The following is a 144,179-nucleotide window of genomic DNA, read 5'->3' as shown; positions in this document are numbered from 1 at the left end:
TTTTTCAGACAGGTCATCGTTTCTTTCATGATTATTTTAGAGATTTTTTCCGACAGGTCCACGGTCATCTTTTCTTTCATGAAAATTGTGAACTTTTTTTCGACATTTTCTCCGACAGGTCTGCGGACATCGTTTTTTTCATGATTATTTTAGAGATTTTTTCCGACAGGTCCATGGTCATCTTTTTTTAATGAAAATTGTACATTTTTTTCGACTTTTTTTCCAACAGGTCTGCGGACATTGTTTCTTTAATAAAAATGTTAGAGATTTTTTCCGACAGGTCCTCGGTCATCGTTTGTTTCATGAAAATTTTAGAGACAGGTCCGCAGCCATCATTTCTTTCATGACAATTTAAACGATTTTTTCCGCCATTTTTGCCGACAGGTCCACGGTCATGGTTTTTTCATGAAAATTGTAAACTTTTTTTCAACATTTTTTCCAACAGGTCCACGGCCATCGTTTCTTTCATGAAAATTGTAAACTTTTTTTCGACATTTTCTCTGACAGGTCTGCGTACATCGTTTTTTCCATGATTATTTTCGATTTTGTTTCCGACAGGTCCACGGTCATCTTTTCTTTCATGAAAATTGTGAACTTTTTTTCGACATTTTTTCCGACAGGTCCGCGGACATCGTTTCTTTCATGAAAATCTTAGAGAAATTTTCCGACAGGTCCACGGTCATCTTTTCTTTCATGAAAATTGTAAACTTTTTTTCAACATTTTTTCCAACAGGTCTGCGGACATCGTTTTTATCATGATTATTTTAGAGATTTTTCTGAAAGGTCCGCGGACATGGTTTTTTTCACGATTATTTTAGAGATTTTATCAGACAGGTCCTCGGCCATCGTTTTTTTCATGAAAATTGTAAACTTTTTTTCAACATTTTTACCCACAGGTCCACGGTCTTCTTTTTCTTCATGAAAATTGTAAACTTTTTTTCTACAATTTTTCCGACAGGTCTGCGGACATCGTTTTTTTAATGAAAATTGTAAACTTTTTTTCTACATTTTTTCCAACAGGTCTGCGGACATGGTTTTTTTCATGAAAATTGTAAACTTTTTTTCCAGACTTTTTCCGACAGGTCCACGGTCATTGTTTGTTTCATGACAATTTAATAGATTTTTTCCGACAGGTCTGCGGACATCGTTTTTTTCATGATTATTTTAGAGATTTTTTCAGACAGGTCCGCGGTCATCATTTCTTTCATGAAAATTGTAAACTTTTTTTCGACATTTTTTCAGACAGGTCTGCGGACATCATTTTTATCATGATTATTTTAGAGATTTTTCCGACAGGTCCTCGGCCATCGTTTCTTTCATGACAATTTAAACGAATTTTTCCAAAATCTTTTCCGACAGGTCCACGGTCATGGTTTTTTTCATGAAAATTGTAAACTTTTTTTCAATATTTTTTCCAACAGGTCCACGGCCATTGTTTTTTTCATGATTATTTTAGAGATTTTTTCCGACAGGTCCACGGTCATCTTTTTTTTCATGAAAATTGTAAACTTTTTTTCTACATTTTTTCCGACAGGTCCGCGGACATCGTTTCTTTCATGAAAATCTTAGAGAAATTTTCCGACAGGTCCGCGGACATCGTTTCTTTCATGAAAATCTTAGAGAAATTTTCCGACAGGTCCGCGGTCATCATTTTTTTAATGAAAATTGTAAACTTTTTTTAGTCATTTTTCCAACAGGTCTGCGGTGATCATTTTTTGTCATGATTATTTTAGAGATTTTTTCAGACAGGTCATCGTTTCTTTCATGAAAATTTTAGAGATTTTTTCCAACAGGTCCGCAGCCATCATTTCTTTCATGACAATTGTGAACTTTTTTTCGACATTTTTTCCGACAGGTCCGCGGCCATCGTTTCTTTGATGACAATTTAAACGATTTTTTCCGACATTTATTCGGACAGTTCTGGGGACATCGTTTTTTTAATGATTATTTTAGAGATTTTTTCCGACAGGTCCACGGTCATCTTTTCTTTCATGAAAATTGTGAACTTTTTTTCGACATCATTTCCGAAAGGTCCGCGGCCATCGTTTCTGTCATGACAATTTCGACGATTTTTTCCAACATTTTGTTCTGACAGGTCCACGGTCATGGTTTTTTTCATGAAAATTGTAAACTTTTTTTCTACATTTTTTCCGACAGGTCCGCGGACATCGTTTCTTTCATGAAAATCTTAGAGAAATTTTCCGACAGGTCCGCGGTCATCTTTTTTTTCATGAAAATTGTAAACTTTTTTTCTACATTTTTTCAGACAGGTCTGCGGACATCGTTTTTATCATGATTTTTCTAGAGATTTTTTCAGACAGGTCATCGTTTCTTTCATGAAAATTTTAGAGATTTTTTCCGATAGGTCCGCGGCCATCGTTTCTTTCATGACAATTTAAACGATTTTTTCCAACATTTTTTCCGACAGGTCCACAGTCATGGTTTTTTTCATGAAAATTTTAGAGATTGGTCATCGTTTCTTTCATGAAAATTGTAAACTTTTTTTCGATATTTTCTCCGACAGGTCTGCGGACATCTTTTTTTTCACGAAAATTGTAAAACATTTTCGACTTTTTTTCCGACAGGTCTGCGGACATCGTTTTTTTAATGATTATTTTAGAGATTTTTTCAGACAGGTCGGCGGTCATCATTTCTTTTATGAAAATTTTAGCGATTTTTTCCGACAGGTCCGCGGCCATCGTTTCTTTCATGACAATTCAAACAATTTATTCCGACATTTTATCCGACAGGTCCACGGTCATCGTTTTTTTCATGAAAATTGTAAACTTGTTTTCAACATTTTTCCAACAGGTCTGCGTTGATCGTTTTTTGTCATGATTATTTTAGAGATTTTTTCAGACAGGTCCTCGGTCATCGTTTCTTTCATGAAAATGTTAGAGATTTTTTCCGACAGGTCCGCAGCCATCATTTCTTTCATGACAATTGTGAACTTTTTTTCGACATTTTTTCCGACAGGTCCGCGGCCATCGTTTCTTTGATGACAATTTAAACGATTTTTTCCGACATTTCTTCGGACAGGTCTGGGGACATCGTTTTTTTAATGATTATTTTAGAGATTTTTTCCGACAGGTCCACGGTCATCTTTTCTTTCATGAAAATTGTGAACTTTTTTTCGACATCATTTCCGACAGGTCCGCGGCCATCGTTTCTGTCATGACAATTTCAACGATTTTTTCCAACATTTTGTTCCGACAGGTCCACGGTCATCTTTTTTTTCATGAAAATTGTAAACTTTTTTTCTACATTTTTTCCGACAGGTCCGCGGACATCGTTTCTTTCATGAAAATCTTAGAGAAATTTTCCGACAGGTCCGCGGTCATCTTTTTTTTAATGAAAATTGTAAACTTTTTTTAGTCATTTTTCCAACAGGTCTGCGGTGATAATTTTTTGTCATGATTATTTTAGAGATTTTTTCAGACAGGTCCGCGGTTATCATTTCTTTCATGAAAATTGTAAACTTTTTTTCGACATTTTTTCAGACAGGTCTGCGGACATCGTTTTTATCATGATTTTTTTAGAGATTTTTTTCAGACAGGTCATCGTTTCTTTCATGAAAATTTTAGAGATTTTTTCCGATAGGTCCGCGGCCATCGTTTCTTTCATGACAATTTAAACGATTTTTTCCAACATTTTTTCCGACAGGTCCACAGTCATGGTTTTTTTCATGAAAATTGTAAACTTTTTTTCAACATTTTTTCCAACAGGTCTGCGGACATCGTTTTTTTCATGATGATTTTAGAGATTTTATCCGACAGGTCCACGGTCATCTTTTTTTTCACGAAAATTGTAAATTTTTTTCGACTTTTTTTCCGACAGGTCTGCGGACATTGTTTTTTTAATGATTATTTTAGAGATTTTTTCAGACAGGTCGGCGGCCATCGTTTCTTTCATGACAATTTAAACGATTTTTTCCGACATTTTTTCCGACAGGTCCACGGTCATGGTTTCTTTCATGACAATTCAAACAATTTATTCCGACATTTTATCCGACAGGTCCACGGTCATCGTTTTTTTCATGAAAATTGTAAACTTTTTTTCAACATTTTTCCAACAGGTCTGCGGTGATCGTTTTTTGTCATGATTATTTTAGAGATTTTTTCAGACAGGTCCTCGGTCATCGTTTCTTTCATGAAAATTTTAGAGATTTTCTCCGACAGGTCCGCGGATATCGTTTTTTTCATGATTATTTTAGAGATTTTTTCCGACAGGTCCACGGTCATCTTTTTTTTCATGAAAATTGTAAATTTTTTTCGACTTTTTTTCCGACAGGTCTGCGGACATCGTTTCTTTCATAAATATGTTAGAGATTTTTTCCGACAGGTCCTCGGTCATCGTTTCTTTCATGAAAATTTTAGAGATTTTTTCCGACAGGTCCGCAGCCATCATTTCTTTCATGACAATTTAAACGATTTTTTCCGCCATTTTTGCCGACAGGTCCACGGTCATGGTTTTTTCATGAAAATTGTAAACTTTTTTTCAACATTTTTTCCAACAGGTCCGCGGCCATCGTTTCTTTCATGAAAATTGTAAACCATTTTGCGACATTTTTTCCGACAGGTCTGCGGACATCGTTTTTTTCATGATTATTTTAGAGATTTTTTCCGATAGGTCCGCGGACATCGTTTCTTTCATGAACATTTTAGAGAGATTTTCCGACAGGTCCGCGGTCATCTTTTTTGTCATGTAAATTGTAAACTTTTTTTCGTCATTTTTCCAACAGGTCTGCGGTGATAGTTTTTTTCATGATTATTTTAGAGATTTTTTCCGACAGGTCCGCGGCCATCATTTCTTTCATGAAAAGTTAATATATTTTTTCCGACATTTTTTCCGACAGGTTCGCGGTCATCTTTTTTTTAATGTAAATTGTAAACTTTTTTTCGTCATTTTTCCAACAGGTCTGCGGTGATCGTTTTTTCATGATTATTTGAGAGATTTTTTCCGAAAGGTCTGCGTCCATCGTTTCTTTCTTAAATATTTCAGAGAATTTTTCTGACTGGTCCGCGGTCATCTTTTTTTTCATGTAAATTGTCAACTTTTTTTCGTCATTTTTCCAACAGGTCTGCGGTGATCGTTTTTTCATGAAAATTGTAAACCCTTTTGCAACATTTTTTCCGACAGGTCTGCGGACATCGTTTTTTTCCATGATTATTTTAGAGAATTTTCCAATAGGTCCGCGGTCAATGTTTTTTTTATGAAAATTGTGAACTTTTTTCCGACTTTTTTTCCGACAGGTTCACGGTCATCTTTTTTTTCATGAAAATTGTAAACTTTTTTTCGAGACTTTTTCCGACAGGTCCGCGGTCATCGTTTCTTTCATAAAAATGTTAGAGATTTTTTCCGACAGGTCCGCAGTCATCTTTTTTTTCATGAAAATGGTAAACCTTTTGGCGACATTTTTTCCGACAGGTCTGCGGACATCGTTTTTTTCATGATTATTTCAGAGATTTTTTCCGAAAGGTCCGCGGCCATGGTTTCTTTCATAAAAATGTTAGCGTTTTTTTCCGACAGGTCCGCGGTCATCGTTTCTTTCATGAAAATTTTGGAGATTTTGCCAACAGGTCTGCGGACATCGTTTTTTTCATGATTATTTTAGAGATTTTTTCCGACAGGTCCGCAGCCATCTTTTTTTTCTTGAAGATTGTAAACTTTTTTTCGACATTTTTTCCGACAGGTCTGCGGACATCGTTTTTTTCCATGATTATTTTAGAGATTTTTTCCAATAGGTCCGCGGTCAATGTTTTTTTTATGAAAATTGTGAACTTTTTCCCGACTTTTTTTCCAACAGGTCCGCGGTCATCTTTTTTTTCATGAAAATTGTAAACTTTTTTTCGAAACTTTTTCCGACAGGCCTGCTGTCATCGTTTTTTTTATGTTTATTTTAGAATTTTTTTCCGTCAGGTCCGCGGTCATCTTTTTTTTCATGAAAATTGTAAACTTTTTTTCAACATTTTTTCCCACAGGTCCGCTGTCATCGATTCTTTCATAAAAATTTTTAGCGATTTTTTCCGAGAGGTCCGCGGTCATCGTTTCATTCATGAAAATTGTAAACTTCTTTTCGAGACTTTTTCTGAAAGGCCAACGGTCATCTTTTCTTTCATGATTATTTGAGAGATTTTTTCCGAAAGGTCTGCTTCCATCGTTTCTTTCTTAAATATTTCAGAGAATTTTTCTGATAGGTCCGCTGACATCGTTTTTTTCATGAAAATTTTAGAGATTTTTTCCGACAGGTCCGCAGACATTGTTTCTTTCATGAACATTTTAGAGAAATTTTATGACAGGTCCGCGGTAATCTTTTTTTTCATGTAAATTGTCAACTTTTTTTCGTCATTTTTCCAACAGGTCTGCGGTGATCGTTTTTTTCATGATTATTTTCGAGATTTTTTCCGACAGGTCCGCGGCCATCATTTCTTTCATGAAAAGTTAATATATTTTTTCCGACATTTTTGCCGACAGATCCGGTCATCTATTTTTTCATGAAAATTGTAAACTTTTTTTCGAGACTTTTTCCGACAGGCCCGCGGTCATCTTTTCTTTCATGATTATGTTAGAGATTTTTTCAGCAAGGTCCGCGGTCATCCTTTTTTCATGAAAATTTTAGAGATTTTTTCCGACAGGTCCGCAGCCATCATTTCTTTCATGACAATTTAAACGATTTTTTCCGCCATTTTTGCCGACAGGTCCACGGTCATGGTTTTTTCATGAAAATTGTAAACTTTTTTTCAACATTTTTTCCAACAGGTCCGCGGCCATCGTTTCTTTCATGAAAATTGTAAACCCTTTTGCGACATTTTTTCCGACAGGTCTGCGGACATCGTTTTTTTCATGATTATTTTAGAGATTTTTTCCGATAGGTCCGCGGACATCGTTTCTTTCATGAACATTTTAGAGAGATTTTCCGACAGGTCCGCGGTCATCTTTTTTTTCATGTAAATTGTAAACTTTTTTTCGTCATTTTTCCAACAGGTCTGCGGTGATAGTTTTTTTCATGATTATTTTAGAGATTTTTTCCGACAGGTCCGCGGCCATCATTTCTTTCATGAAAAGTTAATATATTTTTTCCGACATTTTTTCCGACAGGTTCGCGGTCATCTTTTTTTTAATGTAAATTGTAAACTTTTTTTCGTCATTTTTCCAACAGGTCTGCGGTGATCGTTTTTTCATGATTATTTGAGAGATTTTTTCCGAAAGGTCTGCGTCCATCGTTTCTTTCTTAAATATTTCAGAGAATTTTTCTGACTGGTCCGCGGTCATCTTTTTTTTCATGTAAATTGTCAACTTTTTTTCGTCATTTTTCCAACAGGTCTGCGGTGATCGTTTTTTCATGATTATTTTAGAGATTTTTTCCGACAGGTCCGCGGCCATCATTTCTTTCATGAAAAGTTAATATATTTTTTCCGACATTTTTTCCGACAGGTTCGCGGTCATCTTTTTTTCATGAAAATTTTAAACTTTTTATCTAGACTTTTTCCAACAGGCCCGCGGTCATCTTTTCTTTCATGAATATTTTAGAGATTTTTTCCGACAGGTCCGCGGTCATCTTTTTTTTCATGAAAAATTGTAAACTTTTTTTCGACATTCTTTCCGACAGGTCTGCGGACATCGTTTTTTTCATGATTATTTTAGAGATTTTTTCCGACAGGTCCGCGACCATGGTTTCTTTCATGACAATTTCATAGATTTTTTCCGACATTTTTTCTGACAGGTCCGGTCATCTTTTTTTTCATGAAAATTGTAAACTTTTTTTCGAGACTTTTTCCGACAGGTCCGCGGTCATCGTTTCTTTCATAAAAATGTTAGAGATTTTTTTCCGACAGGTCCGCAGTCATCTTTTTTTTCATGAAAATGGTAAACCTTTTGGCGACATTTTTTCCGACAGGTCTGCGGACATCGTTTTTTTCATGATTATTTCAGAGATTTTTTCCGAAAGGTCCGCGGACATCGTTTCTTTCATAAATATGTTAGAGATTTTTTCCGACAGGTCCTCGGTCATCGTTTCTTTCATGAAAATTTTAGAGATTTTTTCCGACAGGTCCGCAGCCATCATTTCTTTCATGACAATTTAAACGATTTTTTCCGCCATTTTTGCCGACAGGTCCACGGTCATGGTTTTTTCATGAAAATTGTAAACTTTTTTTCAACATTTTTTCCAACAGGTCCGCGGCCATCATTTCTTTCATGAAAATTGTAAACCCTTTTGCGACATTTTTTCCGACAGGTCTGCGGACATCGTTTTTTTCATGATTATTTCAGAGATTTTTTCCGAAAGGTCCGCGGCCATGGTTTCTTTCATAAAAATGTTAGCGTTTTTTTCCGACAGGTCCGCGGTCATCGTTTCTTTCATGAAAATTTTGGAGATTTTGCCAACAGGTCTGCGGACATCGTTTCTGTCATGACAATTTAAACGATTTTTCCCGACATTTTGTTCCGACAGGTCCACGGTCATGGTTTTTTTCATGAAAATTGTAAACTTTTTTTCGACATTTCCTCTGACAGTTCTGCGGACATCGTTTTTTTCATGATTATTTTAGAGATTTTTTCCGACAGGTCCACGGTCATCTTTTTTTTCATGAAAATTGTAAATTTTTTTCGACTTTTTTTCCGACAGGTCTGCGGACATCGTTTCTTTCATAAATATGTTAGAGATTTTTTCCGACAGGTCCTCGGTCATCGTTTCTTTCATGAAAATTTTAGAGATTTTTTCCGACAGGTCCGCAGCCATCATTTCTTTCATGACAATTTAAACGATTTTTTCCGCCATTTTTGCCGACAGGTCCACGGTCATGGTTTTTTCATGAAAATTGTAAACTTTTTTTCAACATTTTTTCCAACAGGCCCACGGCCATCGTTTCTTTCATGAAAATTGTAAACCCTTTTGCGACATTTTTTCCGACAGGTCTGCGGACATCGTTTTTTTCATGATTATTTTAGAGATTTTTTCCGATAGGTCCGCGGACATCGTTTCTTTCATGAACATTTTAGAGAGATTTTCCGACAGGTCCGCGGTCATCTTTTTTGTCATGTAAATTGTAAACTTTTTTTCGTCATTTTTCCAACAGGTCTGCGGTGATAGTTTTTTTCATGATTATTTTAGAGATTTTTTCCGACAGGTCCGCGGCCATCATTTCTTTCATGAAAAGTTAATATATTTTTTCCGACATTTTTTCCGACAGGTTCGCGGTCATCTTTTTTTTAATGTAAATTGTAAACTTTTTTTCGTCATTTTTCCAACAGGTCTGCGGTGATCGTTTTTTCATGATTATTTGAGAGATTTTTTCCGAAAGGTCTGCGTCCATCGTTTCTTTCTTAAATATTTCAGAGAATTTTTCTGACTGGTCCGCGGTCATCTTTTTTTTCATGTAAATTGTCAACTTTTTTTCGTCATTTTTCCAACAGGTCTGCGGTGATCGTTTTTTCATGATTATTTTAGAGATTTTTTCCGACAGGTCCGCGGCCATCATTTCTTTCATGAAAAGTTAATATATTTTTTCCGACATTTTTTCCGACAGGTTCGCGGTCATCTTTTTTTCATGAAAATTTTAAACTTTTTATCTAGACTTTTTCCAACAGGCCCGCGGTCATCTTTTCTTTCATGAATATTTTAGAGATTTTTTCCGACAGGTCCGCGGTCATCTTTTTTTTCATGAAAAATTGTAAACTTTTTTTCGACATTCTTTCCGACAGGTCTGCGGACATCGTTTTTTTCATGATTATTTTAGAGATTTTTTCCGACAGGTCCGCGACCATGGTTTCTTTCATGACAATTTCATAGATTTTTTCCGACATTTTTTCTGACAGGTCCGGTCATCTTTTTTTTCATGAAAATTGTAAACTTTTTTTCGAGACTTTTTCCGACAGGTCCGCGGTCATCGTTTCTTTCATAAAAATGTTAGAGATTTTTTCCGACAGGTCCGCAGTCATCTTTTTTTTCATGAAAATGGTAAACCTTTTGGCGACATTTTTTCCGACAGGTCTGCGGACATCGTTTTTTTCATGATTATTTCAGAGATTTTTTCCGAAAGGTCCGCGGCCATGGTTTCTTTCATAAAAATGTTAGCGTTTTTTTCCGACAGGTCCGCGGTCATCGTTTCTTTCATGAAAATTTTGGAGATTTTGCCAACAGGTCTGCGGACATCGTTTTTTTCATGATTATTTTAGAGATTTTTTCCGACAGGTCCGCAGCCATCTTTTTTTTCTTGAAGATTGTAAACTTTTTTTCGACATTTTTTCCGACAGGTCTGCAGACATCGTTTTTTTCCATGATTATTTTAGAGATTTTTTCCAATAGGTCCGCGGTCAATGTTTTTTTTATGAAAATTGTGAACTTTTTTCCGACTTTTTTTCCGACAGGTCCGCGGTCATCTTTTTTTTCATGAAAATTGTAAACTTTTTTTCGAAACTTTTTCCGACAGGCCTGCGGTCATCGTTTTTTTTATGTTTATTTTAGAATTTTTTTCCGTCAGGTCCGCGGTCATCTTTTTTTTCATGAAAATTGTAAACTTTTTTTCAACATTTTTTCCCACAGGTCCGCTGTCATCGATTCTTTCATAAAATTTTTTAGCGATTTTTTCCGAGAGGTCCGCGGTCATCGTTTCTTTCATGAAAATTGTAAACTTCTTTTCGAGACTTTTTCTGAAAGGCCAACGGTCATCTTTTCTTTCATGATTATTTGAGAGATTTTTTCCGAAAGGTCTGCTTCCATCGTTTCTTTCTTAAATATTTCAGAGAATTTTTCTGACAGGTCCGCTGACATCGTTTTTTTCATGAAAATTTTAGAGATTTTTTCCGACAGGTCCGCAGACATTGTTTCTTTCATGAACATTTTAGAGAAATTTTATGACAGGTCCGCGGTAATCTTTTTTTTCATGTAAATTGTCAACTTTTTTTCGTCATTTTTCCAACAGGTCTGCGGTGATCGTTTTTTTCATGATTATTTTCGAGATTTTTTCCGACAGGTCCGCGGCCATCATTTCTTTCATGAAAAGTTAATATATTTTTTCCGACATTTTTGCCGACAGATCCGGTCATCTATTTTTTCATGAAAATTGTAAACTTTTTTTCGAGACTTTTTCCGACAGGCCCGCGGTCATCTTTTCTTTCATGATTATGTTAGAGATTTTTTCAGCAAGGTCCGCGGTCATCCTTTTTTCATGAAAATTGTAAATTTTTTTCGACATTTTTTCCGACAGGTCTGCGGACATCGTTTTTTTCATAATTATTTTAGAGATTTTTTCCGACAGGTCCGCGGCAATCGTTTGTTTCATGACAATTTAATAGATTTTTTCCGACATTTTTTCCGACAGGTCCCCGGTCATCGTTTCTTTCATGAAAATTGTAAACTTTTTTTTGAGACTTTTCCGACAGCCCCGCGGTCATCTTTTCTTTCATGATTATTTGAGAGATTTTTTCCGACAGGTTCGCGGTGAACGTTTTTTTCATGATTATTTTAGAGATTTTTTCTGACAGGTCTGCGGTCATCTCTTTTTTTTCATGAAAATTGTAAACTTCTTTTGGAGACTTTTCCGACAGGTCTTGCGGACATCGTTTTTTTCATGATCATTTTAGAGATTTTTTCAGACAGGTTCGTGGTCATCATTTCTTTCATGAAATTTGTAAACTTTTTGTCGACATCTTTTCCGACAGGTCTGCGGACATCGTTTTTTTCATGATTATTTTAGAGATTTTTCCGAAAGGTCCGCGAACATCGTTTCTTTCATAATTATTTTAGAGATTTTTTCCGACAGGTCCGCGGCCATCGTTTCTTTCATGACAATTTAACCGATTTTTTTCCGACATTTTTTCCGATAGGTTACCGCGGTTATCTTTTTTTTCATGAAAATTGTAAACTTTTTTTCGACATTTTTTCCGACAGGTCTGCGGACATCGTTTTTTTCATGATTATTTTAGAGATTTTTTCTGACAGGTCCGCGGTCATCTTTTTTTTTCATGAAAATTGTAAACTTTTTTTCTAGACTTTTCTGACAGGCCCGCGGTCATCGTTTCGTTCTTGAATATTTCAGAGAATTTTTCCGACAGGTCCGCTGACATCTTTTTTTTCATGATAATTTGAGAGATTTTTTCCGACAGGTCCGCGGCCATCTTTTTTTTCTTGAAGATTGTAAACTTTTTTTCGACATTTTTTCCGACAGGTCTGCGGACATAGTTTTTTTTCATGATTATTTTAGAGATTTTTTCCAATAGGTCCGCGGTCAATGTTTTTTTTATGAAAATTGTGAACTTTTTTCCGACATTTTTTCCGACAGGTCCGCGGTCATCTTTTTTTTCATGAAAATTGTAAACTTTTTTTCGAAACTTTTTCCGACAGGCCTGCGGTCATCGTTTTTTTTATGTTTATTTTAGAATTTTTTTCCGTCAGGTCCGCGGTCATCTTTTTTTTCATGAAAATTGTAAACTTTTTTTCAACATTTTTTCCCACAGGTCCGCGGTCATCGATTCTTTCATAAAATTCTTTAGCGATTTTTTCCGAGAGGTCCGCGGTCATCGTTTCTTTCATGAAAATTGTAAACTTCTTTTCGAGACTTTTTCTGAAAGGCCAACGGTCATCTTTTCTTTCATGATTATTTGAGAGATTTTTTCCGAAAGGTCTGCGTCCATCGTTTCTTTCTTAAATATTTCAGAGAATTTTTCTGACAGGTCCGCTGACATCGTTTTTTTCATGAAAATTTTAGAGATTTTTTCCGACAGGTCCGCAGACATTGTTTCTTTCATGAACATTTTAGAGAAATTTTACGACAGGTCCGCGGTAATCTTTTTTTTCATGTAAATTGTCAACTTTTTTTCGTCATTTTTCCAACAGGTCTGCGGTGATCGTTTTTTTCATGATTATTTTAGAGATTTTTTCCGACAGGTCCACGGTCATCTTTTCTTTCATGAAAATTGTGAACTTTTTTTCGACATTTTTTCCGACAGGTCTGCGGACATCGTTTCTGTCATGACAATTTAAACGATTTTTCCCGACATTTTGTTCCGACAGGTCCACGGTCATGGTTTTTTTCATGAAAATTGTAAACTTTTTTTCGACATTTCCTCTGACAGTTCTGCGGACATCGTTTTTTTCATGATTATTTTAGAGATTTTTTCCGACAGGTCCACGGTCATCTTTTTTTTCATGAAAATTGTAAAATTTTTTCGACTTTTTTTCCGAAAGGTCTGCGGACATCGTTTCTTTCATAAATATGTTAGAGATTTTTTCCGACAGGTCCTCGGTCATCGTTTCTTTCATGAAAATTTTAGAGATTTTTTCCGACAGGTCCGCAGCCATCATTTCTTTCATGACAATTTAAACGATTCTTTCCGCCATTTTTGCCGACAGGTCCACGGTCATGGTTTTTTCATGAAAATTGTAAACTTTTTTTCAACATTTTTTCCAACAGGTCCGCGGCCATCGTTTCTTTCATGAAAATTGTAAACTTTTTTTCGACATTTTCTCCGACAGGTCTGCGGACATCGTTTTTTTCATGATTATTTTAGAGATTTTTTCCGACAGGTCCACGGTCATCTTTTTTTTAATGAAAATTGTACACTTTTTTTCTACATTTTTTCCGACAGGCCCGCGGTCATCTTTTCTTTCATGATTATTTGAGAGATTTTTTTAGAAAGGTCTTCTTCCATTGTTTCTTTCTTGAATATTTCAGAGAATCTCTCCGACAGGTCCGCGGTCATCGTTTTTGTCATGAAAATGGTAAACCCTTTTGCGACATTTTTTCCGACAGGTCTGCGGACATCATTTCTTTCATGAAAAGTTAATATATTTTTTCCGACATTTTTTCCGACAGGTTCGCAGTCATCTTTTTTTTAATGTAAATTGTAAACTTTTTTTCGTCATTTTTCCAACAGGTCTGCGGTGATCGTTTTTTCATGATTATTTGAGAGATTTTTTCCGAAAGGTCTGCGTCCATCGTTTCTTTCTTAAATATTTCAGAGAATTTTTCTGACTGGTCCGCGGTCATCTTTTTTTTCATGTAAATTGTCAACTTTTTTTCGTCATTTTTCCAACAGGTCTGCGGTGATCGTTTTTTCATGATTATTTTAGAGATTTTTTCCGACAGGTCCGCGGCCATCTTTTTTTTCATGAAAATTTTAAACTTTTTATCTAGACTTTTTCCAACAGGCCCGCGGTCATCTTTTCTTTCATGAATATTTTAGAGATTTTTTCCGACAGGTCCGCGGTCATCTTTTTTTTCATGAAAAATTGTAAACTTTTTTTCGACATTCTTTCCGACAGATCTGCGGACATCGTTTTTTTCATGATTATTTTAGAGATTTTTTCCGACAGGTCCGCGACCATGGTTTCTTTCATGACAATTTCATAGATTTTTTCCGACATTTTTTCCGACAGGTCCGCGGTCATCGTTTCTTTCATAAAAATGTTAGAGATTTTTTCCGACAGGTCCGCGGCCATGGTTTCTTTCATAAAAATGTTAGCGTTTTTTTCCGACACGTCCGCGGTCATCGTTTCTTTCATGAAAATTTTGGAGATTTTGCCAACAGGTCTGCGGACATCGTTTTTTTCATGATTATTTCAGAGATTTTTTCCGACAGGTCCGCGGCCATCTTTTTTTTCTTGAAGATTGTAAACTTTTTTTCGATATTTTTTCCGACAGGTCTGCAGACATCGTTTTTTTTCATGATTATTTTCGAGATTTTTTCCGACAGGTCCGCGGCCATCATTTCTTTCATGAAAAGTTAATATATTTTTTCCGACATTTTTGCCGACAGATCCGGTCATCTATTTTTTCATGAAAATTGTAAACTTTTTTTCGAGACTTTTTCCGACAGGCCCGCGGTCATCTTTTCTTTCATGATTATGTTAGAGATTTTTTCAGCAAGGTCCGCGGTCATCCTTTTTTCATGAAAATTGTAAATTTTTTTCGACATTTTTTCCGACAGGTCTGCGGACATCGTTTTTTTCATAATTATTTTAGAGATTTTTTCCGACAGGTCCGCGGCCATCGTTTGTTTCATGACAATTTAATAGATTTTTTCCGACATTTTTTCCGACAGGTCCCCGGTCATCGTTTCTTTCATGAAAATTGTAAACTTTTTTTTGAGACTTTTCCGACAGGCCCGCGGTCATCTTTTCTTTCATGATTATTTGAGAGATTTTTTCCGACAGGTTCGCGGTGAACGTTTTTTTCATGATTATTTTAGAGATTTTTTCTGACAGGTCTGCGGTCATCTCTTTTTTTTCATGAAAATTGTAAACTTCTTTTGGAGACTTTTCCGACAGGTCTTGCGGACATCGTTTTTTTCATGATCATTTTAGAGATTTTTTCAGACAGGTTCGTGGTCATCATTTCTTTCATGAAATTTGTAAACTTTTTGTCGACATCTTTTCCGACAGGTCTGCGGACATCGTTTTTTTCATGATTATTTTAGAGATTTTTCCGAAAGGTCCGCGAACATCGTTTCTTTCATAATTATTTTAGAGATTTTTTCCGACAGGTCCGCGGCCATCGTTTCTTTCATGACAATTTAACCGATTTTTTTCCGACATTTTTTCCGATAGGTTACCGCGGTTATCTTTTTTTTCATGAAATTTGTAAACTTTTTTTCGACATTTTTTCCGACAGGTCTGCGGACATCGTTTTTTTCATGATTATTTTAGAGATTTTTTCTGACAGGTCCGCGGTCATCTTTTTTTTTCATGAAAATTGTAAACTTTTTTTCTAGACTTTTCTGACAGGCCCGCGGTCATCGTTTCGTTCTTGAATATTTCAGAGAATTTTTCCGACAGGTCCGCTGACATCTTTTTTTTCATGATAATTTGAGAGATTTTTTCCGACAGGTCCACGGTCATCGTTTCTTTCATGAAAATTTTGGAGATTTTGCCAACAGGTCTGCGGACATCTTTTTTTCATGATTATTTTAGAGATTTTTTCCGACAGGTCCGCGGCCATCTTTTTTTTCTTGAAGATTGTAAACTTTTTTTCGACATTTTTTCCGACAGGTCTGCGGACATCGTTTTTTTTCATGATTATTTTAGAGATTTTTTCCAATAGGTCCGCGGTCAATGTTTTTTTAATGAAAATTGTGAACTTTTTTCCGACATTTTTTCCGACAGGTCCGCGGTCATCTTTTTTTTCATGAAAATTGTAAACTTTTTTTCGAAACTTTTTCCGACAGGCCTGCGGTCATCGTTTTTTTTATGTTTATTTTAGAATTTTTTTCCGACAGGTCCGCGGCCATCATTTCTTTCATGAAAAGTTAATATATTTTTTCCGACATTTTTGCCGACAGATCCGGTCATCTATTTTTTCATGAAAATTGTAAACTTTTTTTCGAGACTTTTTCAGACAGGCCCGTGGTCATCTTTTCTTTCATGATTATGTTAGAGATTTTTTCAGAAAGGTCCGCGGTCATCCTTTTTTTCATGAAAATTGTAATTTTTTTTCGACATTTTTTCCGACAGGTCTGCGGACATCGTTTTTTTCATAATTATTTTAGAGATTTTTTCCGACAGGTCCGCGGCCATCGTTTGTTTCATGACAATTTAATAGATTTTTTCCGACATTTTTTCCGACAGGTCCCCGGTCATCGTTTCTTTCATGAAAATTGTAAACTTTTTTTTGAGACTTTTCCGACAGGCCCGCGGTCATCTTTTCTTTCATGATTATTTGAGAGATTTTTTCCGACAGGTCCACGGTGAACGTTTTTTTCATGATTATTTTAGAGATTTTTTCTGACAGGTCTGCGGTCATCTCTTTTTTTTCATGAAAATTGTAAACTTCTTTTCGAGACTTTTCCGACAGGTCTTGCGGACATCGTTTTTTTCATGATCATTTTAGAGATTTTTTCAGACAGGTTCGTGGTCATCATTTCTTTCATGAAATTTGTAAACTTTTTGTCGACATTTTTTCCGACAGGTCTGCGGAAATCGATTTTTTTCATGATTATTTTAGAGATTTTTTCTGACAGGTCCGCGGCCATCGTTTCTTTCATGACAATTTAACCGATTTTTTTTCCGACATTTTTTCCGACAGGTTACCGCGGTTATCTTTTTTTTCATGAAAATTGTAAACTTTTTTTCGACATTTTTTCCGACAGGTCTGCGGACATCGTTTTTTTCATGATTATTTTAGAGATTTTTTCTGACAGGTCCGCGGTCATCTTTTTTTTTCATGAAAATTGTAATCTTTTTTTCTAGACTTTTCCGACAGGCCCGCGGTCATCGTTTCGTTCTTGAATATTTCAGAGAATTTTTCCGACAGGTCCGCTGACATCTTTTTTTTCATGATAATTTGAGAGATTTTTTCCGACAGGTCCGCGGTCATCGTTTCTTTCATGACAATTTAAACGATTTTTTCCGCCATTTTTGCCGACAGGTCCACGGTCATGGTTTTTTCATGAAAATTGTAAACTTTTTTTCAACATTTTTTCCAACAGGTCCGCGGCCATCGTTTCTTTCATGAAAATTGTAAACTTTTTTTCGACATTTTCTCCGACAGGTCTGCGGACATCGTTTTTTTCATGATTATTTTAGAGATTTTTTCCGACAGGTCCACGGTCATCTTTTTTTTAATGAAAATTGTGAACTTTTTTTCGTCATTTTTCCAACAGGTCTGCGGTGATCGTTTTTTCATGATTATTTTAGAGATTTTTTCCGACAGGTCCGCGGCCATCTTTTTTTTCATGAAAATTTTAAACTTTTTATCTAGACTTTTTCCAACAGGCCCGCGGTCATCTTTTCTTTCATGAATATTTTAGAGATTTTTTCCGACAGGTCCGCGGTCATCTTTTTTTTCATGAAAAATTGTAAACTTTTTTTCGACATTCTTTCCGACAGGTCTGCGGACATCGTTTTTTTCATGATTATTTTAGAGATTTTTTCCGAGAGGTCCGCGGCCATCTTTTTTTTCTTGAAGATTGTAAACTTTTTTTCGACATTTTTTCCGACAGGTCTGCGGACAGCGTTTTTTTTCATGATTATTTTAGAGATTTTTTCCAATAGGTCCGCGGTCAATGTTTTTTTTATGAAAATTGTGAACTTTTTTCCGACATTTTTTCCGACAGGTCCGCGGTCATCTTTTTTTTCATGAAAATTGTAAACTTTTTTTCGAAACTTTTTCCGACAGGCCTGCAGTCATCGTTTTTTTTATGTGTATTTTAGAATTTTTTTCCGTCAGGTCCGCGGTCATCTTTTTTTTCATGAAAATTGTAAACTTTTTTTCAACATTTTTTCCCACAGGTCCACGGTCATCGATTCTTTCATAAAAATTTTTAGCGATTTTTTCCGAGGTCCGCGGTCATCGTTTCTTTCATGAAAATTGTAAACTTCTTTTCGAGACTTTTTCTGAAAGGCCAACGGTCATCTTTTCTTTCATGATTATTTGAGAGATTTTTTCCGAAAGGTCTGCGTCCATCGTTTCTTTCTTAAATATTTCAGAGAATTTTTCTGACAGGTCCGCTGACATCGTTTTTTTCATGAAAATTTTAGAGATTTTTTCCGACAGGTCCGCAGACATTGTTTCTTTCATGAACATTTTAGAGAAATTTTACGACAGGTCCGCGTTAATCCTTTTTTTTTCATGTAAATTGTCAACTTTTTTTCGTCATTTTTCCAACAGGTCTGCGGTGATCGTTTTTTTCATGATTATTTTCGAGATTTTTTCCTACAGGTCCGCGGCCATCATTTCTTTCATGAAAAGTTAATATATTTTTTCCGACATTTTTTCCGACAGATCCGGTCATCTATTTTTTCATGAAAATTGTAAACTTTTTTTCGAGACTTTTTCCGACAGGCCCGCGGTCATCTTTTCTTTCATGATTATGTTAGAGATTTTTTCAGAAAGGTCCGCGGTCATCCTTTTTTTCATGAAAATTGTAAATTTTTTTCGACATTTTTTCCGACAGGTCTGCGGACATCGTTTTTTTCATAATTATTTTAGAGATTTTTTCCAACAGGTCCGCGGACATCGTTTCTTTCATGAAAATTTTAGAGATTTTTTCCGACAGGTCCACGGTCATGGTTTTTTTCATGAAAATTGTAAACTTTTTTTCGACATTTTTTCCGACAGGTCCGCGGACATCTTTTCTTTCATGAAAATTTTAGATAAATTTTCCGACAAGTCCGCGGTCATCGTTTCTTTCATGAAAATTGTGAACTTTTTTTCGACATTTTGTCAGACAGGTCTGCAGACATCGTGTCTTTCATGAACATTTTTGAGTTTTTTTCCGACAGGTCCACGGCCATCGTTTTTTTCATGAAAATTGTAAACTGTTTTTCCGAAATTTTTTCCGACAGGTTTCTTTCATGAACATTTTTGAGATTTTTTCCGACAGGTCCGCGGTTATCGTTTCTTTCATGACAATTTAAACGATTTTTTCCGACATTTTTTCCGACAGGTCCACGGTCATGGTTTTTTTTAATAAAAATTGTAAACTTTTTTTTCGTCATTTTTCCAACAGGTCTGTAGTAATTGTTTTTTTCATGAAAATTTTTGAGATTTTTTCCGACAGGTCCACGGTCATCTTTTTTTTCATGAAAATTGTAAACTTTTTTTCGACATTTTTTCCGACAGGTCTGCGGCCATCGTTTCTTTCATGAAAATTTTAGAGATTTTTTCTGACAGGACCACGGTCATGGTTTTTTTCATGAAAATTGTAAACTTTTTTTCGACATTTTTTCCCACAGGTCTGCGGACGTCATTTCTTTCATGAAAATTTTAGAGATTTTTTCCGACAGGTCCGCGGCCATCGTTTCTTTCATGACAATTTAAACGATTTTTTCCGACAGGTCCACGGTCATGGTTTTTTTCATGAAAATTTTAGATAAATTTTCCGACAGGTCCACGGTCATCGTTTCTTTCATGAAAATTGTGAACTTTTTTTCGACATTTTGTCAGACAGGTCTGCGGACATCGTGTCTTTCATGAACATTTTTGAGTTTTTTTCCGACAGGTCCACGGCCATCGTTTTTTTCATGAAAATTGTAAACTGTTTTTCGACATTTTTTCCGACAGGTCCGCGGTTATCGTTTCTTTCATGACAATTTAAACGATTTTTTCCGACATTTTTTCAGACAGAACCGCGGTCATCCTTTCTTTCATAAAAATTTTAGAGATTTTTTCAGACAGGTCCGCGGTCATCGTTTCTTTCATGAAAATTTTAGATAAATTTTCCGACAGGTCCACGGCCATCGTTTTTTTCATGAAAATTGTAAACTTTTTTTCGACATTTTTTCCGACAGGTCTGTAGTAATTGTTTTTTTCATGAAAATTTTTGAGATTTTTTCCGACAGGACCACGGTCATGGTTTTTTTCATGAAAATTGTCAACTTTTTATCGACATTTTTTCCCACAGGTCTGCGGACGTCGTTTCTTTCATGAAAATTTTAGAGATTTTTTCCGACAGGTCCGCGGCCATCGTTTCTTTCATGACAATTTAAACGATTTTTTCCGACATTTTTTCCGACAGAACCGCTGTCTTCCTTTTTTTCATAAAAATTTTAGAGATTTTTTCCGACAGTTCCGCTGTCATCGTTTCTCTCATGAAAATTGTAAACTTTTTTTCGACAGGTCCGCGGCCATCATTTCTTTCATGAAAATTTTAGAGATTTTTTCCGACAGGTCCGCGGCCATCGTTTCTTTCATGACAATTTAAACGATTTTTTCCGACATTTTTTCAGACAGAACCGCGGTCATCCTTTCTTTCATAAAAATTTTAGAGATTTTTTCAGACAGGTCCGCGGTCATCGTTTCTTTCATGAAAATTTTAGATAAATTTTCCGACAGGTCCACGGCCATCGTTTTTTTCATGAAAATTGTAAACTTTTTTTCGACATTTTTTCCGACAGGTCCGCGGCATTCGTTTCTTTCATGAAAATTTCAGAGATTTTTTCCGACAGGTCCGCAGTCATCGTTTTTTTCATAAAAATTTTAGAGATATTTTCTTTCAGGTCCATGGTCATCGTTTCTTTCATGACAATTTAAACGATTTTTTCCGACATTTTTTCCGACAGGTCCACGGCCATCGTTTTTTTCATGAAAATTTTAGAGATTTTTTCCGACAGGTCCGCGGCCATCGTTTCTTTCATGACAATTTAAACGATTTTTTCCGACATTTTTTCCGACAGAACCGCTGTCATCCTGTTTTTCATAAAAATTTTAGAGATTTTTTCCGACAGGTCCGCGGTCATCTTTTTTTTCATGAAAAATTGTAAACTTTTTTTCGACATTCTTTCCGACAGGTCTGCGGACATCGTTTTTTTCATGATTATTTTAGAGATTTTTTCCGAGAGGTCCGCGGCCATCTTTTTTTTCTTGAAGATTGTAAACTTTTTTTCGACATTTTTTCCGACAGGTCTGCGGACAGCGTTTTTTTTCATGATTATTTTAGAGATTTTTTCCAATAGGTCCGCGGTCAATGTTTTTTTTATGAAAATTGTGAACTTTTTTCCGACATTTTTTCCGACAGGTCCGCGGTCATCTTTTTTTTCATGAAAATTGTAAACTTTTTTTCGAAACTTTTTCCGACAGGCCTGCAGTCATCGTTTTTTTTATGTGTATTTTAGAATTTTTTTCCGTCAGGTCCGCGGTCATCTTTTTTTTCATGAAAATTGTAAACTTTTTTTCAACATTTTTTCCCACAGGTCCACGGTCATCGATTCTTTCATAAAAATTTTTAGCGATTTTTTCCGAGGTCCGCGGTCATCGTTTCTTTCATGAAAATTGTAAACTTCTTTTCGAGACTTTTTCTGAAAGGCCAACGGTCATCTTTTCTTTCATGATTATTTGAGAGATTTTTTCCGAAAGGTCTGCGTCCATCGTTTCTTTCTTAAATATTTCAGAGAATTTTTCTGACAGGTCCGCTGACATCGTTTTTTTCATGAAAATTTTAGAGATTTTTTCCGACAGGTCCGCAGACATTGTTTCTTTCATGAACATTTTAGAGAAATTTTACGACAGGTCCGCGTTAATCCTTTTTTTTTCATGTAAATTGTCAACTTTTTTTCGTCATTTTTCCAACAGGTCTGCGGTGATCGTTTTTTTCATGATTATTTTCGAGATTTTTTCCTACAGGTCCGCGGCCATCATTTCTTTCATGAAAAGTTAATATATTTTTTCCGACATTTTTTCCGACAGATCCGGTCATCTATTTTTTCATGAAAATTGTAAACTTTTTTTCGAGACTTTTTCCGACAGGCCCGCGGTCATCTTTTCTTTCATGATTATGTTAGAGATTTTTTCAGAAAGGTCCGCGGTCATCCTTTTTTTCATGAAAATTGTAAATTTTTTTCGACATTTTTTCCGACAGGTCTGCGGACATCGTTTTTTTCATAATTATTTTAGAGATTTTTTCCAACAGGTCCGCGGACATCGTTTCTTTCATGAAAATTTTAGAGATTTTTTCCGACAGGTCCACGGTCATGGTTTTTTTCATGAAAATTGTAAACTTTTTTTCGACATTTTTTCCGACAGGTCCGCGGACATCTTTTCTTTCATGAAAATTTTAGATAAATTTTCCGACAAGTCCGCGGTCATCGTTTCTTTCATGAAAATTGTGAACTTTTTTTCGACATTTTGTCAGACAGGTCTGCAGACATCGTGTCTTTCATGAACATTTTTGAGTTTTTTTCCGACAGGTCCACGGCCATCGTTTTTTTCATGAAAATTGTAAACTGTTTTTCCGAAATTTTTTCCGACAGGTTTCTTTCATGAACATTTTTGAGATTTTTTCCGACAGGTCCGCGGTTATCGTTTCTTTCATGACAATTTAAACGATTTTTTCCGACATTTTTTCCGACAGGTCCACGGTCATGGTTTTTTTTAATAAAAATTGTAAACTTTTTTTTCGTCATTTTTCCAACAGGTCTGTAGTAATTGTTTTTTTCATGAAAATTTTTGAGATTTTTTCCGACAGGTCCACGGTCATCTTTTTTTTCATGAAAATTGTAAACTTTTTTTCGACATTTTTTCCGACAGGTCTGCGGCCATCGTTTCTTTCATGAAAATTTTAGAGATTTTTTCTGACAGGACCACGGTCATGGTTTTTTTCATGAAAATTGTAAACTTTTTTTCGACATTTTTTCCCACAGGTCTGCGGACGTCATTTCTTTCATGAAAATTTTAGAGATTTTTTCCGACAGGTCCGCGGCCATCGTTTCTTTCATGACAATTTAAACGATTTTTTCCGACAGGTCCACGGTCATCGTTTCTTTCATGAAAATTGTGAACTTTTTTTCGACATTTTGTCAGACAGGTCTGCGGACATCGTGTCTTTCATGAACATTTTTGAGTTTTTTTCCGACAGGTCCACGGCCATCGTTTTTTTCATGAAAATTGTAAACTGTTTTTCGACATTTTTTCCGACAGGTCCGCGGTTATCGTTTCTTTCATGACAATTTAAACGATTTTTTCCGACATTTTTTCAGACAGAACCGCGGTCATCCTTTCTTTCATAAAAATTTTAGAGATTTTTTCAGACAGGTCCGCGGTCATCGTTTCTTTCATGAAAATTTTAGATAAATTTTCCGACAGGTCCACGGCCATCGTTTTTTTCATGAAAATTGTAAACTTTTTTTCGACATTTTTTCCGACAGGTCTGTAGTAATTGTTTTTTTCATGAAAATTTTTGAGATTTTTTCCGACAGGACCACGGTCATGGTTTTTTTCATGAAAATTGTCAACTTTTTATCGACATTTTTTCCCACAGGTCTGCGGACGTCGTTTCTTTCATGAAAATTTTAGAGATTTTTTCCGACAGGTCCGCGGCCATCGTTTCTTTCATGACAATTTAAACGATTTTTTCCGACATTTTTTCCGACAGAACCGCTGTCTTCCTTTTTTTCATAAAAATTTTAGAGATTTTTTCCGACAGTTCCGCTGTCATCGTTTCTCTCATGAAAATTGTAAACTTTTTTTCGACAGGTCCGCGGCCATCATTTCTTTCATGAAAATTTTAGAGATTTTTTCCGACAGGTCCGCGGCCATCGTTTCTTTCATGACAATTTAAACGATTTTTTCCGACATTTTTTCAGACAGAACCGCGGTCATCCTTTCTTTCATAAAAATTTTAGAGATTTTTTCAGACAGGTCCGCGGTCATCGTTTCTTTCATGAAAATTTTAGATAAATTTTCCGACAGGTCCACGGCCATCGTTTTTTTCATGAAAATTGTAAACTTTTTTTCGACATTTTTTCCGACAGGTCCGCGGCATTCGTTTCTTTCCTGAAAATTTCAGAGATTTTTTCCGACAGGTCCGCAGTCATCGTTTTTTTCATAAAAATTTTAGAGATATTTTCTTTCAGGTCCATGGTCATCGTTTCTTTCATGACAATTTAAACGATTTTTTCCGACATTTTTTCCGACAGGTCCACGGCCATCGTTTTTTTCATGAAAATTTTAGAGATTTTTTCCGACAGGTCCGCGGCCATCGTTTCTTTCATGACAATTTAAACGATTTTTTCCGACATTTTTTCCGACAGAACCGCTGTCATCCTGTTTTTCATAAAAATTTTAGAGATTTTTTCCGACAGGTCCGCGGTCATCGTTTCTTTCATGAAAATTGTAAACTTTTTTTCGACAGGTCCGCGGCCATCATTTCTTTCATGAAAATTTTAGAGATTTTTTCCGACAGGTCCGCGGTCATCGTTTCTTTCATGAAAATTTTAGATAAATTTTCCGACAGGTCCACGGCCATCGTTTTTTTCATGAAAATTGTAAACTTTTTTTCGACATTTTTTCCGACAGGTCTGTAGTAATTGTTTTTTTCATGAAAATTTTTGAGATTTTTTCCGACAGGACCACGGTCATGGTTTTTTTCATGAAAATTGTAAACTTTTTATCGACATTTTTTCCCACAGGTCTGCGGACGTCGTTTCTTTCATGAAAATTTTAGAGATTTTTTCCGACAGGTCCGCGGCCATCGTTTCTTTCATGACAATTTAAACAATTTTTTCCGACATTTTTTCCGACAGAACCGCTGTCTTCCTTTTTTTCATAAAAATTTTAGAGATTTTTTCCGACAGTTCCGCTGTCATCGTTTCTCTCATGAAAATTGTAAACTTTTTTTCGACAGGTCCGCGGCCATCATTTCTTTCATGAAAATTTTAGAGATTTTTTCCGACAGGTCCGCGGCCATCGTTTCTTTCATGACAATTTAAACGATTTTTTCCGACATTTTTTCAGACAGAACCGCGGTCATCCTTTCTTTCATAAAAATTTTAGAGATTTTTTCAGACAGGTCCGCGGTCATCGTTTCTTTCATGAAAATTTTAGATAAATTTTCCGACAGGTCCACGGCCATCGTTTTTTTCATGAAAATTGTAAACTTTTTTTCGACATTTTTTCCGACAGGTCCGCGGCATTCGTTTCTTTCATGAAAATTTTAGAAATTTTTTCCGACAGGTCCGCAGTCATCGTTTCTTTCATAAAAATTTTAGAGATATTTTCTTTCAGGTCCATGGTCATCGTTTCTTTCATGACAATTTAAACGATTTTTTCTGACATTTTTTCTGACAGGACCACTTGTCATGGTTTTTTTCATGAAAATTGTAAACTTTTTTTCGTCATTTTTCCAACAGGTCTGTAGTTATTGTTTTTTTCATGATTATTTTAGAGATTTTTTCAAACAGGTCCGCGGTCATCGTTTCTTTCATGACAATTTAAACGATTTTTTCCGACATTTTTTCCGACAGTTCCACGGCCATCGTTTTTTTCATGAAAATTTTAGAGATTTTTTCCGACAGGTCCGCGGTCATCTTTTTTTTCATGAAAATTGTAAACTTTTTTTCGACATTTTTTCCGACAGGTCCGCAGCCATCGTTTCTTTCATGAAAATTTTAGAGATTTTTTCCGACAGGTCGGCGGTCATCTTTTTTTTCATGAAAATTGTAAACTTTTTTTCGACATTTTTTCCCAAAGGTCTGCGGACGTCGTTTCTTTCATGAAAATTTTAGAGATTTTTTCCGACAGGTCCGCAGTCATCGTTTCTTTCATAAAAATTTTAGAGATATTTTCTTTCAGGTCCATGGTCATCGTTTCTTTCATGACAATTTAAACGATTTTTTCTGACATTTTTTCTGACAGGACCACGGTCATGGTTTTTTTCATGAAAATTGTAAACTTTTTTTCGTCATTTTTCCAACAGGTCTGTAGTTATTGTTTTTTTCATGATTATTTTAGAGATTTTTTCAAACAGGTCCACGGTCATCGTTTCTTTCATGACAATTTAAACGATTTTTTCCGACATTTTTTCCGACAGGTCCACGGCCATCGTTTTTTTCATGAAAATTTTAGAGATTTTTTCCGACAGGTCCGCGGCCATCGTTTCTTTCATGACAATTTAAACGATTTTTTCCGACATTTTTTCCGACAGAACCGCTGTCATCCTTTTTTTCATAAAAATTTTAGAGATTTTTTCCGACAGGTCCGCGGTCATCGTTTCTTTCATGAAAATTGTAAACTTTTTTTCGACAGGTCCGCTGCCATCATTTCTTTCATGAAAATTTTAGAGATTTTTTCCGACAGGTCCGCGGCCATCGTTTCTTTCATGACAATGTAAACGATTTTTTCCGACATTTTTTCCGACAGAACCGCGGTCATCCTTTCTTTCATAAAAATTTTAGAGATTTTTTCAGACAGGTCCGCGGTCATCGTTTCTTTCATAAAAATTTTTGAGATATTTTCTTTCAGGTCCATGGTCATCGTTTCTTTCATGACAATTTAAACGATTTTTTCTGACATTTTTTCTGACAGGAACACTGTCATGGTTTTTTTCATGAAAATTGTAAACTTTTTTTCGTCATTTTTCCAACAGGTCTGTAGTTATTGTTTTTTTCATGATTATTTTAGAGATTTTTTCAAACAGGTCCGCGGTCATCGTTTCTTTCATGACAATTTAAACGATTTTTTCCGACATTTTTTCCGACAGGTCCACGGCCATCGTTTTTTTCATGAAAATTTTAGAGATTTTTTCCGACAGGTCCGCGGCCATCGTTTCTTTCATGACAACTTAAACGATTTTTTCCGACATTTTATCCGACAGAACCGCTGTCATCCTTTTTTTAATAAAAATTTTAGAGATTTTTTCCGACAGTTCCGCTGTCATCGTTTCTCTCATGAAAATTGTAAACTTTTTTTCGACAGGTCCGCGGCCATCATTTCTTTCATGAAAATTTTAGAGATTTTTTCCGACAGGTCCGCGGCCATCGTTTCTTTCATGACAATTTAAACGATTTTTTCCGACATTTTTTCCGACAGTACCGCGGTCATCCTTTCTTTCATAAAAATTTTAGAGATTTTTTCCGACAGTTCCGCTGTCATCGTTTCTCTCATGAAAATTGTAAACTTTTTTTCGACAGGTCCGCGGCCATCATTTCTTTCATGAAAATTTTAGAGATTTTTTCCGACAGGTCCGCGGCCATCGTTTCTTTCATGACAATTTAAACGATTTTTTCCGACATTTTTTCCGACAGTACCGCGGTCATCCTTTCTTTCATAAAAATTTTAGAGATTTTTTTAGACAGGTCCGCGGACATCGTTTCTTTCATGAAAATTTTAGAGATTTTTTCCGACAGGTCCACGGTCATGGTTTTTTTCATGAAAATTGTAAACTTTTTTTCGACATTTTGTCAGACAGGTCTGCGGACATCGTGTCTTTCATGAACATTTTTGAGTTTTTTTCCGACAGGTCCACGGCCATCGTTTTTTTCATGAAAATTGTAAACTGTTTTTCCAAAATTTTTTCCGACAGGTCCGCGGACATCGTTTCTTTCATGAAAATTTTAGATAAATTTTCCGACAGGTCCGCGGTCATCGTTTCTTTCATGAAAATTGTGAACTTTTTTTCGACATTTTGTCAGACAGGTCTGCGGACATCGTGTCTTTCATGAACATTTTTGAGATTTTTTCCGACAGGTCCGCGGTTATCGTTTCTTTCATGACAATTTAAACGATTTTTTCCGACATTTTTTCCGACAGGTCCACGGTCATGGTTTTTTTTAATAAAAATTGTAAACTTTTTTTTCGTCATTTTTCCAAGAGGTCTGTAGTAATTGTTTTTTTCATGAAAATTTTTGAGATTTTTTCCGACAGGTCCACGGTCATCTTTTTTTTCATGAAAATTGTAAACTTTTTTTCGACATTTTTTCCGACAGGTCTGCGGCCATCGTTTCTTTCATGAAATTTTTAGAGATTTTTTCTGACAGGACCACGGTCATGGTTTTTTTCATGAAAATTGTAAACTTTTTTTCGACATTTTTTCCCACTGGTCTGCGGACGTCATTTTTTTCATGAAAATTTTAGAGATTTTTTCCGACAGGTCCGCGGCCATCGTTTCTTTCATGACAATTTAAACGATTTTTTCCGACATTTTTTCCGACAGAACCGCTGTCATCCTTTTTTTCATAAAAATTTTAGAGATTTTTTCCGACAGTTCCGCTGTCATCGTTTCTCTCATGAAAATTGTAAACTTTTTTTCGACAGGTCCGCAGCCATCATTTCTTTCATGAAAATTTTAGAGATTTTTTCCGACAGGTCCGCGGCCATCGTTTCTTTCATGACAATTTAAACGATTTTTTCCGACAGAACCGCGGTCATCCTTTCTTTCATAAAAATTATAGAGATTTTTTCAGACAGGTCCGCGGACATCGTTTCTTTCATGAAAATTTTAGAGATTTTTTCCGACAGGTCCACGGTCATGGTTTTTTTCATGAAAATTTTAAATAAATTTTCCGACAGGTCCGCAGTCATCGTTTCTTTCATGAAAATTGTGAACTTTTTTTCGACATTTTGTCAGACAGGTCTGCGGACATCGTGTCTTTCATGAACATTTTTGAGTTTTTTTCCGACAGGTCCACGGCCATCTTTTTTTTCATGAAAATTGTAAACTGTTTTTCGACATTTTTTCCGACAGGTCCGCGGTTATCGTTTCTTTCATGACAATTTAAACGATTTTTTCCGACATTTTTTCCGACAGGTCCACGGTCATGGTTTTTTTTAATAAAAATTGTAAACTTTTTTTTCGTCATTTTTCCAACAGGTCTGTAGTAATTGTTTTTTTCATGAAAATTTTTGAGATTTTTTCCGACAGGACCACGGTCATGGTTTTTTTCATGAAAATTGTAAACTTTTTATCGACATTTTTTCCCACAGGTCTGCGGACGTCGTTTCTTTCATGAAATTTTTAGAGATTTTTTCCGACAGGTCCGCGGCCATCGTTTCTTTCATGACAATTTAAACGATTTTTTCCGACATTTTTTCCGACAGAACCGCTGTCTTCCTTTTTTTCATAAAAATTTTAGAGATTTTTTCCGACAGTTCCGCTGTCATCGTTTCTCTCATGAAAATTGTAAACTTTTTTTCGACAGGTCCGCGGCCATCATTTCTTTCATGAAAATTTTAGAGATTTTTTCCGACAGGTCCGCGGCCATCGTTTCTTTCATGACAATTTAAACGATTTTTTCCGACATTTTTTCAGACAGAACCGCGGTCATCCTTTCTTTCATAAAAATTTTAGAGATTTTTTCAGACAGGTCCGCGGTCATCGTTTCTTTCATGAAAATTTTAGATAAATTTTCCGACAGGTCCACGGCCATCGTTTTTTTCATGAAAATTGTAAACTTTTTTTCGACATTTTTTCCGACAGGTCCGCGGCATTCGTTTCTTTCAAGAAAATTTTAGAAATTTTTTCCGACAGGTCCGCAGTCATCGTTTCTTTCATGACAATTTAAACGATTTTTTCTGACATTTTTTCTGACAGGACCACTTGTCATGGTTTTTTTCATGAAAATTGTAAACTTTTTTTCGTCATTTTTCCAACAGGTCTGTAGTTATTGTTTTTTTCATGATTATTTTAGAGATTTTTTCAAACAGGTCCGCGGTCATCGTTTCTTTCATGACAATTTAAACGATTTTTTCCGACATTTTTTCCGACAGGTCCACGGCCATCGTTTTTTTCATGAAAATTTTAGAGATTTTTTCCGACAGGTCCGCGGTCATCTTTTTTTTCATGAAAATTGTGAACTTTTTTTCGACATTTTGTCAGACAGGTCTGCGGACATCGTGTCTTTCATGAACATTTTTGAGTTTTTTTCCGACAGGTCCACGGCCATCGTTTTTTTCATGAAAATTGTAAACTGTTTTTCGACATTTTTTCCGACAGGTCCGCGGTTATCGTTTCTTTCATGACAATTTAAACGATTTTTTCCGACATTTTTTCCGACAGGTCCACGGTCATGGTTTTTTTTAATAAAAATTGTAAACTTTTTTTTCGTCATTTTTCCAACAGGTCTGTAGTAATTGTTTTTTTCATGAAAATTTTTGAGATTTTTTCCGACAGGACCACGGTCATGGTTTTTTTCATGAAAATTGTAAACTTTTTATCGACGTTTTTTCCCACAGGTCTGCGGACGTCGTTTCTTTCATGAAAATTTTAGAGATTTTTTCCGACAGGTCCGCGGCCATCGTTTCTTTCATGACAATTTAAACGATTTTTTCCGACATTTTTTCCGACAGAACCGCTGTCTTCCTTTTTTTCATAAAAATTTTAGAGATTTTTTCCGACAGTTCCGCTGTCATCGTTTCTCTCATGAAAATTGTAAACTTTTTTTCGACAGGTCCGCGGCCATCATTTCTTTCATGAAAATTTTAGAGATTTTTTCCGACAGGTCCGCGGCCATCGTTTCTTTCATGACAATTTAAACGATTTTTTCCGACATTTTTTCCGACAGAACCGCTGTCATCCTTTTTTTCATAAAAATTTTAGAGATTTTTTCCGACAGGTCCGCGGTCATCGTTTCTTTCATGAAAATTGTAAACTTTTTTTCGACAGGTCCGCTGCCATCATTTCTTTCATGAAAATTTTAGAGATTTTTTCCGACAGGTCCGCGGCCATCGTTTCTTTCATGACAATGTAAACGATTTTTTCCGACATTTTTTCCGACAGAACCGCGGTCATCCTTTCTTTCATAAAAATTTTAGAGATTTTTTCAGACAGGTCCGCGGTCATCGTTTCTTTCATAAAAATTTTTGAGATATTTTCTTTCAGGTCCATGGTCATCGTTTCTTTCATGACAATTTAAACGATTTTTTCTGACATTTTTTCTGACAGGAACACTGTCATGGTTTTTTTCATGAAAATTGTAAACTTTTTTTCGTCATTTTTCCAACAGGTCTGTAGTTATTGTTTTTTTCATGATTATTTTAGAGATTTTTTCAAACAGGTCCGCGGTCATCGTTTCTTTCATGACAATTTAAACGATTTTTTCCGACATTTTTTCCGACAGGTCCACGGCCATCGTTTTTTTCATGAAAATTTTAGAGATTTTTTCCGACAGGTCCGCGGCCATCGTTTCTTTCATGACAACTTAAACGATTTTTTCCGACATTTTATCCGACAGAACCGCTGTCATCCTTTTTTTAATAAAAATTTTAGAGATTTTTTCCGACAGTTCCGCTGTCATCGTTTCTCTCATGAAAATTGTAAACTTTTTTTCGACAGGTCCGCGGCCATCATTTCTTTCATGAAAATTTTAGAGATTTTTTCCGACAGGTCCGCGGCCATCGTTTCTTTCATGACAATTTAAACGATTTTTTCCGACATTTTTTCCGACAGTACCGCGGTCATCCTTTCTTTCATAAAAATTTTAGAGATTTTTTTAGACAGGTCCGCGGACATCGTTTCTTTCATGAAAATTTTAGAGATTTTTTCCGACAGGTCCACGGTCATGGTTTTTTTCATGAAAATTGTAAACTTTTTTTCGACATTTTTTCCGACAGGTCCGCGGACATCGTTTCTTTCATGAAAATTTTAGATAAATTTTCCGACAAGTCCGCGGTCATCGTTTCTTTCATGAAAATTGTGAACTTTTTTTCGACATTTTGTCAGACAGGTCTGCGGACATCGTGTCTTTCATGAACATTTTTGAGATTTTTTCCGACAGGTCCGCGGTTATCGTTTCTTTCATGACAATTTAAACGATTTTTTCCGACATTTTTTCCGACAGGTCCACGGTCATGGTTTTTTTTAATAAAAATTGTAAACTTTTTTTTCGTCATTTTTCCAACAGGTCTGTAGTAATTGTTTTTTTCATGAAAATTTTTGAGATTTTTTCCGACAGGACCACGGTCATGGTTTTTTTCATGAAAATTGTAAACTTTTTATCGACGTTTTTTCCCACAGGTCTGCGGACGTCGTTTCTTTCATGAAAATTTTAGAGATTTTTTCCGACAGGTCCGCGGCCATCGTTTCTTTCATGACAATTTAAACGATTTTTTCCGACATTTTTTCCGACAGAACCGCTGTCTTCCTTTTTTTCATAAAAATTTTAGAGATTTTTTCCGACAGTTCCGCTGTCATCGTTTCTCTCATGAAAATTGTAAACTTTTTTTCGACAGGTCCGCGGCCATCATTTCTTTCATGAAAATTTTAGTGATTTTTTCCGACAGGTCCGCGGCCATCGTTTCTTTCATGACAATTTAAACGATTTTTTCCGACATTTTTTCAGACAGAACCGCGGTCATCCTTTCTTTCATAAAAATTTTAGAGATTTTTTCAGACAGGTCCGCGGCCATCGTTTCTCTCATGAAAATTTTAGATAAATTTTCCGACAGGTCCACGGCCATCGTTTTTTTCATGAAAATTGTAAACTTTTTTTCGACATTTTTTCCGACAGGTCCGCGGCATTCGTTTCTTTCATGAAAATTTTAGAAATTTTTTCCGACAGGTCCGCAGTCATCGTTTCTTTCATAAACATTTTAGAGATATTTTCTTTCAGGTCCATGGTCATCGTTTCTTTCATGACAATTTAAACGATTTTTTCTGACATTTTTTCTGACAGGACCACTTGTCATGGTTTTTTTCATGAAAATTGTAAACTTTTTTTCGTCATTTTTCCAACAGGTCTGTAGTTATTGTTTTTTTCATGATTATTTTAGAGATTTTTTCAAACAGGTCCGCGGTCATCGTTTCTTTCATGACAATTTAAACGATTATTTCCGACATTTTTTCCGACAGGTCCACGGCCATCGTTTTTTTCATGAAAATTTCAGAGATTTTTTCCGACAGGTCCGCGGTCATCTTTTTTTTCATGAAAATTGTAAACTTTTTTTCGACATTTTTTCCGACAGGTCCGCGGACATCGTTTCTTTCATGAAAATTTTAGATACATTTTCCGACAGGTCCGCGGTCATCTTTTTTTTCATGAAAATTGTAAACTTTTTTTCGACATTTTTTCCAACAGGTCTGCGGACATGGTTTTTTTCATAATTATTTTAGAGATTTTTTCAGACAGGTCTGCGGTAATCGTTTCTTTCATGACAATTTAAACGATTTTTCGACATTTTTTTCGACAGGTCCGCGGCCATCGTTTCTTTCATGAAAATTGTGAACTTTTTTTCGAAATTTTTTTCGACAGGTCCGCGGCCATCGTTTCTTTCATGAAAATTTTAGATACATTTTCCGACAGGTCCACGGCCATCGTTTTTTTCATGAAAATTGTAAACTTTTTTTCGACATTTTTTCCGACAGGTCCGCGGCATTCGTTTCTTTCATGAAAATTGTAAACCTTTTTTTTCGTCATTTTTCCAACAGGTCTGTAGTAATTGTTTTTTTCATGAAAATTTTTGATATTTTTTCCGACAGGTCCGCGGTCATCTTTTTTTTCATGAAAATTGTAAACTTTTTTTTGACATTTTTTCCGACAGGTCCACGGTCATGGTTTTTTTCATGAAAATTGTAAACTTTTTTTCGTCATTTTTCCAACAGGTCTGTAGTTATTGTTTTTTTCATGATTATTTTAGAGATTTTTTCAAACAGGTCCGCGGCCATCGTTTTTTTCATGACAATTGTAAACTTTTTTTCGACATTTTTTCCGACAGGTCCACGGCCATCATTTCTTTCATGAAAATTTTAGAGATTTTTTCCGACAGGTCCGCGGCCATCGTTTCTTTCATGACAATTTAAACAATTTATCCGACATTTTTTCCGACAGAACTGCGGTCATCCTTTCTTTCATAAAAATTTCAGAGATTTTTTCCGACAGGTCCACGGTCATGGTTTTTTTCATGAAAATTTTAGATAAATTTTCCGACAGGTCCGCGGTCATCGTTTCTTTCATGAAAATTGTGAACTTTTTTTCGACATTTTGTCAGACAGGTCTGCGGACATCGTGTCTTTCATGAACATTTTTGAGTTTTTTTCCGACAGGTCCGCGGTCATCGTTTCTTTCATGAAAATTGTAAACTTTTTTTCGACATTTTTTCAGACAGGTCTGCGGACATCGTTTCTTTCATGAAAATTTTTGAGATTTTTTCCGACAGGTCCACGGTCATCGTTTCTTTCATGAAAATTGTAAACTTTTTTTCGACATTTTTTTCGACAGGTCCGCGGCCATCGTTTCTTTCATGAAAATTTTAGATAAATTTTCCGACAGGTCCGCGGCATTCGTTTCTTTCATGAAAATTGTAAACTTTTTTTCGTCATTTTTCCAACAGATCTGTAGTTATTGTTTTTTTCATGATTATTTTAGAGATTTTTTCCGACATGACAATTTAAACGATTTTTTCCGACATTTTTTCCATCAGGTCCACGGTCATCGTTTCTTTCATGAAAATTGTAAACTTTTTTTCGACATTTTTTCCGACAGGTCCACGGCCATCGTTTCTTTCATGAAAATTTTAGAGATTTTTTCCAACAGGTCCGCAGCCATCGTTTCTTTCATGACAATTTAAACGATTTTTTCCGACATTTTTTCCGACAGGTCCACGGTCATCGTTTTTTTCATGAAAATTGTAAACTTTTTTTCGACATTTTTTCCGACAGGTCCACGGCCATCGTTTCTTTCATGAAAATTTTAGAGATTTTTTCCGACAGGTCCGCGGTCATCGTTTCTTTCATGAAAATTGTAAACTTTTTTTCGACATTTTTTCAGACAGGTCTGCGGACATCGTTTCTTTCATGAAAATTTTAGAGATTTTTTCCGACAGGTCCACGGTCATTGTTTCTTTCATGAAAATTGTAAACTTTTTTTCGACATTTTTTCCGACAGAACCGCGGTCATCCGTTTTTTCATAAAAATTTTAGAGATTTTTTCCGACAGGTCCGCAGTCATCGTTTCTTTCATAAAAATTTTAGAGATTTTTTCTGACAGGTCCATTGTCATCGTTTCTTTCATGAAAATGGTGAACTTTTTTTCGACATTTTTTCAGACAGGTCTGCGGACATCGTTTCTTTCATGAAAATTTTAGAGATTTTTTCCGACAGGTCCACGGTCATCTTTTTTTCCATGAAAATTGTAAACTTTTTTTCGACATTTTTTCCGACAGGTCCGCGGCCATCGTTTCTTTCATGAACATTTTAGAGATTTTTTCCGACAGGTCCGCGGTCATCTTTTTTTTCATGAAAATTGTAAACTTTTTTTCGTCATTTTTCCAACAGGTCTGTAGTTATTGTTTTTTTCATGATTATTTTAGAGATTTTTTCTAACAGGTCCGCTGCCATCGTTTCTTCCATGACAATTTAAACGATTTTTTCCGACATTTTTTCCGACAGGTCCACGGTCATCGTTTCTTTCATGAAAATTGTAAACTTTTTTTCGACATTTTTTCAGACAGGTCTGCGGTCATCGTTTTTTTCATGAAAATTGTAAACTTTTTTTCGACATTTTTTCCGACAGGTCCACGGCCATCGTTTCTTTCATGAAAATTGTAAACTTTTTTTCGACATTTTTTCAGACAGGTCTGCGGACATCGTTTCTTTCATGAAAATTTTAGAGATTTTTTCCGACAGGTCCACGGTCATCGTTTCTTTCATGAAAATTGTAAACTTTTTTTCGACATTTTTTTCGACAGGTCCGCGGCCATCGTTTCTTTCATGAAAATTGTGAACTTTTTTTCGACATTTTTTTCGACAGGTCCGCGGCATTCGTTTCTTTCATGAAAATTGTAAACTTTTTTTCGTCATTTTTCCAACAGGTCTGTAGTTATTGTTTTTTTCTTGATTATTTTAGAGATTTTTTCCGACATGACAATTTAAACGATTTTTTCCGACATTTTTTCCATCAGGTCCACGGTCATCGTTTCTTTCATGACAATTTAAACGATTTTTTCCGACATTTTTTCCGACAGAACCGCGGTCATCCGTTTTTTCATAAAAATTTTAGAGATTTTTTCCGACAGGTCCGCGGTCATCGTTTCTTTCATGAAAATTTTAGAGATTTTTTCCGACAGGTCCGCGGTCATCGTTTCTTTCATGAAAATTTTAGAGATTTTTTCCGACAGGTCCGCGGCCATCGTTTCTTTCATGACAATTTAAACGATTTTTTCCGACATTTTTTCCGACAGAACCGCGGTCATCCTTTTTTTCATAAAAATTTTAGAGATTTTTTCCGACAGGTCCGAGGCCATCGTTTCTTTCATAACAATTTAAACGATTTTTTCCGACATTTTTTCCGTCAGGTCCACGGTCATGGTTTTTTTCATGAAAATTGTGAACTTTTTTTCAACATGTCCCTGGTCTCTGAAATATTCAAGAAAGAAACGATGGCAACGGACCTTTCGGAAAAAATCTCTAAAATAATCATGATAAAAACGATGTCCGCAAACCTGTCGGAAAAAATGTCGAAAAAAAGTTTACAATTTTCACGAAAGAAATGATGACTGCGGACCTCTCAGAAAAAATCTCTAAAATTTTCATGAAAGAAATGATGACTGCCGACCTGTCTAAAAAAATCTCTAAAATAATCATGAAAAAAATGATCACCGCAGACCTGTTGGAAAAATGACGAAAAAAAGTTTACAATTTACATGACAAAAAAGATGACCGCGGACCTGTCGGAAAAAATGTTGCAAAAAAGTTTACAATTTTCATGAAAGAAACGTTGACCGCGGACCTGTCGGAAAAAATCTCTAAAATAATCATGAAAAAAATGATCACCGCAGACCTGTTGGAAAAATGACGAAAAAAAGTTTACAATTTACATGACAAAAAAGATGACCGCGGACCTGTCGGAAAATTTCTCTAAAATGTTCATGAAAGAAACGATGGCCGCGGACCTGTCGGAAAAAGTCTCGAAAAAAAGTTTACAATTTTCATGAAAAAATAGATGACCGGATCTGTCGGAAAAAATGTTGGAAAAAAATCGGTTAAATTGTCATGAAAAAAACGATGTCCGCAAGACCTGTCGGAAAAGCCTCGAAAAGAAGTTTACAATTTTCATGAAAAAAAAGAGATGACCGCAGACCTGTCAGAAAAAATCTCTAAAATAATCATGAAAAAAACGTTCACCGCGGACCTGTCGGAAAAAATCTCTCAAATAATCATGAAAGAAAAGATGACCGCGGGCCTGTCGGAAAAGTCTCAAAAAAAAGTTTACAATTTTCATGAAAGAAACGATGACCGGGGACCTGTTTTGAAAAAATGTCGGAAAAAATCTATTAAATTGTCATGAAACAAACGATGGCCGCGGACCTGTCGGAAAAAATCTCTAAAATAATTATGAAAAAAACGATGTCCGCAGACCTGTCGGAAAAAATGTCGAAAAAAATTTACAATTTTCATGAAAAAAAGGATGACCGCGGACCTTTCTGAAAAAATCTCTAACATAATCATGAAAGAAAAGATGACCGCGGGCCTGTCGGAAAAAGTCTCGAAAAAAAGTTTACAATTTTCATGAAAAAATAGATGACCGGATCTGTCGGAAAAAATGTCGGAAAAAATATATTAACTTTTCATGAAAGAAATGATGGCCGCGGACCTGTCGGAAAAAATCTCGAAAATAATCATGAAAAAAACGATCACCGCAGACCTGTTGGAAAAATGACGAAAAAAAGTTGACAATTTACATGAAAAAAAAAGGATTAACGCGGACCTGTCGTAAAATTTCTCTAAAATGTTCATGAAAGAAACAATGTCTGCGGACCTGTCGGAAAAAATCTCTAAAATTTTCATGAAAAAAACGATGTCAGCGGACCTGTCAGAAAAATTCTCTGAAATATTTAAGAAAGAAACGATGGACACAGACCTTTCGGAAAAAATCTCTCAAATAATCATGAAAGAAAAGATGACCGTTGGCCTTTCAGAAAAAGTCTCGAAAAGAAGTTTACAATTTTCAGGAAAGAAACGATGACCGCGGACCTCGGAAAAAATCGCTAAAAATTTTTATGAAAGAATCGATGACCGTGGACCTGTGGGAAAAAATGTTGAAAAAAAGTTTACAATTTTCATGAAAAAAAAGATGACCGCGGACCTGACGGAAAAAAATTCTAAAATAAACATAAAAAAAACGATGACTGCAGGCCTGTCGGAAAAAGTATCGAAAAAAAGTTTACAATTTTCATGAAAAAAAAGATGACCGCGGACCTGTCGGAAAAAATGTCGGAAAAAAGTTCACAATTTTCATTAAAAAAACATTGACCGCGGACCTATTGGAAAAAATCTCTAAAATAATCATGAAAAAAAACGATGTCCGCAGACCTGTCGGAAAAAATGTCGAAAAAAAGTTTACAATCTTCAAGAAAAAAAAGATGGCCGCGGACCTCTCGGAAAAAATCTCTAAAATAATCATGAAAAAAACGATGTCCGCAGACCTGTTGGCAAAATCTCCAAAATTTTCATGAAAGAAACGATGACCGCGGACCTGTCGGAAAAAATCTCTCAAATTATCATGAAAAAAAAGATGTCAGCGGACCTGTCGGAAAAATTCTCTGAAATATTCAAGAACGAAACGATGACCGCGGGCCTGTCGGAAAAGTCTAGAAAAAAAGATTACAATTTTCATGAAAAAAAAAGATGACCGCGGACTTGTCAGAAAAAATCTCTAAAATAATCATGAAAAAAACGATGTCCGCAGACCTGTCGGAAAAAATGTCGAAAAAAAGTTTACAATTTTCATGAAAAAAAAGATAACCGCGGTAACCTGTCGGAAAAAATGTCGGAAAAAAAATCGGTTAAATTGTCATGAAAGAAACGATGGCCGCGGACCTGTCAGAAAAAATCTCTAAAATAATCATGAAAAAAATCGATTTCCGCAGACCTGTCGGAAAAAATGTCGACAAAAAGTTTACAAATTTCATGAAAGAAATGATGACCACGAACCTGTCTGAAAAAATCTCTAAAATGATCATGAAAAAAACGATGTCCGCAAGACCTGTCGGAAAAGTCTCGAAAAGAAGTTTACAATTTTCATGAAAAAAAAGAGATGACCGCAGACCTGTCAGAAAAAATCTCTAAAATAATCATGAAAAAAACATTCACCGTGGACCTGTCGGAAAAAATCTCTCAAATAATCATGAAAGAAAAGATGACCGCGGGCCTGTCGGAAAAGTCTCAAAAAAAAGTTTACAATTTTCATGAAAGAAACGATGACCGGGGACCTGTCGGAAAAAATGTCGGAAAAAATCTATTAAATTGTCATGAAACAAACGATGGCCGCGGACCTGTCGGAAAAAATCTCTAAAATAATTATGAAAAAAACGATGTCCGCAGACCTGTCGGAAAAAATGTCGAAAAAAATTTACAATTTTCATGAAAAAAAGGATGACCGCGGACCTTTCTGAAAAAATCTCTAACATAATCATGAAAGAAAAGATGACCACGGGCCTGTCTGAAAAAGTCTCGAAAAAAAGTTTACAATTTTCATGAAAAAATAGATGACCGGATCTGTCGGCAAAAATGTCGGAAAAAATATATTAACTTTTCATGAAAGAAATGATGGCCGCGGACCTGTCGGAAAAAATCTCGAAAATAATCATGAAAAAAAACGATGTCCGCAGACCTGTCGGAAAAAATGTCGAAAAAAAGTTTACAATCTTCAAGAAAAAAAAGATGGCCGCGGACCTGTCGGAAAAAATCTCTGAAATAATCATGAAAAAAACGATGTCCGCAGACCTGTTGGCAAAATCTCCAAAATTTTCATGAAAGAAACGATGACCGCGGACGTGTCGGAAAAAAACACTAACATTTTTATGAAAGAAACCATGGCCGCGGACCTGTCGGAAAAAATCTCTAACATTTTTATGAAAGAAACGATGACCGCGGACCTGTCGGAAAAAATGTCGGAAAAAATCTATGAAATTGTCATGAAAGAAACCATGGTCGCGGACCTGTCGGAAAAAATCTCTAAAATAATCATGAAAAAAACGATGTCCGCAGACCTGTCGGAAAGAATGTCGAAAAAAAGTTTACAATTTTTCATGAAAAAAAAGATGACCGCGGACCTGTCGGAAAAAATCTCTAAAATATTCATGAAAGAAAAGATGACCGCGGGCCTGTTGGAAAAAGTCTAGATAAAAAGTTTAAAATTTTCATGAAAAAAAAGATGGCCGCGGACCTGTCGGAAAAAATCTCTAAAATAATCATGAAAAAACGATCACCGCAGACCTGTTGGAAAAATGACGAAAAAAAGTTGACAATTTACATGAAAAAAAAGATGACCGCGGACCAGTCAGAAAAATTCTCTGAAATATTTAAGAAAGAAACGATGGACGCAGACCTTTCGGAAAAAATCTCTCAAATAATCATGAAAAAACGATCACCGCAGACCTGTTGGAAGAATGACGAAAAAAAGTTTACAATTTACATTAAAAAAAAGATGACTGCGAACCTGTCGGAAAAAATGTCGGAAAAAATATATTAACTTTTCATGAAAGAAATGATGTCCGCAGACCTGTCGGAAAAAATGTCGCAAAAGGGTTTACCATTTTCATGACAAAAACGATGACCGCGGACCTGTCGGAGAGATTCTCTGAAATATTCAAGAAAGAAACAATGGAAGAAGACCTTTCTAAAAAAATCTCTCAAATAATCATGAAAAAAAAGATGACCGTGGACCTGTCGGAAAAAATCTCTAAAATAATCATGAAAAAAACGATGTCCGCAGACCTGTCGGAGAAAATGTCGAAAAAAAGTTTACAATTTTCATGAAAGAAACGATGGCCGCGGACCTGTTGGAAAAAATGTTGAAAAAAAGTTTACAATTTTCATGAAAAAACCATGACCGTGGACCTGTCGGCAAAAATGTCGGAAAAAATCGTTTAAATTGTCATGAAAGAAACGATGGCCGCGGACCTGTCGGAAAAAATCTCTAAAATTTTCATGAAAGAAACGACGTCCGCAGACCTGTGGGAAAAAATGGCGATAAAAAGTTTACAATTTTCTTGAAAAAAACCATGACCGTGGTCCTGTCGGAAAAAATCTCAAAAATTTTCATGAAAAAAACAATTACTACAGACCTGTTGGAAAAATGACGAAAAAAAAGTTAACAATTTTTATTAAAAAAAACCATGACCGTGGACCTGTCGGAAAAAATTTCGGAAAAACAGTTTACAATTTTCATGAAAAAAACGATGGCCGTGGACCTGTCGGAAAAAAACTCAAAAATGTTCATGAAAGACACGATGTCTGCAGACCTGTCTGACAAAATGTCGAAAAAAAGTTCACAATTTTCATGAAAGAAACGATGACCGCGGACTTGTCGGAAAATTTATCTAAAATTTTCATGAAAGAAACGATGTCCGCGGACCTGTCGGAAAAAATGTCGAAAAAAAGTTTACAATTTTCATGAAAAAAACCATGACCGTGGACCTGTCGGAAAAAATCTCTAAAATTTTCATGAAAGAAACGATGTCCGCGGACCTGTCTAAAAAAATCTCTAAAATTTTTATGAAAGAAAGGATGACCGCGGTACTGTCGGAAAAAATGTCGGAATAAATCGTTTAAATTTTCATGAAAGAAACGATGGCCGCGGACCTGTCGGAAAAAATCTCTAAAATTTTCATGAAAGAAATGATGGCCGCGGACCTGTCGAAAAAAAGTTTACAATTTTCATGAGAGAAACGATGACAGCGGAACTGTCGGAAAAAATCTCTAAAATTTTTATGAAAAAAAGGATGACCGCGGTTCTGTCGGAAAAAATGTCGGAAAAAATCGTTTAAATTGTCATGAAAGAAACGATGGCCGCGGACCTGTCGGAAAAAATCTCTAAAATTTTCATGAAAGAAATGATGGCCGCGGACCTGTCGAAAAAATGTTCACAATTTTCATGAGAGAAACGATGACAGCGGAACTGTCGGAAAAAATCTCTAAAATTTTTATGAAAAAAAGGATGACAGCGGTTCTGTCGGAAAAAATGTCGGAAAAAATCGTTTAAATTGTCATGAAAGAAACGATGGCTGCGGACCTGTCGGAAAAAATCTCTAAAATTTTCATGAAAGAAAGGATGACCGCGGTTCTGTCGGAAAAAATGTCGGAAAAAATCGTTTAAATTGTCATGAAAGAAACGATGGCCGCGGACCTGTCGGAAAAAATCTCTAAAATTTTCATGAAAGAAATGATGGCCGCGGACCTGTCGAAAAAAAGTTTACAATTTTCATGAGAGAAACGATGACAGCGGAACTGTCGGAAAAAATCTCTAAAATTTTTATGAAAAAAAGGATGACAGCGGTTCTGTCGGAAAAAATGTCGGAAAAAATCGTTTAAATTGTCATGAAAGAAACGATGGCCGCGGACCTGTCGGAAAAAATCTCTAAAATTTACATGAAAGAAATGACGTCCGCAGACCTGTGGGAAAAAATGTCGAAAAAAAGTTTACAATTTTCATGAAAAAAAAGATGACCGTGGACCTGTCGGAAAAAATCTCAAAAATGTTCATGAAAAAAACAATTACTACAGACCTGTTGGAAAAATGACGAAAAAAAAGTTTACAATTTTTATTAAAAAAAACCATGACCGTGGACCTGTCGGAAAAAATGTCGGAAAAAATTGTTAAAATTGTCATGAAAGAAACGATAACAGCGGACCTGTCGGAAAAAATCTCAAAAATGTTCATGAAAGACACGATGTCCGCAGACCTGTCTGACAAAATGTCGAAAAAAAGTTCACAATTTTCATGAAAGAAACGATGACCGCGGACCTGTCGGAAAATTTATCTAAAATTTTCATGAAAGAAACGATGTCCGCGGACCTGTCGGAAAAAATTTCGGAAAAACAGTTTACAATTTTCATGAAAAAAACGATGGCCGTGGACCAGTCGGAAAAAAACTCAAAAATGTTCATGAAAGACACGATGTCCGCAGACCTGTCTGACAAAATGTCGAAAAAAAGTTCACAATTTTCATGAAAGAAACGATGACCGCGGACCTGTCGGAAAATTTATCTAAAATTTTCATGAAAGAAACGATGTCCGCGGACCTGTCGGAAAAAATTTCGGAAAAACAGTTTACAATTTTCATGAAAAAAACGATGGCCGTGGACTTGTCGGAAAAAATCTCAAAAATGTTCATGAAAGAAACGATGACCGCAGACCTGTCTGAAAAAATGTCGAAAAAAAGTTTACAATTTTCATGAAAAAAACCATGACCGTGGACCTGTCGGAAAAAATCTCTAAAATTTTCATGAAAGAAACGATGTCCGCGGACCTGTCTAAAAAAATCTCTAAAATTTTTATGAAAGAAATGATGGCCGCGGACCTGTCGAAAAAAAGTTTACAATTTTCATGAGAGAAACGATGACAGCGGAACTGTCGGAAAAAATCTCTAAAATTTTTATGAAAAAAAGGATGACAGCGGTTCTGTCGGATAAAATGTCGGAAAAAATCGTTTAAGTTGTCATGAAAGAAACGATGGCCGCGGACCTGTCGGAAAAAATCTCTAAAATGTTCATGAAAAAAACGATGGCCGTGGACCTGTCGGAAAAAATTTCGGAAAAAATCGTTTAAATTGTCATGAAAGAAACGATGACCGCGGACCTGTTTGAAAAAATCTCTAAAATAATCATGAAAAAAACAATAACTACAGACCTGTTGGAAAAATGACGAAAAAAAGTTTACAATTTTCATGAAAAAAACCATGACCGTGGTCCTGTCAGAAAAAATGTCAGAAAAAATCGTTTAAATTGTCATGAAAGAAACGATGACCATGGACCTGAAAGAAAATATCCCAAAAATTTTTATGAAAGAAACGATGACCGCGGACCTGTCTGAAAAAATCTCTAAAATTTTTATGAAAGAAAGGATGACCGCGGTTCTGTCGGAAAAAATGTCGGAAAAAATCGTTTAAATTGTCATGAAAGAAACGATGGCCGCGGACATGTCGAAAAAAAGTTTACAATTTTCATGAAAGAAACCATGACCGTGGACGTGTCGGAAAAAATCTCGGAAAAAATCGTTTAAATTGTCATGAAAGAAACGTTAACCGCGGACCTGTCGGAAAAAATCTGTAAAATAATCATGAAAAAAACAATAACTACAGACCTGTTGGAAAAATGACGAAAAAAAAGTTTACAATTTTCATGAAAAAAACCATGGCCGTGGACCTGACGGAAAAAATTTCGGAAGAAATCGTTTAAATTGTTATGAAAGAAACGATGGCCTCGGACCTGTCAGAAAATATCTCTAAAATAATCATGAAAAAAACAATAACTACAGACCTGTTGGAAAAATGATGAAAAAAAGTTTACAATTTTCATGAAAAAAACGATGACTGCGGACCTGTCGGAATAAATCTCTAAAATTTTCATGAAAGAAACGACGTTCGCAGACCTGTGGGAAAAAATGTCGAAAAAAAGTTTACAATTTTCATGAAAAAAAAGATGACCGCGGACCTGTCGGAAAAAATCTCTAAAATGTTAATGAAAGAAACGATGGCCGCGGACCTGTCGGAAAAAATGTCGAAAAAAAGTTTACAATTTTCATGAAAAAAAAGATGACCGTGGACCTGTCGGAAAAAATCTCTAAAATAATCATGAAAAAAACAATAACTACAGACCTGTTGGAAAAATGATGAAAAAAAGTTTACAATTTTCATGAAAAAAACCATGACCGTGGTCCTGTCAGAAAAAATGTCAGAAAAAATCGTTTAAATTGTCATGAAAGAAACGATGACCGTGGACCTGTCAGAAAAAATCTCTAAAATTTTTATGAAAGAAACGATGACTGCGGACCTGTCGGAAAAAATCTCTAAAATTTTCATGAAAGAAACGACGTTCGCAGACATGTGGGAAAAAATGTCGAAAAAAAGTTTACAATTTTCATGAAAAAAAAGATGACCGGGGACCTGTCGGAAAAAATCTCTAAAATGTTAATGAAAGAAACGATGGCCGCGGACCTGTCGGAAAAAATGTCGAAAAAAAGTTTACAATTTTCATGAAAAAAAAGATGACCGTAGACCTGTCGGAAAAAATCTCAAAAATTTTCATGAAAAAAACAATTACTACAGACCTGTTGGAAAAATGACGAAAAAAAAGTTTACAATTTTCATTAAAAAAAAACCATGACCGTGGACGTGTTGGAAAAAATGTCGGAAAAAATCGTTTCAATTGTCATGAAAGAAACGTTAACCGCGGACCTGTCGGAAAAAATCTGTAAAATAATCATGAAAAAAACAATAACTACAGACCTGTTGGAAAAATGACGAGAAAAAAGTTTACAATATTCATGAAAAAAACCATGACTGTGGACCTGACGGAAAAAATGTCGGAAAAAATCGTTTAAATTGTCATGAAAGAAACGATGGCCGCGGACCTGTCGGAAAAAATCTCTAAAATTTTTATGAAAGAAAGGATGACCGTGGACCTGTCGGAAAAAATCTCTAAAATAAACATGACAAAAACGATGTCCGCAGACCTTTCGGAAAAAAGGTCGAAAAAAAGTTTACAATTTTCATGAAAGAAACGATGACCGGGGACATGTCGGAAAAAATGTCGGAAAAAATCGTTTAAATTGTCATGAAAGAAACGATGGCCGCGGACCTGTCTGAAAAAATCTCTAAAATAATCATGAAGAAAACCATGTCCGCAGACCTGTTGGAAAAAATCTCTAAAATTTTTATGAAAGAAAGGATGACCGCGGTTCTGTCGGAAAAAATGTCGGAAAAAATCGTTTAAATTTTCATGAAAGAAACGATGGCCGCGGACCTGTTGGAAAAAATCTCTAAAATTTTCATGAAAGAAACGTTGACCGCGGACCTGTCGGAAAAAATCTCTAAAATAATGATGACAAAAACAATGTCCGCAGACCTTTCGGAAAAAATGTCGGAAAAAATCGTTTAAATTGTCATGAAAGAAACGATGGCCGCGGACCTGTCGGAAAAAATCTCTAAAATTTTTATGAAAGAAACGATGTCCGCAGACCTTTTGGAAAAAATGTCGAAAAAAAGTTTACAATTTTCATGAAAGAAACGATGACCGGGGACATGTCGGAAAAAATGTCGGAAAAAATCGTTTAAATTGTCATGAAAGAAACAATGGCTGCGGACCTGTCGGAAAAAATCTCTAAAATTTTCATGAAAGAAACGATGTCCGCAGACCTGTGGGAAAAAATGTCGAAAAAAAGTTTCCAATTTTCATGAAAAAAAAGATGACCGGGGACATGTCGGAAAAAATGTCGGAAAAAATCGTTTAAATTGTCATGAAAGAAACGATGGCCGTGGACCTGTCGGAAAAAATCTCTAAAATAATCATGAAAAAAACAATAACTACAGACCTGTTGGAAAAATGATGAAAAAAAGTTTACAATTTTCATGAAAAAAAAGATGACCGTGGACCTGTCGGAAAAAATCTCTAAAATTTTCATGAAAGAAACGATGACCGCAGACCTGTCAGAAAAAATGTCGGAAAAAATCGTTTAAAATGTCATGAAAGAAACGATGTCCGCGGACCTGTCGGAAAAAATCTCTAAAATAATCATGACAAAAACAATGTCCGCAGACCTGTCTGAAAAAATGTCGAAAAAAAGTTTACAATTTTCATGAAAGAAACGATGACCGGGGACCTGTCGGAAAAAATGTCGGAAAAAATCGTTTAAAATGTCATGAAAGAAACGATGTCCGCGGACCTGTCGGAAAAAATCTCTAAAATAATCATGACAAAAACCATGTCCGCAGACCTGTCGGAAAAAATGTCGAAAAAAAGTTTACAATTTTCATGAAAAAAAAGATGACCACGGACCTGTCGGAAAAAATCTCTAAAATGTTTATGAAAGAAACGATGTCCGCAGACCTGTGGGAAAAAATGTCGAAAAAAAGTTTACAATTTTCATGAAAGAAACGATGACCGGGGACCTGTCGGAAAAAATGTCGGAAAAAATCGTTTAAATTGTCATGAAAGAAACTATGGCCGCGGACCTGTCGGAAAAAATCTCTAAAATTTTCATGAAAGAAACGATAACCGCAGACCTGTCTGAAAAAATCTCTAAAATAATCAAGAACAAAACCATGTCCGCAGACCTGTGGGAAAAAATGTCGAAAAAAAGTTTACAATTTTCATGAAAGAAACGATGACCGTGGACCTGTCGGAAAAAATCTCTAAAATTTTTATGAAAGAAAGGATGACCGCGGTTCTGTCGGAAAAAATGTCGGAAAAAATCGTTTAAATTGTCATGAAAGAAACGATGGCCGCGGACCTGTCGGAAAAAATCTCTAAAATAATCATGACAAAAACAATAACTACAGACCTGTTGGAAAAATGATGAAAAAAAGTTCACAATTTTCCTGAAAGAAACGATGACCGTGGACCTGTCGGAAAAAATCTCTAAAATTTTTATGAAAGAAAGGATGACCGCGGTTCTGTCGGAACAAATCGTTTAAATTGTCCTGAAAGAAACGATGGCTGCGGACCTGTCGGAAAAAATCTCTAAAATTTTTATGAAAGAAACGATGTCCGCAGACCTTTTGGAAAAAATGTCGAAAAAAAGTTTACAATTTTCATGAAAGAAACGATGACCGGGGACATGTCGGAAAAAATGTCGGAAAAAATCGTTTAAATTGTCATGAAAGAAACGATGGCCGTGGACCTGTTGGAAAAAATCTCTAAAATAATCATGAAAACAACAATAACTACAGACCTGTTGGAAAAATGACGACAAAAAGTTTTCAATTTTCATGAAAAAAAACCATGACCGCAGACCTGTCGGAAAAAATGTCAAAAAAAAGTTTACAATTTTCATGAAAAAAAAGATGACCACGGACCTGTCGGAAAAAATCTCTAAAATTTTCATGAAAGAAACGATGTCCGCAGACCTGTCTGAAAAAATGTCGAAAAAAAGTTCACAATTTTCATGAAAGAAACGATGACCGCGGACCTGTCGGAAAAAATCTCTAAAATTTTTATGAAAGAAACGATGTCTGCAGACCTGTGGGTAAAAATGTCGAAAAAAAGTTTCCAATTTTCATGAAAAAAAAGATGACCGGGGACATGTCGGAAAAAATGTCGGAAAAAATCGTTTAAATTGTCATGAAAGAAACGATGGCCGTGGACCTGTCGGAAAAAATCTCTAAAATAATCATGAAAAAAACATTAACTACAGACCTGTTGGAAAAATGATGAAAAAAAGTTTACAATTTTCATGAAAAAAAAGATGACCGTGGACCTGTCGGAAAAAATCTCTAAAATTTTCATGAAAGAAAGGATGACCGCAGACCTGTCAGAAAAAATGTCGGAAAAAATCGTTTAAATTGTCATGAAAGAAACAATGGCTGCGGACCTGTCGGAAAAAATCTCTAAAATTTTCATGAAAGAAACGATTACCGCAGACCTGTCTGAAAAAATCTCTAAAATAATCATGAAAAAAACCATGTCCGCAGACCTGTCGGAAAAAATGTCGAAAAAAAGTTCACAATTTTCATGAAAGAAACGATGACCGGGGACCTGTCGGAAAAAATCTCTGAAATTTTTATGAAAGAAAGGATGACCGCGGTTCTGTCGGAAAAAATGTCGGAAAAAATCGTTTAAAATGTCATGAAAGAAACGATGTCCGCGGACCTGTCGGAAAAAATCTCTAAAATAATCATGACAAAAACAATGTCCGCAGACCTGTCGGAAAAAATGTCGAAAAAAAGTTTACAATTTTCATGAAAAAAAAGATGACCACGGACCTGTCGGAAAAAATCTCCAAAATTTTTGTGAAAGAAACGATGTCCGCAGACCTGTGGGAAAAAATGTCGAAAAAAAGTTTACAATTTTCATGAAAAAAAAGATGACCGTGGACCTGTCGGAAAAAATCTCTAAAATTTTTATGAAAGAAACGATGGCCGCGGTTCTGTCGGAAAAAATGTCGGAAAAAATCGTTTAAATTGTCATGAAAGAAACGATGGCCGCGGACCTGTTGGAAAAAATCTCTAAAATTTTCATGAAAGAAATGATGTCCGCAGACCTGTCTGAAAAAATGTCGAAAAAAAAGTTCACAATTTTCATGAAAGAAACGATGACCGGGGACCTGTCGGAAAAAATGTCGGAAAAAATCGTTTAAATTGTCATGAAAGAAACTATGGCCGCGGACCTGTCGGAAAAAATCTCTAAAATTTTCATGAAAGAAACGATAACCGCAGACCTGTCTGAAAAAATCTCTAAAATAATCAAGAACAAAACCATGTCCGCAGACCTGTGGGAAAAAATGTCGAAAAAAAGTTTACAATTTTCATGAAAGAAACGATGACCGTGGACCTGTCGGAAAAAATCTCTAAAATAATCATGACAAAAACAATAACTACAGACCTGTTGGAAAAATGATGAAAAAAAGTTCACAATTTTCCTGAAAGAAACGATGACCGTGGACCTGTCGGAAAAAATCTCTAAAATTTTTATGAAAGAAAGGATGACAGCGGTTCTGTCGGAAAAAATGTCGGAAAAAATCGCTTAAATTGTCATGAAAGAAACGATGTCCGCGGACCTGTCAGAAAAAATCTCTAAAATAATCATGACAAAAACAATGTCCGCAGACCTGTCGGAAAAAATTTCGAAAAAAAGTTTACAATTTTCATGAAAAAAAAGATGACCGCTGACCTGTCTGAAAAAATCTTTAAAATTTTCATGAAAGAAATGATTACCGCAGACCTGTCTAAAAAAATCTCTAAAATTTTTATGAAAGAAACGATGGCCGCGGACCTGTCGGAAAAAATCTCTAAAATTTTCATGAAAGAAATGATTACCGCAGACCTGTCTAAAAAAATCTCTAAAATTTTTATGAAAGAAACGATGGCCGCGGACCTGTCGGAAAAAATCTCTAAAATTTTTATGAAAGAAAGGATGACCGCGGTTCTGTCGGAAAAAATGTCGGAAAAAATCGTTTAAATCGTCATGAAAGAAACGATGTCCGCGGACCTGTCAGAAAAAATCTCTAAAATAATCATGACAAAAACAATGTCCGCAGACCTGTCGGAAAAAATGTCTGAAAAAATCGTTTAAATTGTCATGAAAGAAACGATGGCCGCGGACCTGTCGGAAAAAATCGTTTAAACTTTCATGAAAGAAACGATGACCGCGGTTCTGTCGGAAAAAATGTCGGAAAAAATCGTTTAAATTGTCATGAAAGAAACGATGTCCTCGGACCTGTCAGAAAAAATCGTTTAAATTGTCATGAAAGAAACGAAGGCCGCGGAACTGTCGGAAAAAATTTCGAAAAAAAGTTTACAATTTTCATGAAAAAAACCATGACCGTGGACCTGTTTGAAAAGATTTCTAAAATTTTCATGAAGGAAACGATGTCCGCAGACCTGTCTGAAAAAATGTCGAAAAAAAGTTCATAATTTTCATGAAAGAAACGATGACCGCGGACCTGTCGGAAAAAATCTCTAAAACTTTTATGAAAGAAACGATGGCCGCGGACCTGTCGGAAAAAATCTCTAAACTTTTTATGAAAGAAAGGATGACCGCGGTTCTGTCGGAAAAAATCGTTTAAATCGTCATGAAAGAAACGATGTCCGCGGACCTGTCAGAAAAAATCTCTAAAATTTTTATGAAAGAAATGATGTCCGCAGACCTGTCTGAAAAAATATCGAAAAAAAAGTTCACAATTTTCATGAAAGAAACGATGACCGTGGACCTGTCGGAAAAAATCTCTAAAATTTTTATGAAAGAAACGATGGCCGCGGACCTGTCGGAAAAAATCTCTAAAATTTTTATGAAAGAAAGGATGACCGCGGTTCTGTCGGAAAAAATGTCGGAAAAAATCGTTTAAATCGTCATGAAAGAAACGATGTCCGCGGACCTGTCAGAAAAAATCTCTAAAATAATCATGACAAAAACAATGTCCGCAGACCTGTCGGAAAAAATGTCGAAAAAAAGTTTACAATTTTTATGAAAGAAACGATGACCGGGGACCTGTCGGAAAAAATGTCTGAAAAAATCGGTTAAATTGTCATGAAAGAAACGATGGCCGCGGACCTGTCGGAAAAAATCTCTAAAATTTTCATGAAAGAAATGATGTCCGCAGACCTGTCTGAAAAAATGTCGGAAAAAATCGTTTAAATTGTCATGACAGAAACGATTACCGCAGACCTGTCGGAAAGTTTTTCTAACATTTTCATGAAAGAAACGATGTCCGCGGACCTGTCGGAAAAAATCTCTAAAACTTTCATTAAAGAAACGATGACCGCGGTTCTGTCGGAAAAAATGTCGGAAAAAATCGTTTAAATTGTCATGAAAGAAACGATGTCCTCGGACCTGTCAGAAAAAATCTCTAAAATAATCATGAAAAAAACCATGTCCGCAGACCTGTCGGAAAAAATGTCGAAAAAAAGTTCACAATTTTCATGAAAGAAACGATGACCGGGGACCTGTCGGAAAAAATCTCTGAAATTTTTATGAAAGAAAGGATGACCGCGGTTCTGTCGGAAAAAATGTCGGAAAAAATCGTTTAAAATGTCATGAAAGAAACGATGTCCGCGGACCTGTCGGAAAAAATCTCTAAAATAATCATGACAAAAACAATGTCCGCAGACCTGTCGGAAAAAATGTCGAAAAAAAGTTTACAATTTTCATGAAAAAAAAGATGACCACGGACCTGTCGGAAAAAATCTCCAAAATTTTTGTGAAAGAAACGATGTCCGCAGACCTGTGGGAAAAAATGTCGAAAAAAAGTTTACAATTTTCATGAAAAAAAAGATGACCGTGGACCTGTCGGAAAAAATCTCTAAAATTTTTATGAAAGAAACGATGGCCGCGGTTCTGTCGGAAAAAATGTCGGAAAAAATCGTTTAAATTGTCATGAAAGAAACGATGGCCGCGGACCTGTTGGAAAAAATCTCTAAAATTTTCATGAAAGAAATGATGTCCGCAGACCTGTCTGAAAAAATGTCGAAAAAAAAGTTCACAATTTTCATGAAAGAAACGATGACCGGGGACCTGTCGGAAAAAATGTCGGAAAAAATCGTTTAAATTGTCATGAAAGAAACTATGGCCGCGGACCTGTCGGAAAAAATCTCTAAAATTTTCATGAAAGAAACGATAACCGCAGACCTGTCTGAAAAAATCTCTAAAATAATCAAGAACAAAACCATGTCCGCAGACCTGTGGGAAAAAATGTCGAAAAAAAGTTTACAATTTTCATGAAAGAAACGATGACCGTGGACCTGTCGGAAAAAATCTCTAAAATAATCATGACAAAAACAATAACTACAGACCTGTTGGAAAAATGATGAAAAAAAGTTCACAATTTTCCTGAAAGAAACGATGACCGTGGACCTGTCGGAAAAAATCTCTAAAATTTTTATGAAAGAAAGGATGACAGCGGTTCTGTCGGAAAAAATGTCGGAAAAAATCGCTTAAATTGTCATGAAAGAAACGATGTCCGCGGACCTGTCAGAAAAAATCTCTAAAATAATCATGACAAAAACAATGTCCGCAGACCTGTCGGAAAAAATTTCGAAAAAAAGTTTACAATTTTCATGAAAAAAAAGATGACCGCTGACCTGTCTGAAAAAATCTTTAAAATTTTCATGAAAGAAATGATTACCGCAGACCTGTCTAAAAAAATCTCTAAAATTTTTATGAAAGAAACGATGGCCGCGGACCTGTCGGAAAAAATCTCTAAAATTTTCATGAAAGAAATGATTACCGCAGACCTGTCTAAAAAAATCTCTAAAATTTTTATGAAAGAAACGATGGCCGCGGACCTGTCGGAAAAAATCTCTAAAATTTTTATGAAAGAAAGGATGACCGCGGTTCTGTCGGAAAAAATGTCGGAAAAAATCGTTTAAATCGTCATGAAAGAAACGATGTCCGCGGACCTGTCAGAAAAAATCTCTAAAATAATCATGACAAAAACAATGTCCGCAGACCTGTCGGAAAAAATGTCTGAAAAAATCGTTTAAATTGTCATGAAAGAAACGATGGCCGCGGACCTGTCGGAAAAAATCGTTTAAACTTTCATGAAAGAAACGATGACCGCGGTTCTGTCGGAAAAAATGTCGGAAAAAATCGTTTAAATTGTCATGAAAGAAACGATGTCCTCGGACCTGTCAGAAAAAATCGTTTAAATTGTCATGAAAGAAACGAAGGCCGCGGAACTGTCGGAAAAAATTTCGAAAAAAAGTTTACAATTTTCATGAAAAAAACCATGACCGTGGACCTGTTTGAAAAGATTTCTAAAATTTTCATGAAGGAAACGATGTCCGCAGACCTGTCTGAAAAAATGTCGAAAAAAAGTTCATAATTTTCATGAAAGAAACGATGACCGCGGACCTGTCGGAAAAAATCTCTAAAACTTTTATGAAAGAAACGATGGCCGCGGACCTGTCGGAAAAAATCTCTAAACTTTTTATGAAAGAAAGGATGACCGCGGTTCTGTCGGAAAAAATCGTTTAAATCGTCATGAAAGAAACGATGTCCGCGGACCTGTCAGAAAAAATCTCTAAAATTTTTATGAAAGAAATGATGTCCGCAGACCTGTCTGAAAAAATATCGAAAAAAAAGTTCACAATTTTCATGAAAGAAACGATGACCGTGGACCTGTCGGAAAAAATCTCTAAAATTTTTATGAAAGAAACGATGGCCGCGGACCTGTCGGAAAAAATCTCTAAAATTTTTATGAAAGAAAGGATGACCGCGGTTCTGTCGGAAAAAATGTCGGAAAAAATCGTTTAAATCGTCATGAAAGAAACGATGTCCGCGGACCTGTCAGAAAAAATCTCTAAAATAATCATGACAAAAACAATGTCCGCAGACCTGTCGGAAAAAATGTCGAAAAAAAGTTTACAATTTTTATGAAAGAAACGATGACCGGGGACCTGTCGGAAAAAATGTCTGAAAAAATCGGTTAAATTGTCATGAAAGAAACGATGGCCGCGGACCTGTCGGAAAAAATCTCTAAAATTTTCATGAAAGAAATGATGTCCGCAGACCTGTCTGAAAAAATGTCGGAAAAAATCGTTTAAATTGTCATGACAGAAACGATTACCGCAGACCTGTCGGAAAGTTTTTCTAACATTTTCATGAAAGAAACGATGTCCGCGGACCTGTCGGAAAAAATCTCTAAAACTTTCATTAAAGAAACGATGACCGCGGTTCTGTCGGAAAAAATGTCGGAAAAAATCGTTTAAATTGTCATGAAAGAAACGATGTCCTCGGACCTGTCAGAAAAAATCTCTAAAATAATCATGAAAGAAACGATGTCCGCAGACCTGTCTGAAAAAATGTCGAAAAAAAGTTCATAATTTTCATGAAAGAAACGATGACCGTGGACCTGTCGGAAAAAATCTCTAAAATTTTTATGAAAGAAAGGATGACAGCGGTTCTGTCGGAAAAAATGTCGGAAAAAATCGTTTAAATTGTCATGAAAGAAACGATGTCCGCGGAACTGTCAGAAAAAATCTCTAAAATAATCATGACAAAAACAATGTCCGCAGACCTGTCGGAAAAAATGTCGGAAAAAAGTTTACAATTTTCATGAAAAAAAAGATGACCGCGGACCTGTCGGAAAATGTATCTAAAATTTTCATGAAAGAAACGATGTCCGCTGACCTGTCTGAAAAAATCTTTACAATTTTCATGAAAGAAACGATTACCGCAGACCTGTGTAAAAAAATCTCTAAAATTTTTATGAAAGAAACGATGGCCGCGGACCTGTCGGAAAAAATCTCTAAAACTTTTATGAAAGAAAGGATGACCGCGGTTCTGTCGGAAAAAATGTCGGAAAAAATCGTTTAAATCGTCATGAAAGAAACGATGTCCGCGGACCTGTCAGAAAAAATCTCTAAAATAATCATGACAAAAACAATGTCCGCAGACCTGTCGGAAAAAATGTCTGAAAAAATCGTTTGAATTGTCATGAAAGAAACGATGGCCGCGGACCTGTCGGAAAAAATATCGAAAAAAAGTTTACAATTTTCATGAAAAAAACCATGACCGTGGACCTGTTTTAAAAAATTTCTAAAATTTTCATGAAGGAAACGATGTCTGCAGACCTGTCTGAAAAAATGTCGAAAAAAAGTTTACAATTTTCATGAAAAAAACCATGACCGTGGACCTGTCGGAAAAAATCTCTAAAATTTTTATGAAAGAAACGATGGCCGCGGACCTGTCGGAAAAAATCTCTAAAATTTTTATGAAAGAAAGGATGACCGCGGTTCTGTCTGAAAAAATCGTTTAAATCGTCATGAAAGAAACGATGTCCGCGGACCTGTCAGAAAAAAATCTCTAAAATAATCATGACAACAACAATGTCCGCAGACCTGTCGGAAAAAATGTCGAAAAAAAGTTTACAATTTTCATGAAAGAAACGATGTCCGCTGACCTGTCTGAAAAAATCTTTAAAATTTTCATGAAAGAAACGATTACCGCAGACCTGTGTAAAAAAATCTCTAAAATTTTTATGAAAGAAACGATGGCCGCGGACCTGTCGTAAAAAATCTCTAAAACTTTTATGAAAGAAAGGATGACCGCGGTTCTGTCGGAAAAAATGTCGGAAAAAATCGTTTAAATCGTCATGAAAGAAACGATGTCCGCGGACCTGTCAGAAAAAATCTCTAAAATAATCATGACAAAAACAATGTCCGCAGACCTGTCGGAAAAAATGTTGAAAAAAAGTTTACAATTTTTATGAAAGAAACGATGACCGGGGACCTGTCGGAAAAAATGTCTGAAAAAATCGTTTGAATTGTCATGAAAGAAACGATGGCCGCGGACCTGTCGGAAAAAATATCGAAAAAAAGTTTACAATTTTCATTAAAAAAACCATGACCGTGGACCTGTTTTAAAAAATTTCTAAAATTTTCATGAAGGAAACGATGTCTGCAGACCTGTCTGAAAAAATGTCGAAAAAAAGTTTACAATTTTCATGAAAAAAACCATGACCGTGGACCTGTCGGAAAAAATCTCTAAAATTTTTATGAAAGAAAGGATGACCGCGGTTCTGTCGGAAAAAATCGTTTAAATTGTCCTGAAAGAAATGATGTCCGCAGACCTGTCTGAAAAAATGTCGAAAAAAAGTTCACAATTTTCCTGAAAGAAACGATGACCGCGGACCTGTCGGAAAAAATGTCTGAAAAAATCGTTTAAATTGTCATGAAAGAAACAATGGCCGCGGACCTGTCGGAAAAAATCTCTAAAATTTTCATGAAAGAAATGATGTCCGCAGACCTGTCTGAAAAAATGTCGGAAAAAATCGTTTAAATTGTCATGACAGAAACGATTACCGCAGACCTGTCGGAAAGTTTTTCTAACATTTTCATGAAAGAAACGATGTCCGCGGACCTGTCGGAAAAAATCTCTAAAACTTTCATGAAAGAAACGATGACCGCGGTTCTGTCGGAAAAAATGTCGGAAAAAATCGTTTAAATTGTCATGAAAGAAACGATGGCCGCGGACCTGTTGGAAAAAATCTCTAAAATTTTCATGAAAGAAATGATGTCCGCAGACCTGTCTGAAAAAATGTCGAAAAAAAAGTTCACAATTTTCATGAAAGAAACGATGACCGGGGACCTGTCGGAAAAAATGTCGGAAAAAATCGTTTAAATTGTCATGAAAGAAACTATGGCCGCGGACCTGTCGGAAAAAATCTCTAAAATTTTCATGAAAGAAACGATAACCGCAGACCTGTCTGAAAAAATCTCTAAAATAATCAAGAACAAAACCATGTCCGCAGACCTGTGGGAAAAAATGTCGAAAAAAAGTTTACAATTTTCATGAAAGAAACGATGACCGTGGACCTGTCGGAAAAAATCTCTAAAATAATCATGACAAAAACAATAACTACAGACCTGTTGGAAAAATGATGAAAAAAAGTTCACAATTTTCCTGAAAGAAACGATGACCGTGGACCTGTCGGAAAAAATCTCTAAAATTTTTATGAAAGAAAGGATGACAGCGGTTCTGTCGGAAAAAATGTCGGAAAAAATCGCTTAAATTGTCATGAAAGAAACGATGTCCGCGGACCTGTCAGAAAAAATCTCTAAAATAATCATGACAAAAACAATGTCCGCAGACCTGTCGGAAAAAATTTCGAAAAAAAGTTTACAATTTTCATGAAAAAAAAGATGACCGCGGACCTGTCGGAAAATGTATCTAAAATTTTCATGAAAGAAACGATGTCCGCTGACCTGTCTGAAAAAATCTTTAAAATTTTCATGAAAGAAATGATTACCGCAGACCTGTCTAAAAAAATCTCTAAAATTTTTATGAAAGAAACGATGGCCGCGGACCTGTCGGAAAAAATCTCTAAAATTTTTATGAAAGAAAGGATGACCGCGGTTCTGTCGGAAAAAATGTCGGAAAAAATCGTTTAAATCGTCATGAAAGAAACGATGTCCGCGGACCTGTCAGAAAAAATCTCTAAAATAATCATGACAAAAACAATGTCCGCAGACCTGTCGGAAAAAATGTCTGAAAAAATCGTTTAAATTGTCATGAAAGAAACGATGGCCGCGGACCTGTCGGAAAAAATCGTTTAAACTTTCATGAAAGAAACGATGACCGCGGTTCTGTCGGAAAAAATGTCGGAAAAAATCGTTTAAATTGTCATGAAAGAAACGATGTCCTCGGACCTGTCAGAAAAAATCGTTTAAATTGTCATGAAAGAAACGATGGCCGCGGAACTGTCGGAAAAAATTTCGAAAAAAAGTTTACAATTTTCATGAAAAAAACCATGACCGTGGACCTGTTTGAAAAGATTTCTAAAATTTTCATGAAGGAAACGATGTCCGCAGACCTGTCTGAAAAAATGTCGAAAAAAAGTTCATAATTTTCATGAAAGAAACGATGACCGCGGACCTGTCGGAAAAAATCTCTAAAATTTTTATGAAAGAAACGATGGCCGCGGACCTGTCGGAAAAAATCTCTAAACTTTTTATGAAAGAAAGGATGACCGCGGTTCTGTCGGAAAAAATCGTTTAAATCGTCATGAAAGAAACGATGTCCGCGGACCTGTCAGAAAAAATCTCTAAAATTTTTATGAAAGAAATGATGTCCGCAGACCTGTCTGAAAAAATATCGAAAAAAAAGTTCACAATTTTCATGAAAGAAACGATGACCGTGGACCTGTCGGAAAAAATCTCTAAAATTTTTATGAAAGAAACGATGGCCGCGGACCTGTCGGAAAAAATCTCTAAAATTTTTATGAAAGAAAGGATGACCGCGGTTCTGTCGGAAAAAATGTCGGAAAAAATCGTTTAAATCGTCATGAAAGAAACGATGTCCGCGGACCTGTCAGAAAAAATCTCTAAAATAATCATGACAAAAACAATGTCCGCAGACCTGTCGGAAAAAATGTCGAAAAAAAGTTTACAATTTTTATGAAAGAAACGATGACCGGGGACCTGTCGGAAAAAATGTCTGAAAAAATCGGTTAAATTGTCATGAAAGAAACGATGGCCGCGGACCTGTCGGAAAAAATCTCTAAAATTTTCATGAAAGAAATGATGTCCGCAGACCTGTCTGAAAAAATGTCGGAAAAAATCGTTTAAATTGTCATGACAGAAACGATTACCGCAGACCTGTCGGAAAGTTTTTCTAACATTTTCATGAAAGAAACGATGTCCGCGGACCTGTCGGAAAAAATCTCTAAAACTTTCATTAAAGAAACGATGACCGCGGTTCTGTCGGAAAAAATGTCGGAAAAAATCGTTTAAATTGTCATGAAAGAAACGATGTCCTCGGACCTGTCAGAAAAAATCTCTAAAATAATCATGAAAGAAACGATGTCCGCAGACCTGTCTGAAAAAATGTCGAAAAAAAGTTCATAATTTTCATGAAAGAAACGATGACCGTGGACCTGTCGGAAAAAATCTCTAAAATTTTTATGAAAGAAAGGATGACAGCGGTTCTGTCGGAAAAAATGTCGGAAAAAATCGTTTAAATTGTCATGAAAGAAACGATGTCCGCGGAACTGTCAGAAAAAATCTCTAAAATAATCATGACAAAAACAATGTCCGCAGACCTGTCGGAAAAAATGTCGGAAAAAAGTTTACAATTTTCATGAAAAAAAAGATGACCGCGGACCTGTCGGAAAATGTATCTAAAATTTTCATGAAAGAAACGATGTCCGCTGACCTGTCTGAAAAAATCTTTACAATTTTCATGAAAGAAACGATTACCGCAGACCTGTGTAAAAAAATCTCTAAAATTTTTATGAAAGAAACGATGGCCGCGGACCTGTCGGAAAAAATCTCTAAAACTTTTATGAAAGAAAGGATGACCGCGGTTCTGTCGGAAAAAATGTCGGAAAAAATCGTTTAAATCGTCATGAAAGAAACGATGTCCGCGGACCTGTCAGAAAAATTCTCTAAAATAATCATGACAAAAACAATGTCCGCAGACCTGTCGGAAAAAATGTCTGAAAAAATCGTTTGAATTGTCATGAAAGAAACGATGGCCGCGGACCTGTCGGAAAAAATATCGAAAAAAAGTTTACAATTTTCATGAAAAAAACCATGACCGTGGACCTGTTTTAAAAAATTTCTAAAATTTTCATGAAGGAAACGATGTCTGCAGACCTGTCTGAAAAAATGTCGAAAAAAAGTTTACAATTTTCATGAAAAAAACCATGACCGTGGACCTGTCGGAAAAAATCTCTAAAATTTTTATGAAAGAAACGATGGCCGCGGACCTGTCGGAAAAAATCTCTAAAATTTTTATGAAAGAAAGGATGACCGCGGTTCTGTCGGAAAAAATCGTTTAAATCGTCATGAAAGAAACGATGTCCGCGGACCTGTCAGAAAAAAATCTCTAAAATAATCATGAAAAAAACAATAACTACAGACCTGTTGGAAAAATGACGATAAAAAAGTTTACAATTTTATGAAAAAAACCATGACTGTGGACCTGTCGGAAAAAATGTCTGAAAAAATCGTTTAAATTGTCATGAAAGAAACGATGGCCGCGGACCTGTCGGAAAAAATCTCTAAAATAATCATGAAAAAAACAATAACTACAGACCTGTTGGAAAAATGACGATAAAAAAGTTTACAATTTTATGAAAAAAACCATGACTGTGGACCTGTCGGAAAAAATGTCGGAAAAAATCGTTTAAATTGTCATGAAAGAAACGATGGCCGCGGACCTGTCGGAAAAAATCTCTAAAATAATCATGAAAAAAACCATGTCCGCAGACCTGTCGGAAAAAATGTCGAAAAAAAGTTCACAATTTTCATGAAAGAAACGATGACCGGGGACCTGTCGGAAAAAATGTCGGAAAAAAGTTTACAATTTTCATGAAAAAAAAGATGACCGCGGACCTGTCGGAAAATGTATCTAAAATTTTCATGAAAGAAACGATGTCCGCTGACCTGTCTGAAAAAATCTTTAAAATTTTAATGAAAGAAACGATTACCGCAGACCTGTGTAAAAAAATCTCAAAAATTTTTATGAAAGAAACGATGGCCGCGGACCTGTCGGAAAAAATCTCTAAAACTTTTATGAAAGAAAGGATGACCGCGGTTCTGTCGGAAAAAATGTCGGAAAAAATCGTTTAAATCGTCATGAAAGAAACGATGTCCGCGGACCTGTCAGAAAAATTCTCTAAAATAATCATGACAAAAACAATGTCCGCAGACCTGTCGGAAAAAATGTTGAAAAAAAGTTTACAATTTTTATGAAAGAAACGATGACCGGGGACCTGTCGGAAAAAATGTCTGAAAAAATCGTTTGAATTGTCATGAAAGAAACGATGGCCGCGGACCTGTCGGAAAAAATATCGAAAAAAAGTTTACAATTTTCATGAAAAAAACCATGACCGTGGACCTGTTTTAAAAAATTTCTAAAATTTTCATGAAGGAAACGATGTCTGCAGACCTGTCTGAAAAAATGTCGAAAAAAAGTTTACAATTTTCATGAAAAAAACCATGACCGTGGACCTGTCGGAAAAAATCTCTAAAATTTTTATGAAAGAAACGATGGCCGCGGACCTGTCGGAAAAAATCTCTAAAATTTTTATGAAAGAAAGGATGACCGCGGTTCTGTCGGAAAAAATCGTTTAAATCGTCATGAAAGAAACGATGTCCGCGGACCTGTCAGAAAAAAATCTCTAAAATAATCATGAAAAAAACAATAACTACAGACCTGTTGGAAAAATGACGATAAAAAAGTTTACAATTTTATGAAAAAAACCATGACTGTGGACCTGTCGGAAAAAATGTCTGAAAAAATCGTTTAAATTGTCATGAAAGAAACGATGGCCGCGGACCTGTCGGAAAAAATCTCTAAAATAATCATGAAAAAAACAATAACTACAGACCTGTTGGAAAAATGACGATAAAAAAGTTTACAATTTTATGAAAAAAACCATGACTGTGGACCTGTCGGAAAAAATGTCGGAAAAAATCGTTTAAATTGTCATGAAAGAAACGATGGCCGCGGACCTGTCGGAAAAAATCTCTAAAATAATCATGAAAAAAACCATGTCCGCAGACCTGTCGGAAAAAATGTCGAAAAAAAGTTCACAATTTTCATGAAAGAAACGATGACCGGGGACCTGTCGGAAAAAATGTCGGAAAAAAGTTTACAATTTTCATGAAAAAAAAGATGACCGCGGACCTGTCGGAAAATGTATCTAAAATTTTCATGAAAGAAACGATGTCCGCTGACCTGTCTGAAAAAATCTTTAAAATTTTCATGAAAGAAACGATTACCGCAGACCTGTGTAAAAAAATCTCTAAAATTTTTATGAAAGAAACGATGGCCGCGGACCTGTCGGAAAAAATCTCTAAAACTTTTATGAAAGAAAGGATGACCGCGGTTCTGTCGGAAAAAATGTCGGAAAAAATCGTTTAAATCGTCATGAAAGAAACGATGTCCGCGGACCTGTCAGAAAAAATCTCTAAAATAATCATGACAAAAACAATGTCCGCAGACCTGTCGGAAAAAATGTTGAAAAAAAGTTTACAATTTTTATGAAAGAAACGATGACCGGGGACCTGTCGGAAAAAATGTCTGAAAAAATCGTTTGAATTGTCATGAAAGAAACGATGGCCGCGGACCTGTCGGAAAAAATATCGAAAAAAAGTTTACAATTTTCATGAAAAAAACCATGACCGTGGACCTGTTTTAAAAAATTTCTAAAATTTTCATGAAGGAAACGATGTCTGCAGACCTGTCTGAAAAAATGTCGAAAAAAAGTTTACAATTTTCATGAAAAAAACCATGACCGTGGACCTGTCGGAAAAAATCTCTAAAATTTTTATGAAAGAAACGATGGCCGCGGACCTGTCGGAAAAAATCTCTAAAATTTTTATGAAAGAAAGGATGACCGCGGTTCTGTCGGAAAAAATCGTTTAAATCGTCATGAAAGAAACGATGTCCGCGGACCTGTCAGAAAAAAATCTCTAAAATAATCATGAAAAAAACAATAACTACAGACCTGTTGGAAAAATGACGATAAAAAAGTTTACAATTTTATGAAAAAAACCATGACTGTGGACCTGTCGGAAAAAATGTCTGAAAAAATCGTTTAAATTGTCATGAAAGAAACGATGGCCGCGGACCTGTCGGAAAAAATCTCTAAAATAATCATGAAAAAAACAATAACTACAGACCTGTTGGAAAAATGACGATAAAAAAGTTTACAATTTTATGAAAAAAACCATGACTGTGGACCTGTCGGAAAAAATGTCGGAAAAAATCGTTTAAATTGTCATGAAAGAAACGATGGCCGCGGACCTGTCGGAAAAAATCTCTAAAATAATCATGAAAAAAACCATGTCCGCAGACCTGTCGGAAAAAATGTCGAAAAAAAGTTCACAATTTTCATGAAAGAAACGATGACCGGGGACCTGTCGGAAAAAATGTCGGAAAAAAGTTTACAATTTTCATGAAAAAAAAGATGACCGCGGACCTGTCGGAAAATGTATCTAAAATTTTCATGAAAGAAACGATGTCCGCTGACCTGTCTGAAAAAATCTTTAAAATTTTCATGAAAGAAACGATTACCGCAGACCTGTGTAAAAAAATCTCTAAAATTTTTATGAAAGAAACGATGGCCGCGGACCTGTCGGAAAAAATCTCTAAAACTTTTATGAAAGAAAGGATGACCGCGGTTCTGTCGGAAAAAATGTCGGAAAAAATCGTTTAAATCGTCATGAAAGAAACGATGTCCGCGGACCTGTCAGAAAAAATCTCTAAAATAATCATGACAAAAACAATGTCCGCAGACCTGTCGGAAAAAATGTTGAAAAAAAGTTTACAATTTTTATGAAAGAAACGATGACCGGGGACCTGTCGGAAAAAATGTCTGAAAAAATCGTTTGAATTGTCATGAAAGAAACGATGGCCGCGGACCTGTCGGAAAAAATATCGAAAAAAAGTTTACAATTTTCATGAAAAAAACCATGACCGTGGACCTGTTTTAAAAGATTTCTAAAATTTTCATGAAGGAAACGATGTCTGCAGACCTGTCTGAAAAAATGTCGAAAAAAAGTTTACAATTTTCATGAAAAAAACCATGACCGTGGACCTGTCGGAAAAAATCTCTAAAATTTTTATGAAAGAAACGATGGCCGCGGACCTGTCGGAAAAAATCTCTAAAATTTTTATGAAAGAAAGGATGACCGCGGTTCTGTCGGAAAAAATCGTTTAAATCGTCATGAAAGAAACGATGTCCGCGGACCTGTCAGAAAAAAATCTCTAAAATTTTCATGAAAGAAACGATTACCGCAGACCTGTCTGAAAAAATCTCTAAAATAATCATGACAAAAACAATGTCCGCAGACCTGTCGGAAAAAATGTCGCAAAAAAGTTTACAATTTTTATGAAAGAAACGATGACCGGGGACCTGTCGGAAAAAATGTCTGAAAAAATCGTTTAAATTGTCATGAAAGAAACGATGGCCGCGGACCTGTCGGAAAAAATCTCTAAAATAATCATGAAAAAAACAATAACTACAGACCTGTTGGAAAAATGACGATAAAAAAGTTTACAATTTTATGAAAAAAACCATGACTGTGGACCTGTCTGAAAAAATGTCGGAAAAAATCGTTTAAATTGTCATGAAAGAAACGATGGCCGCGGACCTGTCGGAAAAAATCTCTAAAATAATCATGAAAAAAACCATGTCCGCAGACCTGTCGGAAAAAATGTCGAAAAAAAGTTCACAATTTTCATGAAAGAAACGATGACCGGGGACCTGTCGGAAAAAATCTCTGAAATTTTTATGAAAGAAAGGATGACCGCGGTTCTGTCGGAAAAAATGTCGGAAAAAATCGTTTAAAATGTCATGAAAGAAACGATGTCCGCGGACCTGTCGGAAAAAATGTCGGAAAAAATCGTTTAAAATGTCATGAAAGAAACGATGTCCGCGGACCTGTCGGAAAAAATCTCTAAAATAATCATGACAAAAACAATGTCCGCAGACCTGTCGGAAAAAATGTCGAAAAAAAGTTTACAATTTTCATGAAAGAAACGATGACCGGGGACCTGTCGGAAAAAATGTCGGAAAAAATCGTTTAAATTGTCATGAAAGAAACGATGGCCGCGGACCTGTCGGAAAAAATCGTTTAAATTGTCATGAAAGAAACGATGGCCACGGACCTGTCGGCAAAAATCTCTAAAATAATCATGAAAAAAACAATAACTACAGACCTGTTGGAAAAATGATGAAAAAAAGTTTACAATTTTCATGAAAAAAAAGATGACCGTGGACCTGTCGGAAAAAATCTCTAAAATTTTCATGAAAGAAACGATGGCCGCGGACCTGTCGGATAAAATCTCTAAAATTTTTATGAAAGAAAGGATGACCGCAGACCTGTCAGAAAAAATGTCGGAAAAAATCGTTTAAATTGTCATGAAAGAAACAATGGCTGCGGACCTGTCGGAAAAAATCTCTAAAATTTTCATGAAAGAAACGATTACCGCAGACCTGTCTGAAAAAATCTCTAAAATAATCATGAAAAAAACCATGTCCGCAGACCTGTCGGAAAAAATGTCGAAAAAAAGTTCACAATTTTCATGAAAGAAACGATGACCGGGGACCTGTCGGAAAAAATCTCTGAAATTTTTATGAAAGAAAGGATGACCGCGGTTCTGTCGGAAAAAATGTCGGAAAAAATCGTTTAAAATGTCATGAAAGAAACGATGTCCGCGGACCTGTCGGAAAAAATCTCTAAAATAATCATGACAAAAACAATGTCCGCAGACCTGTCGGAAAAAATGTCGAAAAAAAGTTTACAATTTTCATGAAAAAAAAGATGACCACGGACCTGTCGGAAAAAATCTCTAAAATTTTTATGAAAGAAACGATGTCCGCAGACCTGTGGGAAAAAATGTCGACAAAAAGTTTACAATTTTCATGAAAGAAACGATGACCGGGGACCTGTCGGAAAAAATGTCGGAAAAAATCGTTTAAATTGTCATGAAAGAAACTATGGCCGCGGACCTGTCGGAAAAAATCTCTAAAATTTTCATGAAAGAAACGATAACCGCAGACCTGTCTGAAAAAATCTCTAAAATAATCAAGAACAAAACCATGTCCGCAGACCTGTCGGAAAAAATGTCGAAAAAAAGTTTACAATTTTCATGAAAAAAAAGATGAAAAAAAATCGTTTAAATTGTCATGAAAGAAACGATGGCCGCGGACCTGTTGGAAAAAATCTCTAAAATTTTCATGAAAGAAATGATGTCCGCAGACCTGTCTGAAAAAATGTCGAAAAAAAAGTTCACAATTTTCATGAAAGAAACGATGACCGTGGACCTGTCGGAAAAAATCTCTAAAATTTTTATGAAAGAAAGGATGACCGCGGTTTTGTCGGAAAAAATGTCGGAAAAAATCGTTTAAATCGTCATGAAAGAAACGATGTCCGCGGACCTGTCAGAAAAAATGTCGAAAAAAAGTTTACAATTTTTATGAAAGAAACAATGACCGGGGACCTGTCGGAAAAAATGTCTGAAAAAATCGTTTAAATTGTCATGAAAGAAACGATGGCCGCGGACCTGTCGGAAAAAATCTCTAAAATTTTCATGAAAGAAATGATGTCCGCAGACCTGTCTGAAAAAATGTCGGAAAAAATCGTTTAAATTGTCATGACAGAAACGATTACCGCAGACCTGTCGGAAAGTTTTTCTAACATTTTCATGAAAGAAACGATGTCCGCGGACCTGTCGGAAAAAATCTCTAAAACTTTCATGAAAGAAACGATGACCGCGGTTCTGTCGGAAAAAATGTCGGAAAAAATCGTTTAAATTGTCATGAAAGAAACGATGTCCTCGGACCTGTCAGAAAAAATCTCTAAAATAATCATGAAAGAAACGATGTCCGCAGACCTGTCTGAAAAAATGTCGAAAAAAAGTTCATAATTTTCATGAAAGAAACGATGACCGGGGACCTGTCGGAAAAAATCTCTAAAATTTTTATGAAAGAAAGGATGACCGCGGTTCTGTCGGAAAAAATGTCGGAAAAAATCGTTTAAATTGTCATGAAAGAAACGATGTCCGCGGACCTGTCAGAAAAAATCTCTAAAATAATCATGACAAAAACAATGTCCGCAGACCTGTCGGAAAAAATTTCGGAAAAAATCGTTTAAATTGTCATGAAAGAAACGATTACCGCAGACCTGTCTGAAAAAATCTCTAAAATAATTATGAAAAAAACCATGTCCGCAGACCTGTTGGAAAAAATGTCGAAAAAAAGTTTACAATTTTCATGAAAAAAAAGATGACCGCGGACCTGTCGGAAAATGTATCTAAAATTTTCATGAAAGAAACGATGTCCGCTGACCTGTCTGAAAAAATCTTTAAAATTTTCATGAAAGAAACGATTACCGCAGACCTGTCTAAAAAAATCTCTAAAATTTTTATGAAAGAAACGATGGCCGCGGACCTGTCGGAAAAAATCTCTAAAATTTTTATGAAAGAAAGGATGACCGCGGTTCTGTCGGAAAAAATGTCGGAAAAAATCGTTTAAATCGTCATGAAAGAAACGATGTCCGCGGACCTGTCAGAAAAAATCTCTAAAATAATCATGACAAAAACAATGTCCGCAGACCTGTCGGAAAAAATCTCTGAAAAAATCGTTTAAATTGTCATGAAAGAAACGATGGCCGCGGACCTGTCGGAAAAAATCGTTTAAACTTTCATGAAAGAAACGATGACCGCGGTTCTGTCGGAAAAAATGTCGGAAAAAATCGTTTAAATTGTCATGAAAGAAACGATGTCCTCGGACCTGTCAGAAAAAATCGTTTAAATTGTCATGAAAGAAACGATGGCCGCGGAACTGTCGGAAAAAATTTCGAAAAAAAGTTTACAATTTTCATGAAAAAAACCATGACCGTGGACCTGTTTGAAAAGATTTCTAAAATTTTCATGAAGGAAACGATGTCCGCAGACCTGTCTGAAAAAATGTCGAAAAAAAGTTCATAATTTTCATGAAAGAAACGATGACCGCGGACCTGTCGGAAAAAATCTCTAAAATTTTTATGAAAGAAACGATGGCCGCGGACCTGTCGGAAAAAATCTCTAAACTTTTTATGAAAGAAACGATGACCGCGGTTCTGTCGGAAAAAATCGTTTAAATCGTCATGAAAGAAACGATGTCCGCGGACCTGTCAGAAAAAATCTCTAAAATTTTTATGAAAGAAATGATGTCCGCAGACCTGTATGAAAAAATGTCGAAAAAAAAGTTCACAATTTTCATGAAAGAAACGATGACCGTGGACCTGTCGGAAAAAATCTCTAAAATTTTTATGAAAGAAACGATGGCAGCGGACCTGTCGGAAAAAATCTCTAAAATTTTTATGAAAGAAAGGATGACCGCGGTTCTGTCGGAAAAAATGTCGGAAAAAATCGTTTAAATCGTCATGAAAGAAACGATGTCCGCGGACCTGTCAGAAAAAATCTCTAAAATAATCATGACAAAAACAATGTCCGCAGACCTGTCGGAAAAAATGTCGAAAAAAAGTTTACAATTTTTATGAAAGAAACGATGACCGGGGACCTGTCGGAAAAAATGTCTGAAAAAATCGGTTAAATTGTCATGAAAGAAACGATGGCCGCGGACCTGTCGGAAAAAATCTCTAAAATTTTTATGAAAGAAATGATGTCCGCAGACCTGTATGAAAAAATGTCGAAAAAAAAGTTCACAATTTTCATGAAAGAAACGATGACCGTGGACCTGTCGGAAAAAATCTCTAAAATTTTTATGAAAGAAACGATGGCAGCGGACCTGTCGGAAAAAATCTCTAAAATTTTTATGAAAGAAAGGATGACCGCGGTTCTGTCGGAAAAAATGTCGGAAAAAATCGTTTAAATCGTCATGAAAGAAACGATGTCCGCGGACCTGTCAGAAAAAATCTCTAAAATAATCATGACAAAAACAATGTCCGCAGACCTGTCGGAAAAAATGTCGAAAAAAAGTTTACAATTTTTATGAAAGAAACGATGACCGGGGACCTGTCGGAAAAAATGTCTGAAAAAATCGGTTAAATTGTCATGAAAGAAACGATGGCCGCGGACCTGTCGGAAAAAATCTCTAAAATTTTCATGAAAGAAATGATGTCCGCAGACCTGTCTGAAAAAATGTCGGAAAAAATCGTTTAAATTGTCATGACAGAAACGATTATCGCAGACCTGTCGGAAAGTTTTTCTAACATTTTCATGAAAGAAACGATGTCCGCGGACCTGTCGGAAAAAATCTCTAAAACTTTCATTAAAGAAACGATGACCGCGGTTCTGTCGGAAAAAATGTCGGAAAAAATCGTTTAAATTGTCATGAAAGAAACGATGTCCTCGGACCTGTCAGAAAAACTCTCTAAAATAATCATGAAAGAAACGATGTCCGCAGACCTGTCTGAAAAAATGTCGAAAAAAAGTTCATAATTTTCATGAAAGAAACGATGACCGTGGACCTGTCGGAAAAAATCTCTAAAATTTTTATGAAAGAAAGGATGACAGCGGTTCTGTCGGAAAAAATGTCGGAAAAAATCGTTAAAATTGTCATGAAAGAAACGATATCCGCGGACCTGTCAGAAAAAATCTCTAAAATAATCATGACAAAAACAATGTCCGCAGACCTGTCGGAAAAAATTTCGAAAAAAAGTTTACAATTTTTATGAAAGAAACGATGACCGGGGACCTGTCGGAAAAAATGTCGGAAAAAAGTTTACAATTTTCATGAAAAAAAAGATGACCGCGGACCTGTCGGAAAATGTATCTAAAATTTTCATGAAAGAAACGATGTCCGCTGACCTGTCTGAAAAAATCTTTAAAATTTTCATGAAAGAAACGATTACCGCAGACCTGTGTAAAAAAATCTCTAAAATTTTTATGAAAGAAACGATGGCCGCGGACCTGTCGGAAAAAATCTCTAAAACTTTTATGAAAGAAAGGATGACCGCGGTTCTGTCGGAAAAAATGTCGGAAAAAATCGTTTAAATCGTCATGAAAGAAACGATGTCCGCGGACCTGTCAGAAAAATTCTCTAAAATAATCATGACAAAAACAATGTCCGCAGACCTGTCGGAAAAAATGTTGAAAAAAAGTTTACAATTTTTATGAAAGAAACGATGACCGGGGACCTGTCGGAAAAAATGTCTGAAAAAATCGTTTGAATTGTCATGAAAGAAACGATGGCCGCGGACCTGTCGGAAAAAATATCGAAAAAAAGTTTACAATTTTCATGAAAAAAACCATGACCGTGGACCTGTTTTAAAAACTTTCTAAAATTTTCATGAAGGAAACGATGTCTGCAGACCTGTCTGAAAAAATGTCGAAAAAAAGTTTACAATTTTCATGAAAAAAACCATGACCGTGGACCTGTCGGAAAAAATCTCTAAAATTTTTATGAAAGAAACGATGGCCGCGGACCTGTCGGAAAATATCTCTAAAATTTTTATGAAAGAAAGGATGACCGCGGTTCTGTCGGAAAAAATCGTTTAAATCGTCATGAAAGAAACGATGTCCGCGGACCTGTCAGAAAAAAATCTCTGAAATAATTATGACAAAAACAATGTCCGCAGACCTGTCGGAAAAAATGTCGAAAAAAAGTTTACAATTTTTATGAAAGAAACGATGACCGGGGACCTGTCGGAAAAAATGTCTGAAAAAATCGTTTAAATTGTCATGAAAGAAACGATGGCCGCGGACCTGTCGGAAAAAATCTCTAAAATAATCATGAAAGAAATGATGTCCGCAGACCTGTCTGAAAAAATGTCGAAAAAAAAGTTCACAATTTTCATGAAAGAAACGTTGACCGTGGACCTGTCGGAAAAAATCTCTAAAATTTTTATGAAAGAAAGGATGACCGCGGTTCTGTCGGAAAAAATGTCGGAAAAAATCGTTTAAATTGTCATGACAGAAACGATTACCGCAGACCTGTCGGAAATTTTTTCTAAAATCTTCATGAAAGAAACGATGTCCGCGGACCTGTCAGAAAAAATCTCTAAAATAATCATGACAAAAACAATGTCCGCAGACCTGTCGGAAAAAATGTTGAAAAAAAGTTTACAATTTTTATGAAAGAAACGATGACCGGGGACCTGTCGGAAAAAATGTCTGAAAAAATCGTTTGAATTGTCATGAAAGAAACGATGGCCGCTGACCTGTCGGAAAAAATTTCGAAAAAAAGTTTACAATTTTCATGAAAAAAACCATGACCGTGGACCTGTTTTAAAAAATTTCTAAAATTTTCATGAAGGAAACGATGTCTGCAGACCTGTCTGAAAAAATGTCGAAAAAAAGTTTACAATTTTCATGAAAAAAACCATGACCGCGGACCTGTCGGAAAAAATCTCTAAAATTTTTATGAAAGAAAGGATGACCGCGGTTCTGTCGGAAAAAATCGTTTAAATCGTCATGAAAGAAACGATGGCCGCGGACCTGTCGGAAAAAATCTCTAAAATAATCATGAAAAAAACAATAACTACAGACCTGTTGGAAAAATGACGAAAAAAAAGTTTACAATTTTCATGAAAAAAACCATGACCGTGGACCTGTCGGAAAAAATGTCGGAAAAAATCGTTTAAATTGTCATGAAAGAAACGATGGCCGCGGACCTGTCGGAAAAAATCTCTAAAATTTTCATGAAAGAAATGATGTCCGCAGACCTGTCTGAAAAAATGTCGGAAAAAATCGTTTAAATTGTTATGACAGAAACGATTACCGCAGACCTGTCGGAAAGTTTTTCTAACATTTTCATGAAAGAAACGATGTCCACGGACCTGTCGGAAAAAATCTCTAAAACTTTCATGAAAGAAACGATGACCGCGGTTCTGTCAGAAAAAATGTCGGAAAAAATCGTTTAAATTGTCATGAAAGAAACGATTACCGCAGACCTGTCTGAAAAAATCTCTAAAATAATTATGAAAAAAACCATGTCCGCAGACCTGTTGGAAAAAATGTGAAAAAAATCTCTAAAATTTTTATGAAAGAAACGATGGCCGCGGACCTGTCGGAAAAAATCTCTAAAATTTTTATGAAAGAAAGGATGACCGCGGTTCTGTCGGAAAAAATGTCGGAAAAAATCGTTTAAATCGTCATGAAAGAAACGATATCCGCGGACCTGTCAGAAAAAATCTCTAAAATAATCATGACAAAAACAATGTCCGCAGACCTGTCGGAAAAAATGTCGAAAAAAAGTTTACAATTTTTATGAAAGAAACGATGACCGGGGACCTGTCGGAAAAAATGTCTGAAAAAAATCGTTTAAATTGTCATGAAAGAAACGATGGCCGCGGACCTGTCGGAAAAAATTTCTGAAATTTTCATGAAGGAAACGATGGCCGCGGACCTGTCGGAAAAAATCTCTAAAATTTTTATGAAAGAAACGATGGCCGCGGACCTGTCGGAAAAAATCTCTAAAATTTTTATGAAAGAAAGGATGACCGCGGTTCTGTCGGAAAAAATCTCTAAAATTTTTATGAAAGAAAGGATGACCGCGGACCTGTCGGAAAAAATCTCTAAAATTTTTATGAAAGAAACGATGGCCGCGGACCTGTCGGAAAAAATCTCTAAAATTTTCATGAAAGAAATGATGTCCGCAGACCTGTCTGAAAAAATGTCGGAAAAAATCGTTTAAATTGTTATGACAGAAACGATTACCGCAGACCTGTCGGAAAGTTTTTCTAACATTTTCATGAAAGAAACGATGTCCACGGACCTGTCGGAAAAAATCTCTAAAACTTTCATGAAAGAAACGATGACCGCGGTTCTGTCAGAAAAAATGTCGGAAAAAATCGTTTAAATTGTCATGAAAGAAACGATTAACGCAGACCTGTCTGAAAAAATCTCTAAAATAATTATGAAAAAAACCATGTCCGCAGACCTGTTGGAAAAAATGTGAAAAAAATCTCTAAAATTTTTATGAAAGAAACGATGGCCGCGGACCTGTCGGAAAAAATCTCTAAAATTTTTATGAAAGAAAGGATGACCGCGGTTCTGTCGGAAAAAATGTCGGAAAAAATCGTTTAAATCGTCATGAAAGAAACGATATCCGCGGACCTGTCAGAAAAAATCTCTAAAATAATCATGACAAAAACAATGTCCGCAGACCTGTCGGAAAAAATGTCGAAAAAAAGTTTACAATTTTTATGAAAGAAACGATGACCGGGGACCTGTCGGAAAAAATGTCTGAAAAAAATCGTTTAAATTGTCATGAAAGAAACGATGGCCGCGGACCTGTCGGAAAAAATTTCTGAAATTTTCATGAAGGAAACGATGGCCGCGGACCTGTCGGAAAAAATCTCTAAAATTTTTATGAAAGAAACGATGGCCGCGGACCTGTCGGAAAAAATCTCTAAAATTTTTATGAAAGAAAGGATGACCGCGGTTCTGTCGGAAAAAATCTCTAAAATTTTTATGAAAGAAAGGATGACCGCGGACCTGTCGGAAAAAATCTCTAAAATTTTTATGAAAGAAACGATGTCCGCGGACCTGTCAGAAAAAATCTCTAAAATAATCATGACAAAAACAATGTCCGCAGACCTGTTGGAAAAAATGTCGAAAAAAAGTTTACAATTTTTATGAAAGAAACGATGACCGGGGACCTGTCGGAAAAAATGTCTGCAAAAATCGTTTAAATTGTCATGAAAGAAACGATGGCCGCGGACCTGTCGGAAAAAATCTCTAAAATTTTCATGAAAGAAACAATGGCCGCGGACCTGTCGGAAAAAATCTCTAAGATTTTTATGAAAGAAAGGATGACCGCGGTTCTGTCGGAAAAAATGTCGAAAAAAAGTTTAAAATTTTTATGAAAGAAACGATGACCGGGGACCTGTCGGAAAAAATGTCTGCAAAAATCGTTTAAATTGTCATGAAAGAAACGATGGCCGCGGACCTGTCGGAAAAAATCTCTAAAATTTTCATGAAAGAAACAATGGCCGCGGACCTGTCGGAAAAAATCTCTAAGATTTTTATGAAAGAAAGGATGACCGCGGTTCTGTCGGAAAAAATGTCGGAAAAAATCGTTTGAATTGTCATGAAAGAAACGATAGCCGCGGACCTGTTGGAAAAAATCTCTAAAATTTTCATGAAAGAAATGATGTCCGCAGACCTGTCTGAAAAAATGTCGAAAAAAAAGTTCACAATTTTCATGAAAGAAACGATGACCGTGGACCTGTCGGAAAAAATCTCTAAAATTTTTATGAAAGAAACGATGGCCGCGGACCTGTCGGAAAAAATCTCTAAAATTTTTATGAATGAAGGATGACCGCGGTTCTGTCGGAAAAAATCGTTTAAATCATCATGAAAGAAACGATGTCCGCGGACCTGTCAGAAAAAATCTCTAAAATAATCATGACAAAAACAATGTCCGCAGACCTGTCGGAAAAAATGTCGAAAAAAAGTTTACAATTTTTATGAAAGAAACGATGGCCGCGGACCTGTCGGAAAAAATCTCTAAAATTTTTATGAAAGAAACGATGACCGGGGACCTGTCGGAAAAAATGTCGGAAAAAATCGTTTAAATTGTCATGAAAGAAACGATTACCGCAGACCTGTCTGAAAAAATCTCTAAAATAATCATGACAAAAACAATGTCCGCAGACCTGTCGGAAAAAATTTCGAAAAAAAGTTTACAATTTTTATGAAAGAAACGATGACCGGGGACCTGTCGGAAAAAATGTCGGAAAAAATCGTTTAAATTGTCATGAAAGAAACGATTACCGCAGACCTGTCTGAAAAAATCTCTAAAATAATTATGAAAAACACCATGTCCGCAGACCTGTTGGAAAAAATGTCGAAAAAAAGTTTACAATTTTCATGAAAAAAAAGATGACCGCGGACCTGTTGGAAAATGTATCTAAAATTTTCATGAAAGAAACGATGTCCGCTGACCTGTCTAAAAAAATCTCTAAAATTTTTATGAAAGAAACGATGGCCGCGGACCTGTCGGAAAAAATCTCTAAAATTTTTATGAAAGAAAGGATGACCGCGGTTCTGTCGGAAAAAATGTCGGAAAAAATCGTTTAAATGTCATGAAAGAAACGATGTCCGCGGACCTGTCAGAAAAAATCTCTAAAATAATCATGACAAAAACAATGTCCGCAGACCTGTCGGAAAAAATGTCTGAAAAAATCGTTTAAATTGTCATGAAAGAAACGATGGCCGCGGACCTGTCGGAAAAAATGTCGAAAAAAAGTTTACAATTTTTATGAAAGAAACGATGACCGGGGACCTGTCGGAAAAAATGTCTGAAAAAATCGGTTAAATTGTCATGAAAGAAACGATGGCCGCGGACCTGTCGGAAAAAATCTCTAAAATTTTCATGAAAGAAATGATGTCCGCAGACCTGTCTGAAAAAATGTCGGAAAAAATCGTTTAAATTGTCATGACAGAAACGATTACCGCAGACCTGTCGGAAAGTTTTTCTAACATTTTCATGAAAGAAACGATGTCCGCGGACCTGTCGGAAAAAATCTCTAAAACTTTCATTAAAGAAACGATGACCGCGGTTCTGTCGGAAAAAATGTCGGAAAAAATCGTTTAAATTGTCATGAAAGAAACGATGTCCTCGGACCTGTCAGAAAAAATCTCTAAAATAATCATGAAAGAAACGATGTCCGCAGACCTGTCTGAAAAAATGTCGAAAAAAAGTTCATAATTTTCATGAAAGAAACGATGACCGTGGACCTGTCGGAAAAAATCTCTAAAATTTTTATGAAAGAAAGGATGACAGCGGTTTTGTCGGAAAAAATGTCGGAAAAAATCGTTTAAATTGTCATGAAAGAAACGATGTCCGCGGACCTGTCAGAAAAAATCTCTAAAATAATCATGACAAAAACAATGTCCGCAGACCTGTCGGAAAAAATTTCGAAAAAAAGTTTACAATTTTTATGAAAGAAACGATGACCGGGGACCTGTCGGAAAAAATGTCGGAAAAAAGTTTACAATTTTCATGAAAAAAAAGATGACCGCGGACCTGTCGGAAAATGTATCTAAAATTTTCATGAAAGAAACAATGTCCGCTGACCTGTCTGAAAAAATCTTTAAAATTTTCATGAAAGAAACGATTACCGCAGACCTGTGTAAAAAAATCTCTAAAATTTTTATGAAAGAAACGATGGCCGCGGACCTGTCGGAAAAAATCTCTAAAACTTTTATGAAAGAAAGGATGACCGCGGTTCTGTCGGAAAAAATGTCGGAAAAAATCGTTTAAATCGTCATGAAAGAAACGATGTCCGCGGACCTGTCAGAAAAATTCTCTAAAATAATCATGACAAAAACAATGTCCGCAGACCTGTCGGAAAAAATGTCTGAAAAAATCGTTTGAATTGTCATGAAAGAAACGATGGCCGCGGACCTGTCGGAAAAAATATCGAAAAAAAGTTTACAATTTTCATGAAAAAAACCATGACCGTGGACCTGTTTTAAAAAATTTCTAAAATTTTCATGAAGGAAACGATGTCTGCAGACCTGTCTGAAAAAATGTCGAAAAAAAGTTTACAATTTTCATGAAAAAAACCATGACCGTGGACCTGTCGGAAAAAATCTCTAAAATTTTTATGAAAGAAACGATGGCCGCGGACCTGTCGGAAAATATCTCTAAAATTTTTATGAAAGAAAGGATGACCGCGGTTCTGTCGGAAAAAATCGTTTAAATCGTCATGAAAGAAACGATGTCCGCGGACCTGTCAGAAAAAAATCTCTGAAATAATTATGACAAAAACAATGTCCGCAGACCTGTCGGATAAAATGTCGAAAAAAAGTTTACAATTTTTATGAAAGAAACGATGACCGGGGACCTGTCGGAAAAAATGTCTGAAAAAATCGTTTAAATTGTCATGAAAGAAACGATGGCCGCGGACCTGTCGGAAAAAATCTCTAAAATAATCATGAAAAAAACAATAACTACAGACCTGTTGGAAAAATGACGATAAAAAAGTTTACAATTTTATGAAAAAAACCATGACTGTGGACCTGTCGGAAAAAATGTCGGAAAAAATCGTTTAAATTGTCATGAAAGAAACGATGGCCGCGGACCTGTCGGAAAAAATCTCTAAAATTTTCATGAAAGAAATGATGTCCGCAGACCTGTCTGAAAAAATGTCGAAAAAAAAGTTCACAATTTTCATGAAAGAAACGTTGACCGTGGACCTGTCGGAAAAAATCTCTAAAATTTTTATGAAAGAAAGGATGACCGCGGTTCTGTCGGAAAAAATGTCGGAAAAAATCGTTTAAATTGTCATGACAGAAACGATTACCGCAGACCTGTCGGAAAGTTTTTCTAAAATCTTCATGAAAGAAACGATGTCCGCGGACCTGTCAGAAAAAATCTCTAAAATAATCATGACAAAAACAATGTCCGCAGACCTGTCGGAAAAAATGTTGAAAAAAAGTTTACAATTTTTATGAAAGAAACGATGACCGGGGACCTGTCGGAAAAAATGTCTGAAAAAATCGTTTGAATTGTCATGAAAGAAACGATGGCCGCGGACCTGTCGGAAAAAATTTCGAAAAAAAGTTTACAATTTTCATGAAAAAAACCATGACCGTGGACCTGTTTTAAAAAATTTCTAAAATTTTCATGAAGGAAACGATGTCTGCAGACCTGTCTGAAAAAATGTCGAAAAAAAGTTTACAATTTTCATGAAAAAAACCATGACCGTGGACCTGTCGGAAAAAATCTCTAAAATTTTTATGAAAGAAACGATGGCCGCGGACCTGTCGGAAAAAATCTCTAAAATTTTTATGAAAGAAAGGATGACCGCGGTTCTGTCGGAAAAAATCTTTTAAATCGTCATGAAAGAAACGATGGCCGCGGACCTGTCGGAAAAAATCTCTAAAATAATCATGAAAAAAACAATAACTACAGACCTGTTGGAAAAATGACGAAAAAAAAGTTTACAATTTTCATGAAAAAAACCATGACCGTGGACCTGTCGGAAAAAATGTCGGAAAAAATCGTTTAAATTGTCATAAAAGAAACGATGGCCGCGGACCTGTCGGAAAAAATCTCTAAAATTTTCATGAAAGAAATGATGTCCGCAGACCTGTCTGAAAAAATGTCGGAAAAAATCGTTTAAATTGTTATGACAGAAACGATTACCGCAGACCTGTCGGAAAGTTTTTCTAACATTTTCATGAAAGAAACGATGTCCACGGACCTGTCGGAAAAAATCTCTAAAACTTTCATGAAAGAAACGATGACCGCGGTTCTGTCAGAAAAAATGTCGGAAAAAATCGTTTACATTGTCATGAAAGAAACGATTACCGCAGACCTGTCTGAAAAAATCTCTAAAATAATTATGAAAAAAACCATGTCCGCAGACCTGTTGGAAAAAATGTCGAAAAAAAGTTTACAATTTTCATGAAAAAAAAGATGACCGCGGACCTGTCGGAAAATGTATCTAAAATTTTCATGAAAGAAACGATGTCCGCTGACCTGTCTAAAAAAATCTCTAAAATTTTTATGAAAGAAACGATGGCCGCGGACCTGTCGGAAAAAATCTCTAAAATTTTTATGAAAGAAAGGATGACCGCGGTTCTGTCGGAAAAAATGTCGGAAAAAATCGTTTAAATCGTCATGAAAGAAACGATATCCGCGGACCTGTCAGAAAAAATCTCTAAAATAATCATGACAAAAACAATGTCCGCAGACCTGTCGGAAAAAATGTCGAAAAAAAGTTTACAATTTTTATGAAAGAAACGATGACCGGGGACCTGTCGGAAAAAATGTCTGATAAAAATCGTTTAAATTGTCATGAAAGAAACGATGGCCGCGGACCTGTCGGAAAAAATTTCGAAAAAAAGTTTACAATTTTCATGAAAAAAACCATGACCGTGGACCTGTTTGAAAAAATTTCTGAAATTTTCATGAAGGAAACGATGGCCGCGGACCTGTCGGAAAAAATCTCTAAAATTTTTATGAAAGAAACGATGGCCGCGGACCTGTCGGAAAAAATCTCTAAAATTTTTATGAAAGAAAGGATGACCGCGGTTCTGTCGGAAAAAATCTCTAAAATTTTTATGAAAGAAAGGATGACCGCGGACCTGTCGGAAAAAATCTCTAAAATTTTTATGAAAGAAACGATGTCCGCGGACCTGTCAGAAAAAATCTCTAAAATAATCATGACAAAAACAATGTCCGCAGACCTGTTGGAAAAAATGTCGAAAAAAAGTTTACAATTTTTATGAAAGAAACGATGACCGGGGACCTGTCGGAAAAAATGTCTGCAAAAATCGTTTAAATTGTCATGAAAGAAACGATGGCCGCGGACCTGTCGGAAAAAATCTCTAAAATTTTCATGAAAGAAACAATGGCCGCGGACCTGTCGGAAAAAATCTCTAAGATTTTTATGAAAGAAAGGATGACCGCGGTTCTGTCGGAAAAAATGTCGAAAAAAAGTTTAAAATTTTTATGAAAGAAACGATGACCGGGGACCTGTCGGAAAAAATGTCTGCAAAAATCGTTTAAATTGTCATGAAAGAAACGATGGCCGCGGACCTGTCGGAAAAAATCTCTAAAATTTTCATGAAAGAAACAATGGCCGCGGACCTGTCGGAAAAAATCTCTAAGATTTTTATGAAAGAAAGGATGACCGCGGTTCTGTCGGAAAAAATGTCGGAAAAAATCGTTTGAATTGTCATGAAAGAAACGATAGCCGCGGACCTGTTGGAAAAAATCTCTAAAATTTTCATGAAAGAAATGATGTCCGCAGACCTGTCTGAAAAAATGTCGAAAAAAATCGTTTGAATTGTCATGAAAGAAACGATGACCGTGGACCTGTCGGAAAAAATCTCTAAAATTTTTATGAAAGAAACGATGGCCGCGGACCTGTCGGAAAAAATCTCTAAAATTTTTATGAATGAAGGATGACCGCGGTTCTGTCGGAAAAAATCGTTTAAATCGTCATGAAAGAAACGATGTCCGCGGACCTGTCAGAAAAAATCTCTAAAATAATCATGACAAAAACAATGTCCGCAGACCTGTCGGAAAAAATGTCGAAAAAAAGTTTACAATTTTTATGAAAGAAACGATGACCGGGGACCTGTCGGAAAAAATGTCTGAAAAAATCGTTTAAATTGTCATGAAAGAAACGATGGCCGCGGACCTGTCGGAAAAAATCTCTAAAATAATCATGAAAAAAACAATAACTACAGACCTGTTGGAAAAATGACGAAAAAAAAGTTTACAATTTTCATGAAAAAAACCATGACCGTGGACCTGTCGGAAAAAATGTCGGAAAAAATCGTTTAAATTGTCATGAAAGAAACGATGGCCGCGGACCTGTCGGAAAAAATCTCTAAAATTTTCATGAAAGAAATGATGTCCGCAGACCTGTCTGAAAAAATGTCGGAAAAAATCGTTTAAATTGTCATGACAGAAACGATTACCGCAGACCTGTCGGAAAGTTTTTCTAACATTTTCATGAAAGAAACGATGTCCACGGACCTGTCGGAAAAAATCTCTAAAACTTTCATGAAAGAAACGATGACCGCGGTTCTGTCGGAAAAAATGTCGGAAAAAATCGTTTAAATTGTCATGAAAGAAACGATTACCGCAGACCTGTCTGAAAAAATCTCTAAAATAATCATGACAAAAACAATGTCCGCAGACCTGTCGGAAAAAATTTCGAAAAAAAGTTTACAATTTTTATGAAAGAAACGATGACCGGGGACCTGTCGGAAAAAATGTCGGAAAAAATCGTTTAAATTGTCATGAAAGAAACGATTACCGCAGACCTGTCTGAAAAAATCTCTAAAATAATTATGAAAAAAACCATGTCCGCAGACCTGTTGGAAAAAATGTCGAAAAAAAGTTTACAATTTTCATGAAAAAAAAGATGACCGCGGACCTGTTGGAAAATGTATCTAAAATTTTCATGAAAGAAACGATGTCCGCTGACCTGTCTAAAAAAATCTCTAAAATTTTTATGAAAGAAACGATGGCCGCGGACCTGTCGGAAAAAATCTCTAAAATTTTTATGAAAGAAAGGATGACCGCGGTTCTGTCGGAAAAAATGTCGGAAAAAATCGTTTAAATGTCATGAAAGAAACGATGTCCGCGGACCTGTCAGAAAAAATCTCTAAAATAATCATGACAAAAACAATGTCCGCAGACCTGTCGGAAAAAATGTCTGAAAAAATCGTTTAAATTGTCATGAAAGAAACGATGGCCGCGGACCTGTCGGAAAAAATTTCGAAAAAAAGTTTACAATTTTCATGAAAAAAACCATGACCGTGGACCTGTTTGAAAAAATTTCTAAAATTTTCATGAAGGAAACGATGTCCCCAGACCAGTCTGAAAAAATGTCGAAAAAAAGTTCATAATTTTCATGAAAGAAACGATGACCGCGGACCTGTCGGAAAAAATCTCTAAAATTTTTATGAAAGAAACGATGGCCGCGGACCTGTCGGAAAAAATCTCTAAAATTTTTATGAAAAAAAGGATGACCGCGGTTCTGTCGGAAAAAATCGTTTAAATCGTCATGAAAGAAACGATTACCGCAGACCTGTCTGAAAAAATCTCTAAAATAATCATGACAAAAACAATGTCCGCAGACCTGTCGGAAAAAATGTCGAAAAAAAGTTTACAATTTTTATGAAAGAAACGATGACCGGGGACCTGTCGGAAAAAATGTCGGAAAAAATCGTTTAAATTGTCATGAAAGAAACGATTACCGCAGACCTGTCTGAAAAAATCTCTAAAATAATTAATGAAAAAAACCATGTCCGCAGACCTGTTGGAAAAAATGTCGAAAAAAAGTTTACAATTTTCATGAAAAAAAAGATGACCGCGGACCTGTTGGAAAATGTATCTAAAATTTTCATGAAAGAAACGATGTCCGCTGACCTGTCTAAAAAAATCTCTAAAATTTTTATGAAAGAAACGATGGCCGCGGACCTGTCGGAAAAAATCTCTAAAATTTTTATGAAAGAAAGGATGACCGCGGTTCTGTCGGAAAAAATGTCGGAAAAAATCGTTTAAATGTCATGAAAGAAACGATGTCCGCGGACCTGTCAGAAAAAATCTCTAAAATAATCATGACAAAAACAATGTCCGCAGACCTGTCGGAAAAAATGTCTGAAAAAATCGTTTAAATTGTCATGAAAGAAACGATGGCCGCGGACCTGTCGGAAAAAATTTCGAAAAAAAGTTTACAATTTTCATGAAAAAAACCATGAACGTGGACCTGTTTGAAAAAATTTCTAAAATTTTCATGAAGGAAACGATGTCCCCAGACCAGTCTGAAAAAATGTCGAAAAAAAGTTCATAATTTTCATGAAAGAAACGATGACCGCGGACCTGTCGGAAAAAATCTCTAAAATTTTTATGAAAGAAACGATGGCCGCGGACCTGTCGGAAAAAATCTCTAAAATTTTTATGAAAGAAAGGATGACCGCGGTTCTGTCGGAAAAAATCGTTTAAATCGTCATGAAAGAAACGATGTCCGCGGACCTGTCAGAAAAAATCTCTAAAATTTTCATGAAAGAAATGATGTCCGCAGACCTGTCTGAAAAAATGTCGAAAAAAAAGTTCACAATTTTCATGAAAGAAACGATGACCGTGGACCTGTCTGAAAAAATCTCTAAAATTTTTATGAAAGAAACGATGGCCGCGGACCTGTCGGAAAAAATCTCTAAAATTTTTATGAAAGAAAGGATGACCGCGGTTCTGTCGGAAAAAATGTCGGAAAAAATCGTTTAAATCGTCATGAAAGAAACGATGTGCGCGGACCTGTCAGAAAAAATCTCTAAAATAATCATGAAAAAAACAATAACTACAGACCTGTTGGAAAAATAACGAAAAAAAAGTTTACAATTTTCATGAAAAAAACCATGACCGTGGACCTGTCGGAAAAAATGTCGGAAAAAATCGTTTCAATTGTCATGAAAGAAACGATGGCCGCGGACCTGTCAGAAAAAATCTCTAAAATTTTTATGAAAGAAACGATGTCCGCAGACCTGTGGGAAATAATGTCGAAAAAAAGTTTACAATTTTCATGAAAAAAAAGATGACCGTGGACCTGTCGGAAAAAATCTCTAAAATTTTTATGAAAGAAAGGATGACCGCGGTTCTGTCGGAAAAAATGTCGGAAAAATCGTTTAAATCGTCATGAAAGAAACGATGTCCGCGGACCTGTCAGAAAAAATCTCTAAAATAATCATGACAAAAACAATGTCCGCGGACCTGTCGGAAAAAATTTCGAAAAAAAGTTTACAATTTTCATGAAAAAAACCATGACCGTGGACCTGTTTGAAAAAATTTCTAAAATTTTCATGAAGGAAACGATGTCCGCAGACCTGTCTGAAAAAATGTCGAAAAAAAGTCCATAATTTTCATGAAAGAAACGATGACCGCGGACCTGTCGGAAAAAATCTCTAAAATTTTTATGAAAGAAAGGATGACCGCGGTTCTGTCGGAAAAAATGTCGGAAAAAATCGTTTAAATCGTCATGAAAGAAACGATGTGCGCGGACCTGTCAGAAAAAATCTCTAAAATAATCATGAAAAAAACAATAACTACAGACCTGTTGGAAAAATAACGAAAAAAAAGTTTACAATTTTCATGAAAAAAACGATGACCGTGGACCTGTCGGAAAAAATCTCTAAAATTTTTATGAAAGAAACGATGGCCGCGGACCTGTCGGAAAAAATCTCTAAAATTTTTATGAAAGAAAGGATGACCGCGGTTCTGTCGGAAAAAATGTCGGAAAAAATCGTTTAAATCGTCATGAAAGAAACGATGTCCGCGGACCTGTCAGAAAAAATCTCTAAAATAATCATGACAAAAACAATGTCCGCAGACCTGTCGGAAAAAATGTCGAAAAAAAGTTTACAATTTTTGATGAAAGAAACGTTGACCGTGGACCTGTTGGAAAAAATGTCGGAAAAAATCGTTTAAATTGTCATGACAGAAACGATTACCGCAGACCTGTCGGAAAGTTTTTCTAACATTTTCATGAAAGAAACGATGTCCGCGGACCTGTCGGAAAAAATCTCTAAAACTTTCATGAAAGACACGATGACCGCGGTTCTGTCGGAAAAAATGTCGGAAAAAATCGTTTAAATTGTCATGAAAGAAACGATGTCCTCGGACCTGTCAGAAAAAATCTCTAAAATAATCATGAAAGAAACGATGTCCGCAGACCTGTCTGAAAAAATGTCGAAAAAAAGTTCATAATTTTCATGAAAGAAACGATGACCGTGGACCTGTCGGAAAAAATCTCTAAAGTTTTTATGAAAGAAAGGATGACAGCGGTTCTGTCGGAAAAAATGTCGGAAAAAATCGTTTAAATTGTCATGAAAGAAACGATGGCCGCTGACCTGTCGGAAAAAATTTCGAAAAAAAGTTTACAATTTTCATGAAAAAAACCATGACCGTGGACCTGTTTGAAAAAATTTCTAAAATTTTCATGAAGGAAACGATGTCCGCAGACCTGTCTGAAAAAATGTCGAAAAAAAGTTCATAATTTTCATGAAAGAAACGATGACCGCGGACCTGTCGGAAAAAATCTCTAAAATTTTTATGAAAGAAAGGATGACCGCGGTTCTGTCGGAAAAAATGTCGGAAAAAATCGTTTAAATTGTCATGAAAGAAACAATTACCGCATACCTGTCTGAAAAAATCTCTCGAAAATAATCATGAAAAAAACCATGTCCGCAGACCTGTTGGAAAAAATGTCGAAAAAAAGTTTACAATTTTCATGAAAAAAAAGATGACCGCGGACCTGTCGGAATATTTATCTAAAATTTTCATGAAAGAAACGATGACCGTGGAACTGTCGGAAAAAATCTCTAAACTTTTCATGAAAGAAACGATGTCCGCAGACCTGTCTGAAAAAATGTAGAAAAAAAAGTTCACAATTTTCATGAAAGAAACGATGACCGCGGTTCTGTCGGAAAAAAATGTCGGAAAAAATCGTTTAAATTGTCATGAAAGAAACGATGGCCGCGGACCTGTCGGAAAAAATCTCTAAAATTTTCATGAAAGAAAAGATGACCGCGGATGTGTCGGAAAAAATCTCTAAAATTTTTATGAAAGAAAGGATGACCGCGGTTCTGTCGGAAAAAATCGTTTAAATTGTCATGAAAGAAACGATTACCGCAGACCTGTCTGAAAAAATCTCTAAAACAATCATGAAAAAAACCATGTCCGCAAACCTGTTGGAAAAAATTTCGAAAAAAAGTTTACAACTTTCATGAAAAAAAAGATGACCGCGGACCTGTCGGAAAAAATGTATTTAAAATTTTCATGAAAGAAACGATGTCCGCGGACCTGTCTGAAAAAATGTCGAAAAAAAGTTTACAATTTTCATGAAAGAAACGATGTCCGCGGACCTGTCTGAAAAAATCTCTAAAACTTTTATAAAAGAAAGGATGACCGCTGTACTGTCGGAAAAAATGTCGGAAAAAATCGTTTAAATTGTCATGACAGAAACGATTACCTCAGACCTGTCTGGAAAAATCTCTAAAATAATCATGAAAAAAACCATGTCCGCAGACCTGTTGGAAAAAATGTTGAAAAAAAGTTTACAATTTTCATGAAAAAAAAGATGACCGCGGACCTGTCGGAAAGTTTTTCTAAAATTTTCATGAAAGAAACGATGTCCGCGGACCTGTTGGAAAAAATCTCTAAAATATTCATGAAAGAAACGATGTCCGCAGACCTGTCTGAAAAAATGTCGAAAAAAAGTTCACAATTGTCATGAAAGAAACGATGTCCGCGGACCTGTCTGAAAAAATCTCTAAAACTTTTATGAAAGAAAGGATGACCGCGGTTCTGTCGGAAAAAATGTCGGAAAAAATCGTTTAAATTGTCATGACAGAAACGATTACCGCAGACCTGTCTGGAAAAATCTCTAAAATAATCATGAAAAAAAACATGTCCGCAGACCTGTTGGAAAAATTGTCGAAAAAAAGTTTACAATTTTCATGAAAAAAAAGATGACCGCGGACCTGTCCGAAAATGTATCTAAAATTTTCTTGAAAGAAACGATGACCTTGGAACTGTCGGAAAAAATCTCTAAAATTTTCATGAAAGAAACGATGTCCGCAGACCTGTCTGAAAAAATGTCGAAAAAAAAGTTCACAATTTTCATGAAAGAAACGATGAAAAAATCTCTAAAATATTTATGAAAGAAAGGATGACCGCGGTTCTGTCGGAAAAAATGTCGGAAAAAATCGTTTAAATTGTCATGACAGAAACGATTACCGCAGACCTGTCTGGAAAAATCTCTAAAATAATCATGAAAAAAACCATGTCCGCAGACCTGTTGGAAAAAATGTCGAAAAAAAGTTTACAATTTTCATGAACAAAAAGATGACCGTGGACCTGTCAGAAAAAATCTCTCAAATAATCATGACAAAAACAATGTCCGCAGACCTGTTGGAAAAAATGTTGAAAAAAAGTTTACAATTTTCATGAAAAAAAAGATGACCGCGGACCTGTCGGAAAGTTTTTCTAAAATGTTCATGAAAGAAACGATGTCCGCGGACCTGTTGGAAAAAATCTCTAAAATTTTCATGAAAGAAACGATGTCCGCAGACCTGTCTGAAAAAATGTCGAAAAAAAGTTCACAATTTTCAAGAAAGAAACGATGACCGCGGACCTGTCGGAAAAAATCTCAAAAATTTTTATGAAAGAAAGGATGACCGCGGTTCTGTCGGAAAAAATGTCGGAAAAAATCGTTTAAATTGTCATGAAAGAAACGATGTCCGCGGACCTGTCGGAAAAAATCTCTAAAATTTTCATGAAAGAAACGATTACCGCAGACCTGTCTGAAAAAATCTCTAAAATAATCATGAAAAAAAACATGTCCACAGACCTGTTGGAAAAATTGTCGAAAAAAAGTTTACAATTTTCATGAAAAAAAAGATGACCGCGGACCTGTCGGAAAATGTATCTAAAATTTTCATGAAAGAAACGATGACCTTGGAACTGTCGGAAAAAATCTCTAAAATGTTCATGAAAGAAACGATGTCCGCAGACCTGTCTGAAAAAATGTCGAAAAAAAAGGTCACAATTTTCATGAAAGAAACGATGAAAAAATCTCAAAAATATTTATGAAAGAAAGGATGACCGCGGTTCTGTCGGAAAAAATGTTGGAAAAAATCGTTTAAATTGTCATGACAGAAACGATTACCGCAGACCTGTCTGGAAAAATCTCTAAAATTTTCATGAAAGAAACGATTACCGAAGACCTGTCTGAAAAAATCTCTAAAATAATCATGAAAAAAAACATGTCCGCAGACCTGTTGGAAAAAATGTTGAAAAAAAGTTTACAATTTTCATGAAAAAAAAGATGACCGCGGACCTGTCGGAAAGTTTTTCTAAAATTTTCATGAAAGAAACGATGTCCGCGGACCTGTTGGAAAAAATCTCTAAAATTTTCATGAAAGAAACGATGTCCGCAGACCTGTCTGAAAAAATGTCGAAAAAAAGTTCACAATTTTCATGAAAGAAACGATGGCCGCGGACCTGTTGGAAAAAATCTCAAACATTTTTATGAAAGAAAGGATGACCGCGGTTCTGTCGGAAAAAATGTCGGAAAAAATCGTTTAAATTGTCATGAAAGAAACGATTACCGCAGACCTGTCTGAAAAAATCTCTAAAATAATCATGCAAAAAAACATGTCCGCAGACTTGTTGGAAAAATTGTCGAAAAAAAGTTTACAATTTTCATGAAAAAAAAGATGACCGCGGACCTGTCGGAAAATGTATCTAAAATTTTCATGAAAGAAACGATGACCTTGGAACTGTCGGAAAAAATCTCTAAAATTTTCATGAAAGAAACGATGTCCGCAGACCTGTCTGAAAAAATCTCTAAAATAATCATGAAAAAAAACATGTCCACAGACCTGTTGGAAAAATTGTCGAAAAAAAGTTTACAATTTTCATGAAAAAAAAGATGACCGCGGACCTGTCGGAAAATGTATCTAAAATTTTCATGAAAGAAACGATGACCTTGGAACTGTCGGAAAAAATCTCTAAAATTTTCATGAAAGAAACGATGTCCGCAGACCTGTCTGAAAAAATGTCGAAAAAAAAGGTCACAATTTTCATGAAAGAAACGATGAAAAAATCTCTAAAATATTTATGAAAGAAAGGATGACCGCGGTTCTGTCGGAAAAAATCGTTTAAATTGTCATGACAGAAACGATTACCGCAGACCTGTCTGGAAAAATCTCTAAAATTTTCATGAAAGAAACGATGTCCGCAGACCTGTCTGAAAAAATGTCGAAAAAAAGTTCACAATTTTCATGAAAGAAACGATGGCCGCGGACCTGTTGGAAAAAATCTCAAAAATTTTTATGAAAGAAAGGATGACCGCGGTTCTGTCGGAAAAAATGTCGGAAAAAATCGTTTAAATTGTCATGAAAGAAACGATTACCGCAGACCTGTCTGAAAAAATCTCTAAAATAATCATGCAAAAAAACATGTCCGCAGACTTGTTGGAAAAAATGTTGAAAAAAAGTTTACAATTTTCATGAACAAAAAGATGACCGTGGACCTGTCAGAAAAAATCTCTAAAATAATCATGACAAAAACAATGTCCGCAGACCTGTCGGAAAAAATGTCGAAAAAAAGTGTACAATTTTCATGAAAGAAACGATGACCGGGGACCTGCCGGAAAAAATTTCGGAAAAAATCGTTTAAATTGTCATAAAAGAAACGATGGCCGCGGACTTGTCAGAAAAAATCTCTAAAATAGTCATGAAAAAAACAATAACTACAGACCTGTTGGAAAAATCACGAAAAAAAAGTTTACAATTTTCATGACAGAAACGATTACCGCAGACCTGTCTGGAAAAATCTCTAAAATAATCATGAAAAAAACCATGTCCGCAGACCTGTTGGAAAAATTGTCGAAAAAAAGTTTACAATTTTCATGAAAAAAAAGATGACCGCGGACCTGTCGGAAAGTTTTTCTAAAATTTTCATGAAAGAAACGATGTCCGCAGACCTGTCTGAAAAAATGTCGAAAAAAAGTTCACAATTTTCATGAAAGAAACGATGACCGCGGACCTGTTGGAAAAAATCTCAAAAATTTTTATGAAAGAAAGGATGACCGCGGTTCTGTCGGAAAAAATGTCGGAAAAAATCGTTTAAATTGTCATGAAAGAAACGATGTCCGCGGACCTGTCGGAAAAAATCTCTAAAATTTTCATGAAAGAAACGATTACCGCAGACCTGTCTGAAAAAATCTCTAAAATAATCATGAAAAAAAACATGTCCGCAGACCTGTTGAAAAAAATGTTGAAAAAAAGTTTACAATTTTCATGAAAAAAAAGATGACCGCGGACCTGTCGGAAAGTTTTTCTAAAATTTTCATGAAAGAAACGATGTCCGCGGACCTGTTGGAAAAAATCTCTAAAATTTTCATGAAAGAAACGATGTCCGCAGACCTGTCTGAAAAAATGTCGAAAAAAAGTTCACAATTTTCATGAAAGAAACGATGGCCGCGGACCTGTTGGAAAAAAATCTCAAAAATTTTTATGAAAGAAAGGATGACCGCGGTTCTGTCGGAAAAAATGTCGGAAAAAATCGTTTAAATTGTCATGAAAGAAACGATTACCGCAGACCTGTCTGAAAAAATCTCTAAAATAATCATGCAAAAAAACATGTCCGCAGACTTGTTGGAAAAATTGTCGAAAAAAAGTTTACAATTTTCATGAAAAAAAAGATGACCGCGGACCTGTCGGAAAATGTATCTAAAATTTTCATGAAAGAAACGATGACCTTGGAACTGTCGGAAAAAATCTCTAAAATTTTCATGAAAGAAACGATGTCCGCAGACCTGTCTGAAAAAATCTCTAAAATAATCATGAAAAAAAACATGTCCACAGACCTGTTGGAAAAATTGTCGAAAAAAAGTTTACAATTTTCATGAAAAAAAAGATGACCGCGGACCTGTCGGAAAATGTATCTAAAATTTTCATGAAAGAAACGATGACCTTGGAACTGTCGGAAAAAATCTCTAAAATTTTCATGAAAGAAACGATGTCCGCAGACCTGTCTGAAAAAATGTCGAAAAAAAAGGTCACAATTTTCATGAAAGAAACGATGAAAAAATCTCTAAAATATTTATGAAAGAAACGATGTCCGCGGACCTGTCGGAAAAAATCTCTAAAATTTTCATGAAAGAAACGATTACCGCAGACCTGTCTGAAAAAATCTCTAAAATAATCATGAAAAAAAACATGTCCGCAGACCTGTTGAAAAAAATGTTGAAAAAAAGTTTACAATTTTCATGAAAAAAAAGATGACCGCGGACCTGTCGGAAAGTTTTTCTAAAATTTTCATGAAAGAAACGATGTCCGCGGACCTGTTGGAAAAAATCTCTAAAATTTTCATGAAAGAAACGATGTCCGCAGACCTGTCTGAAAAAATGTCGAAAAAAAGTTCACAATTTTCATGAAAGAAACGATGGCCGCGGACCTGTTGGAAAAAATCTCAAAAATTTTTATGAAAGAAAGGATGACCGCGGTTCTGTCGGAAAAAATGTCGGAAAAAATCGTTTAAATTGTCATGAAAGAAACGATTACCGCAGACCTGTCTGAAAAAATCTCTAAAATAATCATGCAAAAAAACATGTCCGCAGACTTGTTGGAAAAATTGTCGAAAAAAAGTTTACAATTTTCATGAAAAAAAAGATGACCGCGGACCTGTCGGAAAATGTATCTAAAATTTTCATGAAAGAAACGATGACCTTGGAACTGTCGGAAAAAATCTCTAAAATTTTCATGAAAGAAACGATGTCCGCAGACCTGTCTGAAAAAATCTCTAAAATAATCATGAAAAAAAACATGTCCACAGACCTGTTGGAAAAATTGTCGAAAAAAAGTTTACAATTTTCATGAAAAAAAAGATGACCGCGGACCTGTCGGAAAATGTATCTAAAATTTTCATGAAAGAAACGATGACCTTGGAACTGTCGGAAAAAATCTCTAAAATTTTCATGAAAGAAACGATGTCCGCAGACCTGTCTGAAAAAATGTCGAAAAAAAAGGTCACAATTTTCATGAAAGAAACGATGAAAAAATCTCTAAAATATTTATGAAAGAAAGGATGACCGCGGTTCTGTCGGAAAAAATAGTTTAAATTGTCATGACAGAAACGATTACCGCAGACCTGTCTGGAAAAATCTCTAAAATTTTCATGAAAGAAACGATGTCCGCAGACCTGTCTGAAAAAATGTCGAAAAAAAGTTCACAATTTTCATGAAAGAAACGATGGCCGCGGACCTGTTGGAAAAAATCTCAAAAATTTTTATGAAAGAAAGGATGACCGCGGTTCTGTCGGAAAAAATGTCGGAAAAAATCGTTTAAATTGTCATGAAAGAAACGATTACCGCAGACCTGTCTGAAAAAATCTCTAAAATAATCATGCAAAAAAACATGTCCGCAGACTTGTTGGAAAAATTGTCGAAAAAAAGTTTACAATTTTCATGAAAAAAAAGATGACCGCGGACCTGTCGGAAAATGTATCTAAAATTTTCATGAAAGAAACGATGACCTTGGAACTGTCGGAAAAAATCTCTAAAATTTTCATGAAAGAAACGATGTCCGCAGACCTGTCTGAAAAAATCTCTAAAATAATCATGAAAAAAAACATGTCCACAGACCTGTTGGAAAAATTGTCGAAAAAAAGTTTACAATTTTCATGAAAAAAAAGATGACCGCGGACCTGTCGGAAAATGTATCTAAAATTTTCATGAAAGAAACGATGACCTTGGAACTGTCGGAAAAAATCTCTAAAATTTTCATGAAAGAAACGATGTCCGCAGACCTGTCTGAAAAAATGTCGAAAAAAAAGGTCACAATTTTCATGAAAGAAACGATGAAAAAATCTCTAAAATATTTATGAAAGAAAGGATGACCGCGGTTCTGTCGGAAAAAATCGTTTAAATTGTCATGACAGAAACGATTACCGCAGACCTGTCTGGAAAAATCTCTAAAATTTTCATGAAAGAAACGATGTCCGCAGACCTGTCTGAAAAAATGTCGAAAAAAAGTTCACAATTTTCATGAAAGAAACGATGACCGCGGACCTGTCGGAAAAAATCTCAAAAATATTTATGAAAGAAAGGATGACCGCGGTTCTGTCGGAAAAAATGTCGGAAAAAATCGTTTAAATTGTCATGAAAGAAACGATGTCCGCGGACCTGTCAGAAAAAATCTCTAAAATAGTCATGAAAAAAACAATAACTACAGACCTGTTGGAAAAATCACGAAAAAAAAGTTTACAATTTTCATGACAGAAACGATTACCGCAGACCTGTCTGGAAAAATCTCTAAAATAATCATGAAAAAAACCATGTCCGCAGACCTGTTGGAAAAAATGTTGAAAAAAAGTTTACAATTTTCATGAAAAAAAAGATGACCGCGGACCCGTCGGAAAGTTTTTCTAAAATTTTCATGAAAGAAACGATGTCCGCAGACCTGTCTGAAAAAATGTCGAAAAAAAGTTCACAATTTTCATGAAAGAAACGATGACCGCGGACCTGTTGGAAAAAATCTCAAAAATTTTTATAAAAGAAAGGATGACCGCGGTTCTGTCGGAAAAAATGTCGGAAAAAATCGTTTAAATTGTCATGAAAGAAACGATGTCCGCGGACCTGTCGGAAAAAATCTCTAAAATTTTCATGAAAGAAACGATTACCGCAGACCTGTCTGAAAAAATCTCTAAAATAATCATGAAAAAAAACATGTCCGCAGACCTGTTGGAAAAAATGTTGAAAAAAAGTTTACAATTTTCATGAAAAAAAAGATGACCGCGGACCTGTCGGAAAGTTTTTCTAAAATTTTCATGAAAGAAACGATGTCCGCGGACCTGTTGGAAAAAATCTCTAAAATTTTCATGAAAGAAACGATGTCCGCAGACCTGTCTGAAAAAATGTCGAAAAAAAGTTCACAATTTTCATGAAAGAAACGATGGCCGCGGACCTGTTGGAAAAAATCTCAAAAATTTTTATGAAAGAAAGGATGACCGCGGTTCTGTCGGAAAAAATGTCGGAAAAAATCGTTTAAATTGTCATGAAAGAAACGATTACCGCAGACCTGTCTGAAAAAATCTCTAAAATAATCATGAAAAAAAACATGTCCACAGACCTGTTGGAAAAATTGTCGAAAAAAAGTTTACAATTTTCATGAAAAAAAAGATGACCGCGGACCTGTCGGAAAATGTATCTAAAATTTTCATGAAAGAAACGATGACCTTGGAACTGTCGGAAAAAATCTCTAAAATTTTCATGAAAGAAACGATGTCCGCAGACCTGTCTGAAAAAATGTCGAAAAAAAAGGTCACAATTTTCATGAAAGAAACGATGAAAAAATCTCTAAAATATTTATGAAAGAAAGGATGACCGCGGTTCTGTCGGAAAAAATCGTTTAAATTGTCATGACAGAAACGATTACCGCAGACCTGTCTGGAAAAATCTCTAAAATTTTCATGAAAGAAACGATGTCCGCAGACCTGTCTGAAAAAATGTCGAAAAAAAGTTCACAATTTTCATGAAAGAAACGATGGCCGCGGACCTGTTGGAAAAAATCTCAAAAATTTTTATGAAAGAAAGGATGACCGCGGTTCTGTCGGAAAAAATGTCGGAAAAAATCGTTTAAATTGTCATGAAAGAAACGATTACCGCAGACCTGTCTGAAAAAATCTCTAAAATAATCATGCAAAAAAACATGTCCGCAGACTTGTTGGAAAAATTGTCGAAAAAAAGTTTACAATTTTCATGAAAAAAAAGATGACCGCGGACCTGTCGGAAAATGTATCTAAAATTTTCATGAAAGAAACGATGACCTTGGAACTGTCGGAAAAAATCTCTAAAATTTTCATGAAAGAAACGATGTCCGCAGACCTGTCTGAAAAAATGTCGACAAAAAAGTTCACAATTTTCATGAAAGAAACGATGAAAAAATCTCTAAAATATTTATGAAAGAAAGGATGACCGCGGTTCTGTCGGAAAAAATCGTTTAAATTGTCATGACAGAAACGATTACCGCAGACCTGTCTGGAAAAATCTCTAAAATTTTCATGAAAGAAACGATGTCCGCAGACCTGTCTGAAAAAATGTCGAAAAAAAGTTCACAATTTTCATGAAAGAAACGATGACCGCGGACCTGTCGGAAAAAATCTCAAAAATTTTTATGAAAGAAAGGATGACCGCGGTTCTGTCGGAAAAAATGTCGGAAAAAATCGTTTAAATTGTCATGAAAGAAACGATGTCCGCGGACCTGTCGGAAAAAATCTCTAAAATTTTCATGAAAGAAACGATTACCGCAGACCTGTCTGAAAAAATCTCTAAAATAATCATGAAAAAAAACATGTCCACAGACCTGTTGGAAAAATTGTCGAAAAAAAGTTTACAATTTTCATGAAAAAAAAGATGACCGCGGACCTGTCGGAAAATGTATCTAAAATTTTCATGAAAGAAACGATGACCTTGGAACTGTCGGAAAAAATCTCTAAAATGTTCATGAAAGAAACGATGTCCGCAGACCTGTCTGAAAAAATGTCGAAAAAAAAGGTCACAATTTTCATGAAAGAAACGATGAAAAAATCTCTAAAATATTTATGAAAGAAAGGATGACCGCGGTTCTGTCGGAAAAAATGTCGGAAAAAATCGTTTAAATTGTCATGACAGAAACGATTACCGCAGACCTGTCTGGAAAAATCTCTAAAATAATCATGAAAAAAACCATGTCCGCAGACCTGTTGGAAAAAATGTTGAAAAAAAGTTTACAATTTTCATGAAAAAAAAGATGACCGCGGACCTGTCGGAAAGTTTTTCTAAAATTTTCATGAAAGAAACGATGTCCGCAGACCTGTCTGAAAAAATGTCGAAAAAAAGTTCACAATTTTCATGAAAGAAACGATGACCGCGGACCTGTTGGAAAAAATCTCAAAAATTTTTATAAAAGAAAGGATGACCGCGGTTCTGTCGGAAAAAATGTCGGAAAAAATCGTTTAAATTGTCATGAAAGAAACGATGTCCGCGGACCTGTCGGAAAAAATCTCTAAAATTTTCATGAAAGAAACGATTACCGCAGACCTGTCTGAAAAAATCTCTAAAATAATCATGAAAAAAAACATGTCCGCAGACCTGTTGGAAAAAATGTTGAAAAAAAGTTTACAATTTTCATGAAAAAAAAGATGACCGCGGACCTGTCGGAAAGTTTTTCTAAAATTTTCATGAAAGAAACGATGTCCGCGGACCTGTTGGAAAAAATCTCTAAAATTTTCATGAAAGAAACGATGTCCGCAGACCTGTCTGAAAAAATGTCGAAAAAAAGTTCACAATTTTCATGAAAGAAACGATGGCCGCGGACCTGTCGGAAAAAATCTCAAAATTTTTTATGAAAGAAAGGATGACCGCGGTTCTGTCGGAAAAAATGTCGGAAAAAATCGTTTAAATTGTCATGAAAGAAACGATTACCGCAGACCTGTCTGAAAAAATCTCTAAAATAATCATGCAAAAAAACATGTCCGCAGACTTGTTGGAAAAATTGTCGAAAAAAAGTTTACAATTTTCATGAAAAAAAAGATGACCGCGGACCTGTCGGAAAATGTATCTAAAATTTTCATGAAAGAAACGATGACCTTGGAACTGTCGGAAAAAATCTCTAAAATTTTCATGAAAGAAACGATGTCCGCAGACCTGTCTGAAAAAATGTCGACAAAAAAGTTCACAATTTTCATGAAAGAAACGATGAAAAAATCTCTAAAATATTTATGAAAGAAAGGATGACCGCGGTTCTGTCGGAAAAAATCGTTTAAATTGTCATGACAGAAACGATTACCGCAGACCTTTCTGGAAAAATCTCTAAAATTTTCATGAAAGAAACGATGTCCGCAGACCTGTCTGAAAAAATGTCGAAAAAAAGTTCACAATTTTCATGAAAGAAACGATGACCGCGGACCTGTCGGAAAAAATCTCAAAAATTTTTATGAAAGAAAGGATGACCGCGGTTCTGTCGGAAAAAATGTCGGAAAAAATCGTTTAAATTGTCATGAAAGAAACGATGTCCGCGGACCTGTCGGAAAAAATCTCAAAAATTTTCATGAAAGAAACGATTACCGCAGACCTGTCTGAAAAAATCTCTAAAATAATCATGAAAAAAAACATGTCCACAGACCTGTTGGAAAAATTGTCGAAAAAAAGTTTACAATTTTCATGAAAAAAAAGATGACCGCGGACCTGTCCGAAAATGTATCTAAAATTTTCATGAAAGAAACGATGACCTTGGAACTGTCGGAAAAAATCTCTAAAATGTTCATGAAAGAAACGATGTCCGCAGACCTGTCTGAAAAAATGTCGAAAAAAAAGGTCACAATTTTCATGAAAGAAACGATGAAAAAATCTCTAAAATATTTATGAAAGAAAGGATGACCGCGGTTCTGTCGGAAAAAATGTCGGAAAAAATCGTTTAAATTGTCATGACAGAAACGATTACCGCAGACCTGTCTGGAAAAATCTCTAAAATAATCATGAAAAAAACCATGTCCGCAGACCTGTTGGAAAAAATGTTGAAAAAAAGTTTACAATTTTCATGAAAAAAAAGATGACCGCGGACCCGTCGGAAAGTTTTTCTAAAATTTTCATGAAAGAAACGATGTCCGCAGACCTGTCTGAAAAAATGTCGAAAAAAAGTTCACAATTTTCATGAAAGAAACGATGACCGCGGACCTGTTGGAAAAAATCTCAAAAATTTTTATAAAAGAAAGGATGACCGCGGTTCTGTCGGAAAAAATGTCGGAAAAAATCGTTTAAATTGTCATGAAAGAAACGATGTCCGCGGACCTGTCGGAAAAAATCTCTAAAATTTTCATGAAAGAAACGATTACCGCAGACCTGTCTGAAAAAATCTCTAAAATAATCATGAAAAAAAACATGTCCGCAGACCTGTTGGAAAAAATGTTGAAAAAAAGTTTACAATTTTCATGAAAAAAAAGATGACCGCGGACCTGTCGGAAAGTTTTTCTAAAATTTTCATGAAAGAAACGATGTCCGCGGACCTGTTGGAAAAAATCTCTAAAATTTTCATGAAAGAAACGATGTCCGCAGACCTGTCTGAAAAAATGTCGAAAAAAAGTTCACAATTTTCATGAAAGAAACGATGGCCGCGGACCTGTTGGAAAAAATCTCAAAAATTTTTATGAAAGAAAGGATGACCGCGGTTCTGTCGGAAAAAATGTCGGAAAAAATCGTTTAAATTGTCATGAAAGAAACGATTACCGCAGACCTGTCTGAAAAAATCTCTAAAATAATCATGCAAAAAAACATGTCCGCAGACTTGTTGGAAAAATTGTCGAAAAAAAGTTTACAATTTTCATGAAAAAAAAGGTGACCGCGGACCTGTCGGAAAATGTATCTAAAATTTTCATGAAAGAAACGATGACCTTGGAACTGTCGGAAAAAATCTCTAAAATTTTCATGAAAGAAACGATGTCCGCAGACCTGTCTGAAAAAATCTCTAAAATAATCATGAAAAAAAACATGTCCACAGACCTGTTGGAAAAATTGTCGAAAAAAAGTTTACAATTTTCATGAAAAAAAAGATGACCGCGGACCTGTCGGAAAATGTATCTAAAATTTTCATGAAAGAAACGATGACCTTGGAACTGTCGGAAAAAATCTCTAAAATGTTCATGAAAGAAACGATGTCCGCAGACCTGTCTGAAAAAATTTCGAAAAAAAAGGTCACAATTTTCATGAAAGAAACGATGAAAAAATCTCTAAAATATTTATGAAAGAAAGGATGACCGCGGTTCTGTCGGAAAAAATCGTTTAAATTGTCATGACAGAAACGATTACCGCAGACCTGTCTGGAAAAATCTCTAAAATTTTCATGAAAGAAACGATGTCCGCAGACCTGTCTGAAAAAATGTCGAAAAAAAGTTCACAATTTTCATGAAAGAAACGATGACCGCGGACCTGTCGGAAAAAATCTCAAAAATATTTATGAAAGAAAGGATGACCGCGGTTCTGTCGGAAAAAATGTCGGAAAAAATCGTTTAAATTGTCATGAAAGAAACGATGTCCGCGGACCTGTCGGAAAAAATCTCTAAAATTTTCATGAAAGAAACGATTACCGCAGACCTGTCTGAAAAAATCTCTAAAATAATCATGAAAAAAAACATGTCCACAGACCTGTTGGAAAAATTGTCGAAAAAAAGTTTACAATTTTCATGAAAAAAAAGATGACCGCGGACCTGTCGGAAAATGTATCTAAAATTTTCATGAAAGAAACGATGACCTTGGAACTGTCGGAAAAAATCTCTAAAATGTTCATGAAAGAAACGATGTCCGCAGACCTGTCTGAAAAAATGTCGAAAAAAAAGGTCACAATTTTCATGAAAGAAACGATGAAAAAATCTCTAAAATATTTATGAAAGAAAGGATGACCGCGGTTCTGTCGGAAAAAATGTCGGAAAAAATCGTTTAAATTGTCATGACAGAAACGATTACCGCAGACCTGTCTGGAAAAATCTCTAAAATAATCATGAAAAAAACCATGTCCGCAGACCTGTTGGAAAAAATGTTGAAAAAAAGTTTACAATTTTCATGAAAAAAAAGATGACCGCGGACCTGTCGGAAAGTTTTTCTAAAATTTTCATGAAAGAAACGATGTCCGCAGACCTGTCTGAAAAAATGTCGAAAAAAAGTTCACAATTTTCATGAAAGAAACGATGACCGCGGACCTGTTGGAAAAAATCTCAAAAATTTTTATAAAAGAAAGGATGACCGCGGTTCTGTCGGAAAAAATGTCGGAAAAAATCGTTTAAATTGTCATGAAAGAAACGATGTCCGCGGACCTGTCGGAAAAAATCTCTAAAATTTTCATGAAAGAAACGATTACCGCAGACCTGTCTGAAAAAATCTCTAAAATAATCATGAAAAAAAACATGTCCGCAGACCTGTTGGAAAAAATGTTGAAAAAAAGTTTACAATTTTCATGAAAAAAAAGATGACCGCGGACCTGTCGGAAAGTTTTTCTAAAATTTTCATGAAAGAAACGATGTCCGCGGACCTGTTGGAAAAAATCTCTAAAATTTTCATGAAAGAAACGATGTCCGCAGACCTGTCTGAAAAAATGTCGAAAAAAAGTTCACAATTTTCATGAAAGAAACGATGGCCGCGGACCTGTCGGAAAAAATCTCAAAATTTTTTATGAAAGAAAGGATGACCGCGGTTCTGTCGGAAAAAATGTCGGAAAAAATCGTTTAAATTGTCATGAAAGAAACGATTACCGCAGACCTGTCTGAAAAAATCTCTAAAATAATCATGCAAAAAAACATGTCCGCAGACTTGTTGGAAAAATTGTCGAAAAAAAGTTTACAATTTTCATGAAAAAAAAGATGACCGCGGACCTGTCGGAAAATGTATCTAAAATTTTCATGAAAGAAACGATGACCTTGGAACTGTCGGAAAAAATCTCTAAAATTTTCATGAAAGAAACGATGTCCGCAGACCTGTCTGAAAAAATGTCGACAAAAAAGTTCACAATTTTCATGAAAGAAACGATGAAAAAATCTCTAAAATATTTATGAAAGAAAGGATGACCGCGGTTCTGTCGGAAAAAATCGTTTAAATTGTCATGACAGAAACGATTACCGCAGACCTTTCTGGAAAAATCTCTAAAATTTTCATGAAAGAAACGATGTCCGCAGACCTGTCTGAAAAAATGTCGAAAAAAAGTTCACAATTTTCATGAAAGAAACGATGACCGCGGACCTGTCGGAAAAAATCTCAAAAATTTTTATGAAAGAAAGGATGACCGCGGTTCTGTCGGAAAAAATGTCGGAAAAAATCGTTTAAATTGTCATGAAAGAAACGATGTCCGCGGACCTGTCGGAAAAAATCTCAAAAATTTTCATGAAAGAAACGATTACCGCAGACCTGTCTGAAAAAATCTCTAAAATAATCATGAAAAAAAACATGTCCACAGACCTGTTGGAAAAATTGTCGAAAAAAAGTTTACAATTTTCATGAAAAAAAAGATGACCGCGGACCTGTCGGAAAATGTATCTAAAATTTTCATGAAAGAAACGATGACCTTGGAACTGTCGGAAAAAATCTCTAAAATGTTCATGAAAGAAACGATGTCCGCAGACCTGTCTGAAAAAATGTCGAAAAAAAAGGTCACAATTTTCATGAAAGAAACGATGAAAAAATCTCTAAAATATTTATGAAAGAAAGGATGACCGCGGTTCTGTCGGAAAAAATGTCGGAAAAAATCGTTTAAATTGTCATGACAGAAACGATTACCGCAGACCTGTCTGGAAAAATCTCTAAAATAATCATGAAAAAAACCATGTCCGCAGACCTGTTGGAAAAAATGTTGAAAAAAAGTTTACAATTTTCATGAAAAAAAAGATGACCGCGGACCCGTCGGAAAGTTTTTCTAAAATTTTCATGAAAGAAACGATGTCCGCAGACCTGTCTGAAAAAATGTCGAAAAAAAGTTCACAATTTTCATGAAAGAAACGATGACCGCGGACCTGTTGGAAAAAATCTCAAAAATTTTTATAAAAGAAAGGATGACCGCGGTTCTGTCGGAAAAAATGTCGGAAAAAATCGTTTAAATTGTCATGAAAGAAACGATGTCCGCGGACCTGTCGGAAAAAATCTCTAAAATTTTCATGAAAGAAACGATTACCGCAGACCTGTCTGAAAAAATCTCTAAAATAATCATGAAAAAAAACATGTCCGCAGACCTGTTGGAAAAAATGTTGAAAAAAAGTTTACAATTTTCATGAAAAAAAAGATGACCGCGGACCTGTCGGAAAGTTTTTCTAAAATTTTCATGAAAGAAACGATGTCCGCGGACCTGTTGGAAAAAATCTCTAAAATTTTCATGAAAGAAACGATGTCCGCAGACCTGTCTGAAAAAATGTCGAAAAAAAGTTCACAATTTTCATGAAAGAAACGATGGCCGCGGACCTGTTGGAAAAAATCTCAAAAATTTTTATGAAAGAAAGGATGACCGCGGTTCTGTCGGAAAAAATGTCGGAAAAAATCGTTTAAATTGTCATGAAAGAAACGATTACCGCAGACCTGTCTGAAAAAATCTCTAAAATAATCATGCAAAAAAACATGTCCGCAGACTTGTTGGAAAAATTGTCGAAAAAAAGTTTACAATTTTCATGAAAAAAAAGGTGACCGCGGACCTGTCGGAAAATGTATCTAAAATTTTCATGAAAGAAACGATGACCTTGGAACTGTCGGAAAAAATCTCTAAAATTTTCATGAAAGAAACGATGTCCGCAGACCTGTCTGAAAAAATCTCTAAAATAATCATGAAAAAAAACATGTCCACAGACCTGTTGGAAAAATTGTCGAAAAAAAGTTTACAATTTTCATGAAAAAAAAGATGACCGCGGACCTGTCGGAAAATGTATCTAAAATTTTCATGAAAGAAACGATGACCTTGGAACTGTCGGAAAAAATCTCTAAAATGTTCATGAAAGAAACGATGTCCGCAGACCTGTCTGAAAAAATGTCGAAAAAAAAGGTCACAATTTTCATGAAAGAAACGATGAAAAAATCTCTAAAATATTTATGAAAGAAAGGATGACCGCGGTTCTGTCGGAAAAAATCGTTTAAATTGTCATGACAGAAACGATTACCGCAGACCTGTCTGGAAAAATCTCTAAAATTTTCATGAAAGAAACGATGTCCGCAGACCTGTCTGAAAAAATGTCGAAAAAAAGTTCACAATTTTCATGAAAGAAACGATGACCGCGGACCTGTCGGAAAAAATCTCAAAAATATTTATGAAAGAAAGGATGACCGCGGTTCTGTCGGAAAAAATGTCGGAAAAAATCGTTTAAATTGTCATGAAAGAAACGATGTCCGCGGACCTGTCAGAAAAAATCTCTAAAATAATCATGAAAGAAAGGATGACCGCGGTTCTGTCGGAAAAAATCGTTTAAATTGTCATGACAGAAACGATTACCGCAGACCTTTCTGGAAAAATCTCTAAAATTTTCATGAAAGAAACGATGTCCGCAGACCTGTCTGAAAAAATGTCGAAAAAAAGTTCACAATTTTCATGAAAGAAACGATGTCCGCGGACCTGTCGGAAAAAATCTCAAAAATTTTTATGAAAGAAAGGATGACCGCGGTTCTGTCGGAAAAAATGTCGGAAAAAATCGTTTAAATTGTCATGAAAGAAACGATGTCCGCGGACCTGTCGGAAAAAATCTCAAAAATTTTCATGAAAGAAACGATTACCGCAGACCTGTCTGAAAAAATCTCTAAAATAATCATGAAAAAAAACATGTCCACAGACCTGTTGGAAAAATTGTCGAAAAAAAGTTTACAATTTTCATGAAAAAAAAGATGACCGCGGACCTGTCGGAAAATGTATCTAAAATTTTCATGAAAGAAACGATGACCTTGGAACTGTCGGAAAAAATCTCTAAAATGTTCATGAAAGAAACGATGTCCGCAGACCTGTCTGAAAAAATGTCGAAAAAAAAGGTCACAATTTTCATGAAAGAAACGATGAAAAAATCTCTAAAATATTTATGAAAGAAAGGATGACCGCGGTTCTGTCGGAAAAAATGTCGGAAAAAATCGTTTAAATTGTCATGACAGAAACGATTACCGCAGACCTGTCTGGAAAAATCTCTAAAATAATCATGAAAAAAACCATGTCCGCAGACCTGTTGGAAAAAATGTTGAAAAAAAGTTTACAATTTTCATGAAAAAAAAGATGACCGCGGACCCGTCGGAAAGTTTTTCTAAAATTTTCATGAAAGAAACGATGTCCGCAGACCTGTCTGAAAAAATGTCGAAAAAAAGTTCACAATTTTCATGAAAGAAACGATGACCGCGGACCTGTTGGAAAAAATCTCAAAAATTTTTATAAAAGAAAGGATGACCGCGGTTCTGTCGGAAAAAATGTCGGAAAAAATCGTTTAAATTGTCATGAAAGAAACGATGTCCGCGGACCTGTCGGAAAAAATCTCTAAAATTTTCATGAAAGAAACGATTACCGCAGACCTGTCTGAAAAAATCTCTAAAATAATCATGAAAAAAAACATGTCCGCAGACCTGTTGGAAAAAATGTTGAAAAAAAGTTTACAATTTTCATGAAAAAAAAGATGACCGCGGACCTGTCGGAAAGTTTTTCTAAAATTTTCATGAAAGAAACGATGTCCGCGGACCTGTTGGAAAAAATCTCTAAAATTTTCATGAAAGAAACGATGTCCGCAGACCTGTCTGAAAAAATGTCGAAAAAAAGTTCACAATTTTCATGAAAGAAACGATGGCCGCGGACCTGTTGGAAAAAATCTCAAAAATTTTTATGAAAGAAAGGATGACCGCGGTTCTGTCGGAAAAAATGTCGGAAAAAATCGTTTAAATTGTCATGAAAGAAACGATTACCGCAGACCTGTCTGAAAAAATCTCTAAAATAATCATGCAAAAAAACATGTCCGCAGACTTGTTGGAAAAATTGTCGAAAAAAAGTTTACAATTTTCATGAAAAAAAAGGTGACCGCGGACCTGTCGGAAAATGTATCTAAAATTTTCATGAAAGAAACGATGACCTTGGAACTGTCGGAAAAAATCTCTAAAATTTTCATGAAAGAAACGATGTCCGCAGACCTGTCTGAAAAAATCTCTAAAATAATCATGAAAAAAAACATGTCCACAGACCTGTTGGAAAAATTGTCGAAAAAAAGTTTACAATTTTCATGAAAAAAAAGATGACCGCGGACCTGTCGGAAAATGTATCTAAAATTTTCATGAAAGAAACGATGACCTTGGAACTGTCGGAAAAAATCTCTAAAATGTTCATGAAAGAAACGATGTCCGCAGACCTGTCTGAAAAAATGTCGAAAAAAAAGGTCACAATTTTCATGAAAGAAACGATGAAAAAATCTCTAAAATATTTATGAAAGAAAGGATGACCGCGGTTCTGTCGGAAAAAATCGTTTAAATTGTCATGACAGAAACGATTACCGCAGACCTGTCTGGAAAAATCTCTAAAATTTTCATGAAAGAAACGATGTCCGCAGACCTGTCTGAAAAAATGTCGAAAAAAAGTTCACAATTTTCATGAAAGAAACGATGACCGCGGACCTGTCGGAAAAAATCTCAAAAATATTTATGAAAGAAAGGATGACCGCGGTTCTGTCGGAAAAAATGTCGGAAAAAATCGTTTAAATTGTCATGAAAGAAACGATGTCCGCGGACCTGTCAGAAAAAATCTCTAAAATAATCATGAAAGAAAGGATGACCGCGGTTCTGTCGGAAAAAATCGTTTAAATTGTCATGACAGAAACGATTACCGCAGACCTTTCTGGAAAAATCTCTAAAATTTTCATGAAAGAAACGATGTCCGCAGACCTGTCTGAAAAAATGTCGAAAAAAAGTTCACAATTTTCATGAAAGAAACGATGACCGCGGACCTGTCGGAAAAAATCTCAAAAATTTTTATGAAAGAAAGGATGACCGCGGTTCTGTCGGAAAAAATGTCGGAAAAAATCGTTTAAATTGTCATGAAAGAAACGATGTCCGCGGACCTGTCGGAAAAAATCTCTAAAATAATCATGAAAAAAAACATGTCCACAGACCTGTTGGAAAAATTGTCGAAAAAAAGTTTACAATTTTCATGAAAAAAAAGATGACCGCGGACCTGTCGGAAAATGTATCTAAAATTTTCATGAAAGAAACGATGACCTTGGAACTGTCGGAAAAAATCTCTAAAATGTTCATGAAAGAAACGATGTCCGCAGACCTGTCTGAAAAAATGTCGAAAAAAAAGGTCACAATTTTCATGAAAGAAACGATGAAAAAATCTCTAAAATATTTATGAAAGAAAGGATGACCGCGGTTCTGTCGGAAAAAATGTCGGAAAAAATCGTTTAAATTGTCATGACAGAAACGATTACCGCAGACCTGTCTGGAAAAATCTCTAAAATAATCATGAAAAAAACCATGTCCGCAGACCTGTTGGAAAAAATGTTGAAAAAAAGTTTACAATTTTCATGAAAAAAAAGATGACCGCGGACCCGTCGGAAAGTTTTTCTAAAATTTTCATGAAAGAAACGATGTCCGCAGACCTGTCTGAAAAAATGTCGAAAAAAAGTTCACAATTTTCATGAAAGAAACGATGACCGCGGACCTGTTGGAAAAAATCTCAAAAATTTTTATAAAAGAAAGGATGACCGCGGTTCTGTCGGAAAAAATGTCGGAAAAAATCGTTTAAATTGTCATGAAAGAAACGATGTCCGCGGACCTGTCGGAAAAAATCTCTAAAATTTTCATGAAAGAAACGATTACCGCAGACCTGTCTGAAAAAATCTCTAAAATAATCATGAAAAAAAACATGTCCGCAGACCTGTTGGAAAAAATGTTGAAAAAAAGTTTACAATTTTCATGAAAAAAAAGATGACCGCGGACCTGTCGGAAAGTTTTTCTAAAATTTTCATGAAAGAAACGATGTCCGCAGACCTGTCTGAAAAAATGTCGAAAAAAAGTTCACAATTTTCATGAAAGAAACGATGGCCGCGGACCTGTTGGAAAAAATCTCAAAAATTTTTATGAAAGAAAGGATGACCGCGGTTCTGTCGGAAAAAATGTCGGAAAAAATCGTTTAAATTGTCATGAAAGAAACGATTACCGCAGACCTGTCTGAAAAAATCTCTAAAATAATCATGCAAAAAAACATGTCCGCAGACTTGTTGGAAAAATTGTCGAAAAAAAGTTTACAATTTTCATGAAAAAAAAGGTGACCGCGGACCTGTCGGAAAATGTATCTAAAATTTTCATGAAAGAAACGATGACCTTGGAACTGTCGGAAAAAATCTCTAAAATTTTCATGAAAGAAACGATGTCCGCAGACCTGTCTGAAAAAATCTCTAAAATAATCATGAAAAAAAACATGTCCACAGACCTGTTGGAAAAATTGTCGAAAAAAAGTTTACAATTTTCATGAAAAAAAAGATGACCGCGGACCTGTCGGAAAATGTATCTAAAATTTTCATGAAAGAAACGATGACCTTGGAACTGTCGGAAAAAATCTCTAAAATGTTCATGAAAGAAACGATGTCCGCAGACCTGTCTGAAAAAATGTCGAAAAAAAAGGTCACAATTTTCATGAAAGAAACGATGAAAAAATCTCTAAAATATTTATGAAAGAAAGGATGACCGCGGTTCTGTCGGAAAAAATCGTTTAAATTGTCATGACAGAAACGATTACCGCAGACCTGTCTGGAAAAATCTCTAAAATTTTCATGAAAGAAACGATGTCCGCAGACCTGTCTGAAAAAATGTCGAAAAAAAGTTCACAATTTTCATGAAAGAAACGATGACCGCGGACCTGTCGGAAAAAATCTCAAAAATATTTATGAAAGAAAGGATGACCGCGGTTCTGTCGGAAAAAATGTCGGAAAAAATCGTTTAAATTGTCATGAAAGAAACGATGTCCGCGGACCTGTCAGAAAAAATCTCTAAAATAATCATGAAAGAAACGATGTCCGCAGACCTGTTGGAAAAAATGTTGAAAAAAAGTTTACAATTTTCATGAACAAAAAGATGACCGTGGACCTGTCAGAAAAAATCTCTAAAATAATCATGACAAAAACAATGTCCGCAGACCTGTCGGAAAAAATGTCGAAAAAAAGTGTACAATTTTCATGAAAGAAACGATGACCGGGGACCTGCCGGAAAAAATTTCGGAAAAAGTCGTTTAAATTGTCATAAAAGAAACGATGGCCGCGGACCTGTCAGAAAAAATCTCTAAAATAATCATGAAAAAAACAATAACTACAGACCTGTTGGAAAAATCACGAAAAAAAAGTTTACAATTTTCATGACAGAAACGATTACCGCAGACCTGTCTGGAAAAATCTCTAAAATAATCATGAAAAAAACCATGTCCGCAGACCTGTTGGAAAAATTGTCGAAAAAAAGTTTACAATTTTCATGAAAAAAAAGATGACCGCGGACCTGTCGGAAAGTTTTTCTAAAATTTTCATGAAAGAAACGATGTCCGCAGACCTGTCTGAAAAAATGTCGAAAAAAAGTTCACAATTTTCATGAAAGAAACGATGACCGCGGACCTGTTGGAAAAAATCTCAAAAATTTTTATGAAAGAAAGGATGACCGCGGTTCTGTCGGAAAAAATGTCGGAAAAAATCGTTTAAATTGTCATGAAAGAAACGATGTCCGCGGACCTGTCGGAAAAAATCTCTAAAATTTTCATGAAAGAAACGATTACCGCAGACCTGTCTGAAAAAATCTCTAAAATAATCATGAAAAAAAACATGTCCGCAGACCTGTTGGAAAAAATGTTGAAAAAAAGTTTACAATTTTCATGAAAAAAAAGATGACCGCGGACCTGTCGGAAAGTTTTTCTAAAATTTTCATGAAAGAAACGATGTCCGCGGACCTGTTGGAAAAAATCTCTAAAATTTTCATGAAAGAAACGATGTCCGCAGACCTGTCTGAAAAAATGTCGAAAAAAAGTTCACAATTTTCATGAAAGAAACGATGGCCGCGGACCTGTTGGAAAAAATCTCAAAATTTTTTATGAAAGAAAGGATGACCGCGGTTCTGTCGGAAAAAATGTCGGAAAAAATCGTTTAAATTGTCATGAAAGAAACGATTACCGCAGACCTGTCTGAAAAAATCTCTAAAATAATCATGCAAAAAAACATGTCCGCAGACTTGTTGGAAAAATTGTCGAAAAAAAGTTTACAATTTTCATGAAAAAAAAGATGACCGCGGACCTGTCGGAAAATGTATCTAAAATTTTCATGAAAGAAACGATGACCTTGGAACTGTCGGAAAAAATCTCTAAAATTTTCATGAAAGAAACGATGTCCGCAGACCTGTCTGAAAAAATGTCGACAAAAAAGTTCACAATTTTCATGAAAGAAACGATGAAAAAATCTCTAAAATATTTATGAAAGAAAGGATGACCGCGGTTCTGTCGGAAAAAATCGTTTAAATTGTCATGACAGAAACGATTACCGCAGACCTGTCTGGAAAAATCTCTAAAATTTTCATGAAAGAAACGATGTCCGCAGACCTGTCTGAAAAAATGTCGAAAAAAAGTTCACAATTTTCATGAAAGAAACGATGACCGCGGACCTGTCGGAAAAAATCTCAAAAATATTTATGAAAGAAAGGATGACCGCGGTTCTGTCGGAAAAAATGTCGGAAAAAATCGTTTAAATTGTCATGAAAGAAACGATGTCCGCGGACCTGTCAGAAAAAATCTCTAAAATAATCATGAAAGAAACGATGTCCGCAGACCTGTTGGAAAAAATGTTGAAAAAAAGTTTACAATTTTCATGAACAAAAAGATGACCGTGGACCTGTCAGAAAAAATCTCTAAAATAATCATGACAAAAACAATGTCCGCAGACCTGTCGGAAAAAATGTCGAAAAAAAGTGTACAATTTTCATGAAAGAAACGATGACCGGGGACCTGCCGGAAAAAATTTCGGAAAAAATCGTTTAAATTGTCATAAAAGAAACGATGGCCGCGGACCTGTCAGAAAAAATCTCTAAAATAATCATGAAAAAAACAATAACTACAGACCTGTTGGAAAAATCACGAAAAAAAAGTTTACAATTTTCATGACAGAAACGATTACCGCAGACCTGTCTGGAAAAATCTCTAAAATAATCATGAAAAAAACCATGTCCGCAGACCTGTTGGAAAAATTGTCGAAAAAAAGTTTACAATTTTCATGAAAAAAAAGATGACCGCGGACCGGTCGGAAAATTTATCTAAAATTTTCATGAAAGAAACGATGACCGTGGAACTGTCGGAAAAAATCTCTAAAATTTTTATGAAAGAAAGGATGACCGCGGTTCTGTCGGAAAGAATGTCGGAAAAAATCGTTTAAATTGTCATGATAGAAACGATGGCCGCGGACCTGTCGGAAAAAATCTCTAAAATTTTCATGAAAGAAAAGATGACCGCAGATGTGTCGGAAAAAATCTCTAAAATTTTCATGAAAGAAACGATGACCGTGGACCTGTCGGAAAAAATCTCTAAAATTTTCATGAAAGAAACGATTACCGCAGACCTGTCTGAAAAAATCTCTAAAACAATCATGAAAAAAACCATGTCCGCAAACCTGTTGGAAAAAATTTCGAAAAAAAGTTTACAACTTTCATGAAAAAAAAGATGACCGCGGACCTGTCGGAAAAAATGTATTTAAAATTTTCATGAAAGAAACGATGTCTGCGGACCTGTCTGAAAAAATGTCGAAAAAAAGTTTACAATTTTCACGAAAGAAACGATGTCCGCGTACCTGTCTGAAAAAATCTCTAGAACTTTTATGAAAGAAAGGATGACCGCGGTTCTGTTGGAAAAAATGTCGTAAAAAATCGTTTAAATTGTCATGACAAAAACGATTACCGCAGACCTGTCTGGAAAAATCTCTAAAATTTTCATAAAAGAAACGATGTCCGCGGACCTGTTGGAAAAAATCTCTAAAATTTTCATGAAAGAAACGATGTCCGCAGATCTGTCTGAAAAAATGTCGAAAATATTTATGAAAGAAAGGATGACCGCGGTTCTGTCGGAAAAAATGTCGGAAAAAATCGTTTAAATTGTCATGAAAGAAACGATGTCCGCGGACCTGTCAGAAAAAATCTCTAAAATAATCATGAAAAAAAACCATGTCCGCAGACCAGTTGGAAAAAATGTCGAAAAAAAGTTTACAATTTTCATGAAAAAAAAGATGACCGTGGACCTGTCGGAGAAAATCTCTAAAATTTTTATGAAAGAAACGATGTCTGCAGACCTGTTGGAAAAAATGTCGAAAAAAAGTTTACAATTTTCATGAACAAAAAGATGACCGTGGACCTGTCAGAAAAAATCTCTAAAATAATCATAACAAAAACAATGTCCGCAGACCTGTCGGAAAAAATGTCGAAAAAAAGTGTACAATTTTCATGAAAGAAACGATGACCGGGGACCTGCCGGAAAAAATTTCGGAAAAAATCGTTTAAATTGTCATAAAAGAAACGATGGACGCGGACCTGTCAGAAAAAATCTCTAAAATAATCATGAAAAAAACAATAACTACAGACCTGTTGGAAAAATCACGAAAAAAAAGTTTACAATTTTCATGAAAAAAACCATGACCGTGGACCTGTCGGAAAAAATGTCGGAAAAAATCGTTTAAATTGTCATGAAAGAAACGATGGCCGCGGACCTGTCGGAAAAAATCTCTAAAATTTTTATGACAGAAACGATGTCCGCAGACCTGTGGGAAAAAATGTCGAAAACCAGTTTACAATTTTCATGAAAAAAAAGATGACCGTGGACCTGTCGGAAAAAATCTCTAAAATAATCATGACAAAAACGATGTCCGCAGACCTGTCGGAAAACATGTCGAAAAAAAGTTTACAATTTTCATGAAAGAAACGATGACCGGGGACATGTCGGAAAAAATGTCGGAAAAAATCGTTTAAATTGTCATGAAAGAAACGATGACCGTGGACCTGTCGGAAAAAAACTCTAAAATTTTCATGAAAGAAACGATTACCGCAGACCTGTCTGAAAAAATCTCTAAAATAATCATGAAAAAAACCATGTCCGCAGACCTGTTGGAAAAAATGTCGAAAAAAAATTCACAATTTTCATGAAAAAAAAGATTACCGTGGACCTGTCGGAAAAATTCTCAAAAATTTTCATGAAAGAAACGATGGCCGCGGACCTGTCGGAAAAAATCTCTAAAATATTTATGAAAGAAAGGATGACCGCGGTTCTGTAGGAAAAAATGTCGGAAAAAATCGTTTAAATTGTCATGACAGAAACGATTACCGCAGACCTGTTGGAAAAAATCTCTAAAATTATCATGAAAAAAACAATAACTACAGACCTGTTGGAAAAATCACGAAAAAAAAGTTTACAATTTTCATGAAAAAAACCATGACCGTGGACCTGTCAGAAAAAATGTCAGAAAAAATCGTTTAAATTGTCATGAAAGAAACGATTACCGCAGACCTGTCTGGAAAAATCTCTAAAATAATCATGAAAAAAACCATGTCCGCAGACCTGTTGGAAAAAATGTTGAAAAAAAGTTTACAATTTTCATGAAAAAAAAGATGACCGCGGACCTGTCGGAAAATGTATCTAAAATTTTCATGAAAGAAACGATGGCCGCGGACCTGTCAGTAAAAAACTCTAAAATTTTTATGAAAGAAACGATGTCCGCAGACCTGTGGGAAAAAATGTCGAAAAAAAGTTTACAATTTTCATGAAAAACAAAATGACCGTGGACCTGTCAGAAAAAATCTCTAAAATAATCATGACAAAAAATTGTCGGCAGACCTGTCGGAAACAATGTCGAAAAAAAGTTTACAATTTTCATGAAAGAAACGATGACCGCGGACCTGTCGGAAAAAATCTCTAAAATAATCATGAAAAAAACAATAACTACAGACCTGTTGGTAAATTGACGAAAAAAAAGTTTACAATTTTCATGAAAAAAACCATGACCGTGGACCTGTCGGAAAAAATGTCGGAAAAAATCGTTTAAATTGTCATGAAAGAAACGATGGCCGCGGACCTGTCGGAAAAAATCTCTAAAATTTTTATGACAGAAACGATGTCCGCAGACCTGTGGGAAAAAATGTCGAAAACCAGTTTACAATTTTCATGAAAAAAAAGATGACCGTGGAGCTGTCGGAAAAAATCTCTAAAATAATCATGACAAAAACGATGTCCGCAGACCTGTCGGAAAACATGTCGAAAAAAAGTTTACAATTTTCATGAAAGAAACGATGACCGGGGACATGTCGGAAAAAATGTCGGAAAAAATCGTTTAAATTGTCATGAAAGAAACGATGACCGTGGACCTGTCGGAAAAAAACTCTAAAATTTTCATGAAAGAAACGATTACCGCAGACCTGTCTGAAAAAATCTCTAAAATAATCATGAAAAAAACCATGTCCGCAGACCTGTTGGAAAAAATGTCGAAAAAAAGTTTACAATTTTCATGAAAAAAAAGATGACCGTGGACCTGACGGAAAAAATCTCTAAAATAATCATGACAAAAACGATGTCCGCAGACCTGTCGGAAAAAATGTCGAAAAAAAGTTTACAATTTTCATGAAAGAAACGATGACCGGGGACCTGTCGGAAAAAATCTCTAAAATTTTCATGAAAGAAACGATTACCGCAGATCTGTCTGAAAAAATCTCTAAAATAATCATGAAAAAAACCATGTCCGCAGACCTGTTGGAAAAAATGTCGAAAAAAAGTTTACAATTTTCATGAAAAAAAAGATGACCGCGGACCTGTCGGAAAAATCTCTAAAATAATCATGAAAAAAACCATGTCCGCAGACCTGTTGGAAAAAATGTCGAAAAAAAGTTTACAATTTTCATGAAAAAAAAGATGACCGCGGACCTGTCGGAAAGTTTTTCTAAAATTTTCATGAAAGAAACGATGGCCGCGGACCTGTCGAAAAAATGTCGAAAAAAAGTTTACAATTTTCATGAAAAAAACCATGACCGTGGACCTGTCGGAAAAATCTCTAAAATTTTTATGAAAGAAACGATGGCCACGGACCTGTCTGAAAAAATATCGAAAAAAGTTGACAATTTTCATGAAAAAAAAGATGACCGTGGACCTGTCGGAAAAGGTCTCTAAAATTTTCATGAAAGAAACGATGACTGCGGACCTGTCGGAAAAAATGTTGAAAAAAAGTTGACAATTTTCATAACAAAAAAGATGACGGTGGACCTGTCTAAAAAAATCGTTTAAATTGTCTTGAAAGAAACGATGGCCGCGGACCTGTCGGAACAAAATTCTAAAATAATCATGAAAAAAACAATCACCGCAGACCTGTGGGAAAAAATTTCGAAAAAAAGTTTACAATTTTCATGAAAAAAACGATGTTCGCGGACCTGTCGGAAAAAATGTCATAAAAAAGTTTACAATTTTCATGAAAAAAACGATGACCGTGGACCTGTCGGAAAATTTCTCTGAAACTTTCATGATAAAAACGACCTGTCGGAAAATTTCTCTAAAATTTTCATGAAAGAAACAATGTCCGCGGACCTGTCGTAAAAAATCTCTAAAATTTTCATGAAAGAAACGATGTCCGCAGACCTGTCCGAAAAAATGTGGAAAAAAGTTTACAATTTTCAAGAAAGGAACGATGACCGTGGACCTGTCGGAAAAAATGTCGGAAAAAAAGTTCACAATTTTCATGAAAGAAACGATGGCCGTGGACCTGTCGGAAAAAATCGCTAAAGTTTTCATGAAATAAATTATGACCGCCGACCTGTCTGAAAAAATCTCTAAAATAATCATGAAAAAAACGATGTCCGCAGACCAGTCGGAAAAAATGTCGAAAAAAACGTTTAAATTGTCATGAAAGAAACGATGGCCGCAGACCTGTCGGAAAAAATCTTGAACATTTTTATGAAAGAAACGATGTCCGCAGACCAGTCGGAAAAAATGTCGAAAAAAATCGTTTAAATTGTCATGAAAGAAACAATGGCCGCAGACCTGTCGGAAAAAATCTTTAAAATATTCATGAAAAAAACGATGTCCGCAGACCTGTCGGAAAAAATGTCTTGAAAAAAAGTTCACAATTTTCATGAATAAAACATTGACCGCGGACCTGTCGGAAAATATCTCTAAAATTTTCATGAAAGAAATGATGACCGCCGACCAGTCTGAAAAAATCTCTAAAATAAACAGGAAAAAAACGATGTCCGCAGACCTGTCGAAAATAAACTCTAAAATTTTCATGAAAAAAACGAGGACCGCGGACCTGTCGGAAAAATGCTCTAAAATAATCATGAAAAAAACGAGGACCGCGGACCTGTTGGAAAAATAATCATGACAAAAACGAGGACCGCGGACCTGTCGGAAAAATGCTCTAAAATAATCATGAAAAAAACGAGGACCGCGGAGCTGTCGGAAAAATAATCATGAAAGAAACAGATCGCAGACCTGTCGGAAAAAATGTCGAAAAAAAGTTTGTGATTTTCATGAAAAAAAAAACGATGGCCGCGGACCTGTCGGGAAAAGACTCTAAAATTTTCATGAAAAAACCATGACCGTGGACCCGTCGCAAAACATGTCGAAAAAAAGTTTTCAATTTTCATGAATGAAAAGATGACCGCGGACCTGTCTGAAAAAATCTCTAAAATAATCATGAAAAAGACGATGACCGCGGACTTGTCGGAAAAAATCTATCACATTTTTTGAAAAAAACGATGACCACGGACCTATAGGAAAGAATGTCGGAAAAAAACATTTAAATTGTCATGAAAGAAACGATGGCCGCCGACCTGTCGGAAAAAATCTCTAAAATTTTTATGAAAGAAATGATGTCCGCGGACCTGTCAGAAAAAAAATCGAAAAAAAGTTTACAATTTTCATGAAAAAAAAGATGACCGCGGACCTGTTGGAGATTTTGTCCGACAGGTCCGCGGCCATCGTTTCTTTCATGAAAAGTTAATATTTTTTCCGATATTTTTTCCGACAGGTCCGCGGTCATCATTTTTTTCATGAAAATTTTGGAGATTTTTTCCGACAGGTCCCCGGCCATCGTTTTTTTTCATGAAAATTGTAAACATTTTTTTTTTACATTTTTTCCGACAGGTCTACGGTCATCTTGTTTTTCATGAAATTGTAACCTTTTGTCCAACATTTTTTCCAACAGCTCCGCGGTCCTCTTTTTTTTCATGAACATTTTAGAGTTTTTTTCCAACAAGTCCGCGGTCCTCGTTTTCTTTCATGAAAATTGTAAACACTTTTTTTTTTTTAAAATGTCGACATGTCTTGCGGGTCATCTTGTTTTTCATGAAAATTGTAAACTTTTGTCCAACATTTTTTCCTACAGGTACGCGGTCGTCGCTTTTTTCAAAAAATGTAATAGATTTTTTCCGACATTTTTTCCGACAAGACCGCGGACATCGTTTTTTTCGTGATTATTTTTCCGACAGGTCCACGGTCATCATTTTTTTCCTGACTATTTTTCCGACAGGTCCATGGTCATCGTCTTTTCCATGACTATTTTAGAGTTTTTTGCCGACAGTTCTGCGGCCATTGTTTTTTTTCATGAAAATTGTAGACATTTTTTTCAACATTTTTTCCGACAGTTCCGCGGTCATCGTTTTTTTCATGAAAATTGGAAACTTTTTTCCGACATTTTTTCCGACAGGTCTGCCGTCATCTTGTTTTCATGATTATTTTAGAGAAATTTTCCGACAGGTCCACGGTCAATGTTTTTTTCATGAAAATGTTAAACATTTTTTTCGATATTTTTTCTGAGAGGTCCGCGGACATCGTTTCTTTCATAAAAATTTCGAGATTTTTTCCGACAGGTCCGCGGCCATCGTTTCTTTCATGACAATTTAAACGATTTTTTCCGACATTTTTTCCGACAGGTCCACGGTCATCGTTTTTTTCATGAAAATTGTAAACTTTTTTTCAACATTTTTTCCCACAGGTCTGCGGCCATCGTTTTTTTCATGATTATTTTAGAGATTTTTTCCGACAGGTCTGCGGACCTCGTTTTTTTCATGATTATTTTTCAACCAGGTCCACGGTCATCGTTTTTTTCATGATTATTTTTTCCGACAGGTCCATGGTCATCGTCTTTTCCATGATTATTTTAGAGAATTTTTCCGACAGGTCCGCAGTCCTCGTTTTTTTTCATGAAAATTGTGAACTTTTGTCCAACATTTTTTCAGACAGGTCCGCGGTTATCGTTTTTTTCATGATTATTTTTCCGACAGGTCTGCGGTCATTATGTTTTTCATGATTATTTTAGAGAATTTTTCCGACAGGTGGTCATCGTTTTTTTCATGATTATTTTTCCGAAAGGTCCGCGGTCATCGTCTTTTTCATGAAAATTGCAACCTTTTGTCCGACACTTTTTCCGACAGGTCTGCGGTCATACTTTTTTTTCAAAAAATGTTATAAATTTTTTCGGACAAGTCCGCGGTCATTGTTTTTTTCATGATTATTTCTCCGACAAGTCCGCGGTCATCAGTGTGTGTGTGTGTGTGAGTGTGAGTGTGTTCAGGAGATTGTGTCTGTGTGTGTGTGTGTGTGTGTGTGTGTGTGTGTGAGTGTGTGCGTGAGTGTGTTCAGGAGTGTATGTGTGTGTGTTTGTGTGAGTGCGTTCAGGAGTGTGTGTGTGTAAATGTGTGTGTGTGAGTGCGTGTGTGAGTGTGTTCAGGAGTGTGAGTGAGTGTGTGTGTGTGTGTTTGTGTGAGTGTGTTCAGGAGTGTGTGTGTGTTTGCATGTGTGTGTGTTTGTGAGTGTGTGTGTGAGTGTGTTCAGGAGTGTGTGTGTGTATGTTTGTGTTTGTGTGAGTGTGTGTGTGAGAGTATGAGTGTACGTGTACACACACACACACACACACACACACACACTCACACTCACAAACACACAGAAACACAAACACTCTCACACACACACTCACACTCCCGAACACACTCACACAAACACTCACACACACACTTACACTCAAACATACACGCACACACTCCTGAACACACTCACACACACTCACACACTCACACTCTCTCTCACACACACTCACACTCACACTCTCACACACACACACACTCACATACACACTCACACACACACACATACACTCACACACACTCCTGATCACATTCACACGCACACGCACACATACACATACACACACACTCACACACACACACTGTCACGTCTTTAGGTTAAAGACTATAATTTCATAAGGTTTAAGTTAGTTAAAAATCTATGTTAAAAAGTGTTAAAAACATATGGTTGAAAAAAGGAAAAGGAAAAACTATCAGAGTGATACCTCTTCTCCAGTAAGGATCGTTTGCAGGTACATTTTCTCCAGTAAGGATCGTTTTTGGTTGCTGCAGAGTGAGTACTCTTTTCGCGTATAGACAATCTTTGACTGTTTTGGCTCGATAGAACTAAGCTAGCTGCAGAAACACCCTGAAAGAGTCAGGTAAACACGCTGTGTCGTTCAAAACGCTTGAGCCTTGGGAAATTTTCGTCTTTGTAAGTATCTACGTGTTCTAAGCACTTACTTAGAAGTCACAAATGATTCTTAGATGTTACTTTATTAAGTTTGCCATTTGATGTTGGAGTCACTGCTGTATTTCATGTGCGTTGACTGGCTAATTGTGTTAGCATGTTACATGTAAACACTAGACTATTCCAGCAGAAATTGTGAGGGTGGTTGCCGTCTGTGTATGTGTTTCTGAGTTATACTGCAGTAAAACTGTTTAAAGAGCATATTGCAGGTTAAAGACAAAACTTAACTAATCATAGGAAAATACGTTAACAATACTGTTTTTAAAGAAATTCTGAAATTAATAACCCACAGGGTCTCCTGGAGACGTTTTAGTACGTTTTCGCACGTCTTTGCTCTTTACTTCCGCATTCGGCTGTGACGTAACATAAGGGAGTCCCGCTGAATCCCCGTCTGTTTAACATATCCAATCCAATCCACTTTATTTATATAGCACATTTAAACAACAAAGAAATGTCTCCAAAGTGCTGTACATATGATAATACATAGAACATAGAAAATCATGGATCTGAGTGTCACTCCCGTCAATAAAAATATGTATTCCTTTACATATTATGGTCCACTGGCTTATTATTATGAACCTGTTAGATGTGCTAGAGAGCAGAAACAGGCAGAATTAGAGGAATAACGGCCTCAGGAGAGAAGTGGTGTGAGAAGAGACCCGGAGCAGGCGTCCTGCTGAGTGACAGGTGTCAGCTCGCCATATATGGGCTTGTGCTGTGTTCACATCAGCATATGTAAACTTTGTAATCACATTCAATCAATTAAAAAACTATTTGTAGAAGGTGCAAGTCCGGACCATTCACCTTTACATTGTATGGGAGCTGCTCGTAAAAACGGCAAATCTGTACAACGTATTACGGTGCTGTGCGCGCGTGCACGCGAGAGAGAGAGAGAGAGAGGGAGCGAGAGAGAGACATAAAACCCGATTACACAGCCTGTGCAAATGAAGCACTATGTCTTTATTGTTTATTCCTGATGCAGCCCAGTGCTCATGTTGTTATAGAAAATACAGTGTGTGGTGCAGGATTCTCCTGACGTGAGTTCACAGCGCACGTAATCCACACAAACATGCACAACAGCGCACACACTCCACACTTTAATGTGTGCATGTGTTTGATGTGTCTGCAATAAAGCTGGTGTTGATGTGATCTCTCTCTCTTTCTCACTCCCACTCTCTCACTCCCACTCTCTCACTCCCACTCTCTCACTCACTCACTCTCTCTCTCTCTCTCTCTCTCTCTCTCTCTCTCTCTCGCTCTCTCTCTCTCTCACACACACACACACACACACACACACACACACACACACACACACACACACACACACACACACACACACACACACACACACACACACCCAGAAGCAAGAGGCCGCCTTGTGTTTTAGCCAGGATTTGAGCTCTCGTGAGGGGTCACTAAGGTCCCCGGCAGAGACCCAGAACCAATAGGGGGGCCCACTCCTTTAAGCCTCCCAGGGGACGAGCTCTCATGAGCGGGCAATCATGGTCACAAGGATGCCCAGGACCAAGAGGGGGACCTCTAATTTCATCTACCCAGGTGAAGTGAGCTCTCATACGGGCACACTTTCTCTGCCAGGGACACCCAGGACCAGGTGGGGCACACTCTGACCCTGCCCAGTTCTGCAGGCCTCACAGGCAGCTGCTGAGTGACCTTTGACCTGGAGGACCAGGAGGGAGAGCTCTCTGACACTCTGCCCAGGTGTTGAGCTCTCGTGAGGGGCCACTAATGTCGCCCTATCGGACAAACTCTCCCCCACTAACCTCCGTGACTTCAGCGGGCCTCCACGTTATTTTCAACCGCTGTTTGAGCACCCTTCACGGGCACGAGCAGCCCACACTCCCGCTGACAACCCCCGTGACTTCAGGGGACCTCCACGTTATGTTCAACCGCTATTTAAGCACTCTGGAGAGGGCACGAGCAGCCCACACTCCCGCTGACAACCCCCGTGACTTCAGGGGACCTCCACGTTATGTTCAACCGCTATTTAAGCACCCTGGAGAGGGCACGAGCAGCCCACACTCGCCCTGACAACCCCCGTGACTTCAGGGGACCTCCACGTGATTTTAGACCGCTATTTGAGCACCCTTCGCGTGCATGAGCAGCCCACACTCCCGCTGGCAACCTCCGTGACTTCAGCGGACCTCCACGTTATGTTCAACAGATATTTAAGCACCCTGGAGAGGGCACGAGCAGCCCACACTCGCCCTGACAACCCCCGTGACTTCAGGGGACCTCCACGTGATTTTAGACCGCTATTTGAGCACCCTTCGCGTGCATGAGCAGCCCACACTCCCGCTGGCAACCTCCGTGACTTCAGGGGACCTCCACGTTATGTTCAACCGCTATTTGAGCACCCTGCAGCGGGCACAGGCCGCGCGCACTGCCGCTGATATCATCCAGAGCACCAGGCGGACTCACTCTGTGATTATCTCCGCCCATGGAGCACTATGCAGCGTTCAGAGGCAGCGCGCACGCACGCACCGCCGGCGCGCGCACACAGCCAGGCTTGTGCCACACATTACGCAGAGATAGAGGTGTGATGTGCAGGTAGTTTTCCCGACGCCCGGCCGACGCACAGGGCCAGTTATTATGCGAGGATGGAGGTCTGATGTGCTGGCTTTTTACCCCGACAAGCTTTAAGCTCTGTTTTTGCCATGGGATGCAGCTTCCCCAGGAGGACTTTTTATTTTATCTTATACTGCCCCCTGGAGCCCAGTCACGGTCTTTATTTTAGCCAGAGATGAGGCGAGTTGAGGCGGACTATATTGTTTTATTTCCTGCCGCCCCCAGCAGCCAGCCACAGTCTTTATTTTAGCCAGGTACGGACCCCCTTTCATTGCACTGTATTCTTTTATTTTTTAAGCCACCACCAGCCCCACAAGGCCTTTGTTTTAGCCCGAAATGAGGCTATTTTCGGCCGAGGCGTAATGCCAGCGAACGTCCACCAGATGGCGGGTATGCCTCGCTGAAGTTTGACAGAGATATGGAGCTTTGACCTGCAGACTCTTTGTTTTGAGTCCTGCAGCTTGCTACAGCCTGTGTTTTAGCCAGGCACGGGCCCCCTGTCATTGCACTGTATTCTTTTAATTTTAAATCCACCACCAGCCCCCCAAGGCCTTTGTTTTAGCCCGAAATGAGGCTATTTACTGTGCATGTGTTTGATGTGCAAATGCTGTCTGCAATAAAGCTGGTGCTGGTGTTGATGTTGATGTGATCTCTCTCTCTGTCTCTCTCTCTCTCTCTCTCTCACACACACACACACACACACACACACACACACACACACACACACACACACACACACACAGACACACACACACAGACACACACACACACACACACACACACACACTCACTCTCTCTCTCTCTCTCTCTCTCTCTCTCTCTCTCTCACACACACACAAACACACACACACACACACAAACACACACACACACAAACACACACACACACACAGACACACACACACACACACACACACACACACTCACTCTCTCTCTCTCTCTCTCTCTCTCTCTCTCTCTCTCTCTCTCTCTCTCTCTCTCTCTCTCTCACACACACAAACACACACACACACACACACACACACACACACACACACACACACACACACACACACACACACACACACACACAGCCAGGCTTGTGCCACACATTACGCGGGGATGGAGGTGCGACGTGCGGGCAGGTTTCCCGACGCACGGCCGGCGCACAGGGCCAGCTATTACGCGGGGATGGAGGTGGGATGTGCGCGCAGTTTTCCCGACGCACGGCCGGCGCACAGGGCCAGCTATTACGCGGGGATGGAGGTGCGATGTGCGCGCAGGTTTCCCGACGCACGGCCGTCGCACAGAGCCAGCTATGACGCGAGGATGGAGGTCTGATGTGCGCTCAGGTTTACCGACGCACCGCCGGCGCACAGAGCCAGTTATTACGCGAGGATGGAGGTCTGATGTGCTGGCAGGTTTAGCGACGCACCGCCAGCGCACAGAGCCAGTTATTACGCGGGGATGGAGGTGGGATGTGCGCGCAGTTTTCCCGACGCACGGCTGGCGCACAGGGCCAGCTATTACGCGGGGATGGAGGTGCGATGTGCGCGCAGGTTTCCCGACGCACGGCCTGCGCACAGAGCCAGTTATTACGCGGGGATGGAGGTGCGATGTGCGCGCAGGTTTACCGACGCACAGAGCCAGCTATTACGCGGGGATGGAGGTCTGATGTGCAGGCAGTTTCCCCGACGCACGGCCGGCGCACAGAGCCAGCTATTACGCGGGGATGGAGGTCTGATGTGCAGGCAGTTTCCCCAACGCACGGCCGGCGCACAGAGCCAGTTATTACGCGGGGATGGAGGTGCGATGTGCGCGCAGGTTTCCCGACGCACGGCCGGCGCACAGAGCCAGCTATTACGCGGGGATGGAGGTCTGATGTGCAGGCAGTTTCCCCGACGCACGGCCGGCGCACAGAGCCAGTTATTACGCGGGGATGGAGGTGCCATGTGCGCGCAGGTTTACCGACGCACAGAGCCAGTTATTACGCGGGGATGGAGGTGCGATGTGCGCGCAGGTTTACCGACGCACAGAGCCAGTTATTACGCGGGGATGGAGGTGCGATGTGCGCTCAGGTTTCCCGACGCACGGCCGGCGCACAGAGCCAGCTATTACGCGGGGATGGAGGTGCGATGTGCGCTCAGGTTTCCCGGCGCACAGAGCCAGCTATTACGCGGGGATGGAGGTGCGATGTGCGCGCAGGTTTCCCGACGCACGGCCGGCGCACAGAGCCAGTTATTACGCGGGGATGGAGGTGGGATGTGCGCGCAGGTTTCCCGACGCACGGCCGGCGCACAGAGCCAGTTATTACGCGGGGATGGAGGTGCGATGTGCGCGCAGGTTTCCCGACGCACGGCCGGCGCACAGAGCCAGTTATTACGCGGGGATGGAGGTCTGATCTGCTGGCTTTTTACCCCGACAAGGTGACAGCTTTAGCCTCTGTTTTTGCCCAGGGATGCAGCTTCCCCGGGAGGACTTTTTATTTTATCTTATACCGCCCCCAGCAGCCAGCCACAGTCTTTATTTTAGCCAGAGATGAGTCGAGTTGAGGCGGACTATATTGTTTTATTTCCCTGGGAGGACTTTTTATTTTATCTTATACTGCCCCCTGGAGCCCAGTCACAGTCTTTATTTTAGCCAGAGATGAGGCGAGTTGAGGCGGACTATATTGTTTTATTTCCTGCCGCCCCCAGCAGCCAGCCACAGTCTTTATTTGAGCCAGGCACGGACCCCTTTGATTGGACTGTATTCTTTTATTTTTTAAGCCACCACCAGCCCCCCAAGGCCTTTGTTTTAGCCCGAAATGAGGCTATTTTCGGCCAAGGTGTAATCCCAGCGAACGTCCACCAGAGGGCGGGTATGCCTCGCTGAAGTTTGACTGAGATATGGAGCCTGGACTCTTTCTTTTGATTCCTGCAGCTTGCTACAGCATGTGTTTTAGCCAGGCACGGGCCCCCTGTCATTGCACTGTATTCTTTTATTTTTTAAGCCACCACCAGCCCCCCAAGGCCTTTGTTTTAGCCCGAAATGAGGCTATTTACTGTGCATGTGTTTGATGTGCATATGCTATGTCTGCAATAAAGCTGCTGCTGGTGTTGATGTGACCTCTCTCTCTCTCTCTCTCTCTCTCTCTCTCTCTCTCTCTCTGTGTCTCACTCACTCTCTCTCTCTCTCTCTCTCTCTCTCTCTCTCTCTCTCTCTCTCTCTCTCTCTCACACACACACACACACACACACACACACACACACACACACACACACACACACACACACACACACAGAAGCAAGAGGCCGCCTTGTGTTTTAGCCAGGATTTGAGCTCTCGTGAGGGGTCACTAAGGTCCCCGGCAGAGACCCAGAACCAATAGGGGGGCCCACTCCTTTAAGCCTCCCAGGTGATGAGCTCTCATGAGCGGGCAATCATGGTCACAAGGATGCCCAGGACAAAGAGGGGGACCTCTAATTTAATCTACCCAGGTGATGAGCTCTCATACGGGCACACTTTCTCTGCCAGGGACACCCAGGACCAGGGGGTGGGGGGGGGGGGCACACACTCTGACCCTGCAGGCCTCACAGGCAGCTGCAGAGTGACCTTTGACCTGGAGGACCAGGAGGGAGAGCTCTCTGACACTCTACCCAGGTATGGAGCTCTCCAAAGGGGACACTGTTTCTCCCACAGACACCCAGGACCAGGGGGCCACCTCTCCTTTAATCTTACCCAGGTTTGGAGGCCTCACAGGCAGCTGCAGAGTGACCTTTTGACCTGGAGCACCAGGAGGGAGAGCTCTCTGACACTCTACCCAGGTATGGAGCTCTCCAAAGGGGACACTGTTTCTCCCACAGACACCCAGGACCAGGGGGCCACCTCTCCTTTAATCTTACCCAGGTTTGGAGGCCTCACAGGCAGCTGCAGAGTGACCTTTTGACCTGGAGCACCAGGAGGGAGAGCTCTCTGACACTCTACCCAGGCGTGGAGCTCTCCAAAGGAGCCACTAATGTCCCCAGCAGAGACCCAGCAGCAGGGGGAGAGCTCTCTGACACTCTACCCAGGCGTGGAGCTCTCGTGAGGGGCCACTAATGTCCCCAGCAGAGACCCGGCAGCAGCACCGGGAGCTCTCCTTTAATCTCCCCCACTTCTGCAGGCCTGACAGGCCGCTGCAGAGTGACCTTTGACCTGGAGAACCAGGAGGGACAGCTCTCTGACACTCTACCCAGGCGTGGAGCTCTCGTGAGGGGCCACTAATGTCCCCAGCAGAGACCCAGCAGCAGCACGGGGAGCTCTCCTTTAATCTCCCCCACTTCTGCAGGCCTCGCAGGCAGCTGCAGAGTGACCTTTGACCTGGAGAACCAGGAGGGACAGCTCTCTGACACTCTACCCAGGTTTGGAGCTCTCGTGAGAGGCCACTAATGTCCCCAGCAGAGACCCGGCAGCAGGGGGGGGAGCTCTCTGACACTCTACCCAGGTTTGGAGCTCTCGTGAGAGGCCACTAATGTCCCCAGCAGAGACCCGGCAGCAGCACGGGGAGCTCTCCTTTAATCTCCCCCAGTTTTGCAGGCCTCACAGGCTGCTGCAGAGTGACCTTTGACCTGGAGAACCAGGGGGGACAGCTCTCTGACACTCTACCCAGGTTTGGAGCTCTCGTGAGGGGCCACTAATGTCCCCAGCAGAGACCCAGGACCTGGACGGGCACCTCTCCTTTAATCCTACCCTGGTGTGGAGGCCTCACAGGCAGCTGCAGAGTGACCTTTGACCTGGAGAACCAGGAGGGAGAGCTCTCTTACACTCTACCCAGGTTTGGAGCTCTCGTGAGGGGCCACTAATGTCCCCAGCAGAGACCCGGCAGCAGGACGGGGAGCTCTCCTTTAATCTCCCCCACTTCTGCAGGCCTCACAGGCAGCTACAGAGTGACCTTTGACCTGGAGCACCTGGAGGGAGAGCTCTCTGACACTCTGCCCAGGCGTGGAGCTCTCCAAAGGGTTCACTAATGTCCCCAGCAGAGACCCGGCAGCAGGACGGGGAGCTCTCCTTTAATCCTACCCTGGTGTGGAGGCCTCACAGGCAGCTGCAGAGTGACCTTTTGACCTGGAGGACCAGGAGGGAGAGCTCTCTGACACTCTGCCCAGGTGTTGAGCTCTCGTGAGGGGCCACTAATGTCGCCCTATCGGACAAACTCTCCCCCACTAACCTCCGTGACTTCAGCGGGCCTCCACGTTATTTTCAACCGCTGTTTGAGCACCCTTCACGGGCATGAGCAGACCACACTCCCCCTGACAACCCCCGTGACTTCAGGGGACCTCCACGTTATGTTCAACCGCTATTTGAGCACCCTGGAGAGGGCACGAGCAGCCCACACTCCCGCTGACAACCCCCGTGACTTTAGGAGACCTCCACGTTATGTTCAACCGCTATTTAAGCACTCTGGAGAGGGCACGAGCAGCCCACACTCCCGCTGACAACCCCCGTGACTTCAGGGGACCTCCACGTTATGTTCAACCGCTATTTAAGCACCCTGGAGAGGGCACGAGCAGCCCACACTCGCCCTGACAACCCCCGTGACTTCAGGGGACCTCCACGTGATTTTAGACCGCTATTTGAGCACCCTTCGCGTGCATGAGCAGCCCACACTCCCGCTGGCAACCTCCGTGACTTCAGCGGACCTCCACGTTATGTTCAACAGATATTTAAGCACCCTGGAGAGGGCACGAGCAGCCCACACTCCCCCTGACAACCCCCGTGACTTCAGGGGACCTCCACGTTATGTTCAACCGCTATTTGAGCACCCTGCAGCGGGCACAGGCCGCGCGCATTGCCGCTGATATCATCCAGAGCACCAGGCGGACTCACTCTGTGATTATCCCCGCCCATGGCGCACTATGCAGCGGGCACAGGCCGCGCGCACTGCCACTGATATCATCCAGAGCACCAGGCGGACTCACTCTGTGATTATCTCCGCCCATGGCGCACTATGCAGCGGGCAGAGGCAGCGCGCACGGCCGCTGATATCATCCAGAGCACCAGGCGGACTCACTCTGTGATTATCTACGCCCATGTCGCACTATGCAGCGGGCAGAGGCAGCGCGCACGGCCGCTGATATCATCCAGAGCACCAGGCGGACTCACTCTGTGATTATCTCCGCCCATGTCGCACTATGCAGCGGGCAGAGGCAGCGCGCACGGCCGCTGATATCATCCAGAGCACCAGGCGGACTCACTCTGTGATTATCTCCGCCCATGGCGCACTATGCAGCGGGCAGAGGCAGCGCGCACGGCCGCTGATATCATCCAGAGCACCAGGCGGACTCACTCTGTGATTATCTCCGCCCATGGCGCACTATGCAGCGGGCAGAGGCAGCGCGCACGGCCGCTGATATCATCCAGAGCCCCAGGCGGACTCACTCTGTGATTATCTCCGCCCATGGCTCACTATGCAGCGGGCAGAGGCAGCGCGCACGGCCGCTGATATCATCCAGAGCACCAGGCGGACTCACTCTGTGATTATCTACGCCCATGTCGCACTATGCAGCTGGCAGAGGCAGCGCGCACGCACGCACCGCCGGCGCGCGCACACAGCCAGGCTTGTGCCACACATTACGCAGAGATAGAGGTGTGATGTGCAGGTAGTTTTCCCGACGCACAGCCGGCGCACAGGGCCAGTTATTATGCGAGGATGGAGGTCTGATGTGCTGGCTTTTTACCCCGACAAGCTTTAAGCTCTGTTTTTGCCATGTGATGCAGCTTCCCCAGGAGGACTTTTTATTTTATCTTATACTGCCCCCTGGAGCCCAGTCACGGTCTTTATTTTAGCCAGAGATGAGGCGAGTTGAGGCGGACTATATTGTTTTATTTCCTGCCGCCCCCAGCAGCCAGCCACAGTCTTTATTTTAGCCAGGTACGGACCCAATTTCATTGCACTGTATTCTTTTATTTTTTAAGCCACCACCAGCCCCACAAGGCCTTTGTTTTAGCCCGAAATGAGGCTATTTTCGGCCGAGGCGTAATGCCAGCGAACGTCCACCAGATGGCGGGTATGCCTCGCTGAAGTTTGACAGAGATATGGAGCTTTGACCTGCAGACTCTTTGTTTTGAGTCCTGCAGCTTGCTACAGCCTGTATTTTAGCCAGGCACGGGCCCCCTGTCATTGCACTGTATTCTTTTAATTTTAAATCCACCACCAGCCCCCCAAGGCCTTTGTTTTAGCCCGAAATGAGGCTATTTACTGTGCATGTGTTTGATGTGCAAATGCTATGTCTGCAATAAAGCTGGTGCTGGTGTTGATGTTGATGTGATCTCTCTCTCTGTCTCTCTCTCTCTCTCAGGTTTGGAGCTCTCATAAGCGGACACTGTTTCTCCCACAGTCGGCCCCTTCAGCGGCCACAATATGCTCCCACACACACCAGCACCAGGGGGCAACTCTCCTTTAATCTTACCCAGCTGTGGAGCTCTCATAAGCGGACACTGTTTCTCCCACAGACACCCAGGACGGGCAGCTCTCCTTTAATGTTACCCAGCTGTGGAGCTCTCATAAGCGGACACTGTTTCTCCCACAGACACCCAGGACGGGCAGCTCTCCTTTAATGTTACCCAGCTGTGGAGGCCTCATAAGCGGACACTGTTTCTCCCACAGACACCCAGGACGGGCAGCTCTCCTCTAATGTTACCCAGGTTTGGAGGCCTCACAGGCAGCTGCAGAGTGACCTTTGACCTAGTGGACCAGGAGGGAGAGCTCTCTTACACTCTGCCCAGCTCCAGAGCTCTCCAAAGGGGACACTGTTTCTCCCACAGACAGCCAGAACCAGGGTGGCTCCTCTCCTTTAATGTTACCCAGGTTTGGAGCTCTCATAAGCGGACACTGTTTCTCCCACAGACACCCAGGACGGGCAGCTCTCCTTTAATGTTAACCAGCTGTGGAGGCCTCACAGGCAGCTGCAGATAGATAGATAGATAGATAGATAGATACTTTATTGATCCCGAGGGAAATTCAAGGCATCCAGTAGCAGTATACAGACAGGCAGGACACAAGACATTAGTTACAATACACACCCGCTGTCCCCCCTCCCCTCTGTATACAAATCCCCCAAACAGATTTAGCAGCCCCTATGTGACTAAGAATAAACATAATTATATGTTAAACCTGTGCAGTTAGCATTAGCAGTTAGACTTAAAACTAATATAGCATAATGTGCATAACCTGTGAGGAGAGAAAAACATGTGTTGGTTAAAAGAGACCTGTAAACAGTTAAAGAGCCTTAGAAACAAGGTGCTGACCTTTAGAAACTAGTTCCATGTGCATGTACAGAGGTGTTGGAGGTATTGCCAGAGGTGTGAGTACAGTCGTTAAACAGTCAATGCAGGAATGTAAATTGGCTCACCAACTTAAAGGAGCAATGATTTGCATTAAGTGTCCTAGACAATATGGTGAAACCAGGAGTGGTTAGGGTAATTATCGTTAAGTACCCAACTATTGAGGGGCAGATTAGCATTAAGTGTTGAAGACAATAGAGTGAAACTTGACCTAATTAGGGTGATCATGTCAACCCTTACAGATGTAGCATAACACAACAGTAGGATGAAACCAGACATGACTAGGGTGATTATCTTTAAAGTGACCAGTGCTCAGTAAAGTGACTATCAATATGCATTACAGTGTCCAACTGGGGGCTGACTCTGAGGTCAGCAGTGCAGGTGAGGAGTGAGAAAAAAGTGAAAAAAGAGTCCAGGGATCACCGTGCGCTTCTTCCCTGCCGTGACAGTGAAGTGTTGTACAATCTGATGGCCAGGGGGACAAAAGAGTTCTTGAGTCTGTCCGTGGAGCACGACTGTGACAGCAGTCTTTCGCTGAACATGCTCCTCTGCCCGGTGAAGGTGCTGTGCAGAGGGTGGTGTGTGTTGTCCATGATGGAGAGCATTTTGTCCAGAGACCTCCTCTCTACCACTGTCACCAGTGAGTCCAGCTCTGTACCCACCACAGAGCCGGCCCTCCTCACCAGTCTGTCCAGGCGTGCTGCGTCCCTCTTCTTGCAGCTTCCTCCCCAGCACACCACGGCGTAGAAGAGGACGCTGGACACCACAGACTGGTAGAACATCTGCAGCAGCTTTTTGCAGATGTTGAAGGACCCCAGCCTTCTCAGGAAGTACAGACGGCTCTGTCCCTTCCTGTAGGTAGTGTCCATGTTAGGCGACCAGTCCAGCTTGTCATCCAGCTGCAGCCCCAGGTACCCGTAGGTCCTGACCACCTCCACGTCGACCCCGCCGATGGAAACAGGTTCAAGATGTGGTTTCTTCCTTCGGTAGTCCACCACCATCTCCTTGGTCTTGGAGGTGTTTAGCTGCAGATGGTTGGCACTGCACCACGTCACAAAGTCCTCGATCAGGCTCCTGTACTCCTCCTCCTGTCCATCCCTGACACAAGCAACTATCGCAGTGTCGTCCGAGTATTTCTGCATGTGGCAGAGCTCAGAGTTATACTGGAAGTCCGAGGTGTACAGGGTGAACAGGACGGGGGAGAGCACGGTCCCCTGTGGTGCTCCGGTGCTGCTGACCACAGTGTCAGATGTGCAGTCCTTCAGTCTGACGTACTGTGGTCTCTCTGTGAGGTAGTCCGTGATCCACCTCACCAGGTGCGAGTCCACCCTCATCTCGGTCAGCTTGTCTCTCAGTAGGAGGGGATGGATGGTGTCGAAAGCGCTTGAGAAATCAAAGAACATGATTCTCATCACGCTGCTCCCTTTGTCCAGATGAGAGTAAGCCCTGTGTAGAAGATAGAGGATGGCATCGTCCACGCCCACCTTTGCCTGGTATGCAAACTGCAGGGGATCCTGTGCGTGTTGTACCTGGGGTCTGAGGTGTTGGAGCAGCAGCCGTTCGAAGGTCTTCATAACGTGGGATGTCAGAGCGATTGGTCTGAAGTCGCCTGGTTCACTGGGGTTCTTCTTCTTGGGGACAGGGGTGAGGCACGAGGTCTTCCAGAGCACAGGAACCTTCCCGAGCCGCAGGCTCATGTTGAAGATATGCTGAAGTGGCTCCCCCAGCTCAGCAGAGCAGGCCTTTAGCATCCTGGGACACACCTTGTCTGGGCCTGCTGCCTTCCTGGGGCGGAGTCTCTTCAGCTCCATGCTCACCTGGTCTCTGGTGATGGTGGGGGGGAGGGGGGATGGATTGTCACTGGAGGTTGTATCTGTTCTGGTGGAGGTGTTGGGGGGAGTGAGAGGGGGGAGGGGGTGTGTAGAGGGGTGCTGGGGGGGGGAGGAGGGGTGCTGGGGGGGGAGGAGTGAGAGGGGGGGAGGGGGTGTGTGGAGGGGGGGAGGGGGTGTGTAGAGGGGTGCTGGGGGGACAGGCACTGGCTGCAGCGACGGGGCTGTCGAACCTGTTAAAAAACAAGTTGAGCTGGTTTGCTCTCTCAGGGTCCCCGTCTTCTGCGTTGTTGTTTTTCTTCCTGCAGCCTGTGATGGTCTTCATGCCCTCCCAGACCTCCCTCATGTTGTTCTGCTGAAGCTTCTGTTCTACCTTCCTTCTGTACTCCTCCTTTGCCTCTCGGAGTCTGACCTTGAGTTCCCCCTGCACCCGCTTCAGCTCTGCCTGGTCTCCCTCCTTGAATGCCCTTTTCTTCCTGTTAAGGATCTCCTTGACATCGCTGGTGATCCAGGGCTTGTTATTCGGGAAGCAGCGCACAGTTTTAGTGGGAACCACAACGTCCATGCAGAAGTTCATGTAGTCAGTTGTGCAGTGTGTGACCCCCTCAATGTCATCACCATGGGTCTCTTGTAGGGCACTCCAGTCAGTGGTCTCAAAACAGTCTCTGAGGGCCTCCTCTGCCTCGGGAGACCACTTTCTGAAGGTGCGTGTGGTTATCGGTTGTCTCTGGATCATAGTTTTGTACTGTGGCTTGAGTAGGACCAGGTTGTGGTCGGACTTACCCAGAGGTGGTAACGGGGTGGCAGTGTAGGCGTCCTTCACGTTTGCATACAGGAGGTCTATTGTCCTGTTCTTCCTGGTGGGACAGCTTACAAACTGGTGAAAGTCCGGTAGTGTGGAGTTCAAAGTAACATGGTTAAAGTCCCCTGAGATGGCGATGAAAGCATCCGGGTGCAGCGTTTGTAATCTTGAGGTGGTCGCGTGGATGACGTCACACGCAGTTTCGGCGTGTGCCCGGGGAGGAACGTAGACGCAGAGCACGATCGCGTGAGAGAATTCCCTCGGCATGTAGTAAGGACGGAGACTTACCGCCAGCAGCTCGATGTCTCTGCTGCACGTTGCCTCCTTCACAGTAACATGTCCATGGTGGCACCATCTGTTGTTAATGAACAGCGCGAGTCCTCCTCCTTTCCGTTTGCCGCTGCGTTTCGTGTCTCTGTCCGCTCTCACTGTAGTAAAGCCCGGTAGATCCACGTTAGCGTCTGGGGTGTTTTTAGTCAGCCAGGTTTCTGTGAGGCATATTAAACTGCACTCTCTAAATGTCCGATTGTTCCTCACAAGCGCAGCCAGCTCGTCTGTCTTGTTTGTTAGACAGTTTACGTTCCCCATAACTATCACCGGAACCGAGGGCTTGTACCTCCATCGCTTAGCCGCGAGCTTCGCCCTTACCAGGGCCCCCGCTCTACAGCCTCTATACCGCCGCCTCAGCTCCTCTGGTATCGGGTGAACGATGCCGGCTTGTCCCGCTGACCGGAGCGAGAGCAGCGTCTCCCTTGAATAAGAAAGTTTTCCGCTGCTATTTCCACGTAAACACGAAAAAGTATCCATAGGATACATAAAGTTGTACACTGAAAGTGTACTATAAAAACTATATAGTATAGTACTATAAAAACTATATAAACTATAGACGTAGAAGTTGGCACAGAGCCACAACAAACGAATAACATATCAGACAAGTACGACAGGGACGGAGCTACTGAATGTGCGGCCACTCACGTCGGCGCACAGGTGAGAAGTGACCTTTGACCTAGTGGACCAGGAGGGAGAGCTCTCTTACACTCTGCCCAGCTCCAGAGCTCTCCAAAGGGGACACTGTTTCTCCCACAGACAGCCAGAACCAGGGGGGCACCTCTCCTTTAATCTTACCCAGCTGTGGAGGCCTCATAAGCGGACAGTGTTTCTCCCACAGACACCCAGGACGGGCAGCTCTCCTTTAATGTTACCCAGCCGTGGAGGCCTCATAAGCGGACAGTGTTTCTCCCACAGACACCCAGGACGGGCAGCTCTCCTTTAATCTTACCCAGCTGTGGAGGCCTCACAGGCAGCTGCAGAGTGACCTTTGACCTAGTGGACCAGGAGGGAGAGCTCTCTTACACTCTACACCAGCTCTGGAGCTCTCATAAGCGGACACTGTTTCTCCCACAGTCGGCCCCTTCAGCGGCCACAATGTGCTCCCACACACACACACCAGCACCAGGGCCCACACTCGGCCTCCTCCCTGCCCAGCCAGGAGGCCCCTTCAGCGGCCACAATGTGCTCCCACACACACCAGCACCAGGGGGCACCTCTCCTTTAATCTTACCCAGCTGTGGAGCTCTCACAAGCGGACAATGTTTCTCCCACAGTCGGCCCCTTCAGCGGCCACAATATGCTCCCCCACACACACACCAGCACCAGGGGGCACCTCTCCTTTAATGTTACCCAGGTTTGGAGGCCTCATAAGCGGACACTGTTTCTCCCACAGACACCCAGGACGGGCAGCTCTCCTTTAATCTTACCCAGCTGTGGAGGCCTCACAGGCAGCTGCAGAGTGACCTTTGACCTAGTGGACCAGGAGGGAGAGCTCTCTTACACTCTGCCCAGCTCCAGAGCTCTCCAAAGGGGCCACAAATGTCCCCAGCAGAGACCCAGAACCAGGGGCCACCTCTCCTTTAATCCTACCCAGGTTTTGGAGGCCTCACAGGCAGCTGCAGAGTGACCTTTTGACCTGCAGCACCAGGAGGGAGAGCTCTCTTACACTCTACATCAGCTCTGGAGCTCTCATAAGCGGACACTGTTTCTCCCACAGTCGGCCCCTTCAGCGGCCACAATGTGCTCCCACACACACACACCAGCACCAGGGCCCACACTCGGCCTCCTCCCTGCCCAGCCAGGAGGCCACTTCAGCGGCCACAATATGCTCCCACACACACCAGCACCAGGGCCCACACTCGGCCTCCTCCCTGCCCAGCCAGGAGGCCCCTTCAGCGGCCACAATATGCTCCCACATACACACACCAGAACCAGGGGGCACCTCTCCTTTAATCTTACCCAGCTGTGGAGCTCTCATAAGCGGACAATGTTTCTCCCACAGTCGGCCCCTTCAGCGGCCACAATATGCTCCCACAGACACCCAGAACCAGGGGCCACCTCTCCTTTAATCCTACCCAGGTGTGGAGCTCTCGTGAGGGGCCACTAGTGTCCCCAGCAGAGACCCAGCAGCAGGTGGGGGGAGCTCTCCTTTAATCCTACCCAGTTCTGCAGGCCTCACAGGCAGCTGCAGAGTGACCTTTGACCCTGAGCACCAGGAGGGAGAGCTCTCTGACACACTACTCAGGTGTGGAGCTCTCCAAAGGGGCCACAAATGTCCCCAGCAGAGACCCAGCAGCAGGAGGGGGAGCTCTCTGACACTCTACCCAGGTGTGGAGCTCTCCAAGGGGGCCACAAATGTCCCCAGCAGAGACCCAGCACCAGGAGGGAGAGCTCTCTGACTCTCTGCCCAGGTTTGGAGCTCTCATAAGCGGACAATGTTTCTCCCACAGACACCCAGGACCAGGGGGGGGCACCTCTCCTTTAATGTTACCCAGGTTTGGAGCTCTCATAAGCGGACACTGTTTCTCCCACAGACACCCAGAACCAGGGGGGGGGGGCTCCTCTCCTTTAATATTACCCAGGTTTTGAGCTCTCCAAATGGGCACTAATGTCCCCAGCAGCAGGAGGGGGAGCTCTCCTTTAATCCTACCCAGGTGTGGAGGCCTCACAGGCAGCTGCAGAGTGACCTTTTGACCTGGAGGACCAGGAGGGAGAGCTCTCTGACACTCTGCCCTCCACGTTATTTTCAACCGCTGTTTGAGCACCCTTCACGGGCATGAGCAGACCACACTCCTCCTGACAACCCCCGTGACTTCAGGGGACCTCCACGTTATGTTCAACCGCTATTTGAGCACCCTGGAGAGGGCACGAGCAGCCCACACTCCCGCTGACAACCCCCGTGACTTCAGGGGACCTCCACGTTATGTTCAACCGCTATTTAAGCACCCTGGAGAGGGCACGAGCAGCCCACACTCGCCCTGACAACCCCCGTGACTTCAGGGGACCTCCACGTGATTTTAGACCGCTATTTGAGCACCCTTCGCGTGCATGAGCAGCCCACACTCCCGCTGACAACCTCCGTGACTTCAGCGGACCTCCACGTTATGTTCAACAGATATTTAAGCACCCTGGAGAGGGCACGAGCAGCCCACACTCCCCCTGACAACCCCCGTGACTTCAGGGGACCTCCACGTTATGTTCAACCGCTATTTGAGCACCCTGCAGCGGGCACAGGCCGCGCGCACTGCCGCTGATATCATCCAGAGCACCAGGCGGACTCACTCTGTGATTATATCCGCCCATGGCGCACTATGCAGCGGGCAGAGGCAGCGCGCACGGCCGCTGATATCATCCAGAGCACCAGGCGGACTCACTCTGTGATTATCTCCGCCCATGGCGCACTATACATCGGGCAGAGGCAGCGCGCACGGCCGCTGATATCATCCAGAGCACCAGGCGGACTCACTCTGTGAATATCTACGCCCATGTCGCACTATGCAGCGGGCAGAGGCAGCGCGCACGGCCGCTGATATCATCCAGAGCACCAGGCGGACTCACTCTGTGATTATCTACGCCCATGTCGCACTATGCAGCGGGCAGAGGCAGCGCGCACGGCCGCTGATATCATCCAGAGCACCAGGCGGACTCACTCTGTGATTATCTCCGCCCATGGAGCACTATGCAGCGTTCAGAGGCAGCGCGCACGCACGCACCGCCGGCGCGCGCACACAGCCAGGCTTGTGCCACACATTACGCAGAGATAGAGGTGTGATGTGCAGGTAGTTTTCCCGACGCACAGCCGGCGCACAGGGCCAGTTATTATGCGAGGATGGAGGTCTGATGTGCTGGCTTTTTACCCCGACAAGCTTTAAGCTCTGTTTTTGCCATGTGATGCAGCTTCCCCAGGAGGACTTTTTATTTTATCTTATACTGCCCCCTGGAGCCCAGTCACGGTCTTTATTTTAGCCAGAGATGAGGCGAGTTGAGGCGGACTATATTGTTTTATTTCCTGCCGCCCCCAGCAGCCAGCCACAGTCTTTATTTTAGCCAGGTACGGACCCCCTTTCATTGCACTGTATTCTTTTATTTTTTAAGCCACCACCAGCCCCACAAGGCCTTTGTTTTAGCCCGAAATGAGGCTATTTTTGGCCGAGGCGTAATGCCAGCGAACGTCCACCAGATGGCGGGTATGCCTCGCTGAAGTTTGACAGAGATATGGAGCTTTGACCTGCAGACTCTTTGTTTTGAGTCCTGCAGCTTGCTACAGCCTGTGTTTTAGCCAGGCACGGGCCCCCTGTCATTGCACTGTATTCTTTTAATTTTAAATCCACCACCAGCCCCCCAAGGCCTTTGTTTTAGCCCGAAATGAGGCTATTTACTGTCCATGTGTTTGATGTGCAAATGCTATGTCTGCAATAAAGCTGCTGCTGGTGTTGATGTTGATGTGATCTCTATCTCTCTCTCTCTCTCTCTCTCTCTCTCTCTCTCTCTCTCTCTCTCACACACACAAACACACACACACACACACACACACACACACACACACACACACACACACACACACACACACACACACACACACACAGACACACACACACACACACACACACACACACACACACACACACACACACAGACACACAGACACACACACACACACACACACACACACACACACACACACACACACACACTCACTCTCTCTCTCTCTCTCTCTCTCTCTCTCTCTCTCTCTCTCTCTCTCTCTCTCTCTCTCTCTCTCTCTCTCTCTCTCTCTCTCACTCACACACACACACACACACACACACACACACACACACACACACACACACACACACACACACACACACACACACACACACACAGCCAGGCTTGTGCCACACATTACGCGGGGATGGAGGTGCGACGTGCGGGCAGGTTTCCCGACGCACGGCCGGCGCACAGGGCCAGCTATTACGCGGGGATGGAGGTGGGATGTGCGCGCAGTTTTCCCGACGCACGGCCGGCGCAGAGGGCCAGCTATTACGCGGGGATGGAGGTGCGATGTGCGCGCAGGTTTCCCGACGCACGGCCGGCGCACAGAGCCAGTTATTACGCGAGGATGGAGGTCTGATGTGCTGGCAGGTTTAGCGACGCACCGCCGGCGCACAGAGCCAGTTATTACGCGGGGATGGAGGTGGGATGTGCGCGCAGTTTTCCCGACGCACGGCTGGCGCACAGGGCCAGCTATTACGCGGGGATGGAGGTGCGATGTGCGCGCAGGTTTCCCGACGCACGGCCGGCGCACAGAGCCAGTTATTACGCGGGGATGGAGGTGCGATGTGCGCGCAGGTTTACCGACGCACAGAGCCAGCTATTACGCGGGGATGGAGGTCTGATGTGCAGGCAGTTTCCCCGACGCACGGCCGGCAAACAGAGCCAGTTATTACGCAGGGATGGAGGTGCGATGTGCGCGCAGGTTTACCGACGCACAGAGCCAGTTATTACGCGAAGATGGAGGTGCGATGTGCGCGCAGGTTTCCCGACGCACGGCCGGCGCACAGAGCCAGCTATTACGCGGGGATGGAGGTCTGATGTGCAGGCAGTTTCCCCAACGCACGGCCGGCGCACAGAGCCAGTTATTACGCGGTGATGGAGGTGCGATGTGCGCGCAGGTTTACCGACGCAAAGAGCCAGTTATTACGCGGGGATGGAGGTGCGATGTGCGCGCAGGTTTACCGACGCACGGCCGGCGCACAGAGCCAGCTATTACGCGGGGATGGAGGTCTGATGTGCAGGCAGTTTCCCCGACGCACGGCCGGCGCACAGAGCCAGTTATTACGCGGGGATGGAGGTGCGATGTGCGCGCAGGTTTACCGACGCACAGAGCCAGTTATTACGCGGGGATGGAGGTGCGATGTGCGCGCAGGTTTCCCGACGCACAGAGCCAGTTATTACGCGGAGATGGAGGTCTGATCTGCTGGCTTTTTACCCCGACAAGGTGACAGCTTTAGCCTCTGTTTTTGCCCAGGGATGCAGCTTCCCCGGGAGGACTTTTTATTTGATCTTATACTGCCCCCTGGAGCCCAGTCACAGTCTTTATTTTAGCCAGAGATGAGGCTAGTTGAGGCGGACTATATTGTTTTATTTCCTGCCGCCCCCAGCAGCCAGCCACAGTCTTTATTTTTTGCCAGAGATGAGGCTAGTTGAGGCGGACTATATTGTTTTATTTCCTGCTGCCCCCAGCAGCCAGCCACAGTCTTTATTTTAGCCAGGCACGGACCCCTTTGATTGGACTGTATTCTTTTATTTTTTAAGCCACCACCAGCCCCCCAAGGCCTTTGTTTTAGCCCGAAATGAGGCTATTTTCGGCCGAGGTGTAATCCCAGCGAACGTCCACCAGAGGGCGGGTATGCCTCGCTGAAGTTTGACAGAGATATGGAGCCTGGACTCTTTGTTTTGATTCCTGAAGCTTGCTACAGCCTGTGTTTTAGCCAGGCACGGGCCCCCTGTCATTGCACTGTATTCTTTTATTTTTTAAGCCACCACCAGCCCCCCAAGGCCTTTGTTTTAGCCCGAAATGAGGCTATTTGCGGCCGAGGTGTAATCCCAGCGAACGTCCAACAGAGGGCGGGTATGCCTCGCTGAAGTTTGACAGAGATATGGAGCCTGGACTCTTTGTTTTGATTCCTGCAGCTTGCTACAGCCTGTGTTTTAGCCAGGCACGGCCCCCCTGTCATTGCACTGTATTCTTTTAATTTTTTAGCCACCACCAGCCCCCCAAGGCCTTTGTTTTAGCCCGAAATGAGGCTATTTACTGTGCATGTGTTTGATGTGTCTGCAATAAAGCTGCTGCTGGTGTTGATGTGATCTCTCTCTCTCTCTCTCTCTCTCTCTCTCTCTCTCTCTCTCTCTCTCTCTCTCTCTCTCTCTCTCTCTCTGTGTCTCACTCACTCTCTCTCTCTCTCTCTCTCTCTCTCTCTCTCTCTCTCTCTCTCTCTCTCTCTCTCTCTCTCTCACACACACACACACACACACACACACACACACACACACACACACACACACACACACACACACACACACACACACACACACACACACACACACACACACACAGAAGCAAGAGGCCGCCTTGTGTTTTAGCCAGGATTTGAGCTCTCGTGAGGGGTCACTAAGGTCCCCGGCAGAGACCCAGAACCAATAGGGGGGCCCACTCCTTTAAGCCTCCCAGGTGATGAGCTCTCATGAGCGGGCAATCATGGTCACAAGGATGCCCAGGACAAAGAGGGGGACCTCTAATTTAATCTACCCAGGTGATGAGCTCTCATACGGGCACACTTTCTCTGCCAGGGACACCCAGGACCAGGGGGTGGGGGGGGGGGGCACACACACTCTGACCCTGCAGGCCTCACAGGCAGCTGCAGAGTGACTTTTGACCTGGAGGACCAGGAGGGAGAGCTCTCTGACACTCTACCCAGGTATGGAGCTCTCATAAGCGGACAATCTTTCTCCCACAGACACCCAGGACCAGGGGGCCACCTCTCCTTTAATCTTACCCAGGTTTGGAGGCCTCACAGGCAGCTGCAGAGTGACCTTTTGACCTGGAGCACCAGGAGGGAGAGCTCTCTGACACTCTACCCAGGCGTGGAGCTCTCCAAAGGAGCCACTAATGTCCCCAGCAGAGACCCGGCAGCAGGGGGAGAGCTCTCTGACACTCTACCCAGGCGTGGAGCTCTCGTGAGGGGCCACTAATGTCCCCAGCAGAGACCCGGCAGCAGCACCGGGAGCTCTCCTTTAATCTCCCCCACTTCTGCAGGCCTCACAGGCCACTGCAGAGTGACCTTTGACCTGGAGAACCAGGAGGGACAGCTCTCTGACACTCTACCCAGGCGTGGAGCTCTCGTGAGGGGCCACTAATGTCCCCAGCAGAGACCCAGCAGCAGCACGGGGAGCTCTCCTTTAATCTCCCCCACTTCTGCAGGCCTCACAGGCAGCTGCAGAGTGACCTTTGACCTGGAGAACCAGGAGGGACAGCTCTCTGACACTCTACCCAGGTTTGGAGCTCTCGTGAGAGGCCACTAATGTCCCCAGCAGAGACCCGGCTGCAGGGGGGGGGGGAGCTCTCTGACACTCTACCCAGGTTTGGAGCTCTCGTGAGAGGCCACTAATGTCCCCAGCAGAGACCCGGCAGCAGCATGGGGAGCTCTCCTTTAATCTCCCCCAGTTTTGCAGGCCTCACAGGCCGCTGCAGAGTGACCTTTGACCTGGAGAACCAGGAGGGACAGCTCTCTGACACTCTACCCAGGTTTGGAGCTCTCGTGAGGGGCCACTAATGTCCCCAGCAGAGACCCAGGACCTGGACGGGCACCTCTCCTTTAATCCTACCCTGGTGTGGAGGCCTCACAGGCCGCTGCAGAGTGACCTTTGACCTGGAGAACCAGGAGGGAGAGCTCTCTTACACTCTACCCAGGTTTGGAGCTCTCGTGAGGGGCCACTAATGTCCCCAGCAGAGACCCGGCAGCAGGACGGGGAGCTCTCCTTTAATCTCCCCCACTTCTGCAGGCCTCACAGGCAGCTGCAGAGTGACTTTTGACCTGGAGGACCAGGAGGGAGAGCTCTCTGACACTCTACCCAGGTATGGAGCTCTCATAAGCGGACAATCTTTCTCCCACAGACACCCAGGACCAGGGGGCCACCTCTCCTTTAATCTTACCCAGGTTTGGAGGCCTCACAGGCAGCTGCAGAGTGACCTTTTGACCTGGAGCACCAGGAGGGAGAGCTCTCTGACACTCTACCCAGGCGTGGAGCTCTCCAAAGGAGCCACTAATGTCCCCAGCAGAGACCCGGCAGCAGGGGGAGAGCTCTCTGACACTCTACCCAGGCGTGGAGCTCTCGTGAGGGGCCACTAATGTCCCCAGCAGAGACCCGGCAGCAGCACCGGGAGCTCTCCTTTAATCTCCCCCACTTCTGCAGGCCTCACAGGCCACTGCAGAGTGACCTTTGACCTGGAGAACCAGGAGGGACAGCTCTCTGACACTCTACCCAGGCGTGGAGCTCTCGTGAGGGGCCACTAATGTCCCCAGCAGAGACCCAGCAGCAGCACGGGGAGCTCTCCTTTAATCTCCCCCACTTCTGCAGGCCTCACAGGCAGCTGCAGAGTGACCTTTGACCTGGAGAACCAGGAGGGACAGCTCTCTGACACTCTACCCAGGTTTGGAGCTCTCGTGAGAGGCCACTAATGTCCCCAGCAGAGACCCGGCTGCAGGGGGGGGGGAGCTCTCTGACACTCTACCCAGGTTTGGAGCTCTCGTGAGAGGCCACTAATGTCCCCAGCAGAGACCCGGCAGCAGCATGGGGAGCTCTCCTTTAATCTCCCCCAGTTTTGCAGGCCTCACAGGCCGCTGCAGAGTGACCTTTGACCTGGAGAACCAGGAGGGACAGCTCTCTGACACTCTACCCAGGTTTGGAGCTCTCGTGAGGGGCCACTAATGTCCCCAGCAGAGACCCAGGACCTGGACGGGCACCTCTCCTTTAATCCTACCCTGGTGTGGAGGCCTCACAGGCCGCTGCAGAGTGACCTTTGACCTGGAGAACCAGGAGGGAGAGCTCTCTTACACTCTACCCAGGTTTGGAGCTCTCGTGAGGGGCCACTAATGTCCCCAGCAGAGACCCGGCAGCAGGACGGGGAGCTCTCCTTTAATCTCCCCCACTTCTGCAGGCCTCACAGGCAGCTGCAGAGTGACCTTTGACCTGGAGCACCTGGAGGGAGAGCTCTCTGACACTCTGCCCAGGCGTGGAGCTCTCCAAAGGGTTCACTAATGTCCCCAGCAGAGACACGGCAGCAGGACGGGGAGCTCTCCTTTAATCCTACCCTGGTGTGGAGGCCTCACAGGCAGCTGCAGAGTGACCTTTTGACCTGGAGCACCAGGAGGGACAGCTCTCTGACACTCTACCCAGGTTTGGAGCTCTCATAAGCGGACACTGTTTCTCCCACAGTCGGCCCCTTCAGCGGCCACAATATGCTCCCACACACACCAGCACCAGGGGGCAACTCTCCTTTAATCTTACCCAGCTGTGGAGCTCTCATAAGCGGACACTGTTTCTCCCACAGACACCCAGGACGGGCAGCTCTCCTTTAATGTTACCCAGCTGTGGAGCTCTCATAAGCGGACACTGTTTCTCCCACAGACACCCAGGACGGGCAGCTCTCCTTTAATGTTACCCAGGTTTGGAGCTCTCATAAGCGGACACTGTTTCTCCCACAGACACCCAGGACGGGCAGCTCTCCTTTAATGTTACCAAGCTGTGGAGGCCTCACAGGCAGCTGCAGAGTGACCTTTGACCTAGTGGACCAGGAGGGAGAGCTCTCTTACATTCTGCCCAGCTCCAGAGCTCTCCAAAGGGGACACTGTTTCTCCCACAGACAGCCAGAACCAGGGGGGCACCTCTCCTTTAATCTTACCCAGCTATGGAGGCCTCATAAGCGGACAGTGTTTCTCCCACAGACACCCAGGACGGGCAGCTCTCCTTTAATGTTACCTAGGTTTGGAGGCCTCATAAGCGGACACTGTTTCTCCCACAGACACCCAGGACGGGCAGCTCTCCTTTAATCTTACCCAGCTGTGGAGGCCTCACAGGCAGCTGCAGAGTGACCTTTGACCTAGTGGACCAGGAGGGAGAGCTCTCTTACACTCTGCCCAGCTCCAGAGCTCTCCAAAGGGGCCACAAATGTCCCCAGCAGAGACCCAGAACCAGGGGCCACCTCTCCTTTAATCCTACCCAGGTTTTGGAGGCCTCACAGGCAGCTGCAGAGTGACCTTTGACCTAGTGGACCAGGAGGGAGAGCTCTCTTACACTCTGCCCAGCTCCAGAGCACTCCAAAGGGGACACTGTTTCTCCCACAGACAGCCAGAACCAGGGGGGCACCTCTCCTTTAATCTTACCCAGCTGTGGAGGCCTCATAAGCGGACAGTGTTTCTCCCACAGACACCCAGGACGGGCAGCTCTCCTTTCATGTTACCCAGGTTTGGAGGCCTCATAAGCGGACACTGTTTCTCCCACAGACACCCAGGACGGGCAGCTCTCCTTTAATCTTACCCAGCTGTGGAGGCCTCACAGGCAGCTGCAGAGTGACCTTTGACCTAGTGGACCAGGAGGGAGACCTCTCTTACACTCTGCCCAGCTCCAGAGCTCTCCAAAGGGGCCACAAATGTCCCCAGCAGAGACCCAGAACCAGGGGCCACCTCTCCTTTAATCCTACCCAGGTTTTGGAGGCCTCACAGGCAGCTGCAGAGTGACCTTTTGACCTGCAGCACCAGGAGGGAGAGCTCTCTTACACTCTACACCAGCTCTGGAGCTCTCATAAGCGGACACTGTTTCTCCCACAGTCGGCCCCTTCAGCGGCCACAATGTGCTCCCACACACACACACCAGCACCAGGGCCCACACTCGGCCTCCTCCCTGCCCAGCCAGGAGGCCCCTTCAGCGGCCACAATGTGCTCCCACACACACCAGCACCAGGGGGCACCTCTCCTTTAATCTTACCCAGCTGTGGAGCTCTCACAAGCGGACAATGTTTCTCCCACAGTCGGCCCCTTCAGCGGCCACAATATGCTCCCACACACACACCAGCACCAGGGGGCACCTCTCCTTTAATGTTACCCAGGTTTGGAGGCCTCATAAGCGGACACTGTTTCTCCCACAGACACCCAGGACGGGCAGCTCTCCTTTAATCTTACCCAGCTGTGGAGGCCTCACAGGCAGCTGCAGAGTGACCTTTGACCTAGTGGACCAGGAGGGAGACCTCTCTTACACTCTGCCCAGCTCCAGAGCTCTCCAAAGGGGCCACAAATGTCCCCAGCAGAGACCCAGAACCAGGGGCCACCTCTCCTTTAATCCTACCCAGGTTTTGGAGGCCTCACAGGCAGCTGCAGAGTGACCTTTTGACCTGCAGCACCAGGAGGGAGAGCTCTCTTACACTCTACACCAGCTCTGGAGCTCTCATAAGCGGACACTGTTTCTCCCACAGTCGGCCCCTTCAGCGGCCACAATGTGCTCCCACACACACACACCAGCACCAGGGCCCACACTCGGCCTCCTCCCTGCCCAGCCAGGAGGCCACTTCAGCAGCCACAATATGCTCCCACACACACCAGCACCAGGGCCCACACTCGGCCTCCTCCCTGCCCAGCCAGGAGGCCCCTTCAGCGGCCACAATATGCTCCCACATACACACACCAGCACCAGGGGGCACCTCTCCTTTAATCTTACCCAGCTGTGGAGCTCTCATAAGCGGACAATGTTTCTCCCACAGTCGGCCCCTTCAGCGGCCACAATATGCTCCCACAGACACCCAGAACCAGGGGCCACCTCTCCTTTAATCCTACCCAGGTGTGGAGCTCTCGTGAGGGGCCACTAGTGTCCCCAGCAGAGACCCAGCAGCAGGTGGGGGGAGCTCTCCTTTAATCCTACCCAGTTCTGCAGGCCTCACAGGCAGCTGCAGAGTGACCTTTGACCCTGAGCACCAGGAGGGAGAGCTCTCTGACACACTACTCAGGTGTGGAGCTCTCCAAAGGGGCCACAAATGTCCCCAGCAGAGACCCAGCAGCAGGAGGGGGAGCTCTCTGACACTCTACCCAGGTGTGGAGCTCTCCAAGGGGGCCACAAATGTCCCCAGCAGAGACCCAGCACCAGGAGGGAGAGCTCTCTGACTCTCTACCCAGGTTTGGAGCTCTCATAAGCGGACAATGTTTCTCCCACAGACACCCAGGACCAGGGGGGGGCACCTCTCCTTTAATGTTACCCAGGTTTGGAGCTCTCATAAGCGGACACTGTTTCTCCCACAGACACCCAGAACCAGGGGGGGGGCTCCTCTCCTTTAATATTACCCAGGTTTTGAGCTCTCCAAATGGGCACTAATGTCCCCAGCAGCAGGAGGGGGAGCTCTCCTTTAATCCTACCCAGGTGTGGAGGCCTCACAGGCAGCTGCAGAGTGACCTTTTGACCTGGAGGACCAGGAGGGAGAGCTCTCTGACACTCTGCCCAGGTGTTGAGCTCTCGTGAGGGGCCACTAATGTCGCCCTATCGGACAAACTCTCCCCCACTAACCTCCGTGACTTCAGCGGGCCTCCACGTTATTTTCAACCGCTGTTTGAGCACCCTTCACGGGCATGAGCAGACCACACTCCCCCTGACAACCCCCGTGACTTCAGGGGACCTCCACGTTATGTTCAACCGCTATTTAAGCACCCTGGAGAAGGCACGAGCAGCCCACACTCCCCCTGACAACCCCCGTGACTTCAGGGGACCTCCACGTTATGTTCAACCACTATTTAAGCACCCTGGAGAGGGCACGAGCAGCCCACACTCGCCCTGACAACCCCCGTGACTTCAGGGGACCTCCACGTGATTTTAGACCGCTATTTGAGCACCCTTCGCGTGCATGAGCAGCCCACACTCCCGCTGGCAACCTCCGTGACTTCAGCGGACCTCCACGTTATGTTCAACAGATATTTAAGCACCCTGGAGAGGGCACGAGCAGCCCACACTCCCCCTGACAACCCCCGTGACTTCAGGGGACCTCCACGTTATGTTCAACCGCTATTTGAGCACCCTGCAGCGGGCACAGGCCGCGCGAACTGCCGCTGATATCATCCAGAGCACCAGGCGGACTCACTCTGTGATTATCCCCGCCCATGGCGCACTATGCAGCGGGCACAGGCCGCGCGCACTGCCACTGATATCATCCAGAGCACCAGGCGGACTCACTC

The sequence above is a fragment of the Symphodus melops genome (assembly GCF_947650265.1).
Source record: "Symphodus melops genome assembly, chromosome: 7".
In the NCBI taxonomy this organism is placed as follows: domain Eukaryota; kingdom Metazoa; phylum Chordata; class Actinopteri; order Labriformes; family Labridae; genus Symphodus; species Symphodus melops.
The sequence above is the reverse complement of the archived record's forward strand: the minus strand, read 5'-3'. Positions refer to the sequence as shown.